This window comes from Caloenas nicobarica, chromosome 1, assembly GCF_036013445.1.
Source record: "Caloenas nicobarica isolate bCalNic1 chromosome 1, bCalNic1.hap1, whole genome shotgun sequence".
Lineage (NCBI taxonomy): Eukaryota > Metazoa > Chordata > Aves > Columbiformes > Columbidae > Caloenas > Caloenas nicobarica.
In genome coordinates, this window is record NC_088245.1 from 98502118 (window position 1) to 98626873 (window position 124756).

Below are 124756 nucleotides of genomic sequence, written 5' to 3' on the forward strand. Positions count from 1 at the left end.
GAAAATATTTTTATGAAATCTTAAAATGTTAGACATTTAACAAATCTGATTTATTCTGAATTTTAAAAAGTTTTGTAAGAAGAGCCTTCTGAAATCTACAACTTTACCCAAAAATAATTTGAGAGTTCAGGTTTGCTTGGTTGTTTTGTTTTGTTTTGTTTCAGTTTCCCAGTGGAAGGTACTTGATTTTTCTGACTAAACAATATTTTTTTTTTGTTTGAGGATTACTGGATAGAAAACAAACGAGGTGGAGGAGAAGCTGGGTTAAAATCTGTCAGTCAGAGGAGGGCTGCTCTGGGACAGCCCTGACTTCCTTGACAGAGGAGGAGGTAAGAGCTTCTTCCTCTGGGAAGACTTTGAGAGAAGGGAATGAACCTTGCCTGAAGTTTAAAAAAAGGAATGCTGTTAGGACCTACCTTCCGCAGAGGTTCACAGCTGTTGTAGTCCACCCATGATTCACTCCTTCAGTCCCACAAGAAGTACACACACTATTCTGATGGAGAAGATAAGAGTATACAGCCCTATACGGTGCTATTTCCAACTGCGAAGCTAAGGTAATTCCCCTTTTAGCATGCTGGAGAGTCCCAAATATATATGCTTCTCATTCTACGGTGATTTCTCAAAGCTGTAGCTTCCTCTATGGGTCAAGCTTGCCTAACATTTCCAAATCCTCTCCTGCACTCAGTCCAGTATTACTTGCCCTTTTCCCACAGATCAGCCTGCTCACTTCCCTGTGTGCAACCAGATCAGCTAAGTGGTAAATCACTCAGATCCCTGTTCAGTCCCAGGCACTACGTTCTTCTCCAGCCCTTACTCGTCCACTTGGTGACGCAAGCGGTACCAGCTCTCTTGATGCAAGAGGACTCAAAGTTTGCCTGACTGAGTCAGGGTTGTCATCACTCTCTTAAACTGCTCCCTGCCTTAGGCTGAGTCACATTAATTCAGCCACTTTCATTTAGTTTTATCTGAGAAGTGTATGTGGCTAAATGCTCTCCTTCCTCTTAAGCAGTTGTTCCTTAGTTAAACAAAGGTTTATTTCTAAAGAAACACCAGAAGTGTTCGTCGTGGTTTAACCCCATGATAGCTGCTCACTCATTTCCCCAAGTAGGGGAAAGAACCAAAAGGGAAGGGAAAAACTCATGAGCTGAGATAAAACCAGTTTAATAAGACAAAATAATAGTGATAATAATGATATACTACTACTACTAAAAATAATATACAAAATTTTTTAAAAAAGTAAAATAAGTGATACTCAGGGTAACTTCTCACGAACTCTGTCCATGCAGAACAGCTGGTCCTGGAAAGAGGAGCACCCTGGTCATGAACAGCTAATCTCAGGGAGAGAGCAAAAAGGCAAAAAGGCCCAACAGCCAGTTGCAAAATGGCTACATAGCAAAAGGCTGAACTAACATCAAATTTCCAAAGGAGTGGAACTCCCGAATAAAATTAACTGAACTAACAAACCAAAAAACCAGAATGGAACCAATAGAATTAATGAAACTAACTAGCCAAAAAAGCTGACTCTGATTCTATACAGAGTGTGATGCTAATGGCAGAGAATATTTCATTGATCAGCCTGGATGCCAGTCAAGGTGTTGTCCCATCAGTGGCTCCCTCCTTCCAAATGGCTCTTGTAGCTGAATGGCCGAAGTCATCCTTGGTTTCCCTGGTAACAGCCAAGATATCAATGAGTTTTTGCATTCCTTTCATACCAAACACTAGAAAGTTACTGGAAGGAAAACATTAACTCTATCACAGAGGAAAGCACTGTTACCTCATTATTCTTACACTAAATCTAAAACAAAGACTGTGCTAATGATTAAAAAAAGATATAGCTGCATAAAAATAAACTCCATTTCAGTCAAACAGTGTTCCAATAGCTGGAAAAAACTAAGGGGAAAATACAGTAAACACTGCACAATCAATAGCTGATTTGTAGTAGGTAACCTCATCACTGAAATTACCATTACCAGTATTAGCAAAGAAGCCATTTGTGGCACTGTACAAAGATCTATCTCTACATCAGGAGGATAAGATTCATCTGCAATTACTTAGTATCTTTCAAAGATCCTTAAGTTTGGGCTTATAGCCTTGGATTTCCCTCACAGAGAATAAGGATTCATGATCTTGTAATGATTTAGGTGCCTGTTACAGGTTTAATCTCACTCCATAAAGCAGAGTGGGATTGTCTCTGGATAATTCAGAGTTTTGCCTTCTTGGGTAAGACTCTGGATCAGACTTGGATGTAATTTTCAGATGGTTAACATTAGAGATGCATCCCACCCTATGGATTTGGAACTACTTTTCTACTAATAATTGACCTGTAGTTATCCATTATATTAAGATCTCAGCTTTGGAAAATAGATCCATACTTAAACCAAAGCCTCTGACCTGTAACTGTTTTGCTAGTCAGAATGAGTATACACAGGTGACATCCCAGAGAAGGTGCTGTTGAATTCTAGCTTAATTTTATCTTACTCTTCTCTTTATTTTACAAAGAAAAAGTGAAGCACTAGAAACTTATTTTAACACGCATTGAGTGTAGGTGGCTTTATGTGGTGACAGGTATAGTCAGGACCGCATGGGTGAACCCTATGAAAAGATTCCAGGGGCTGTCCTCTATCCTATTCCAGCTAGTTTCAATGGACTCACAGCAGGACACAGCCGAGTGGTGGTATTTCTGGGAAAACATATTTAAGAAAGGTGTGTGTGGGAAGGGGAGATGCTGGACAGAGGGAGAAAAAAAAAAGCAAAAAGGGTGAGAAAATGCAGAGGAAACAACAAGGTTGGAGGAGGAGGAGGAGTTGGGCATGCTGCATCATGGAGCAGAGATTCACTTCAGCACATGGAGGACCCATGTTGGAGCAGAGAACAAGCATGAGGAGAAGGGAGCAATGGAGATTAATTGTTCATATACTGATCATAGCCCTCAAGGCCCCCATCGCCTCTGCACCACTTGTGGAGGCAGAGAAGTGTAAAGTGAAGCAGTGAGGTGGAGCCTGGGCAGGGGTGGAGAGAGGCAGGTGTTTTAATGTGTCCTTTTATTTCTTGCTACCCATATCTATTTTAATTGGCAATAAATGAAAGTTAATTTTCCCAAGTGAAGTCTGTTTTGCCCAGAGTGGTAGCTGGTAAGCAATCTCTCTTTCTTAGCTCATGAACTCTCATTCCTGTTCTTTTCCTATTTTCTTCCCCTGTCCCACTAAGTAGGTGGAGTGAGGAACTGGATGAGAAAATGGCTGTTCACCAAAGTTAACCCACCATAGTATTGCACCAAAATGTGACTTTTACCTCATTTAGACCATACAGTGCTACATAAGCAGATGGTGTTTGCAGCTGGCATACATACCTTTACCTTATCTCACCTAGAGTTACCAGCATCTGCACGCAAAATTGCTGAAGAGGTGCTTTTCTTCCAAACCCAGCCTTTCTGCTGGGTGGAAGACTAACATTGATCATTTCCTGTTAGATTAGACCTATGACCATGGGGCTGAGTTTTTGACATGTCCTGTTTGAACAGAAAGAAATTTAGCCAAATAAAGAAAAAATTGTGGTCATCAGGTCAGTAGAGAAGGCTGCTAAATTTGAGAAAGATGTTTCACCATGATGAAGACGAACTGCAGCCAGGCCTGGGGTCTTTTTTATTCGGTAATAGTCTGGGAATGTTTAATGCTGTATATGTTATGGAATTCTTTACTGATTTAATAATGCCAATGCAGAATCCATTACTGTTGTGAGGTTGTAACCTAATCTTTGGAGGAGATGTGTTGTCTTAATCTGTCATGCGACTTTGGTCATTATTCACCCTGTCAACTTTTCTAGACAAGTATTCTATTCAGACACACCCCCTGTAGAGCCAGAAGTGTTCACGGTGTCTGGTTTTGACAAATACTATGCAGGTCCTTTCGGTTGGTCTTTGCGTGTGATTTGGACTCAACAAGCATTATCACCAGAACAAGGGTTGTGTGGTAAGAGGCGTTGTCAGAGTTTGAAGCACAGGAGAGTCACCAAGCAATTGTGTCCTGAAGAGCACGGCATGTATCCTGCCACTGCACAGCGCCATCACCAGCTGTCGTATTAGAGATGCTCACACGCTAGGCTACCAGAAGAGGTCCCCACAGATCCCCGAATTGAAGTGCCGTAAAAACAGACAAGGTTTGCCGCAAGAACTTCCTATTTGCACTGCAACCGTTTATGTCTTGTTGGAATCCCATTGCTGATACAGCAAAGTGCATATTGCAGAGGCTGAGGCAGTCTCACAGGGTCAACAGCTCGGTGTGTGCTGCTTCACAGCTGAAAAGAGTTGCTGCGACAGAGGCTACCCCCATATGGGTGGAAAGAGTACTAACTATTCAGTATTTAGGGTTTAAAAAGTACTGTATCTTTTCTGAATGTCTCAAAGGAAAAACTACACCAACTTGAAAAACAGAGGTTAAATACTTGTTAAAAAGACTCGGGGGGTGGGGGGGGGAGGGAAACGTGGGGCGGAAGAGAACTAGCCTGGAAAATTTTTCTCATGAACTTGAACACATCAATGAATTAGGCACTTCTAAAAACAAAACTGGTTTAATGCAAACCTTCACTAGAAAGCAAGGATTAGAACATCATAAGCCCAAGTTTACTAAGAAATACAGAAGGGCAAAGGAAGAACACCATTAGTTTACTTCCTTTGTACTTTTTCACACAATATTCAGCACAGCCTAGACCGGAAATGACCAAAGAACTTGAGCGCAACTCTCTGTGAGTCACAGTATAATCATGAGTGCATGCGAAAGAAATTAAGGTACAGTTACTGCTGTATAACCACAATTTCAGGCTGATGCATGTCACCTTTCTGGGAATAATCAGAAGATTGCCATTGCAACTTAAAAGGCAAAGGAATTCTGAAATTAAGCGATGTCTTTTCAGTGGAGATATTTATATCTGCACAAGTCAGGTTCAGCTATCATTATTGTCAATGGAAAGAAATACACTCTGACAAAACAACATTCCCCTCACCCTGTTCATTTTCACCCAGAAAATATCCATTTCTCTTCACAGAGTCTTAAGCAGATAGTCACATAACTAAAGTACACGTGACTACAATATGCAGTTTTAATCTACACTTCAGAAATGAATCCTATCCTTGAAGTCTTAACATTCAGTGTATGGAGCTGTAATGTATAGAATCTTATAGTCCTGAATCATTTACGTTGAAAAAGACCTTTAGGATCATTGAGTCCAACTGTTAATCTAGCATTGTCAAGTCCACCTCTAAACCATGTCCCTAAGCACCACATCTACACATCTTTTAAACACCTTCGAGGATGGTGACTCAATCACTTCCCTGGGCAGCCTGTTCCAGTGTTTCACAATCCTTTCAGTGAAGAAATTTTTCGTAATATCCAATCTAAACCTCCCCTGGCGCAACTTGAGGTTGTTTCCTCTTGCCTATCACATGTTACTTGGGAAAAGAGAGTAACACTCACCTCACTACAACCTCCTTTCAGGTAGTTGCAGACAGTGATCAGGTCTCCCCTCAGCCTCCTTTTCTCCAGGCTGAACAGCCCCAGTTCCCTCAGCCGCTCCTCATCAGACTTGTGCTCCAGACCCTTCACTAGCTTAATTGCCCTTCTTTGGCCATGTATAAAATGACTGTAAACAAAAGCATAAATTAATCTGGTCAGTCAGCTTGCCTGCAAATTCAGCATTGATCTATTCCTTGTCATTCTATAAACTCTGTTAACAGAACTTAGGTTTCAGTAAAATTTTTAAAAGCTTTAATTCTCAGTAAAATAAATAAAATAAAATAAAATAAAATAAAATAAAATAAATAAAATATAAAAGCTAGGAGCAGGAGTTAACAATGTCAAGGTCCCTCTGTATGCCATCCCATCCCTCTACTGCATCGACTGAACCACTCAGCTTGGTGTCTTCTGCAAACTTACTGAGGGTCCACTCAATCATGCCGTTGATGAAGATTTTAAATATTATTTGTCCCAATATGGACCCTTGAGGGACATCACTCAACACTAGTTTCCACTTGGATGTTGATTCATCGGCTACTGTAAGTCTTTGGATGTGCCCTTCCAGTCAGTTCCATTGCCATCTAAGAGTTCATCCGCAAACTGATCTCTCTCCAATTAAGAGGCAAGAATATTGTGGGGAACCATATCAAAGGGCTTATAGAAAGAGATTTACATAGGGGTGATTTGAAACTCTCAGTTTGTAATGCATGGGCAAAAATGCTCAACATAGATAAACCTATATCTTAGAGTTTAATATATGCAGTACCCAGTGCTGTAATTTACAGAAAACTTTGCACCTTTTCCTTCTGAAATTAGGGTATGTTTTGATAGTATTTGAGGGGCAGGGGGGAGCAGGAGATAGTTAAAGCATAATAAAATACACAAACCAAAGGGCAGAGTGTCTAAGTAAGGGATGACTGAGCGCAATCAAGAAGAAAAATTAAACTGTCTGAAAGCTACATGTGGCCTTCATCTTGTACATAGTCAGTACCTTGCTGCTTTCCAGGCTGAGTTATCAGTCTTTGCTTGTATTACTTAGGAAGATTCTCAAAGTGGCCACATGATGGTAGCCTAGGATCAGAGACAAGCAAGCTAACTCACAAAAATAAAGGAAATGGGGTGAAAAATTACTTCGTCTTGTAAACTCAAATCAAAACAAACATTGGGGCCAGTCATCACTACACAGTGAGGGGCTGAGCTATATTTCAGCTTCCAAGTAGTGTAACATGCATGGTAGAACTATCTAGTATACCTACTGGATAGTCCTACACCAAGACATGCTAGGTGTCTGGAGCTCTGCACTGTTATGGACAAATTTATATCTAGCAAACTTCTGCTTACACTTCCCTTACCACACGAGGCCAGCATATCATCTGCTGCAGTTGTCTGCAATTTCCCCTTTTCTTCTAAAGTGCAAAACAGAAGGAATAAAATGTTTAAACAAGTCTCCTGCTACATAGTGCCACGTATATTAGAAAATAGCTTTGACTGTGTGCTGCAAATAAAGGGAAAAGAAGTTTTTTTATAAAATCAGCCAATTCTGTAGTTTGAGGAGACCTGGTGGTACTCGCATATTTGAACCAAATTAAGCCAATAAATTCTTAGCCTCTGTTTCTTGGAAGGGTGTTAATTCTGCTTGTAAGATTTGAAGCATAGCTTGATCATGCAAAACGGTGAAGACAATATTTGTGTTCTACAGAAAATGCCATTGGCCCTGAAACAAGTCTCAGGCTCAGGCAATTCTACTACACAGATGTGTGTATTTGTTGGTGAAATTAAAAGGAAAAAAAAAAAAGTTTTAAGCCATATCCAAGTTGCTTTCTGCTTCTGATACCTCCCATAAAAGATGATAAATTTAAAATAGATTAAGCCAGAGGAAAAAAAAATAAAAGATTCTCTTTTGATTATCAACTTCTTCTTGACTATGACAGCTGTGTTCCTTCTTAGCAGTAGTTATGAAGAAGACTAAGGGCAAATCTTTGAACTCTTATGTTTTAAATTAAAGGTTACAAAACTACACATATAAAGCTTGTACAACTAATCTGGTTGTAAGAAGAATCCAGACTGATGCAAAAAGTTTTTGGTGAAACATGCTGGTGTAGTAAAGGATGCTTTTACACTGCTCTGGCAGGCAACTCCTGACCCTCTCGTTAAACAAACCAAATTGCCCTTCAGACTGCACAGCAATTAAGGGGAACTTCATCTTCAAATTGACTGGTTTGTTGAAAACATCCATGTTGTGGTCAAATTCTGAATATAAAACTCTGAATGATAAGACTGTGATGCATATGTGGTACCTTAAATCCTCTGAAGTGTTGATCTTGAGCATTTTGTGAATTTTCATGAAGTCATACGTTTTGTAAAGCTAGTTAAATTGCCTCTACTGAAAATCATCACATATGGTTTATCTGAATAAATGTTGAAGGTTTTAACTTTTCCAATCTATAATTAAGGAAATTCACTTGACAATAAATTAAGGCTTTTATTCCAGTCCAGTTTCCTATATCCTAATTCATTGTAACAGTTATATCATGACCCAGCTTCTCTAGTGCTGGGGCTCGAGGTTCCAAGAATAATTCTTTTCTGAGAATAGGCATGATCCAGTTTCAAGAATTACGGAAACTAAATAGACACAAAAGTCTCCGCACTGTCTTTATCGTCTAGCAAGGCTCTTTCAATTCCTCTACAGGGCAGCAATCACAACAACTAAGTTTTTCTTCTCTCCTATTTCCTGTTTTCTGGTGACAATAATTGTACTGATTAAATGCATTGGCTTATAATTCATAAGTCTCTCAACCTCCCAGAAATTGTCATAATGTAATTTGTCAAAATAAACTTGTGGCGTAATTGTGGACTTCTCCTTTTACCTACTGTTTATGGACATGCTTGATACAAATATTCTTTGAAGAACTATAAATAGGCATATAACACATCTCAGAACAGCGCCACTATCATTTCACATGCTCTGGCATGTGTGTGCTACAGCTCCTCGCTTCAGGAAGGCGTTTCTCCTGCTGAAGGGATTTCAGCATGAAGCAGCATCAAGTTTGGAAGACTTCTTACTGACATCCCTTGGGTTTCTCAGCAGTTTGCTCATTCTACCAGGCTCAAAGAGATTGCCTTTATTTCTATTTGGAATCACAACATTAACTTTTCTTGGTATGTTTATCCTGTGAAATGTTTTATGCAATCACCTTCAGTTTTAACATGAAAGCACCACTGAAGGAGAAACAAAACCTAAACCCTTTGATGTCAACCTCACCACTGGCAATATATTTGTTTTTCAGGGGAAGCCTTTTACAGGAAAAAAAACACACCTGAAGTGCCAGTTTTCTTAGGAAGGTTCACACTGAATCTCTCAGAAATCAGTTTGCTTAATGATTCTTCACTTGCAGACTGGATTGTCATAAGACCATTTGTCTTGCAGGGTTTCAGCTCATCTGGTGCCAACTTGCATCTTGCCACAGGTGCTACAGAGGCAGAGTTGGTTGGACGGAATTTTCTCCAGTCACTGCAAGATGTCAGAAATAATGAGATTTCCTCGGTGTCCAAATGGAGAATGCACACTAGTTCCAAGATCATCAATTAGGTTTTTTTCTACCTGAGCAATATAAAAACACACTTCATAACTTGATGGTTGCTTTTCTGTACACTACAGAACAGTGAAAAAGAAATAATGCTGAAAATCTTGTTTTCTGTACAACCTGCCAGTTGAATTGAAAATCTGTGCATTTGTAATTTACCTAGAGCACTCATCATGAAAGGTGGTTTTTGTCTATTTTGACAGTTTCACTTACTTCCTGAAGTTAGGTCATGACTCCTGGGGTTTAGTTGCGAACAATTCATGTACAGTTTCAGAGAAGACGTAGCGAGTGCAAGCTCACCAGGTACCATATATTGGACCTAAATTAAATACGAAGGTCTGAACCAAACACAAAGACAAGTTCTTCCTCTGTCTCTCCAGACAAATAAAACATCCCTAGTTTTATTCAGCTTTCATGAGTGGCTTCACCTGAAGGCTCATGTGTTCAGTGATATTAGATTACATAGTGATGCTTATGGTTCTGAATCAGGTCTCACATTTTTCCTGCTGGTTGGCACGTAGAGAATGCATATTGAGTGTCTGATTGCCTTGGAGTTTGTATGTACCACTGACAGGATTTGGACTCTTTTCTGTTATGACCTTTCTAAATCCTTCCATTCCTTTAACTTCCTGGTTTTTTCCTAGGCAATCTGCCCTTAACAGGTTCAAGGACACAATAACAATGTACTTTGTCAATAGTTCATTAAAAATGAGTGTAGAATTAACTGACACTTTGGAAAGCAGGAATCCTGCCAATGAACTAAAGAATATAACAAAAAAAAATCCAAGAAATCACTGGACTATTACAGTTGTTTTCCTGCATAATTCAGCCCTCTAACAATAGTAAATGTTCTGAGAAATTCTCATTTATTAAACTAGAAAATAATAGCAACAGGGTTGCAGATTGTCTCTACTACTCAACAACTAGTATTTCCTGCCATACTGAAATGCTTTGGCATCAATGTGATTACACACTTACATCCTTTCTACGGAAGGTCTGTTTTATTCTGTGAAATTTCTGAATCATAGACTGATCAAATCATATAATGGTTTGGGTTGGAAAGGAACTTAAAGACCATCTAGTTCCAGCCCACTTGCCATGGGCAGGAACATTTTTACTAGACCAGGTTGCTCAAAGCCCCATCCAACCTGGCCTTGAATGCTTCCAGGGAGGGGACGTCCACAACTTCTTTCGGAAGCCTCACCAACCACAAAGTGAAAAATTTCTTCCTTATATCTAATCTAAATCTACCCTCTTTCAGTTTAAAGCCATTATCACTTGTCTTATCACTACATGTCCATATAAAAAGTCCTTCTGCAGCCTTCTTGTAGGTCCCTTTTAGGTACTGGAAGGCTGTTATAAGGTCTCCCCAGAGCCTTTTCTTTTCCAGACTGAACAACCTCTGATCATCTTCATGGCCTCCTCTGGACTCAGTCCAACAGGTTCATGTCCCTCTTTCGCTGCAGGCCCCAGAGCTGAACACGGTACTCCATGTAGGGTCTCAAGTGAGGGGAACAGAGGGGCAGAATCACCTCCTTCAACCTGCTGGCCACATTCCTTTTGATACAACCCAGGATAGAGCTGGCTTTCTGGGCTGCAAAAGCACATTGCCGGCTCGTGTTGAGCTTCTCATGAACAGACACCCACAAGTGCTTCCCCCCAGGACTCCTCTCAATGCATTCTCCACCCAGCCTGTACCTGTGCTTGAAATTGTCCTGACCCATGTGCAGGACCTTGCACTTGTCCTTGTTCAACTTCATGAGGTTTGCATGGACTCACCTCTCAAGCCTGTTAAGGTCCCTCTGGATTGCATTCTTTCCCTCCAGTGTGTTGACCACACCACACAGTTTGCTGTAGTTGGGAAACTTGCTGAGGGTGCACTCAATCCCACTATCCATGTTGCTGACAAAGATGTTAAACAGTTCTGGTCACAATATCAACCCCCGAGGAATGTCACTCGTTCCGGGTCTCCACTTGGACATTGAGCTGTTGACTACAACTCTTTGAGTGTGACCATCCAGGCAATTCCTTATCCACCAAGAGGTCCATCCATTAAATATATGTCTCTCCAATTTAGAGACAAAGATGTCATGCAGAACAGTGTCAAATGCTTTTCACAAGTCCAGGTAGATGATGTCAGTTGCTCTTCCCTTATCCACCAACACTGTAGCCCTATTAGAGAAGGCCACCAAATTTTTCAGGTGTGACCTGCCCTTAGTGAAGCCACATTGCCAATCACCTTCTTATTTTCCACGTGCCTTAGCACAGTTTCCAGAAGTATCTACTCCATGATCTTGAAGGGTGCAGAGGTGACACTGACTGGCCTGTAGTTCCCCAGGACTTCCTTTTTTGCCTTTTTAAAAATCGGGCTTATATTTCCCCTTTTCCAGTCAGTGGCAACTTCACTGGACCACTGTGACTTCTCAAATATGATGGCTAGTGGCTTAGAAACTTCATCTACAAGTTCCCTCAGGACTCACAGATACATTTCATCAGGTCCTATGGACTTGTGTACCTTCAGGTTCCTTAGAGGGTCTTGAACCTGATCTCTCCTACTGTGGGTTGTTCTTCATTCTCCCAGTCCCTGCCTCTTCCTTCTGCATCTCGGGTGGTATGGATAGAGCCTTTGCTGGTGAAGGCTGAGGCAAAAAAGTCATTGAGTACCTCAGCCTTCTCCATATCCTGGGTAACCAGGTTTCCCATTTCCTTCTGGAGAGGGCTTACATTTTCCCTAGTCTTCCTGTTATCACCAACATACTTACAGAAACTTTTCTTGTTGCCCTTGATGTCTCTTGCCAGATTTAATTCTATCAGGGCTTTAGCTTTCCTAACCTGACTCAAGGCTGCTTGGATAATTTCCCTGTATTCCTCCCAGGCTACTTGTTCTTGCTTCCACTGTCTTTTTGTGTTTGAGTTTGTCCAGGAGCTCCTCCATGAAGAGGCCAAAGTCTGCTCTCCTGAAGTTCAGGGTAGTGAGCTTGCTGTGCAGCCTCTTCACTGCCCTAAGGATCTTGAACTCCACCATTTCATCGTCACTGCAGCCAAGGCTGTCTTTGAGCTTCACATTCCCCACCAGCCCCTCCTTGTTGGTGAGAACAAGGTCCAGTATAGCACCTCTCCTCGTTGGCCCCTCTGCCACTTGGAGAAGGAAGTTATCATTAACTCATTTCAGCAACCTCCTGGATTGCTTATCCCATACTGTGTTGTCCCTCCAACATATATCAGGGTGATTAAAGTCCTCTGTGAGGACCAGGACTTGTGAATGTGAGGCCGCTTCTGTCTGTCTATAGAGGACCTCATCTATTAGGTCTTACTGGTCAGGTGGCCTGTAGCAGATCCCCACAATAATGTCACTTATTTCTGCTTTCTCCTTTACCCATAAGCTCTAGGTCAGTTGGCTCCTCATCCACCCGGAGGTGGAGCACCATGCACTCCAGCTGGTCGTGATTCTGTCTGTCTCAGGTCTGTCTCAGATCTCTCAGCGACATCCCCTCCCTGTCTCCCCTGCCTGTTCTTCCTAAAGAGTCTGTACCCTTCCATTCCAACACTCCAGTCATAGAAATCATCCTACCATGTCTCCATGATGCCAATAAGATCACAGCCCTGCAGGTATGTGCACGTCTCTAACTCCTCTTGTTTATTTCCCATGCTACATGCATTTGCATAAATGCATTTAAGTTGTTTCCCCAATGAGGCTGACTTACTAGCTGGAATTCCTTTGTGCTGCTCTTCAGGTGTTCTCCTGCAGACCTGTGATCCTTCTCCAGGCTCTGGGCATCTGTTGCTGGCATAGACATCATATTAGTAGGAGTGGGATGGATTGAGATTCCTCTTGCCCTCCCCGAGAGGGAGAGAATTAGTTGTTTAGCTTCCAACCTACACAACACTGTTGTCATCTACCTGGGCAGGTTGTACATACCTTATAGAAAATAACATTTCAGGTTCACTGGCACAAATCTGTCCCCAAATCATAATTCACTCTGTCTACAACAGAAAGTGAGAAAGAGAACAAAAGCCGTAACTTCTGCATGTCCTGAAATTAAGTGTCTCAGCAGAGAATGTGCTAGTGTCCTGTTGCCTACTCTATGAATAAAATTGAGGAATTGAGACCTGAAGAAGAGGAAACATCTCAAGAAACACCCCTGACTCTTCCTCTGCCCAAAAGAGCAACAAGAACAAAGACTAATGGGACTGAAGCTGTACAAGATCCAGACAGACAGAATCAGGACAGATTTTATCTGATTTACCACTTCTCCAGTGAGATATAACAGATATGTATAGTAAGAATAGTACACTCAGTGAGCAAGTAATCAGATTTAAATGTTGTTGTCTACTTAAAAAAACTTCATTTTCCTGGTCAAATTATTTAAACGTGAGAAAGGCAGAGGGCTCTGTAATCAGACTGTACTATAGGGTACATGAAAAGGCAGGTGCTATGTTTCTCAGTTCACAGAAAGTTGCTTTGCTGGACAAACATCTTTCAGGACCCAGGCACACTCTTCAAACAGAAAAAAAAAAAAAAAAAAAAGTCATAAAAGCCATAGGCTTACTGCTTTTGGAGGCTGCTAATGAGGGCAGTTATGGAGGTCCATGCCTGGGCAGTGCACAACCATGTTAGCATTACACATTGTTGAATGCAGCTGCGAAGAGGATGTTCAGATTCTGCAGCCAGAGGTCAAGGGGGACTAGAAGCCTACCTGCGACCAGGACAAGCACGGACAAGTGAAGCAGAAGAAGTGTGAAGAAACTTTTCCCAGTCTGTACATTGAATTCACCCAACCCAGAAATATGTGTACACATGTCACAGCGGAAAAGTTGTTCAGGCTGGTGACATTGGTTTGTTATCCATCTGCAGCAAATGAAGCTGGCTAGTGCAGAACTAGGTAAAAGCTGTTATGAAGTCCAGAGCACCAGGCTTACTCTCTTTGCAGGGCAGTGACCGTAAGCAATAAGCAGAGAACAGTGGTGTGGCTTGAAACAATGGTACCTGACCTATATCTGAGCCAGAAGGTAAACTCACATATTCACCTACCTTTGAGGCTGTGCCCTGTAAAAATGCCTGTATGAAAAACATGTGACAGAAATGAATTAAAATTATGTGGATAAAGTGGTAATCTATTCTGACGTGTTTGTCTCCCTGTAGAAAAACAATGGCTGTAATCACAGTTTTCTTTGTTACGTTACAGAAGTACAGGGTAAGGGAAATGAGTAAGACGTAGGCGGGATTTTCGCACCCTGTTGCATGAGTGGTTCAGAAGAACTTAATGAAATCACATTGTCAGAGCACAAGAAAATATGCCCCCAGGGCAAATTCACAGCTTCTGTCCTTTTTGTGCCCCATTACCCTAACTGGCACATGGAAACAAGTTTTCAAGGAGGAGGTAGGTTTACTTTTGTCTTTGTCTGTTGTTTGCTTTTACTCCAAGGAAGCTAGGGAAAGAAATGCTGCGTTTTGTTATTTGTAGTAGTTTTAACGTTGTTACAATAACTGTGAGGGGTGGATAGACACTACCTGCAAATGCATGCTATTTTCTCATTAATGTGTCTGCTAAGATTTTGATAGTTTATTTCTATACAATCTGAAAATAATGATATATAAAATTAGCAGAGTTTCCACTATTACTGGCATCATCCACATAGCGGTATTTTGCTTGTTAAGTTAAAACCTGCATTACAGCATTGAAAAGTGCCTATGTCACTTTCTCTTAAAAACACAGTAGAAGTGGAAATGTTCAGATTTTAGTTCTTTACATCCATAGAGCAACATCATTATACAGAGTGAATCTCTTTCAAGAGTACTGCATTTAGGCACCAGTAGAATGGAAATATGTCAGTGTCTTTTATTACAATTTTAGTATTGAAGTAGAAGATTTCACTTATATACAGTTCTCTGAAAATGGTGTGGGAATGTAAGCATAATTTTATCCTGACAACACATTCAACATATAAGCAGTTCTACTTCACATATTCCCCCAGACAAAAATAACTTTCCAAGTGTATTAAAGGCAAATCTGGGAAATAAAACTCAGAGGTCTAGTCTTAAGTACCACACCCAGCACAAATATTTCCCTTAACAACAACAACAACAAAAAGTGATATAAAAACAAAACATAAGGTTTTGTTGTTTGGTTTTGGTTTTGTTTTCAATTACCAACCTTCCTTTTCATTGGTTATAAAAATCATCGCAGTATTGAGACATGATAAGCCATATGGTTATAATTTACTTATAATCAGCAGGTTATTGGACGGTTTTTATTCTCATCTAATCAACTCTGTAATCAACCTGGACAAGAATAGCCACTGCAGCACGATTTCAACCTCGCTGATATTTCCAAATTCCTAACAGGATCATCTCCTATGGACATATGTCATGATTCAGCATTGTCTATGAGGTAACTGAGAGTGGTTTGTCCTGTAGCATGGAGTCTAGCAGTAGTCAATTTTCATAGAAAGTTTATAAACGACAATGTAGAAAGGAAACAGCTTCATACATAAATATGTTTCTTTTAGATTTTGATCAATAATCTGCAAGGGAGCTATTTGAGATGTGAAAAGAAATTCAGATCACCTGTGGGGAAAATAGTACTGTTCTACTGCAACTATTTTTTTCTAAAGAGAAGAAACACATGACACTAGCACGAATACAAGAAAGAGGAGGAAAAGGCATTTTCAAAACTAATTTTCAGGTTTTAGTGAGAAAAGAATAGTGGAAGCATTTCTGTTTAGTACTTACATGTAGATTCCAGATGATGTAAGACAGGAAAAGAATGAATCCTCCTGGATTGACCTGACCAAGGTGGATAGCTTAGTCTTAGAGGGATATTTCTGGGCTGGTCCCACTGGACTGCATTTTCAATGACTGGCAAGAAAAAAACATAGTGAAGCCTTCATTCATCTTGTCCTAGACTAGGTTAAATAAGCTGTGTCTTAAGTAGCTGTTTCTTTCCAGCCACTATTAAGGCAGAGTAGAATTACAGGTTTCCCTGTGGGCATATCTATACAGCACTTGGGTAAGTTTAGGTAAGACAAACTCCACCCCACAGCTGACAGCACCTTCAGGGCTAGGTTAAAAGGTTAAAGCAATTTAATTTCCTTTCATTTCTTTCCAATAGCAATCATGTTACTTACAATCCTTTACAAATTATCTGATCCATTTTCTCTCAGAGTCAAGTGCAGTTTACGTATTTTCTATTCAAGAACTACTGAATAAAAGTAAAAATTCTCTTGGGCTCAAGGCCCAGAGGTGATATCTTGCCCATCCTCATTAATGATCCTGATTACCATGAAGGATTGCAGAGTCTTTTATTTTTTTCTGACATTTTTCTGCAGCTACTACTCCTACACAGTTTCTTGCATCTGCCCAAGTGATGGAGATAATCTAGGATGACTCAAGAAAAATAAATAAATAAAAGAAAGCACTGTGTGTGCTTAAAACTGTGTGTTGTTTTGCAGCTAGGTACAATCAAAATCATCATATCTATCTCAGTTAAGTATCTTACATCTTTCCTGAAAAGATATAAAGAATGTCAAGAAAGATTTCAAATATAGCTATAAATACTAAAATATGGGAAAATAAGTTATTCACGTATGAAACAAAGGATGCTTGTGAGGATATTAGTATATTTGCATTTGTATTTTATTACCAAAGAATATAGAAGGCAGTTCAGAAAGAAGAACGCACTACAGAGAATCAAAACTGTTATTTGCATCACAGCTTGCAGAAAAGGATCATGAGAGTATGGTCCTACCTCTTTTTTTTAAGGAAATGATTATAAAGAAGTGATAAATACGGGGTTATTACAAGAGGAGTGGTTACATGAGAAGCCGCTAGAACAATTTAGCTAATCATCAAGTATAAACTGGAAAGCGGAAAATTTCAGTGTCTCATTGAAATCATGGGAGATAGTGGGAAAAATATCTCATGAAGACTTAGCTCTGTGTTGCTAAAAATAAAAGTAAAACTGTAGCAGTTACACTGTGGGTGAATACAGTAGGCCCAAAAATAGACCTTAAAAGAAGGGTAGTCAAACTTGTCTACTCTGCTAGATTTTCTTTGACATATCCACATAAATGTGAATAAAGAAAAAGTGAAAAATAAATCCCCTCAAAACCTGGAAAAAAAGTCCTGTCAGCAAAGGGTGACTCACACATATCTGAGTGATCTCCCCAGCCTGTGTTTGATGTTGTTATGAACGTGACACTGTGCAGCTGACCATGGCTGTTTTGTAGGCAGAGTAATGTTCTGGTTGTAGAATTCAGGTTAATTAAAGAACATCTGAGTATATATCTATGTGCTTCTCTTGCATATAAAAAACTGAGGCCATCACTGAAGAGGCCAAGGCTGTGGTTTCTTTTGCTTTTTCCTTGACCACGATGCCATTTTAGGAGTTCCTTTCACCCTATTTCTTGTTGCCAGCCAACTCAAGTACTTGTTGGGTCACTCATGAATCAAGTTGTGATCTGATTTGAAACCAGATGAGCCTTTTTTCTTCTAATTTTCAGTATTGCCAAAGGCTTTACGAAGCCCATCCCTCTAAGACCCTCGCGCAGCACCTGTGATCATGTTCCAGGCTACTGCATTTGCCTCACAATTTCATGATGGGAACAAAACTTCTCTATTTCTTTTGTAAATGAACACAGATTTGATTGACCCTGTGTCATAAAGTGAATCTATGGCAGACCAGAGAGCTGAGCAAAGCTCTCTGTCACCTCCATACAGTACCATAATCACTGGACTCTCAGGAGTGGTTTGTTACAGATATATACATATAAACACACACAAGTTGGATATAAGCAACTCTATCGATGCCGAGAGCTTAGATGTCCCTAGTGACTAGATAGGGGTCAACATTTATGTTTCTTTCAGCAGGAGAAATGATTAGACAGCTGTCTTTTGGTTCTTTGTGGCACTAGGACAGTCAGGGAGGCAGGATGGGATCAGGAAGGAGCAATGGAGGATGGGGAAAGACAGGGGTTGCTTAGGCCAATACTGCTGTGAAATAAATGCTGCTGAACCAAGTTCTGGAAATAGTTTCAACCTTCCTCTTGGAAGAGAAGAAATTTTCCATAAATCTAGGAGTACTCTGACAATTATTTGTCCTTCAATAATTCCTCTTTATTTTCAGTTTTAAGAAGCAGATAGGTGCTATTCTTGGGAGTCCTTTGCGAAGTTTTGTCCGTGGCAATATTTCCCTAGCACATGCTGACTCCCAGTGTGATGAGTGTGAAGTGAATGTTTCCACCGAGTTGTTTGGAGGGATGAGGCTTAACTTGTCCAGCTCTATTTATAGCTAAGATATTAAATCAAGTCTCCTAGATAACAGCCTTTTGCTCTGGAAACTCTGATTCTAGCCACTTTTTGTATGTGCCTACACATGTAGTACACTCAAATGAAAGAATCTTTCTTCTGTAAAGTAGTCCCAAAAGCCTTCATACAGCACAGTAGCTTCCTGGAGCAAGCCATGAAAAAATATTAGGTACAAGAGTGTGTTCGAGCTCCTTCTCTTCTGGACAAGAATTGACATTCCTCACATTACAGCTGAAGAGAGGAAAGGAGACAGAAGAAAAATACACCTTCTGAATTCTCCCGTTGCTCAACCTGTTGGTAAAGGGTGTGGTAGAGGCCAAAAAAATAAATGGATTCAAAAGGGATGAAGGAAGTTAATAGGGGATCAGACTTTCTCAGGCTGCTAAGCACAATGATCTATGAGGTAGTCTTTAACTTTGGAAGTCTGTAGGGCACTGCTTGCTAGTAGCTGAGAGAACATACAGGTGAAGGCTTGTTTGGTGCTTTCTCTCTCCTTATACTTTTCTCTCTAAGCATCCGATGATGTCAAAAGTTTTGGTCTGCTCAATAACATCATTTCTTTTAGAGTCAGTGCTCTCAGCTACGTGATCAGATTCTTGTAAGAACACAAGGAAGAAGAAACTTCCAGCTTGGAATACAGTGAAGCTTGGACATGAAGCAACCACTTGTTTTCAAAATATGGTGGCTTCTGAGCCATGTTTGAGAACCTATGTTAGATGTGTGGGAAACCTTAAGGCTAACTGGGGAGGTACATGTAACGGTGAGCAGTGTAAGCCATGGTGGTGCTTAAGCTTAATGAACCACTGTCATGGGAAGCTGTGACCCAGCCTTTCACTTCATGATGACAGTAGTGAAGAAGAGGTACTGCATGATTATTACTTTCTATAGGAGATCTCACCTTTCGACAGGGAAGAAACAACACAAGGAATTCATTCCTCATGTGAATACACAACCTGAATAGTCTCCTAACTTAAGCAATCTATCAGCATCTGCTTTGTTTTTGTCTTGGTTTTACATTAATGGCATGGATATGCAGGTGTGCTTCTATCAAGTTCAGTGCAAGCAAAATTCCCCCATCTTTGAACCAAAAGTGCCAGAATGGATTAGCAACTGTTTTTCAATTCAAAATTGAAAAATATGCTATAGTCTCTTCAAAATCGTGATGCTTCTGCAGGGACTAGCTTTGAGAAATAGTCTCAGGATTAGGTTGTAATCACCCAGCTGTTACACAGAAGTGTTGGACAGCTTATTTTAAATCCTTAGTCCTTTATAAATTAACCAAGGGTCAGAGCACTTCAGACAAACAAGGGAGAGTGAACTTGCCTTGGTCGTGGTAACAGACTTTATATTCCACTGTAGACTGGACCTTAGATAAACAGGGCATCTAAACAAAGCAGACAACAGTGACAGTCTTTGCTATTAACTTCCACTACATCACTGTGCCTGAGTTGATTAAAGAGTTGATTATATCCCAGTCACATCTTCAGCATCTGTAACAATGGTAGATAATCCTCATGGCTCAACAGAAATAAAATCACCACTATCTTAAAGTAAACATGTAACTACAAGATCCAAACAATATACAATTGGATTTCCTAATCAGGTGACTAAAAATTACTAAATGAGCTTGCAGACATCTGCATGATTTGAGCAGTTGTACAGTCTTTCTGCAGAGTGAACATGGGATGTTCTTCCTGTGTTTGCAGACATGAACGGGACAGCCATTGAAAATTTTGTCTGTGTCATTTTTAATGTTTCCTTCATGAACTGCACTTGGCATGTGGGCAGGACTGCTTCAGGAGATACCCAATATTTCCTGTACTGGAAGAACTCAAAGTAAGTAGGTCTGCTTGAATCTAGGGAATTTTTATTTCTGGTCTGACAAGTGACATTGTCAATATTTAACTGATGCAATATGTCATGTGAAGGAAAGAAAATTTCACAGGATGCCAGAATTACGTCAAAGATAATCATGGAAGGCATACAGGATGTAGATTCCAAAATATAACAATAGAAAATAAGAGAGCTCATTTCCTGGTAAATGGGTCTAGAAGTGGACAAAACATTCAGACATATGAGAAGAAGATTTTTCTGTACGAAATTGGTAAGTTGGCTTGTTTTTTGTTGTTGTTTTTGTTTTGTTTTGTTTCTTTGTTTTATGATTTTATTTCCAGAATTCATCCCTGGAAAAAGCATACATTTTAAGAATACTCCTCCTCAGGGCAGATTTTTTTTTCCTCCTTTTCACGAGCCTTGATGGCCGAAAAGTCAAAAGTACACAAATGAACAAAAACGAATGCAGAGACCATCTGAAATCATAGGGCAGAGAATTATGAACATTTCAGTCAAATATTTATTCTCTGAAAGAAAGGTGTCATCTTTTGGGATTAACTAGCTAAGGATGCCTGAGTGGGACTATCTAGAAGTTCATCTTATTTCATTATCTTGTAATTCTGTTCATCCACATGGTACGAAAGAACCAATTACCTTAACACTGTGAGCAAAAAGTTTCTGGTTTTAATGGAAGAACATCACTAAGGAAAAAAAAATAAAAGTAATACTTCTCTAATATGAACACAATACTTTTAAAAAATGCACAGATTATATGCTGAATTCAGTAAAATCTAACAAATGGTTCGTGTTTTTTCATTTACCTACTGTTGCTGCTGATACTCCAGGCTTCTCAACTGGAGCATTAAGTCAGGGAGTCCTGCTTCAGAATATGGGCTGAAGATAATAATTCTGGTAAAGATGTATTACATCTTTTTATACCAGTTGCTTGAAAATCTACCTATATATTTTAAAGGCAGAGTGAAGAGAACTGTTTGTTAATCAATTGTATTTCTAATTACACTATTGTAGAAAAACTCACCCCTCCTTTAAATGTCACTGTGAGCTGTACAGAAGCTTCTCATTTTTGTGAAATTCGGTGGCAACCACCTCACACAAGTCATGTGAAAAGACGTGCTTGTTTCAAATATGAACTCGTCATAGAAAACAAGGTAAGAAAAATTATGACTCTTAATAATATTTTGTAGGCTTGTATTTCCACACACACTACCATACAACCAATAACCTGTTCTCTTTCCCTACTTAACTAGTGTCTTGTTTTTGATATGTAGTACCCAGCTTGCACATGAGCTGAGAACTGCTGCAGCTCACAAATACAGGCAGGAAATTGAGTGAATGCTTTCAATCCATGGTACAGCTGGTCCTTAAAGAAACTGGGTGAGGGATTCCCCACACTGAAGGTGAATAGTTATTCAAGCACATACAGGGGGATGGACCATATTACCTGACAACTTTATTATGAACAGTTATAGGATACATCAAATGAACTCTAACTATACGACAAAAAAAAAAAGGCAAAAAAAAAAGCAAAACTAGTGTTAAATCGGATGCAACTGATTTTTTGTGTCCCTATAAGGCAGTTTGGGTCCTAGTGCAGTCATTCAGTCCTACTGCTGTTTTTTTATGAAGTTACGTCAGGACCTCCTGTTCAGTGGTTTTCCTCTCTGCAGTCTCCTGTCCCATCAGTCAAATTTTATCATGTCTTTCACAAACTCACTTTGCATTTGTTCCTATTTCTTGTAGTCATCACTACTGCTCAATCAGGCTTATGGTATTACTAAATTAGGTCCAAAGAAGTAACACATGCTTTACCAGAAAGGTGGACCTGTAAGTTAGGATGTGCTGCAAGGTCGATTAGGTATCTCCACCTGGACCCTCATACTTTCCATCCTGCCCTTTGTGTATCCAAACTTGCCTTCTTCTCTTGTTGCCTCAGTTTACTGACACCAGTGTGGTGCTGCTGAAGGAGTTTAAGTTTAGCTGAAATATACACAATAAAGCATACACAATCAGGCTGGTTGCAGCTGTCACAATCAGATGTAAGGGGCAGTGATATAGCATCTGACCATTGTGGGTTCTTTTAGGTTCAATGTCCTTAACTTAAAGTGGAAAGCATCATCCACGTCTTTGAATAAAAAGATATATTCTGTCATGTTACTGGAACAGAATATCCAGGCATTCCAGGTCTTAACTGTGTATGGTTATTACCATATGTTTTTGTAATAGCAAGCATTTTGAATACTTAGATGAATATGGAAAGTAGCATTATATACGTTAAAAACAAAGTTTGAAATTTTTGCAGAAATATTTGCGAATTTGTTGTTCCAACAGTAAAAAATTAAAATAAAAAAAAATAGAGACATAACATAACTGAATTAAATGTTAAAGAACGTAAAAGCTACACAGGCAAAAGTTTATCCTGGTTTACCAGTATTTTTTCAGATACTTTGTTTTGTACAGGTAAATGTACAATTTTAATTGGTAGAGAACCTGAGCCTTTTCTTGTTTAGTTCTTTGATACTCAGTTCTGCAATCAAATTTAAAGAGTACAGTATTTCAGAGTACTAGTGGTGAGCAGTGACCTTTCAGTGGAAGAACAGCTTAACTTCACAGTCGTTAAAAGAAAGCATTTAAAATATTAGCTGTATTTTTTTTTTCCTGAAATTCAAACGTCTATAAAGGAGGACCCTTTATAATACAGTAATAAAAAGAGCAACCATAAAAATGGAAACTTTCTCTTGTTTCTAGGCTGATCCTAACAAAAACATCAAAACCATTTCTAAAATGGTAAGTCTTTATTACTTTATTAATCTAACATTATGCTGGGTTGAAATTTCATCTACATCAGAGCACCCTCCAAGCAAATTGCTTTGGTTTCACACTACCAGTTTTAGTATACTGTGTATGCTTTTTATTGGTAACTTTCCTAAACTCAAAGTTTTAAACTGCTATTTATAAAACATGATACAAAAAACACCTGCACATGTGGAACTTTAAATTGCTTCTACGCAAGTCACAAAATTTTCCATTTTACTGTCTTTTGTAGTTCTTACCATATTCATGTATAGAGAGAAATATGGATCATAATTCCACATTACACTTAGAAACACAAAATGTGGAGAATTTTATTAATGGTTGAGATGGAGGAGGCAAGAAACTATGACGTGAAGGATTAAGCCAATATAAAGAAGGAAGAAAAAAAAATCAGGTTTTCAAGAAGGCTCAATATTCTAAGAAGAATTTCGGCATATGTCAATTTTTTTTCCATTCTCTATAATCTGGTTCTTAAACTAAATTTAGATTTTAAAACATCCACAGTAAGCAAATGTTAGGTCTTTAAAGAATTACCTTTTAGTAAAATAAGACATTTACAGACTGAAAATACACTACTGATTTTTTTTTTCACGAAGTCTGATTGTTCAGCAGAAGCTAAGGATCCAGGAAAGCATACTGCAAATTTCATTTTCACATCACCAATAACAAAAATGTTCAAACAAAAGGAATTAGGATGGAGTAAGCTAATTTATTAAGGGATAACTTTATATTTGTTATTTCAGTCTAGTCTCTTCACAGAAGTATGTGTAAAATTTTATTTTGTAATAGTTTGCATCATTAAATGAACTTGAATAAAAAACTCTCAGACTTCTTGTTTCATATTTAGGAAAGAAGTATCACAGGAAACTCCTATATATTTGAGAGCTTCAGTGCAGAAAAAAGGTACAGCATCAAAATCAGAGCAACTGACAATGGTTGTTTAGTGAGCCCAAGCTGGGGGGAGTGGAGTACACCCGTAGAGTTTGGTAAGAATGAATTTCACTTCCTTGACCTACTTTTTCATAGAATCATAGAATCATTACAGTTGGAAGAGACCCTCAGGATCATCGAGTCCAACCATAACCTACCTCTAGCACTAAACCATGTCCCTAAGAACCTCATCTACGCATCTTTTAAACACCTCCAGGGATGGTGACTCCACTACTTCCCTGGGCGGCCTGTTCCAATGCCTGACAACCCTTTCCACGAAGAACTTTTTTCTAATATCCAATCTAAACCTCCCCTGGCACAACTTGAGGCCATTTTCTCTTGTTCTATCGCTTGCTACTCAGGAGAAGAGACCAACACACTCCATGCTATAACCTCCTTTCAGGTAGTTGTAGATAGTGATAAGGTCTCCCCTCATTCTCCCTTTCTCAAGGCTTAACAGCCCCAGTTCCCTCAGTTATTAGTTGTCTGACTCATTTATTACTTCATCCTTACAGATGGAAACACGCTGATATTTGCACATTAATTTGCTAGGATGAAAAGAAGCAAAGAACTGGCATATCTCTTAATAAGAGGGAGGTCTCCAGTCATTCTGGTGTGACAGTGGGTGCTTCTTGGACAGAAACAGTGAAAAAAGCAGACCTTTTTGAGGTCTGTTGCTAGCTCTTCTTCTATTTCTACTTCTGGCTTTATGAACTCTTTCCCTGTTACTCTCTGCCACCTTTTTTCTTTAAGTACTCTGTAGGCCTCAGCTCCTCACAAAATGCTTGCTGAGTTCTCAAGTACCATAGGCAATTCACATACTGTCATCCATCCTATTCCTTCACAAGTTACAGGGCAATGAGGTGCTAAGCTAAAGAAGAAGCACTTCATACCAGTGCTTGACACTACCTTGCAAAGCAGATCATAGATGGCTGTTTGATCGTTCCTTTTCTGTGATACTCATCAACACTTTGATGATTTCTTGTTTTTCAGGAAAAGAACGACTAACATCTGCTTCATCATATATATTATTTGTGACATCAGTGCTGGCAGCAACTCTCATACTTTTTCTTTGCACAGTGTAAGCCTTATTTCTTGACCAAAATTTTCATTCTGTAGTTGTAATAACACCTCTTTCCCCAATAGATGATTTCTAACCTCCTTTTAAAGGAGAGGAGGGAGGGAGAAAATTGACAGTGAACTGTATCAGGAATCATGACCTGCTAGACATTCCTCAAATGGTCTCTATATTTCTGATTCCCAGCCTTCTTATCCACTTGATCAATATAATGAAACACCTTCCAATACTGGGACAAGGCCTTATATCAATGCTGCTTTCCTGCCATCAGACCCTGCAATGTAGATGGGTGGTGCATGAAATTGTTTCCTTGTTCTGAGGAGGATATTCCTCTTTCAGATATTTAAAAAAGCCACTTCCCATGATTCTCTAATAAGTCATAAAATAAATTATTATTATCTAAATTCTGGACAATGAAATTATACCATTGTATTCAGCCTATGTAATTTTTTAGTTACTCTTTCACTATTTTTGTCTTAGGGAAATAAAATAATGCCTCTGGAGCATTGTTATATAGTATCTATTCATATGTTTCCATACTAAGTCTTTTTTTCACCAAACTTTCTGTCACTGTAGAAGAATTTATTTGAAAAAAACGTCTACTACAGTACCACAGCCAAGAAACCCATTCCATGACTGCTCCCCAATGGATTTCCAGGTATGTGTTCTTTCCGTTTGCCTGAAATTGGTCATAAAGATCTATTGCAGTGACGAGAGTATGACCAAAGTGTCAGAAAGATACACAGAAGCAAGGATAAATTTTCTTTCTTTTTCTTGTTCTTGAGTTATTGAAAGAGGCCCATATGCAAATATTATTCTGTTTTTCCTTTTCCATTTTGAAACAATTGTCATCCATCTACACGCAGCATTAGAGAAAACACACAATTTCACCCTGTTCTCCCTATAAGCCATATGCCGTCACAAGAATAGTGCTTAGCCTAAGCTTCTCAGCACAATAATAATGCAGAATCAGACTGTTGGTCAGCCAGGGGGACAGAAGGGACAAAGAAATCTACTGATGGCCAAAGACAGGTGTGCTATAGCAGATGTTGAGACCCATGTGGTGAATGTTGGGCCCCTCACTACAAGAAAGACATTGAGGTGCTGGAGCAAGTTCAGAGAAGGGTAACGAAGCTGGTGAGGGGTCTGGAGCACAAGTCTGATGAGGAGCGGCTGAGGGAGCTGGGGCTGTTTAGGCTGGAGAAAAGGAGGCTGAGGGGAGACCTGATCACTCTCTGCAACCACCTGAAAGGAGGTTGTAGCACGGAGTGGGTTGGTCTCTTCTCCCAAGTAACAAGTGATAGAATGAGAGGAAATGGCTTCAGGTTGCGCCAGGGAAGGTTTAGATTGGACATTAGGAAAAATTTCTCATGGAAAGGGTTGTCAGGCGCTGGAAAAGGCTGCCCAGGGAAGTGGTTGAGTCATCATCCCTGGGGGTGTTAAAAAAAAAGACGTGTGGTTGAGGTTCTTTAGGACATGGTTTAGAGGTGGACTTGGCAGTGCTGTGTTAACCGTTGGACTCGATGATCTTAAAGGTCTTTTCCAACAACAATGATTCTATGATTCTTTGTTAGTATTCAGCAATGATGCCGAAGGAGGAAAAGTTTCTAAGATATGGTGAGCAAGAAAGTGTAGCAGAGAGCTGAGAGGTTCTAACCTATGCAAATATCTGGAAAGATTCATGAGAAAAAGAAGAAACAGACAGACAGACCTTCCAAGTAACAGAGGGGAACTGCCCATCTAGAGAGCATGTTAAAAATTTTGCTGTAATTTGCTGAAAGTCTTTAAGTTGGCTATAGACAGGTCTGGAAGCATGAATGTGTCTGCAAGTACACACTGGATCACCATTGGTAAGCCTTTATAAATCCTTTAACTTTCTCTTCATTCATGATGTTATCTTTTCCATGTTTAAAAAGATGAATTTTATGGCTTTTGAAATGAAAAATCTTTTGTTCCTCTTTGGGCAGCTCATGGAAGGAAGACCTAGACATGTCTGCTTCAGTCCTCTCATTGACAGAGTCCCACTACACCTTCTATATAACAAATAACAACTTTCTGATTGACAGGAGATTCATAAATGGTAAACTGGTGGTTGATCTCATGCATGAAACACTAATGAAATGTTTTATTCTTTCTTTAATAGACAGAATATAAGAATATATTCATAAAACATGAACCTGAAGACATAATAACAATTATTGAAGAAGTGGAATAATGGCATGCAAGTGAAAGGAGCAACTTGATTTTTTTTTGAACATGCATATCTTGTTGGCAGTAATTTACAGGTTTTTCATATTTTCGCACTCTTGCTAGCAGAGAAAATAGTGTCACCTGAAGAGACAGTTCCCCAAGAGCCTGTCTTTAAAAGCTTTTTTGTAATTATTTGAATTTTCCATAAATAATTTGAGTTGGTTGGACTATTTTTATTTCTTCTTATGATGAATATTCTTGCAATGCTTCAGCAAAAAGTATTTCAGTAGTGATTTCAAAGTAATTATACTGCTTTTCAACACCATGCAAAAGAATAAAATAAGAACAACCAAACTTAAAGGGTTTATACAGGATCTCCAGTGGTCCAATGCCATGGAAAGGTACAGCTATATTGAGATTGTGACCAGGAATAAAAATTTGTCACCTGTATGAAAACTCACTGAAAACTGATCAAGATTAAGACTCTTAAAAATGGTCTTCTTCTTTCTCTTTCTTCTTCTGTCTCTTTCAGCTCCTGGTGAGGCCATTCAACACCATTTTTATAGCCTCTAAAAAATAACAGAATATGGTAGCACCATCAACAGCACCAGCTCTGCTTAGGATTTTTTCTTTATTATTATTTTTTGCATTTTTGAAAGCCTCAGGGCAGGACTTGCCCTAAATATAAACAAACAAAGAAATCCCCTGGGTAGGAGAGTTCCTTTGTCTGTGGTAATGTCACTGTTCTTGTGGGCTGTTGGGATTGTTCTGCTGCAGTATATTCCAGTTTAAAAACAAAAAGTACCCAGACCCCAAAACGTCAAAACTGAGACTTCCTCATTGTGTTACAGAGGTGCCTAACCTGAGAAAGCAGCATAGAGCATGCTACTCCTCTGCTGCCTGCTCTACAGGCTTGGGAGATCTTCAGATTGAGAGCATGGGGCTTTACCTGGAGTGCATGAGTAGTCACACAGTTGAGGGTTCAACTGGAGAAAGAGAACCCAGAACTGGACAGATGTGTTTGTCCTTGTTCAAGCATTGCAAGACGTGTAATTGGGATGACTCAAAGGATGGAAGTTGATGACACTTCCCAGGACCAGATTTAGGCACAACAAAAACACACAGTTGCTCAGGGCAGTCAACATCCCACTGCATCAGCAGTATAGAGTGTGATGAAAGGGTGTCTCAGATACAGGCACTGCCCAGCAATCCAGTCACAGCTGTCAGTAGGCACAGCATTGTGGTCCAACTGCTTCTGCCAAGAAATCTCCAGAGGAGCGTGGAGCTACACCTGCCTTACAGCAACAGATGCCCTTAAACACCATCCCTAAAGTGGTGCAGGATCAGCAAATGCAGCTTTGATGCAACTGATCCTAGCCTTCCTCCTCCCCAGCCCAATCTCTGGGCTGCATGGCTCACCTCAACTCTCTCCCTTCTCTGCTCCAGCAGTGCGAGGTGCCAAAGGGTGAGCAGAGCTTCTGGTTTGGATCTGTCTGCTGCAGGAGTGAGTGAGATGTTGCCTAATGCTCTGGGAAATGACCTATTGGAGCAGAGAGACCACGGGAGGTGAAAGGCTGGGTGAAAGAGAGAGAAAAAGGCAGATACACAGGAACTTTGTTTTCCTTAATTTTCCAGAAACCCGTTTGATTCTCTGTGACATTTCCTATGACTCTGATCGTATTACTCTGGGCACCTCCTACTCTCCCTTCTGCATGAAATGCCATCTGTTACCACCTCAAAATTGAGTGCTTTTCTTCTAAAGATGAGGACACAATAAAGCCTTTTGGGTTTTGTTTCTGTTTTTTTTTAATTTGTTGTAATTGGAAGTCCTTTATTCCAACTTTGCAGCACAGTAAGTGTTAAAAAAATACCTACATGGATAAGTATGGAATTTCTTTAATCTGGAAGTGCAGTGAAACTTCTGCCAATGGAATACTTTTCCCTCTGAATGACTACTATGGGCCCAGACATGAAGCCTAAACTTTCAGTTGGTTTGTCTGTTGACACCTTTAATGTGATATAGTGATAGTGATTCTTATCAAAAAGAACTTCTATGACTAAATCTACTTTTAGGTAGAATATCCAGCTATTCTTATTTGTTCCTCTTTCCCACTGTTTGTTTCATAACTATGCTTCAGAAAAACTTTGTTACACTTGTATTCCCTCCTGGCATGTGATGAAAGTGAATGGCCATTAATTGGTCCTCATAAAGCCACCATTGCTTTAGACCTTTCCCTCTGAAACCACAAAAGACCAGGCTAGGCTCTGTTGATTTTCTCATGATTATGATTTCTAGAAATGACTGGAGATTTTTAGGTTCTGGATGCTCAAGGTGAGTTGTTCATCTCCTCAGTCAATACCAAGTTACTGACAGACATGATCAAATGCATGTACACAACCATAGGATGTCCCTTAATACATTGCTTTTCAGTTCAGGCCTTGCTCTATGCTTCCAGTACTGCATGTGAGCAGAAGTGGAGCTGGTTCAATTTTTATTTTTTGTAGAAAATACTTTTGCTGTCAAAAAGTTGCTAATATGATGAGTAGACTTGCTGTGCTACACATGTTCTCTTTATACTGTATGAGTTATGGAGAAGAAAGCAGCTCAGATATCCACTTTGGGATGTTGGCTGGTGTCAATGACAACTCAGTATCATTCATGTTTACAAGCAAGGTAAGAGAATGAACCTGGAAAATGACAAAACACTTATAGCTCATCAGCCATCAACCTCACACTCTAGAAGGAACTGACGGAGCAGAAATATTCATGAGCCTAGACATTTGTGGATGTCTATAAAACCGTCAAAAGTAACCGATGGCCACTATCTTTTCGAGGAAGAAAGGGCACCTTTCCCATATGGCACGAGTTCCAAGAGTATGGAGGTTGTGCCTTCATGTCTTGACTCATCCTAAGAGTGGTTACAGGGGAAAATACTGACTAAAGGCAACCATCTTGCTACCCTACAAATCGCAATCCTAAATTGAGGCCCTTTGAGCTCTCCTGGATCACAGCAGCTGTGAGTCAGCATGTCCCTCCAAGGTGCCCCTCAGAGACAACTTGCAACGAACCAATGTCGTGAAGCTGTGAGTGAGGACAGACTTCTCAAGTTTCAATGAATCGCCTGTTGAGGAATGTTGATGTATTAAAGTGAGTAATTCACTTAACTCGAGAGGGAGATTTTATAGCTATACCTCCATATATATTCCACATGAATATGCACGAAGCTGTAAGTTAGTATGTATGAATATATTCAAATATCCATGGATTACTACACTTTAGTATATGTGTGTGTATAGATGTGTACTTGAGCTTTTAATGATAGACCTCTGTCTGTGTGTCTATATGTAAGTGATTTAACTTTCTCTTTTGTAAGTACAGCGTGACCCTTGACATCATCAAATCTATAATCAAGTCGCTGGTTTAGTTGTAACAAATACCATTGAATTGTTTTAAATAATTTTGTTAATCAGCTGTTGATTAAGCATTATTAGAAATCATATATTAAGCTTGTGGTCTACGTTAATAAATCCTAAATTATTGCTAAATCAAAGCAGTGTTAACATTCCATTCTGCAACACTGTCTCCGAGTTTTTAACTCCAGCAGAATGGATCTGCCTGTTTTTAAGAGAAAAATGTTGACATACCTTTCTGTTTGAAAAATGCCCTATCTTCTAGTGGTTTTGATTTCAATATGTGAAGAAATAAAATTACTTTACATGGATTATTAATCTCCATATTAAGTAAATTACATTGTTTTCTGTGAAGCAAAGCCTTTCAGGGTATGAGGGAGCTTTTGATGTTTTTTACTGTTCATAATAATCCTCTCCTTTGGAAAATGCAAAACTGTGACCTGAGAAGAGAACAAATGCTCAGCAGCAGGCCACGGAGTAGGTTTTTGTAGTCAAATACTTACTACCTGCAAATTTTTGTCTGCTTTTGCAGTGGTTTGTGGTTTGTTTTTTTTTACACTGGGAGAAATGGACTGAGAACAAACCCAGATCACAACTTTAGATAGTGATATAGCTTATTTGTAGACTTCATATCCAAGATTTGAAATCCTCTTTTTCCACAGGCTTAAGGAATTTTTTAAAATCCCATTGTAATCTCCCTGAATGCATCCCTGTCTGTTCTTCTGGGGCTTCCCCACCCTGCCCATGACTCAGGATTCCATGTCAGCCCCCTGGGGCTCCCCTCACCCTGCCCAGGGCCCAGAACCCCATGACAGCCCCCAGGACTGTCAGCCTCTGCCCCAGTGATGCTGCAGCAGAGCTGGTCTCCAGGTCCCCACAGCCCTGCCCTGCCCAGCCATGGACCCCTCTGAGCTGGGCCCATGTCCAACATCCCAGCCTCAGCTCATCCCCAGGGAGGTGCCCGATGCTGCGGCCTGGGGCTGCCCCAGTGCCCCCCAGTGCCCTGCTCCTGGCTGGGGCTGGGAGGGATCCTGGCTGCTGGGCCCTGCCCTGGGTCTCCATGGGAAGCCCCCATTGCTCCAACCCTCACAGCCCACAGACACTGTTTGCATTGAGAGATGCTTTGTACTATGTAGCATTATTTAGAGCTAGAGAGAAATATCTGTAAAGCAAAAGATTTTTATGCATTTGTTGGATTCCCAAGCACCAGTGGACTCTGTACAACAGAAAGGAAAATGTAACTGGCCAACTGCTTGCTCATGTTATATGAAATCACGAGTTATGAAATTACATGAATTTGGTAAGAATGAGATGAGAAGTGATGAACATCATATCTTGCAACACTTCCGATGACACAACAGTTCCCCAAAACACAAGCAGCAAGGGAAACAGCCCTATTTATAGCTATACAACCATTTAAAATACGAGTCTTTCCACCTTCTCTGAGCCTGAGGATTGTGATAGAAAGATAAACAAGATAAAGACATTTTGAAATAGAAGGTAGGTCTATCTATGTCTTTCTGACTATTTTGTTTGCCGGGGTATACAGTGACGCTCTAGGAATGCCAGGGCTGGAGAGGTGATGCCCCAGGAAAAATCTAAAAAGCTATCAGAAGAATACGTGGAGCTAAAGTTGAATGAATTTTTTTGCAAATGAGGTAACTACTGCCTGCTGAAAATTATTCTAGTCACAGTTTTGATTTTATGCTGGGTTTTGTACTGAGTTTGTAGAAATTAGACACCACTCCTGGATCCACTTTTAAACATATACTCAAAAACATCCTTTAAAATAGATGAACTATAATGAGCTAACATCCTCATCAAACTTACCATGCTCATCATTGGGTAACTCAACCTGATGGATATTGCTGTGGCTCATTCTGGTATTTTCTGTTTGCAGCTGTTTACCCACCTGCTTGATGTCTATTCATCCTAACCTTTGTATATAGCAAGCAGGTAAATAATCTTTAGACCTTAAGATATCAGTCATCAAATGTATGTATGTAACATTTATACAGTGCTCTGAAGATCACCATCTTTACCAAGCATCAGACAAATTGTTTTGTTACAGAAAAAGACAACTTCTTTAACTTTATTACAGTTAATTTGAACATTTCTCTGACTGCTAAGAAGTCTATTTGATCTTTCCTCCCACCAGAACTGCACATAGTGTAGAAGCAGGAATATGAGCAAACCAGACTAGACAAATTCAAGAGTGATTCACGCTGGCATCTTTCACCTTGAGCAAGTTTCACCATTCTCTTTATCCAAGGAGGAAGAGATGGTTGCTCCTCTTGCATTCATCTTCATGGCCCAGTGGATGCTGCTGATTGCCCAGTTGTGTGTTGGCTGGAACTGCACAAACTGTGAGTAGAACACATCTATGGGACAATCTTCAGAGGTGAAGTGTAACATGCTTCTCATTATGGGTACTTGTGCTTAAGTTGCCTTCTGTCTTAGATGTGCCAGGTAGTAACCTCTGCACCCAAAAATCTGGGAATCAGTCCTGCACCTTACTGATCCTGTTATGGGACACTTGCAGCAGAAATTTCATGCTCAGTCAGTGGAAAATGGGACTGAGTTGGATAAGCAGCATGAATTTCACTGAGGACTGCAGGAAATTTTACCAATTCTATAATGGTAAATTTGCTATGTAAATTTTTAATGGAGATAAATCATTACACTTTCTTCTTTTTCTTTCGTATCCTTAAGTAACTGAAAACAAAGTATCCTTGGGAGGAACAAGACAGTCTGTATTTTAGCAGTACTTTCTAGTTTTTGTTGAGACCTTTCTTGGTACTGAGGCATATCTGCCCTCTCTGGCCATTCTTGAGAAATTCTTGCATTCAGACAACTCGTGTGGAATCAGGGCCTTGATGCAACTGACGTGTAAAATTGTGTCTTTTCATGGTTACACAGGAACTTTGGTGAGAAGCATCTTATGTTGTTTGAATTAGAATTTTTAAGCACAAAAGACAGACTGAATTAGATACCTGGGTCCTTACTGGCTTACTTAAAAACAAGATATAAGCATTCAGGAACATTGGAGATGCAGTGATGTGCTTTTTCAGGGTTGATTGGTGTGACAGAAGCCTGTGAAGACACAATATTTCTGAAGTGGGTCCTGAGGGCCAGCCAGATTCATACAATCATAGAAAGGTTTCACTTGGAAGGGAACTTTTAAAGATCATCTGGTTCAACCTCTTTGCCATGAGCAGGGACTTCTTTCAACAGATCAGGTTGTTCAAAGCCCCATCCAGCCTGTTCTTGAATACTTCTAATGACAGGGCATCCACAATTTCTCTGGGCAACCTGTCCCAGTGTCCCACCATCCTCATTATAAAAAATTTCTTCCTTAAATCCAATATAAACCTAATCTCTTTCATTCTGAAAACATTGCCTCTTGTTCTGCCACTACAGGCCCTAGTAAAGTCTGTCCACGTTTCTTATAAGCCCCTTTTATGTATTGAAAGGCCACAATGATGTCTCCTCAGAGCCTGCTCTTCTCCAGGCTGGACAATCCCAAGTCTCTCAGCCTTTCTTCAGAGCAGAGGTGTTCCATTCCTCTGATCATCTTGGTGGCCCTCCTCTGGACCCTCTCTGACAAATCCATGTTTTTCCTGTACTGAGAACCCCAGATCTGAACACAGTACTCCAGATGGGGTCTCACAAGAGTGGAGTAGCAGGGCAGAATCATCTCCCTCAGCCTGCTGGCCACACTTATTTTGATGTAACCTGGAATACAATTAGCTTTCTGGGCTGCAAGCACACATTGCCTGTTCATGTCCAATTTTTCATCCACTAATATCCTTAAGTCCTTCTCAGCAGGGCTGCTCTCAATCCATTCATGCCCTGACCCAGATGCAGGACCTTGTACTTGGCCTTGTTGAACTTCATGAGGTTAAATTGGGCCTACTGAAGTCTGTCAAGGTCTCTCTGGATGACACTCCTTCCCTCTAGAGTATCAACTGCCCCACTCAGCTTGTTGTAATCCACAAACTTGTTGAGTGTGCATTGAATCCCAATAGCTGTGTCATTAATAAAGATATTAAATAGTATTTGCCGCAGTATGGACCCTTGAGGGACACCACTCATTACTGTTTTCCACTTGGACACTGAGCCATTGGCTACTGTAAGTCTTTGGGTTGCACCCATACAGTCAATTCTTCATCCAACAGTCCATCTGTTAAACTCATATCTCTATAACTTAGAGGCAAGAATGTTGTGGGTGTCCATGCCAAAGGTCTTACAGAAATCAAAGTAGATGACATCCCTTCATCTGTTGTTCTTCCTTTATCTACTTATGTGGTCACTCCTTTGTAGAGGAGTACTAGATTTCTCAGGCACAATCTGCCCTTGATTACACCATGCTGGCTGTCTCTAATCACCTCCCTGTTTTCTATATATTCCGACATAACTTCCTGGAGGATTTGTTGCATGACTTTAGTAGGCATGGAGGTGAAGCTGGCTGTTGTTGTTCCCAGGATCCTCCTTAGGACACTTTTTAAAAATGGATGTGATATTCACTTTTCTCTAGTCACCAGCACTTTGTCTGACTGTCATTACTTTTTAAATATGATGGAGAGTATCTTAGCAACTACAACAGCCAATTGCCTCAGGACCCTAGAATGCATCTTGTTGGGTCCCATGGACTTATGTATGCTCAGGTTCTTCAGGTAGTGTCAGACCTGATCTTCTCTTATGATGGGAGAGACTTCATTCCCCCAGTCCCTTCCTTGAGATTCAGGGACTTAAAAGATGTGGGAAGAGTCTTTACCAGTGAACATCAAGGAAAAAATTTATTGAGTACCTCAGCTGTCTCCATTTCAGTTGTCACTAGTTCTTCTGTCTCATTTATCAGGGGCGGTACACTTTCTTTAATCTTTCTTTACTGATGAATGATCATATAGAAGCCCTTATTATTTTTTACATTCCTTGCCAAATTCATCTCCAGATCAGATCCAAACTTCAGCTCTAATTCACATCCAAAGTTTTGATAGCAGGCAGGGGATCTATAATAGAACTCAGATCTTATGTAAGTAGATTACTTGAGAAGTGCCATGACTTTATGAAAGGCAACTTCTGCTTCTGATTTAGTCTGTTTTCTGGAGGGAAGCACTGAACTCTTCACCTTGCACTGCTAAAGGTTCATTACCCAGAGCTTCTGGGAAGCAAGTTCTCCACCCTGGGAAGATGTCAGTACCTACTTCACTATTGTAGTTGTCCCACTGTTACAAATCAAGCACAAGCACTGCTTTCTACAGAGAGTAGCACTGTTTAAAGCAATAGATGAAAAATAAAAAAATAAACCTTCTGCATGGTATCTTTCAGGCAGAGAATAAGAAGTGCATGTTTGGAAATATAACACCTCTTTTGCACAATAGGGAAAGTTTTTCTTTTACATCAATGAAAACGAATGGCACATATTCAAGCATATGCAGATATATTCCTCAAGGTTATACACTAGACTTTCGGAAAGGATTTGCCTACTTCCAATGGCTTGGGGATAAAAGAAAAATTGAAACTCCTCATTCTTTAATTCATTTGTATGGATTGTATATTTAGTCTCTTTATTAGCTTTTTGTGGGGGTGGAATTTAGGGAGTAAATTGATATGTTTGTGATCAGAAGATTCCTTATGTTAATCTCAGGTGGAAGGAGGTATCGCTGCAGAGCAAGAACACCTCACCAGTTTGCATCTACACATCCCTGAAGTCTTGAAAAACTTCACAGCTCTATACTTGGGTTTCTCTCCCTCTCTGGAGTCCACAGAGCATCTCCTCATGCTTTCCACTCATTTGATAGGGCGCTGAAGAACATCCCTTAAATAGAAATGCTGCGGCAGGGTACTGAAAGATGACAGGTAAATGTTTCAGGTTTTGGCACTGTGGCACCAGTGCCTCCTTTTTAATAGGAACAACTCAAAGCACACGGGCACACTTTAGGTGTCAGCTGCTACTAGAGCAGTGTAGGCTCCCCTGAGACTTATTGTATCAGATGCAGCTATTACCATATCTTTCGAGGATTTATCCATGACAAATCCTTCTTTGAACCTGTCAGTGTATATATCTTCCAGTGTTACTACCCAAAATGAAGCAAGTCATTCCTAACCCAAGAAATAATCAGCTGAGTTGCAGGTGTGTAACATATTTAAGCATGTGCCAGGATCCTCCAGCGTGGAGCAGTCACACGATTTTTCCTCATCACAGATATTCCTGTGTTTGCAGGCATGAACAAATCAGCCATTGAAAACTTCTCCTGTGTGATTTATAACGTTTCCCTCATGACCTGCACTTGGCAAGCAGGCAGGGATGCTCCAGGAGACACACAATATTTTCTGTACTGGCAGAACTCAAGGTAAGTAAGTCTACCTGAGTCTAGGGAAGTCTGAATTCTCATTTAACACATCACGCTGCCCAAATTTAACTAAAATAACTATATACAGAGATGACGACAAGATGGAATGTGAGCTTTACATTAAAGATGAAAATGGCAGAAACATGGGATGTAGATTCCAAAATGTGAGGATAGAGACTCAAAAATCTTACTTCCTGGTCAACGGGTCTAGCAAAGACTCGCAGATCCAGTTCTATGATGAGTATGTTCAACTGTATAAAATTGGTAAGTAAATAATTTCTTTCTGCTTTATTTTCATTGTTGCATGCACATCTGTGGAAATAGCAAGATATGTGAATAAGTTGACTAGATTCTTAAAACTGAAGTGTCATTCCTAATTTTGCATGGCTAATTTTTTGGAAGGGGGGATAAGCTTCACAGTTCACAACAGCAACTAAGCAACACCTTCATGTCTCAGAAGCATCATGTAAGAAGCCTTGAAGAAAGAACTGACCTTTGGATTTCCTACATTAGGGTTAACATCAGCTTAAGAAGACAGAACTCTACCTTGTTAATCTAGAAAAGTAAATGGACAGGGCTTGCGTCTGTATGCTCCTAAGTCATGTTCCCTGGCTTCATCCCTGTTTTTTTCTGATCCTGGGCAGAGGACTTAAATAACTTTTGTCTTTTAATTATTTTTAACAGAGTTCCTAAGAAAAATTGATACAAATAAGTTATCTTTATTCATGGAGATGTTATTTGCAATTGTACTTTTATCAAAACAAAAAGACATCAAGTGATTTCAATTATTTGAATTCTTGGTTATATCATTTCAGAAAAACTCATGTCTCCATCAAATATCACTGTCGACTGTGATGAAACTAAAGATGATTGCATAATTCAGTGGCAACGACCCCAGATAAGTCATTCTAACAAAGACAAGTGTTTTAAATATGAAATCAACATAAAGTATAAGGTAAGAGGAATTTCTTCACCTACATTAAACATCAATACATATGTTTGCATTTACCAAAACACACGGATAAAAAGAAAACCAGTCTCTCTTGTATGGTGTAGCCTTCCTCATGCATAGCACCGTATTCCTGTGCGGTTGTGCCTTTCAGGCACTCTGTTATGCCACACTGACCCATTTTTAATGCCTGTTTCTCTGTGTGGGATATTGCTGGAGAAACACTGGATAACTGTGCCTGTGTGGGACTAAGAGGAGAAGCATGGCTAACCAAGATTTAAACATATTTCAGCTTTGGCTGTGACAAAAAAAAAGACACTTTTACTAAGACCTGTCGGAGATGTCCTGGAGTCCTTCCAGTGGTGACTGTATCTCTGTGAAAGCACAGAGCTGGGCTGTAAATATTGGACAGAGAAATGTGCATCCACTTAACAAGTATGAGTTCATGGAGGTGAATGAAATTTATATATATATATGAAATGTAAATAACTTATCTAGATGTCATACATAAGCAACACAGTCGTTGGTCCAAGAGTTGAAGCTTTATGGTGTTAAAATAAAAGGAAAATAAATGTGAGAGAAAGCAGAAAGTTGGTGTGAATAAGCATAGGTTACTGAGGGAATCGTTTAAACTACCGAAAGTCAAATTCAGACCTTGGCTTTACAGGTCTTTTTGCAGCAATAAGGAAGGAGTGAAATGGCCGTGTTCTGCTGCAAGACGAGTAGATCTGAACTATCCCAACTACGGCAGAATTGCGTCAAGTGACCACAGGGTGGCGGATAGTGGCTACAAAGGAAACACCTGCTTGTACTACAACCAGATTTGGCCATTTAGCGTCTCATTTAAGGCATTTCCCAGATCTCTGCTATTTCGAACTTTTTGGTCTGGATGGGGCTTGCTGTTTCACAGATGAGTTTTCTTGCAAGTTCAACTAACTGCTACAAAACCGTATTGCTTCTTTGAGTCCCTTTGCCACTGCAGCAAAGAAAGCCTATAGAAAACTGTTTGACATTGGAATAAAAGGCTAATGCGGATGGTATAGTCTGCCAGTCATTAGTTGTGGGTGGTCACTACACTTCATGGTAGTCTTTATGGCTATTCAGAAGAGATGAGTGAATTTTATTCTGTCTATCAAAAATGTAGTTGGAGGGCAGCCTAAAATATCCATGAATCCATGTCACTCCTGAATGTTGTCATCTGAGGGAAAAGGAACCAACATTTACATAGTATTTGCGATTAAATATAGTGATGCATTGTAAAATGTAAACACTAGATGCAAACTAAAAATTGTCTTTCACAGATTTTTATCTTTTATCTTTTTTTTTTTTTTTTCTGGTGTGTCTAAGAATAAAGCTATAGTTTTCATCCAAGTCTGGTTTGCTTGTGTTTTAGTTTGATCACCAATCTGAAATAAAATATGTTTCTCAACTCTGATGGTGAGGAAAACAAACACAGGGTGTTTCAAAAAGGTGGACCCAATTTCAAAGTAGTATGCACATACAATTGAGTCCATCTTTTTGAAACACTCTGTACTTTTCGATGTAAGTTACTATATAAACTTGGCTTTGTAGATGAATTATATATTAGATAATCAATGTTAGATAAATTACTAGTTCTTCTGACTGAACTGTCAAGTAGATAAACTGCAGTAATGGAGAGAAAGGGGAGAGTAGATAAAAATTACTTCTTATCTTAACACGAAACAAGCAATCATAAAAATAAAGGGTTTTTTTTTCTCTCAATTTACAGGATAATCCTGAGGGAAAAACCATATATACTTCTATACAAGTAAGTGTGCTTTCTTTGTTAATCAATAATACATGTTAGTTCCATAGTCATTTATTAAAAGTAAATAGTATGTAAACACCTTTAAATCAGCATGTGTTCTATGTCCTATGCTTTATGGGATCCTTATTTCTAAATTCCACAAATGTGTCAAACTACTAAAGCATCACGACATTTATATGTTATTTATCATACATTCAAGGGCAGAACTTTATTACTATTCTGCAAGTATTCTGAAAACCTTCCATTTTACGTTACTTTACATCATGAAAAAACAAAGACCACAAAAGCCCTCTGGGATGGATGCTGTCCTCCACGTACACTGCACTTCCTTCTAATCAGTGCAGCCTGCACATCTCATCTCTAACCTGAAAGTATCCAAGAGCAAGCATGTTCAGCAAATTCTAGTAGCATTAAGTATTGCAGTTTTCTACTTATTTTACAGGTTTGACTGGAGAGTTATGCTTTTCCTGAGAAGTCATAATGCAAAGACTGAGGAAGCTGAAGTGCATGCACAGTTTATTTCTTAAATCTCTCAATTCTGGCAGTATCAAAATGAGACAATTCAAGATATTTTTCTGTCTCTGTCGATCTGCCAAGGGAAATTATCAATAGATCGAACTATAGTGTAAGAAATTACAGTATGTAGTTTAAAGGACAAAAAGCTTCTAAACATAAAAAGTTTATTGAGTGAAAGTTTATTTTTTAAAGGAGATAAACGGATACATGCATATTATATACATAATAAACATGCATACATTTATTTTTTGCTTTATAACAGCAGTCTATTTTAACAAGCAATATTCTCCTAGCCTTGTAAAAGTTTCACTGGTAAATGGAACTTGCATATTATCAACACCTAGACATGCAACAAAGAAAAACAACTTAGTTTTGCTTTGTTTTTAGGAAGGGGGAAGTAGTCACACATTTCAAAGATCCAATACAAGAAAGAAGTACCTCTTGAAAATGCGAGCAGCAGGCAGTGCCTGCTTCGTGAGTCCAGCCTGGGGGGAGTGGAGCACACCTGTTGAGTTTGGTAAGAATGAAAATCCATGCCATGGGCTACTGTTCCCCAGTGATGTCCTTTCTGCCTCACACATTGCTGCGCTCCTATGGACACACAGATGTATAAAGGTTTGGCAAACATTTTGTTTCCCTCCACATTACTGAGAAGAAGAGGAAGAAAAGAATTATTACATCACTTAACACTCTGACATAGGAAATAAATATAAAAATTTACACATTTGCAGCTGAAGTACATATCTGCTTACTGCAGGGGATGAACAAACAGGCTCAATGCTAATCCCTCCCAGAATACACTACTACTAAGGTGCTAAATTAAAGAGTTGATTTTTATTCCAATAGAAATCTTTCAGACTGACATTCACCAATTGGTCACCAGAGTAAATGTTTGATCCAGCTGTAAATGTATTCCTTTTTATTACAAATAATACTTTCTGACTATTTCACTTTCAGGAAATGAAGAAATTATTCCTTCTTCAGAATGGATTTTAGTCGTGGTAGCAGTTGCAGTGCTCTTAGTGACAATAGTTGCAATTTTGTTCTGCAAAAGGTAAACAATTTATGCATTTATTTTATTTCATGTGGGTATGTGAAACATCTGCAGTTCTTACAGAAATAAGGCAGAAGTGTCCCTGTAGTACAGATAAATTTTTTTCGCTCACGCAGTAGTAGAAATTAATCCAAATTAATGATCCTGAGGCAGGTACTAAAATGGTGATGCTCAAAATCCCTCCCCAGCTGTTCTGCACAACCTTATCCAGGGCCTCTCCTGTCAACATGTCAAGGAGAGCAATTATATCCAATTACTCATATTATCAGTACAGCTGCTCTGAATATTTGCATTGTTGACTGTCTATGCAATAGGTTTTCTGATTTCTTGAACTGCTCAATTTATTGCAAACACACAGGTTGATTGTACTTACCAGTAAAGATTTTGCAATGTTCACTAGAGTTGGCCCAGCAAACTGAATGTATTTGAAAGCACATAAGCTAAGCAGCTTGCTTCCTGAAATAAACTATGGAAGTGAAGCAGAAAGAAAAAGGCTATTCTGCCGTATCATACACTTTGTATAGGACTATACAGTAATTCAGATAACATACTGTGCTTCCAGCTACTTAAAATTTTTTCATCCACTTTTCACTGCTTGTAGTAACATGAAGGGCAGGACAATTGGGAGTTGCTTCTTTTTAAAGAAGAAATGACTACTCATGAATTTTTAACCAAAAATTAAACCGTTACCATTCAAATTCGTAGTGCTTTCCTGATATATGTTCATTCTGTTCTGAGATGTATTTTTTTCATTTCCCTTCTATTCTGGAAGAGGAGGAGAAGAGCTGGTTCAAGCGTGCAATGGTTTTGACAGAGATGGATATTTAATTTTTCTTTTCTATTCCATCTCTTTTGATCTCCAGGACAGGCTGTTGGAAAGCAGCATTTCCACAAATCCCAGAGCCAAAAAATGCATTTCATGGACTTCACGATACAAATCCAGAGGTATGTTTTCTTTCTATTTTATACTAAATGTGTGAAATAGATACAAGATTACTACAGCTATTTTTTAAATGATAAGGAACTTAATGCAGGGAATAACTCTTTTCCATATTTGAGGAATTGCAAGAGAAAATCAGCAGGCAAGTTTGTTAAGGGAAGTTGAATGCAGTGCTCTTTCAGAACCAGGAGGTTTCTCCTGCTCCAGTCTCACAAGTACAGGGGCTGGTGCTCCCATTGGTAGGTCCAGACAGCAGCAAGAACTGTGTGTTTTCCCAACACAAGGCACACATGTGTACAAAGACACACACAGAGGACACTAATGCAGCCAGCCAAAAAGGCCAGCACAGGTGCCTTTGCTGGCACCACCACCACCTCAACACCAACTGCAGTCACATAAATGGGGCTGCAGACATCCCAGTCCTCCTGCTTCTCTCTGGGTGAGCAGGGCTGAAGTTTGCCAGTGAGACGTGCACACGCCCTCACTCTCCTCATTCACAACAACCATAAATTAGCAAGTTCCTCACATCTGAACTCTGTGTCCAGACCCTGGGTCCCCCCATGAGGTCGCCAGCTCTCACCTTGGGTCTCTCCAGGTGCAGCTCTCTCCTGCTCACCCACTAGTCCAGCTTGAATGAAACTCACTAGCAAGTTAGACACACAGTATAGAAAAGCAAGGTGACACAGAAGACAGTTTAAAATAGGATTTTGTAAAGTAGCGAGACAAACTGCAGTAGTCACATACAGCGTTTGACCAGACCAGCACACTCACCAACAGCTCACTTGTGCCCTTTTCTTGTCCAGCAATTTCTCATGTTATTTCCAGTAATTTCTCATGGTCTGTTCAATTAGCTAAACTTCGGGCCAATGTGTACTCATCTACTTCTACACCTTAGCAAAGCTTTTTTATTATTAATTTGTTTTATATTCTTTGTGGTAATCTGCATGGTGCTTTGGAGAAAAGCACACATTCTCCCTGCTCACTTCCAGGCCAGCCAAAAATAATGTGTCAGCGTTACAAAGCTGATGAAATTTCACTGTTGTGTCCAGCAAAGGAAAGCATATAAGATAAGATAAAAAAGAAATAAAATATTGGTATAAAATATGCAACAAGTTGAAATACTCTCAGAATTGCACATAAGTAGAGGCTAGCCTAACCTTATATATAAAATTAATGGAGGTTTTTATTTTACTTTCAGCTGATGGAGAGCAAAATTCAGTCAATAAAGTCTGAAAATGAAGAGATTACATTAGTTGCTGATGTACTGAAATAACAAATTAAAACTGAAGAATTTGAAAGTGCATTTCTTAGCTTTCCCTGTGGAAAGTCTGGAATTCTGTATAGGATTTTGTCACTTCCTCCTTTTTCTTGGCAAAAACAATAGTGCAGCTGAGAGAGAATGATACTTCGCATGTAATTTTTTAAAATGCCATTGTATTTTCTTTTAATTTTGGCTAACTTTAACTGTTTGGGTAACTTGTCCTTATTGGATAGCTTCCATTTTGTGAATATGATTGAAATATTTCAGTCATGAAGTTTTAGTTACGTTTTAATTCGTTTACGAAAAAATAATGGTTTTGTCTCATATTAAAAAGAATTAAAATGAATTTATTGAAACAATTTTTTTTTTATTTCTGATGCCTGAATGCCATTTTTCTGCTGTCAAGAATGGGACTATTCATACCTGAAGTTTCCTCAGATTTCTTAAACTAACCAGTGACAACTAGGAAATTAAGAATGGGATTGAAAACAGGCTGACACATTGAGTGGTGACCTGTAACCAATAGGAATCTCAAAGGACAGGAGTATGTTTAAAACCCTGACTAATCCTAGTGTTTAAATGTGTTACTTGCAAGTTAAGAGATCAGCTACCATTAACTTGATATCAGCCCAGAATTTACTTCTGTAGGTATTCTCTTTATGTTCTTACTGCCTTTTTGCCTTTTTACTACTTCCGTTCTTCTTTAACTTCTTAGTATTTTAAAATATTGAGTGCATGACTCAGTTAATCTCTGTGTCCTTTTGTTCAAACAGAGGCCTTTACTACTCAGGTGGACATTATTTTTTCAGAGACATAGGGTTAGGACAAGGTATTGGGAAAGCAGCCGTGGCTGTTGTTGAATGCAGTGACTGGTTATGAGCAACACTTGTGAAGGATCAATGCTGAGACTCATCGTGTTTAGTACTAACAGTAACTTAGACAATGGGCCTTAGCAAGACTGTGGATGACAGCAGACTGAGGACACTGCCTGATGTGGTAGAGTGCGGGCATGTTATTCAGAAGGCTCTTGACAAGATGGAGACTGGTTGTTAAGAACCTCCTGAAGCAAATGCTAAGGCAAGTATGCAGGAAAAACTAACTGCATGTATCCTGGAGAAAGACTGACAGATCTGCAGAAAAGGCTCTGACATGCTGGTGTGCAACAAAGTGAAACCGAGTCAGCAGTGCTTTACAGTAATGAAAATTAGCTACATACTAGGCTATACTGGGAGAAGTGGACTCAACGGGTCAAGTGTAGTGATTATTCCCTCTGCTCAGCACTCAGGAGTCTGCACGGGCAGTTCTGTGCCCAGATTTCAGCCTCCTAGTACAAGACAGACATTGACAAACTGGTAAGTTCAGCAACATGGCACCAAGATGACTATGGGGGCTGAAGCACACAATTGAGGTCTGAAGGAACAGGGAATTTTCAGCCTGGAGAATAGAAGCTAAGGGGGCTTACCGCTGTCTTCCACTGCATGTAGAGAAGACAGAGCAGGCTTTTCTGGGAGGTACACAGTGTGAGGATGAGAGGGAACAGTCACAAGCTGCAGAAATACAAATTAAAACTTGATATATGGAAAAAAATTATTTGCATGGTCTCGGAAATGGTTGTCCAGAGAGGCTGTGAAATCTCCATCCTTGGATATACTCAAAACACAACTAGACAGGAACTCAAGCAACTGACAGTGAAGCTGGCTCTGCTTTAAGTGTGAGGTTGGACTCAATGATCTTCAGGGGTAGCTTGCAACCTAAATATTTCTCTAACTCTTTAAATTAGGAAAAATGTCTCTTGTCAAAGCTGGTCAGGCTTTATAAGTCCCTAGCGTGAAAAACTGGGACCCATTTGTACACTTAAAGCAACTGGGAGAGCTGGAGTTGTCCTATGTACTGGTACAGTTGCCTAGAGAACTACTGCATAACACATGCATCCTCCACCTGGGAACAGGGCTTGACTCAGAAGGATCTTTTTTCTTTTCATTACTGAGCTGTCAGTTTGAGTCAACATTTCTTTTTCATTTCCTGATGCATTCTCCACCTAATATGTAGCCTTAGGGTATGGATTACAGCTTGGGGAAGCATAGGAAAGCCCAGTATTGCAAAAGATGAGAAGCTCAGGTAACTTGTGTTTTGGTGATCCTTCTGAGTTAGGAAAAGGAATAATATCCTTTAGAGAAAGTTCTTTGTTTTCTGTTTCACTGACTGGAAGGGCCGTCTGCCTCTCATGAATCCCCAGAAGGAGAACTGGTATTTGCAATCAGAAAGCATCATAAATTGTGATTCTTATTCAAAGGAGGAAGAACTGAGGTACAGTAGCAAAATTAGGGGGCTTATGTCTTCTTGTGGAGGAATATAACCCATTTCGATAATACGCTTGTTTTATATAGATATAGGAATGTGTTTCTCACCTTCTGATCCAATGATACTGTAGACCAAGGAATTTCTGAATTAGATGGATCATTATAAGGAGGGAAAGGGACTAATGTACTGGGTTTGCATGGCAAGGTTTTGGTAGCAAGAGGGCAGTAGGAGTGGCTTCTGTGAGAAGATGCCAGAAGCTTCCCCGATATCTGACAGAGCCAACGCCAGCCAGCTCCAAGATGGATCCACCGCTGGCCAAGGCCAAGCCCATCAGCAATGGTGGTAGTGCTTCCGTGATAATATAGTTAAGAAGGGACAAAAACCAATATCAAACAGCAGCTGGAAGAAAGAGAAATAAAAATATGTGAGAGAAACAACTCTGCAGACACCAAGGTCAGTGAAGAAGGAGGGGCAGGAGGTGCTTCAGGTGCTGGAGCAGAGATTTCCCTGGAGCCTGTGGTGAAGACCATGGTGAGGCTGGATGTCTCCCTGCAGTCCATGGAGTTCCGTGGTGGAGCAGATATCCACCCTCAGCCTATGGAGGACCCCTTGCCGGAGCAAACAGATGCCTGAAGGAGGCTGTGTTTTCTCACAGTGTTTTTCATAATTACTGACACATCACATTTATGCTTCTGTGTAAAGCTGCTTTTCACTTTGAGACTCGAAGGCTCAGATTTCTATACTAGACATTTGAACATAACTATTTGATTATTAGCATTGTTTTATAGTGATACTAGACATTTGATTATTAGACTAAATACTCTCAGGACTACTTTCTGGCACTGAAGCCAATTGCCACGTAAGAGCCCAGATACATTTTATTAAACCTTTAAATAAAGTGGATACATGCAAACACCCTTTAGAAATTAGCCCTGACCTGAGCTAATCTCTGGATTGTGTCCAGGTGTTGTTCAGGACATTGCTTGCAAATCCTGGCCAAACCAGTGCTGGGAACTGTTGTTTCTGGACATGTTCCAGTGCTGGGTAGCCTTCTAGTTATCAGTGCAGCTAGGGGTGATCCTCTACGCTGTCCAACGTCTACAGTAGCTGGATGCAAACAGCTCTTGGCAGACCTACTGCCTTTGACATAGTTAATGATTGCCTTTAGGTCAAAGAATCACCTGGGAAGCTTTTTTGCAGTGGATCAGAACAACAAGTCCAATTTCTTAATGAGGATGAGTTTATGCTGGACACACATGCAAACCATCTTTGTATTTCTCTCAGTACGCAGCAGTAGCCAGAGTTGGAATGCTCACAATCACTTGCTAAAAGAGTGATGGAGTTGCACTAGACTATACTAGTTTATACAACCTTTCATGATATCTTTCCTCCTAGGCAAAATTGCCAGAGCAAGCATAGTTTGGCTCTAATCCACCAAAAGCTAGCCATGAGCTATGAACCATTCATTGGCTCTCTGTAGGGAAGGGAAGAGGAACGTACAATAAAGACATTATTGAGACACTCAGCGGATGGCATTATGGTCTTGTTAAATAGATGCTAAATGAACTCCTCATTTGTTTCCTGTTTTCTTCTGGAAAAGAATAACAGAATCCAACTTATTCAGGAAAGGTGTTACACCCATACTCAAAAAAAGTCCAAAAGTTCAACCCAATGAACTTCAGGCTTATCAACCTGGAAAACTCATGCCATGAGCCCTCTTGGAGCACACTTCTGGGTCCATTAAGGAGAAGAAGGTCACTGGGAAACTTCCTAAGCCAGTATGGCCCTCGGACTACTACCCTTTACTGGTCTTCCATGTGGGTAGCGATGAAGTTGCAATGGGTAGTCCAAGTGTGATCAAAAGAGACTTCAGGGCCTTGGGATGATTGGTGAGGGAATCAGGAGTACAGGTTATTTTCTCCTCTCTCCTTCCAGTTTTGGGAAGTGACATTAGAAGAAACAGATGGATGCAGTCTATTAATACAGGGCTCTGTGACTGGTGTCACCACCACAATTTTGGGTTTTTTGATAATGTGATGGCCTACATGGCACCTGGTTTGCTGGCATCAGATGGAGTTCACCATTCTCAAATGGGAAACAGGGTCTTTGCACATGAGCCAGCAGGGCTCATGGACAGAGCTTTAAACTAGGCGTGAAGTGGGAGGGAGATGATATCAGGCTTGCCCATGACAATCTGTGGGATAAGACACCAAGGATAGAGGGGTGGGGTGCTAGCACGGACCCTCAGCTGCTGGCCCTGAGACATGTTGATCTCACTGGAGCACACTTGAAGTCTTAGGGAGATGAGCCAGGGCTCCTGAGGTAATATAGGCCAATGGGAAAGAATCACAGAATCACAGAATGTCAGGGATTGGAAGGGACCTCAAAAGATCATCTAGTCCAATCCCCCTGCCAGAGCAGGAACACCTAGATGAGGTTACACAGGAATGTGTCCAGGCAGGTTTCGAATGTCTCCAGAGAAGGAGACTCCACAACCTCCCTGGGCAGCCTGTTCCAGTGGTCCGTCACCCTCACTGTGAAGAAGTTTCTTCTCATATTTAAATGGAACCTCCTGTGTTCCAGTTTATACCCATTGCCCCTTGTCTTATCATTGGTTGTCACCGAGAGGAGCCTGGCTCCATCCTTGTGACACTCACCCTTTACTTATTTATAAACATTAATGAGGTCTCCTCTCAGTCTCCTCTTCTCCAAGCTAAAGAGACCCAGCTCCTTCAACCTTTCCTCATAAGGGAGATGCTTCACTCCCTTAATCATCTTCATGGCTCTGTGCTGGACTCTCTCGAGCAGTTCCCTGTCCTTCCTGAACTGAGGGTCTCAGAACGGGACACAATATTCCAGTTGTGGTCTCAAAGAATCTGTGAAACACTGCAAAGGAATTAAGGGGTGGTCCTCTAAGAAGGTGACATGGCCAACAGTCCAGCTGAAGTGTCTCTACACCAATCCACACAGCGTTGGCAACAAACAGGAGGAGCTGGAAGCCACTGTGCTGCTAGAAGGCTAGTGGCTGTTACTGAAACTTGGTGAGACAGATCCCATGACTGGAGTGTGGCAATCAATGGCTACAGGCTGTTCAGAAGGGACTAGCAAGGAAGGAAGGGTTGAGGGGTTGCCCTCTACATGAAGAGATGGATAGAGTGTGAAGGGCTGTCTCTGAAGAATATCCATGAGCATCTATGAAAACTTATCAGAGACAGAGGCAACAAAGGAAATCTTGTGGTTGGTGTCTACTACAGGATGTCAAATCACGGGGAGGCTATTGATGAAGCCTTCCTACTCCAGCTACAGGAGGCATCATGCTTACAAGCTCTTCTCTTGCTGGGCGACTTTGACCACCCTGACAACTGCTAGAAAAGTAGCATGGTGAGCTGTAGGCAATCCAGGAGACTCCTGGAGTGCATTGAGGATAACTTCCTCAGCCAGGTAATAATAGACAGCCCTAGTAGGGGAGATGCAACACCAGACCTCATGGTAACCAATGTAAGAGAGCTAATTGGTGATGTCAAGATTGGAGGCAGCCTGGGCTGCAGTGATCATGTGCTCATGGAATTTGCAGTCCTGAGGGATGCGGGACAAGTAAAGAGTAAAATCAAGACCCCGAATTGTAGGAAAGACAAATTCTAGCTCTTCAAGTAGTCAAGAGAACTCCCTGGGAAACTGCCCTCAGGGACAAGGGAGCAGAATAGAGCTGGCAGACCTTTAAGGACATTTTCCATCGAGCAAAACAGCTGTCAACCCTCAGGTGTAAGAAGCTGGGTAAGGAGGGCAAGGGGCTAGCATGGCTGAGTCGAGAATTGCTAGTCAAACTAAAAGGCAAGAAGGAAATGCATAGGCAGTGGAAGCAGGAGCAGGTATCCTGGGAAGAGTATAGCGACACTGGCTGGTTTTGCAGGGATGGGGTCAGGAAGGTCAAGGCACAGCTGAAGCTGAGCTATAGCAAGAAGGGCTTCTACAGGTATGTCAGCTAGAAAAGGAAGGTCAAAGGAAATGTACCCTTCCTGAAGAGCAAGACTGGTAAACTGGTTACAACGGATGAGGAGAAGGTTGAGGTATTCAACAGCTTCTTTGCCCCAGTGTTCACTGGCAAGCTCTCTTCCCACACTCCTCAAGTGAATGAACTGCAAGAAAGGGGATGGGGGAGCAAAGTCCCTCCCACTCTAAGTAAGGATCAGGTCCCTGACCACTTACGGACCTTGAACATACATAAGTCAATGGGACCTGATGAGATACATCCCAGAGTCCTAAGGGAATTGGCTCATGTAGTTGTCAGGCCACTCTCCATGATATTTGAGAAGTCATGACAGTCAAATGAAGTCCCCGGTGACTAGAAAAAGGGAAACATCACACCCATTTTTAAAAAAGGTAGAAAGGAGGACCTGGGGAACTACCGACCTGTCAGCCTCACATCTGTGCCTGGGAAGATCATGGAACAGATCTTCCTAGAAGCTATGCTAAGGTACCTGGAGGACAGGGAGGTGACTTGAGACAGCCAGCATGGCTTCACCAAGGGCAAGTCCTGCCTGACGAACCTAGTGACCTTCTACAATGGAGTAACTACATCAGTGAACAAAGGAAAGGCTACAGATACCATCTATCTGGACTCTTGTAAGACCTTTGACATGTTCCCCTCCAACATGCTTCTCTGTAAATTGGAGAGGTATGGATTTGATGGGTGGATTTTTCAGTGGATGAGGAACTGGTTGGATGGTCACACCCAGCGGGTAGTGGTCAATGGCACAATGTCTGGATGGACAGCAGTAACAAGTGGTGTCCCTCAAGAGTCCATACTGGAACCAGTACTGTTTAATATCTTAATCAATGACATAGACAGTGGGATCAAGTGCACCCTCAGAGAGTTTGTGGATGACACCAAGCTGAGTGGTGCAGCTGACATGCCTGAGGGACGGGATGGCATCCAGAGGGTCATGGACAAGCTCAAGAACCTCATGAGGTTCAACAAGGCCAAGTGCAAGGTCCTGCACCTAAGTTGGGGCAAACCCCAGTATCAATACAGACAGAAGGATGAAGGGATTGAGAGCAGCCCTCTGGAGAAGGACTTGGGGACACGAGGGAGTGAAAGGTTGGACATGAGTTGTCAATGTGAGCTTGCAACCCAGAAGGCCAATTGTATCTTGGGCTGCATCAAAAGGAGTGTAGCCAGCAGGCCAAGGGAGGCAATTCTGCCCCCGTAGTCCATTCTGGTGAGACCCCACCTGGAGTACTGCATCCAGCTCTGGGGTCATCAGTACAACAAAGAGGTGGACCTGTTGGAGTCAGTCCACAGGAGGACCACAAAAATGATCAGAGGGATGGAATACCTCACCTATGAGGACAGGCTGAGAGAGCTGGGGTCGTACAGCCTGGAGAAGAGAAGGTTCCAGGGACACCTTCTTGCCTCCATTCAGTACTTAAAAGGAGCCTATAAGAAAGATGGGGACAGATAGCAGGGTCTGTTGTGACAGGACAAGGGCTAATAGTTTCAAACTGAGAGAGAGGAGATTCATGCTAGAAATGAAGATGAAATTGTTTACAATGAGCGTGGTAAAATACTGGAACATGCTGCCCAGAGAGGTGGTATATTGCCCCATCTCTGGAGACATTCCAGGTGAGGCTGGACAGGGCTCTGAGCAACGTGATCTAGTTGAAGATGTTCCAGTTCATTGCTGGGGAGTTGGACTAGATGACCTTTGAAGGTCTGCAGCAAGCAGAACCCTAAATTACTCCCCCGCGACACCAACCCAAACTGTTCTATGATTATATGAACAGTCTGTATGGTTTTACCAAAAGTAAATGCCTGTGACAAGTGGGGTATCACAGGGGTCTGTCCTGGGACCTATCCTATTTAATGTTTTTGTCAGTGGACTGGAGGAAGTGATGGAGCATACTGTCATCACATTTGCAGATGACACCAAATTGGGGTGACCAGTTGACTTGGTCAAGACAAGGGCTACCATCCAGTGTGATCCATACAGGCTGAAGGAACAGTCCGAAAGGAACCTTGAAATCAGTCACTACTCACTTGAATTTACATTGTCCAGAAGAGGAAAAGGTAAACAATATAAAATTATTTTAAGATACTCAAAACAGTGTTTTGAAAAATCATGCTGTATGTTTCCTAAAACTCTGTGCATTACAGCAGCCCTTCCTTGTTAGTCTCTTACGAAACAGCTTCATACAACATTTGGCAACTTCTTGAAGAATATGAACACAATTGTTCCATCTACTCTTTTCTTATGAAAAGTTGGTAACATTTATGAAGATTTTATTAGTCCAGTGCTTTTGTTAGAGCTCCTCCTAACACTGTAAATGTTAACGTTATACAGAAACATTATTATTAACAGAATTGTCAGAACATACAGATTGAATTTTCTGTCTCTCATTTATGACAAGCTATTTATGAATTGGCTAGAAATATCTACATCAAGAGCATGGAACACCACCTGCAAGATATCCCAGCAGACCACCCTTCACCTGTGGACCAAGATGTCTGATGCTGAAAGGAGCTGTCTTGGGAGAACCGGAGAGAACCTGACTACTCTTGGGGGAGTCTCAGCTGCTCACGTTGCCAATACTGAACTATAATAAACCACAGAAGAGCACATTAAACAAAACTGAAATCATTGCTGGTTTATCATAAACACCAGGCTGTAGACTGGCAGTTCACAAGTTGTTGATATGACTGTTCGCAGAAGAAGGCGGGTCCTGTTGAAGGGGAACACAAAAAATGTCTTATGTCCCGAAGGAAGCTGGTGCCCAGCAGAGTCAGAGTCCTGGGCTTGTCCAGGACCTGAGGGGAGCACAGAGCCAGCAGGGCCATGCCTTCCCTGACACGGCCCATCCTACACCACCCAGCGAGGGAGCACAGGCTGCCAGACCCCAAGAAGAAGGGAAGAATGGCTATGCCAGTTGGTGCACACAGAGACCTAATGAATTAATATGGACTAGAGTTTAAAGTGGATCAATTAAAACTAATTCAGCCACCATTTGGGCAGCCTGGAGATACCGGTCAGATGATACCATAAGACCACCCTCAGATTACCCAGAACCTGACCAAACACACCACAAGAACAAGAAGCATATCCCTCCATCAACATTTACTGGGCATACTGACACACACTTTACACAATAAGTACATACGTCTTGGGAGAATGGTGCTATAGAAAAGTTAAGCAAGATGGTAGTTGTCACTGAAAGGGCTGGTGGTACCCAAGTAGAGTATATTTGACAAACAGGCAATTCCAGACCACGCTGAGCTATGTACTAGCTGTGTTCTTTTTAGGTTACATAAAATAAGATAATTAAATCCTTTAGTGACTAGAAGATTTTAAACATGCTGGTCCTGTTCCCAAGGCATGGAAAGAGTTGGATTCAGTCAATGCCAGGTATGAGGTTCTAGAGACCAAATCCTGCAGCTGGGGCACTGTCTTACATAAGCTCTGCCTTCAGTAGTACTTGCTTATCTATATTTTTTTTGCATCTATAACCTCAGAGTTTTAAAATGGAAAATATTAATAACATGCCTTTCTGGTGGGAATCACTGGGTTATGGTGGGCAAGACTGAGCAGTGTGAACTGAAAAACAAAAACATTATAAATTTGTAGTGCCCGTGAGGCAATTTGCTATTGGTGGATCTGAGCACAAAAACTAGAAAAAAAAAAAAAAACTAGGGTTAAGAATAGTTCTTCCTCTAACAGACTAACTATGAAGGGCCCTGCTTCACTCCTAAGAAGCCTGGGGAATTCTTCACCTTCCTGCTATTGTGCCTGTGTTGGGAGTGGAAGGTAGGGGGTAATTAGAATGACTCTTGCTACAAATGTTTGAGAACAGCAAGAAATAAGAAGAATCTATTACCTGAAGATTACATATCTGCATGCCAGATATCATGTACAACAAACTGGGAAGTGGCTAACACAGCGTGACACAAAGCCACATCTAAAGTTGCTGCAAGTTGAAGTAAACATTGTGGCTTAGACTCTCATACTTACATGACTGCAAAGTCTTTCGTGAATTTGGCATTACTGAATTCAGTAAATGCTTTGGATATTTTCTTTTAATTTGAATATTCAGACACTTTTGCACATAACCCATGATATCGTAGCCTAAGATGAACCAAACAATATCAACCTATAATCAGGTAGTGAATAAGTTCAGATCTTTGGATCTGATATTTTTCTTGCCACTTATTTGTCTACAAATATGCAAGACAGAATTTTCCTGGCTGTTTGCAAATGCACGCTAAGGATTGATCTTCCTCAAAGGAGAACCTGGGCTGGTGCAGAGGTCTTAAACAATGTATACAGCCAGTCAGGTCCTGACAGAAACAAGTGGTCATGTTGTAAGCACTTTAAACATGGACTAGCCACACAAAAGTGCTATTAGTTCCGAAACATATTATTTACAAAAATGTATTTATATGTAGGAGGGGCATTTCTATGATCATATTCATGTACAAATACTACTATCTATGTATTTTTGTATAATGATTTTGCATATTATGACTATTCATGTTTAGTTCATCCAACACGACAGGAAGGAAGAGTTAATTGCGTGATCAGCTCATGTGAAATCACTAATATCTGCAAATTAGGACATTTAAGGAAGTTCGAGAGCAGTAAGGGAAATGATAAACTGAGTCACTTCTGACTTGCAGCATTTGCTACTTAGTACTAGCATGCAGTAAAAAAAGTTAACTGGCAGACCAAAATATTCACTCATGCCTGCATGACCACAGCTACAGGTTCAAGTGTCCTTGCTGCTGTGATCCAAAATCAAACAAGATAAAGGAGAAGGTTTTTTTCAAGAAGAGGTATGTCTCTCTGTCATGTCTATTGATTTTCTTGTGCCACAGAAGATTTTGTGCAGAATACAAATATTTGCTAAGGATTAAGTTAGGTATAGTGATACTAGCAAACGTATAAAATCTGGATTAGCTTCCTGCTTAAGAAAGTCTAGGAAAAATTTTGGTAATGCTTTAGCTTGTTTGATTAAAAATGTAAATTTGTGTATATATAAAATTCCCAAAGATTTCCACAAGATTCAAGGAAGACTATAAAATGTCTATGATGTCTGTTGCGCTGACATTTGTTATCCAACATCTATTTTGCAATAACTGAAGGAAATGCTACTTTCTGTATCCTTTCCATAAATTATCTAACTAGAAATATGTGGATTTCTATTTATTGGGAAAAAAAAAAAAGTAAATCACAGAATTTTGGGGTGGTTGAGGCTGGAAGGCACTTCTGGAGGTTGTCCTGTCCCACCCCTTGCTCAGAGCAGGGTCAGCTACATCAGATTGCTCAGGGCTTTGTCCAGTCAGGTTTAAGTATCTCCAACATTGGAGACTTCACAACCTCCCTGGAAAACCTGTTCCAGTGGCTGGCTAGGCTCGCAGTAAAAAGTGTTTTCTTGTGTTTAAATTGGATTCCCATTATGTCAGTTTTTGCCCATTGCCTCTTGCCCAGTCACTGGGCACCTGAGTCTGGCTCCACCTTCCTTACTTCCCACAGCTGAATATTCATATACATGGATAAGACCCCCCTGAGCTTTCATCTCTCCAGACTGAACAGCCCCAGCTTTCTCTGCCTCTTCTCATATGTCAGAACGCCTGATCATCTTTGTGGCTGTTTGTTGGACTCTGTCCAGTAGTTCTATATCTTTCTTGTATTGGGAATCCAAGAACCAAACCCAGCACTCCACGTCTGGCTTCACAAATGCTGAGCAGGGAAAAGATCACCTCCCTTGACCTGCTGGCAACACTCTGCCTAGTGCAGCCCAGGATGTCTTTGGTCTTCTTTTCTGCAAAGGCACATTGCCGGCTCATCATCAGCTTGTTTTCCACTAGGAACCCCAGGGCCTTCTCTGAAAATCTGCTTTCCAGCAGGTCATCCTCAGCCCATGCTGATGCTGAGTGTTGTTCCTCCCCAGGTGCAGGATTCGGCACTTCCCTTTGCTGAATTTCATGAGATTCTTGTCAGCCCATTTCTCCAGCATGTGCAGGTCCCTCTGAAGTGAAATAGTGGTATATCAACCACTTTTCCTAGGTTTGTATCATCTACAGAAATCAAAATACTGATATAAAGACTGAACTGGTTCTGGGAAAGTTGCATTTAGGCAGCAATCTGAGAAGAATGTTTCATTGCCTTGTATGCATCGTGAGGTGTTTATTCCTATTTCTATGCATCCTGGTTCACTTGGCAAGTGTATGGTACTCTCCATATATCTGCAAGGTATAAGAATCAGTTTGTCTGCAATGTATAATCATCAGTTTATCCTCACATCGCTCTACGAGTAAAATTCAAATTTTCATTTCTGGAAGTGTGTCATGGGCAGGAGTAAGCTTCCCAGAGCCACTCAAGAAAATAAAGTCACTGGCAAAGCTGGGAATTAGAACCAAGGAACGTTGGTCTCAGGTGACGCTTTCTAATAGCATCCTGCACTCACAGCCTAAGAACAAAGACAATAGACTGCACAGACTATGAGGGTAAGAACCGAAAATGTTTAGGTCAGTATTTATTGGATGTTTGCTGTAAAAGCTACTATTGGCATACCATGGCTTTTAAATGTGACTGTGTTTTCCTTCTGACACATTGATACTGAGATCATTCTAGAGCAGACCGAATTTGACCATGCCTTGCTACAAAAGACCAAACAGACTCATGTTTGTTAGCACCCAGCTTACCAGGGATATGATCACTACTTCTGAGTAAGACACATCATACAACTGGTAACACTCGATAATAAGTTTTGCAATGTTTTCCTTGATAAGATTTTACTAGCGGAAAAATTAAACATACAGGCTATGCACATACCTCTAAATAAAATAAAGCTCCAAGTATCATTGACTGGGTCATATATTCACATAGTTTACGTGGATAGGTTAAGTTTATAGCAAACCTGGCCTGGAGAGAGCCAGGGAGTGAGCTAAGAATTGAGGAGTGTGGAAACTAAGTGCTTGAGTCCTCTCTGGGGCCCTCCTCTATGCAGCAGGGTAGACACATGCTGAGAGATCAAGACACTTGTGAGGCTGGTCAGGAGAGAAAAAGGAAACAAGCAAAGCAGAAACAACCATGGAGTTAAGGATGGGGTTTTCATCCTAACAGATTCTGTATTATCTCTTATATTAATGACATATGAGGAAATACCACTTACACAAGAATATATATATGTTTCTTCTGGTCTGATCCTCCAAATAACATTTTCAACCAGTTTGACATGTGTTCCTTCTGACACCTTCAGTACTGGGGTATGGTCAGAACAGAGGGAGTTTTGCCACACCTGTCTGCAAAACACCAGTCTGGGAGAGGGTGCAAGTCTGGTGGCAAAAAGCTCCTACAGGTGTGGTGCTGGAGACACTTCCTTGGCCACCGGGCAGATGGTATGGATGGGTCAGGCAAATGGCTTAGGGCTCACCACAGCTCTTATATTCCTGCCAGCAAGCCAGAGAAAAGCCAGAGGACCTGGCTATGTGTTGGCACCTTCAGCTGGGGAAATAGAACATAGGCACAATCCAACACTAATCCTTTCTTGTGCAATTTGCTTTCAAGTCAGTCAACCGTGGAACACAAACCCTTTGAGAAGCAAACCCCCTTAGTGCTGTGGTCAGTGGAAACAGCCATTTCTTATGAGGAAAGTGAACACTTACAGGCCCTGCTATTCCCACTGCAAGCCCAATGAGATGTCCAGAGCATGGAGGGAATGGTGCCAAGCAAGCACTCTTCTAAGCAGGCAGGGCTGCAGATGACTCCTTTGGCAGTGCTCCAGGCAACCCTTTCCATGAGAAAATGTGGAGAATACTTGCAGCATGGAGCTGCTGTCATGTGCAGGAAACCTGAGGGAGACTTTGAAAGCAGAAGAGTCACCAGAGCAGACAGAGGGAGGTGACAAGAAGAATGAAGTAAAAACTATAAAGGAATGAAGCAAAAACTATGAAGGAAAAGTGAGCAGACAGTTGCTAGAGAGTAAGAAAAGAAATGCCTAAAAAGGAACATAGGATGAGGAAAGTAAGGAGAAAAGGTTAAGAGTGACTGAATAGATAGCACAAAAAGGAGAAAAATATGGTCATATGAAAAGGGGCAGACTAGAAGGACAAGAGGTCTTGAGGTTCTTATGTGCATTACTGGAGAGATCACTGAGAGTATGGGAAAGTGGAAATAACTGTTGAGACCAACATCTCACAGAACATTTCATGGCCAGTCCTCCATACTGTTTGTACTCAAGATTTTTCGGTATCACCTCCCAGCAGCTGTGGCCACATCCTTATCGTAGCAAGATGATTTACAAAAAAACCAGATTGATGCTGCAAGAGATAAGCAGAGAAGAATCAGGCTACAGTGAAGAGTTTGTCTCTGTTGCAACCCCGACATGGTATCCTGTCCTGTTTTGTTTCTTGGAGACCATGATGGACAGATCATATGAAGCCAATTTCCATGAAATGTGAGCTGCCTTCTGGAAACATTCAACAGTTTAGCTCAGTTGGAGGGTCTGGCTGGGTTTTCTTTTCACAAAATGTAGTCAGTTTAGAATCAGTACTCTGAAATGACCACAAAAATTAACACAGAATGACAGACAAGTAACAAAATATTACCATGTTTTATTACCATGTTTCTCTTTTTCCTGAGTTTGTAAGAATTTACCTCATAGTCTTAGAATTAACCTAAGAAATACCTGCCATCAAGAAAATTGATACTAGGAGCCTACACTACTAGGAATTACCAAAACTAAAAAACCAAAAAAACCAAAAAAACAACAAAAAACCCCTAACAAAAAAACAACCAACCAGTGTTGCTTCTTCATGTAGAAGACAAACGAACAAAGCACAAAACCAGACAAGCACACAAAAAACCCAAACAAAACACTTATACTACATACTTAAGGCATCTTTATATCCAACATGCAGATTTATACATTCTCATTAATTAATATGCCCTGTCCCTTAACAAGACAGATATTGTTTCCTCAGTCCATGGGCCTCTGTCACTCCCCAAAATGTCCATAAGAACAGGCTACAACTTTGGCCCATTTGTCAAGGTCATCACTCAAGACAGGAGAAGCAGCATGTTTGATTGTTGGGTGCCAACACCAACTTGGTTTGGGTCATTACTGCACTCAGTAGTTCTTCATGAAGCTCACTCTCTGTCATTTCAGCTGGTTCCTGCTACATTACTTCCTACAGCATACAGTTTACATCATGGAACATGTTTCCCCAAGGTTAAATCTCACAGAATCACAAAATGGTTGGGTTTGGAAGGGGCCTCTGGAGATCACCTAGTCCAACCCACCTGCTAAAGCAGGTTCACCCAGAGCAGATTGCACAGGAAAGCATCCAGGCAGGTTTCGAATGTCTCCAGAGAAGGAGAATCCAAAATCTCTCTGGAAAACCTGTTCCACTGCTCTGTCACCATCAAAGTAAAGAAGTTTCTCTTTATATTCAGATGGAACCTCCTGTGCTTCAGTCTGTGCCCATTGCTCCTCACCCTATTGTTGGGCACCACTGAAAAGAGTCTGGTCCCATCCTTTTGACATCCATCCTTGAGATATTTATAAATTTTGATGAGATCCCCTCTCGGCCTTCTCCAAGCTGAACAGACCCAGCTTTCTCGGTCTTTCCTCATAAGAAAGATGTTCCAGACCCTGATCTTCTTCGTAGCCTGCCACTGGACTCCCTCTAGTACTTCTTTGTCCTTAAACTGGGGAGCCCAGAACTGGACACAGTACTCCAGATGTGGCCTCACCAGGGCAGAGTAGAGGGGGAGGAGAACCTCCCTCAACCTGCTGGTCACACTTTTCCCAATGCACCCCAGGATACCATTTGTGTTCTTGGCCACAACGGCACATGGCTGACTCATGGTCAACCTGTTGTCACCCAGAACTCTCAGGTGCCTCTCCACAATGCTGCTTTCCAGCAGGTCCACCCCTAACCTGTGCTGGTGCATGGGGTTATTCCTCCCCAGGTGCAGGACTCTACACTTGCCCTTGTTAAATTTCATCAGGTTCTTCTCTGCCCAGTCCTCCAGCCTGTCCAGGTCTCGCTGAATGGCAGCACAGCCTTCTGGTGTATCAACTCTCCCAGTTTGGTATTATCAGTAAACTTGCTGAGGGTGCACTCAGTCTCTTCATCCAGGTCATTGATGAACAGGTTGAACAGGACTGGACCTAATACGGACCTTTGGGGAACACCACTAGCTACAGGCCTCCAACCAGACTCTACACCATTGATCACAACCCTCTGAGCTCTGCCATCCAGCCAGTTCCTGATCCATCTCACTGTGCACTCATCCAACCCACAATTCCTGAGCTTACCTATAAGGATGTTGTGGGAGACAGTGTCAAAAGCTTTCCTGAAGTCAAGGTAGACAACGTCAACTGCTCTCCCCTTGTCTACCCAGCCAGTCATGCCGTCATAGAAGGCTATCAGGTTGGTTGAACATGATTTCCCCTTGGTGAATCCATGCTGACTATTCCTGATAACCTTCTTTTCCTCGACATGCTTGGAGATGACATCTGGAATAATGTTCCATCATCTTTTCAGGGATGGAGGTGAGGCTGACTGGCCTGTAGTTTCCTGGATTGTCCTTCTTGACCTTTTTGAAGACTGGAGTGATGTTGGCTTTCTTCCAGTCCTCAGGCACCTCCACTGTTCTCCATGACTTTTCAAAGATGATGGAGAGTGGCTTAGCAATAGCATCTGCCAACTTTCTCAGTACTTGTCAGTGCATCTTGTTGGGGCCCACGGATTTGTGGATGTCCGTTTTGCCTAAACGATATCTAACCTGACCCTCACAATCCAAGGGAAAGTCTTCCTTTTGCCAGACTTTCTCTCCTATCTCTAGGCTCTGGGATACCTGAGGGCTGGTATTACCAGTAAAGACAGAAGCAAAGAACGCATTCAGTAACACCGTCTTCTCTGTATCTTCCATCACCAGGGCACTCACCTCATCCAGCAGCGGACCTACATTTTCCCTAATTAGGGGCAGTCAACATGGCTTCACCAAGGGGAAGTCATGCTTAACCAATCTCATAGCCTTTTATGAGGACAGAACCAGGTGGATAGATGATGGTAAAGCAGTGGATGTGGTCTATCTTGATTTCACTAAAGCATTTGACACAGTCTCCCACAGCATCCTCACAGCTAAACTGAGGAAGTGTGGACTGGATGATCGGGTAGTGAGGTGGACTGGGAACTGGCTGAAGGAAAGAAGCCAGAGAGTTGTGGTCAATGGGGCAGAGTCTGGTTGGAGGCCTGTATCTAGTGGAGTGCCTCAAGGGTCGGTACTGGGACCAGTACTATTCACTATATTAATCAATGACTTGGAGGAGGGAATAGAATGAACTATCAGCAAGTTTGCTGATGACACCAAACTGGGAGGAGTGGCTGGCACACCAGAAGGCTGCGCTGTCATCCAGCAAGATCTGGACAGGCTGGAGAGTTGGGTGAGGAAGAATTTAATGAAATATAACAAGGGAAAGTGCGGAGTCCTGCATCTGGGCAGGAATAACCCCAGGTTCCAGTGTAAGGTGGGGAATGACCTGTTAGAGAGCAGTGTAGGGGAAAGGGACCTGGGCGTCCTGGTGGACAGCAGGATGACCATGAGCCAGCACTGTGCCCTTGTGGCCAAGAAGGCCAATGGCATCCTGGGGTGTATTAGAACGGGGTGGTTAGCAGGTCAAGAGAGGTTCTCCTTCCCCTCTACTCTGCCCTGGTGAGATCGCATCTGGAATATTGTGTCCAGTTCTGGGCTCCTCGGTTCAAGAAGGACAGGGAGTGAGTCCAGCGCAGAGCCACGAAGATGATTAAAGGAGTGGAGCATCTCCCTTATGAGGAAAGGCTGAGGGAGCTGGGTCTCTTTAGCTTGGAGGAGACTGAGGCGTGACCTCATTAATGTTTATAAATAAGTAAAGGGTGAGTGTCATGAGGATGGAGCCAGGCTCTTCTCGGTGACAACCAATGGTAAGACAAGGGGTAATGGGTACAAACTAGAACACAAGAGGTTCCACTTAAATATGAGAAGAAACTTCTTCCCAGTGAGGGTGACAGAGCACTGGAACAGGCTGCCCAGGGAGGTTGTGGAGTCTCCTTCTCTGGAGACATTCAAAACCCACCTGGACACATTCCTGTGTAACCTCATCTAGGTGTTCCTGCTCTGGTGGGGGGATTGGACTAGATGATCCTTCGAGGTCCCTTCTAATCCCTAACATTCTGTGATTCTGTGATTCTGTAACTTCTGCAAACTGACTTGACTCACCTTCTCCATCAACAACTTGTTGTGTGGAATTCTTATACAGCACCTTTCCATTTCAGATAGTTTCTTATAAGATGATAGGATCCATTGGTAAACAGAGCATAATGCCTTTCATCTTCTGTTAACTTATTATATGGTGGTGCATCTTGGGCACAAGTCACCTCCTCAGGCAATGCTCCAAAATCTCTGCTTTCTGACCAGTCCATGATCTCCTCCAGGATTCCTGAGTGGCTGAGGTTCTCCACTTGAGCCCATTGCATGATCAACACTAGCCACTTACTCCATGTTGCATTGATTGTGTGATGTGTAGAGGGGAAGTTTCTTTTAAATATCCAATGTAGTATGGGCAATTGTGGTGCCAAGAGGAACTGTGCTTCCCTACTAACAACTTCTGAAGCAGCTCACTAGCTGCTGGTATATCTTTTTTAGTCAGGGTGTAGTGGGCTTCCAATCCTCAACAATCCCAGCTTCAAAACCCTAGAGGTCAACCTTGAGTTTCACCTGTTTTTTTCTGCCAGAGGCTCCAGGCCTTTCCAGCTGCAGTGTAGAGCACATTTTGCACAGCTAGTTCTGTACAGACTGGCCCAAAAGCTACTGCACGAGCTCTCTCCTGTTTGATCTGCTCAAAGGCTTCCTGTTGCTAAGAACCCCACTCCAAATAGTTCTTCTTCCAAGTCACTCAATAGAGAGGGCTCGCAAGCTGACTATAATGTGGAATATGCATTCTCCAGAATCCCACAAGACCTAGGGAAGCTTGTGTTTCTTTCTTCTTACCTGCTGGGGACATAGCTGTTATCTTATAGATCACATCCATAGGGATGCAACAAGGTTCATCCTGCCATTTTACTCCCAAGAACTGGATCTCCTGTGCAGATCCTTTGACCTTGCCTCTTTTGATGGCAAAAAACAGCTTTCAGAAGGATCTGAATTACTCTCTTCCCTTCTCAAACAGTTCTTCTGCTTTGTTGTCCCACACAGTGACGTTGTCGATGTATTACAGATGTTCAGGGCATCACCCTGTTCCAATGCAGTTTGGAGCAGTCCATGACAAATGGTTGGACTGTGTTTCCACTCCTGGGGCAGTTGATTCCAGGTGTATTGGACACTCCTCCATGTGAAAGCAAACCGTGGCCTGCACTTTGCTGCCAAAGGAACTGTGATAAACACACTGGCAATATCAGTTGTAACACTCCACTTGGCTGCCTTTAACTCCGGTTCACGTTGGAATTCCAACATGTCTGGTATGGCAGTGCTCAGATAGATATGTGGGACAACACTAATCCTAAATCATAGTTTCTACACCAAATAGAGTGAGTGTATGTATCATAACGAGAGTCTGTGGTTTCTATCTCAAACCACCGTGTTATACTAGACAATAGTGAGCCTACTCGGTCCTTGCAAAGAAGAGGCACCTACCAGAAGTCCTGAAGCACACCTTTTGCTTGGCTTTTCTAAATATTATTTTCTAGGGGTGAATTAGACAGCATATTTGACTCTTTCCACAACAACAAAAAAAAAAAAAGATAAAGCTTTGCAGAAACCAAAGTACACTTGGGCATAATTTTTTTTTTTTTTTTTTTTTTTTTTCCCTGAAGGCTTCATTTTCTCTTTCCAGAGAAGAAAAGATGTTTCATACTCTTGAACTCACTTGCATCATTTGGTGGTGTATGATGCTATTTCAACCCTTGCATGCTGACATCCAGTGTACGGGGTGTAAGTATGTTTTTGCAGATATAATATGAGAAACAGGGTTTAATGCTTCATTTACTGGAGATATATGCAATTAATCTTGCAACTTTAATCTTAAGCCTGACAGACACTATCCTCTGCATTCAACAAAAACAACAGCATTTCTTTACTGAACTTATTCTGTAACACTTTCAGCAGAAGCACAAGAATCACCTATTACAAACGTGAAAATGAATTGGAGAAAAATGGAACTGTCCTGGGAGAGCAGCAAGAATTTCTCTAACTACAAATGCACCATCATGGACAAAGACAAGACATGTGCAGACACAAAGGTAAACTTGCTATTTGTTGAGACAAACAATTGCACCTTGCTCTTTACCTTTTATTGATTTCACTTTGAAAACATGAATCAGTTGCAGGTAAATTTTGATCAGCGATTGTTTGTAGTCTAGAGCTTGATCTGCCAGGGGCTGTGAAAAGCCATCACCAATGCCAGGGCACATTTGCTGCAGGAGGAGCATCCCGTGCATGTGACAGAACTGAAGTTCTGGCACCAAAGTGGAAAGGAGACAATAGCCCGAACTGTACCTGTGTTGAATCATTAATAGGGATGCCGCTACTGAAAAAAAGGAGCAGCTGTGAGACCTCTAGAGAATTTAGAGAGACAAAGACTCTTCAAATAAAGAGTGGATTCCCCAAACATTGCCATGGATTTTCATTTCCTCAAATTCTTCACTTGTTTCCCAGTAAATTCAATCATGCTGGTAGCACAGGTTATGTCATAAACCTATATTATCCAAAGATAAAAGTAGGAAGCTTGACAAAGAGATAGAGATGGGTTATTTAGCCTAGCAAAACAGATGCTTTAAATTAGAAATACATATTACAAAACCACATCACATTCTTACTGAAACTTATGAGTATAATGCCATAGACATCATTCTGACCCCTGGGAAGGTCACATGAGGACTTCTATTATATTTTACTTTATCCTTTCACTAAATTCCATTGTGGTTCCACCATTTATTAACTATATCCTGTTATGCCACTGGGGTACTATTTGCCTTCTCTAATAGTTGCACACTAGTGTAGCATCCAATTCCTGAGCTGCAAAGAATTTTGTGTAGTTATGTTTTTGATCACTCAGTTCCATTCTACATCACTCTCAAGTGGTAAAGGAGAGAGTTAGCTCTTGAACCTAAAACACATAAACATACACAGAGGATTTTTGCTCTACAAACTGAGTTTCTGGGTTGCACTTCCATAACCAGAATCATCAAGCACTAGCAGAGAAAAAAATAGAGGAATAAAACATCGATGTGTTCTTTTTCAGGAGAATGGTTCACTATGCAGTTTTCCAGTGGAACTATACATGCCTCGGCACAAAGGGGCATCCTTTATCATTGAAGTGGCAAACACAAACATCTCAAAAGTCTGCAGGTTTATCCCTGGAGGTAATGTCTATGGTCTGCGTAAGGTTTTCTCCATTTGCAATCTTTAAAAGGTGTTGCCTTAGAAAGCAATTACCTACACAGTAGGTAACTGCTCTATTTTCTATTAAAAATATTTGCAGATCTGCTAAAATTATTTTCTCTGAAATGAATGTTTCCACAATTCTGCAAGAGATGCATTATTACAAATGTATTAATAATTGCATTATTCTCTTTCATACTAGGGGTCCAAAATGCTGCTAAATTACAGTGGTTTGAGGGTAGATTCAAATAACTGTTCTGGCTATTACAAATGAATATTTTAGCACCCATTTCTTTATTAAATGCTTTTCTGCTGGGTTGTTGATGAGTTTGTCAGGATCAGACCACAGAGCTAGCTAAAGGCACAGTGTGGGGATCAGTGAAAGTCATAAAATGGGAGGTGAGGAAAGGAAATAACCACAGAATCACAGAATGGTTGGAGTTGGAAGGGACGTCTGGAGATCACCTAGTCCAACCCACCTGCTAAAGCAGAAACACCTAGAGGAGGTTGCACAGGAACGCATCCAGGTGGGTTTTGAATGTCTCCAGAGAAGGAGACTCCACAGCCTCTCTGGGCAGCCTGTTCCAGTGCTCTGGCACCCTCAAAGTAAAGAAGTTTCTCCTCATATTCAGATGGAACCTCCTATGTTTTAGTCGGTGCCCATTGCCCCTCATCCTATTGGTGGGCACCACTGAAAAGAGTCTGGTCCCATCCTCTTGACACTCACCCTTGAGAAATTGATAAAGTTTGATGAGATGCCCTGTCAGCCTTCTCTTTTCCAGGCTGAACAGACTCAGCTCTCTCAGTCTCTCCTCATAAGAAAGGTGCTTTAGGCCCCTCATCATCTTCGTAGTCCACCGCTGGACTCCTTCCAGTAATTCCTTGCCCTTCTTAAACTGGGGAGCCCAGAACTGGACACAGTACTCCAGATGTGGCCTCACCAGGGCAGAACAGAGAGAGAAGATAGCCTGTGGTGATAAGCAGGTAGGAGCAAACTGAATGTAGCAATCTCCTAATTTTGCCCTGGTGTGCACGTGCGCGCACACACACACATACAGGTGTGAGGGTTCCCAAAGCTGCTGTGCACACATTGAGCTGAGGCAACTGTTTACAAAGATATTCTAAGCCAGCCCCGTATGGGAGTTAGTCAAAGTGGGGTTCAGGGAACCCCTGGGTTCATAATTCCATACCTGAATTTTTTACAGCACTTTTTCCCCTTCCTTCTGAACTTAGACCTCTCCACTAAAATTGCCTGTTCACCAGTGCTCCTGCAGCTGTATGTAACTGGGGTATTTCAGACTTGACAGAGGTGATGCGATTAGGAGCTTGTTCATATCTGAGCAGAGAAAGTACTCCCTGCTCTTCCCGGGGACTTGAGAGAGCAAACGCTCTCATGGTGACCCTCAAAATACAAGCCAGGATACAACTAAACCCTCTTGCTTTTGATGTTCCTCCCAGCTAGCCCTAATATTGGGGGCTGGAGGTAGCAGGAGAGGAAGCTTCCACCTTTTCGCTGAAGTTAGCGCACAAAGAAGCAGAAAATTGGCTGAAGAAGGCAGAATGAGGCTGAGCATGCCTGCACAGCCCAGCAATGGGGGAGCTTCCAAAGAAACAAGGTTTCCACTTCAGTGTGCTCCACCAAAGGAAGAGATCAAGTCACAGTTGCCCACATGAGGGCGGAAAGCTCTAGCTGGAAGGCTCTTTGGTCGAAGAAGAAAAAAGCCCCACCTTATTTTTAAAAGTCCCAGCTTTTTAAATGCTGTCTGTAGATACTTCAGGAGTGGATTCCTGGGCATTGGTTTTCAAAAGGAGAAATACTTCCCTCTGTAGCACTGAGGATGATATTAAAAGGTAATGTGCTTCCCTTTACCTGTGTGAATGCTCTACTCATTCCCAGGTTTCACAGTTCAGAGTCAGTCAAAATAGGGTGAGAGTCCAGCTTTCTCTCAGTTGTCATTCTTAACTCAAGAAAGAATCAGCTGGAGTTGCAGGTGTGTAACATATCTAAGCATGTGCCAGGATCCTCCAGCGTGGAGCAGTCACACGATTTTTCCTCATCACAGATATTCCTGTGTTTGCAGGCATGAACAGATCAGCCATTGAAAACTTCTCCTGTGTGATTTATAACGTTTCCCTCATGAACTGCACTTGGCAAGCAGGCAGGGATGCTCCAGGAGATACACAGTATTTTCTGTACTGGCAGAACTCAAGGTAAGTCAGTCTACCTGAGTCTAGGGAAGTCTGAATTCTCATTTAACACATCGCGCTGCCCAAATTTAACTAAAATAACTATATACAGAGATGACGACGAGACGGAATGTGAGCTTTACATTAAAGATGAAAATGGCAGAAACACGGGATGTAGATTCCAAAATGTGAGGATAGTGACTGAAAAATCTTACTTCCTGGTGAATGGGTCTAGTAAAGACTCTCGGATCCAGTTCTATGATGAGTACATTCAACTGTATAAAATTGGTAAGGAAACATTTTTATTTTATTATTGTTTTATAAAATAAGGAAGTGGGGATTTTTTCTCTGAAAAGAAGAATAAAACAAAGTATGCAGCCATCACAGGATCCAGCAGCGTAGAAGAGATTTCACTCCTGACAGCTGACAGGATAGAGTTCTAAAAATTACCTAAAACATGTAGAGGCAGAGGCAGCCTGAAATAGCAGCTCGGAGAAGTGTTGTGAACATACCCATGTAATTCAAGTGATGCGATGCAATGGTTAGACTTTCAAGGCCACCTTTCTGATGGACTCATTTTGCCAATCCTTAATTCCATACCTCTCCAAGAGCCACAGGAGCTACATGTCATAAAACCAGAGGGAGCATTCAATTTGCAAATTAAGACTGCATTAGTTAAATATGTGGGTACCTACATGTGAGCTAGGTGTTTAAGCTCCGTTAGAGATCCAGGACAGGATTCAGTTGCCTAAAAACATGCCACTAGTGCTGTTTGAGACACCCTCAGACACTTGAGGCAACCACAAGCCCTGCAGATGTGGCCCAGCACCTGTGAGAGCCCAGGGTCCTCCTGGGTGTCCTGTGTGCTCTGAAATGCACCATATGAGACTGAGCCCTGCCTGCAGCCAGTGCCGGCTGCAAAGCCCAGAGCTGTTCAGTTGAGCATGTCTGGTCCACGGCATGTCAAACAGCTTTGCAGTTTGGCACTACTGATGAGACCCCCACTGACTATAGCAGTGAGACACCTAGGTCGCACCTAGTCAGCTATATTGTAGGCACTCAAATTCTGATCACTTGGTCTTGCAACTGAATACTGCCACATGTGCAAAAACCTCCGTCTTTTTTCCTATAGAGACTTGCATTGTCAAAGTGAAATTTAGATGTAGAAGAAAATGGCACTGTGCTGGTCGTACTGCTGAATTACGCAAAATTCTTTATACCTTTTTTACATGAACTTCAGTTACTTCAGATGTCCATCAACTGAAGTGTCGTATTCCTGAGTTTCGCTACTGTATTTTACTCGTTTAACAGAGAACATTTGCTAATATCAGTAGCACACAGCTGTACATCAGTTGCCTCAACTTCACATGTATTTTGCTATGAACACGAGTTGTAGCTGATTACTGATCGTGTCTACATTAATTATTTCACTTCTTTCCAGAAATACTCACTCCACCATTAAAAGTTGCTGTCAATTGTACTAGAGATCCAGTGGGTTGCATAATTACATGGCAAGCACCCCTTACGAGTCATGTGGAAAACGAAAACTGTTTTCAGTATGAAATTAGCATACAAAATAAGGTAAAACCAATTTCTTTGTTTGTATTTGGCATCATACCTATTAATATGCATATCTATAATGTGCATGCTTCTATTTCCTTCATTGATTAACTTCTGTGGCATCCTCCTGCTCCAGCCCTTCTGGTCTCACATCCCACCACTCATGACCTTATTTCAAACTAACAAGAGATGCAAAGCAGAAAAGCAGTGGAAAGCAGGGAAATGCTATGAGGGATGTGTGTCCAAAGACCAGGAGAGCACCTGAGATGCTCTCCTGCACAAGCATGTCCCACAGGAGATGACAGTGGGATGGCAGCCTGTGATCCGCAGCAAGGGGTGACAGCCTCCAGCCCAGGCCAGGGCCTCTCAGGCTCAGGGCACCTCAGCTTCAGCTGCCCTGATGGCATTTTTCAGATGCTGGAAAGTTCACAGCTGCCCCTCAGTTTCAATATGCGGGACTGTTTTGCCCCCGCTGAGCATCCACGTCTCTCCTCCACCACCTCTCCCGCCATCTGTTGCCCTTTGGCAGTCTTCCCTCGGACACCATCCTTCTCCTGGAGCCTGGTTGAGCCAACCTGACCACCACATGTCTACACGGTGTCTGCCAAAACCTCCCATTTTGAAACCACAGCTAAAATAGAAAACACTTTTCTGAAATATTCAATACCAGCAACTCAGGGGAAAGTTCACACAGGCTCAGGGTAGGGGTCTGCAATGGATGCGTTCGCTTTTCAGTGAGTTACTCTCTTACTTTCTCTGCAGTCAGATGTGGTGCTACCCACTGCCTTCCAAGGTAGATTACAGACAAATCATGTCCTTATTCCATAGGCTGTAAGAGAGGAACCTAAGACGGCTACCTCAGTTGCAAACACGTATGTACCAAAAGTGTGCTGGGATTTCTCCTACACTATAGGCACAGCACTACCAATCTACCATAGTGACCACAGGAGACAACACGGGGCATGGCATGTCACTTTATCACAGCTGAGGTATGTCTAGTTTCCACCAAGTATGACGGAGAGGCTGAGGTGTCAAATTCTCCTCCACAAATCTCAGTGCCTAAAGGACCTGATTTTAACACACCTAAAGACAAAGGGCAGGAAAATTCGTTGAGCCCGTGAGTTCGACAAGGAGGTGAGAAATAGCACTCTTCCTCCCCATCCCTGGGATACCTGTTTCACCATTGCATGGTTTCCACACATGGATAACATCTGCACTGTGACAAATTAGGGCTGCCTACCTACTCCATTTCCCAGTCACAGCTCAGAAGCTTACCACAGTGGCAATTCCTCAGGCCTTTGTAACACAAGACCATTAGAGGAAAGATCAGCTAAGGGTTAAACATAGATATAGAATTGCAATAAAGCAATATGTCATTAAAACTCATTAATTCATTCAAAACGATGCCTGCAGCTTGCATGCTGTTCGGATTGTCTGGATTTTCTATCTTGCATACATTAATAATATCTACCTTGGTAGCTACTTCAAGGAGTAACTGCAGTACATGTAGCTTTCTAGCTGGCTGGTATAATTTGGCAGTAGGATCTTGCGTGAAATACTTGGAATATTTTACATAAAGATATAGGTTACAACATACAACTAAGGCAATATTATCAAAATGTTTGTTTTAAAGAAAAACACATTACTACTTCTTTCCTGTGCTGCACTCAGAATGGGTGGGGTTCTGTAGATTCCTACACGTGCCTGTGAAATTCATCTCACAGACGGAGACACCTTAATGTAGGTGTCTGCAGAGGAGCATGGATATCCCATAACAGTCAATGCATATCTAGGGCTCTGTGCAGCTGAGCAGTAGGTGCCTCACGCCCCTTAAGGTCCCATAGGTACTGGAGGTATCAGAGGTACCTACATGGAGATGGCAGATGTAACTCACACATTTCAGGAGGGGTCACCAGAAGCAAGGCAGGATACCCCATAGCAGCTGGAATGGGACTGTACATCCAAGTTTAGGCAACTCAGTTGCACCCTCCCTGTTCACAGCAAAGGCTGATGACTTCCATCATGTCCTAAACTGAAAGAGCTCAGCTGACAATGAGTAATGGGGAAATACTAGTCGCCTTTATAACGCAACATACATGGCAGGTGTATTATCTGAATCGGCGTTCCTTCCAATTACATCTTTCTGACTTTTCCATTGTGCCGGCTATCCTTCTGACATTACATGTGATAGATGTTTCCAGGACCTCAGTTTTTCAGTGTTTTCTGGGATCCTTGCTAAAGTCACTGCTGTTGATTTTGTTCACTCATTTTTGAACCTAACCATTTTTCAAAATTTTCAGGTTCTTTTACCTAGGTCAGTGTTTTATTCTAGTCAATAAAATTTTAATTGTATGGGATGTATAGGTAGCCCCTGAGTATGGATCACTCAGATGTCTAACAGAGACTTTGACTGGAAGGAGGGTAAATTTGTTGTTCACATCAATTTTCTGCCCCATGTTATTAAACTATTGCAAAATCACAGCTTCCAAATCTGTTATGTTTGGATGATGATTTGATTGCTTGCATAATTTGAATCCACTTCTGCTGGATGAGAATGCACAGTGTAAATATGCCCTTAGAGGCAAATACAGCTTCTCACAACCACTGATAAATAATTCATGTTTCCTTCCTTTTCAAAGATGAAATGGAGGAAGCCAAAACTCTGAGTAAAGTGCTATATTCTGGGACATTACTGGAGCACAATATCCCACTGATTTTTAGATTTAAAATTATTTATGATCATTATAAGCAAGAAAATGAGAACAAAAGAGGGAGAAATATTTGATTATTTGACAGGAAAATAATAAAAATGAAGATTTGGTTTTGGTTTGCAGGATAAGCCCACAGAAGGGAAAAAGGATAATCCTGTAACAGTAAGTATTCTTGTCTTATACAAATTTGTGCTTTTTCCCCCTTAAGGATATAAATACCTTTATACAGAATATAGTCGCTTCTATAGTATAGAATTATAGTTTTTGTATCAGTATGGCAATAAGAATCCAGGAAGATATGTTGCTGTGCTATCTTTATGTAGAAATTCCTTAATATGTCCATTTTGGATGAGGTAGCTTACGCTAGGCAAAATTTTCCATGAATTTTACAAAACTTCATACTTTCCGTTTATCACACAAATAGATTTTGATTAAGACAGATGTGACACTTTGCTTAATACAAACTGGAAACATTGTCTTTCCTGTATCTCTCAGTGAAAAATACCTCTGTGGTTCAGGACAGCCAGACAGTGGTAATGCCGAGATCTTCAAAACCTGTGGGAGTTAATTTGGATTCCTGTACACACTGTCCTGTACACACTGTCAGTCATCCCCTGACACAGGACTGGTCCTTTCAGCCCTGGAAGCTTCTTGGGCTTGGCAGATTCCAGACTTCATATAAAGTATCATGAGGCCAGATGATACATATCTGTTACTGGACTGTCTCAAAAACCTTGAGTCTGTTTAACAAAGACAGACACTGTTCAGGGCATATTTGCATGATTAATCCCCATAAAGGTTGAGAAGCGAATTTACAGGGTGCTTCTACATTTTCAGCTTTTTGTCCTTCTGTTTTTTTAAGATCCATAAACAAGGACAGGGAACAAAGTGCACTTAAATCATAACAAATTAAAGACCAAATAAACTTCAAAATCCAACTACAAACTTCAAAAACCAGCAAGATTCAGTGGCAGGATTAACTAATTTATCACAGTTTTAAATTTGGGGAGAAGAACATGTAACTACGACATAGTTATAAAATCATATAAATTAGTTTTTTATAGAAACTGTATCAGGAAATTAAATCCCAAATTTTATTAATATTTGCCTATGAGGTGAAATGCACAGTCTGATTGCTTTGATTTTAGGTAAGGAACAACACATACAAATTCCAAAATTACAATGAGAAAAAAAAATACATTCTGAAAATCAGAGCACGTGGCAAAAACTGTCTTGTAACCTCGAGGTGGGGAGAATGGAGTGAACCCATCGAGTTTGGTAAGAGTGTGAAATATTATTTTGATATTGTTTTGTGGGGGGTTTTGTTTGTTTGTTTGGGTTCTTTTTTTTCCAGTATTACCATGTTTGCCTCCTTTTCTCCCTCGCACTCAAAGATACAAACAAAAACTTAATTCTTACCGAATTACATGTAAGGAACTGGGTGGAAATTCTTAAATCAGAGGAGATGCTTTAAGTACTATGGCAACAGAGGCTGATACCAGCTTTTGGTTGGTCAGGATTGTGAAGGCAGCAGTTTCTCAGATACCAGGGCTACAGGAACAGTTGGAGACAGACCCAAGTCTTGTCTTGGGTCCAGAGTGCTGAGGCTGCCTTTCAGTTCTTCAAGTTTTTGCCGGGAATATCATACTCTTCCTTCCACATCTTCCTTTTCACCCTTTCCTCAACACTCTTTTTACAGTTCCACCAATTTTGCTCTATTTTTCATTCTGTGACACTGTTTCTTCATCTCCTTTTCTGGATTTTCTTCTTTAACTCACTACAATTTAAATGTTCAAAATGGTTTAAAATGTGTCCAGCATACCTGAAATTTTTTGACAAAGTTCTGTAAGAAGTCAAGTTGAAGTCCTTCAGATTATTCAAAAAATTGAGTTAAATTTGCATTCATTATTGACAGTCATAAGAACAGCTTTTTGGCATGCTAAGATATTTTCCTCTCTTGGCTGTTTCAGGTCAAGGGAAAGATTACTTCATTTTTGTGACTTTGTCTCTGATAGCACTTGGAACGATCTCAGTGATACTGCTCCCATATTGTCTTTTCAAAAGGTAAGTCAATCGCATTGATGTAGAAACTATTGATATAGTATAATTTCTACGAAACACACTCCTCCTGTCTCCTGCCTTCAAACTTAAATAATCTGATTATCAATGTAATGAAGTATTATTACAAGTATTGTTGTTGGTGGCACTTTGGCATGCAAAATCATGGCAAGTGAAAAAGGGGAAAGGATGTTAAAAAGCAAGTGACCGATTCCACCAGATCCTGCGAAACATTTTTGTTCTTACGCATTTAACATCCACATCGCTTTGAAGCCATTGGCTTCATACAGTACAAGACAAGAGTGAACCAGGATAAATGAGCCTGTCATTATTTTGATAAAACTTCTCAGGGGCGGAAGAAAGTTATGTTGTGTGATTTACTGAAAGTCATTGTTTAATAAAGTATTTACTGTGACTCTCGCCACAAAGTAAATTTTAGTTACCCCAGTTATTAGTGGAATAACAGTTACCCACCTGTCTACACTCAAAATACTTTCCTTCTCACTTCGTGACAGAGCAATAGCTATTCAATCTTGAAAGTAAAAAATGCCCTTAAGGTACAACACAAAATGTTTGTGTAAGTTATATTAACAGTATTCTTAATTTCTTCACAATCCTATTTTCTACCCAAAGGTATTGCAGTTTCAAAAGCTTATTTTCTCCCATTCCACAACCAAGAGACAAATTTAATGTATCAACTGATGAAGACACACAGGTACGCTTTCTTTTCAATTCAGTTAAATTTGTTAACTGTAAACCACAATCAGCTTGACTAGAATAACAGGCATAAAAGGATGAGCATTAAATTGGGTCCATTAAAAACTAGTTTGTTCCCATGCAAAGTATGCTGTTTTGAAACTAGAAATGCTCTATGCCAGTGCTGAGACTAGTGATTTTCCTGTATTTGGAGCCATATTTTAAAACCAGAGTTATCATTTTTAATGAGACCAGTAACTTCTGCATGTACCAGTTTCTCTAGGTTGCTGTTCATGCGTTGAAAATAACCTAAGTGAGAAAGCATTTGCTGTTAGCGTTTTCAAATATCTATGGTCATAATACAATGTGAAAATACTTTTTATAAATCTGGCTATACATATTAAAAAACCAAACCAAAACAACTGTTGCACTGAATCATGAAAAGCACAAATGGAAAGTCTCCACAGCTTAACTATCCTTCCTCTGTGCTTCAGCATAGGATTAGTTATGACAACTTTGATGTTTTGTGCAAATTGTGTTCGACCAATATTCTGTAGTATCCCTACGCAGTCTCTTTAATCATCCGTACTTTTAGAAAGCTTTTCAAATAGTCTGTTTTACTGCACTTAAAATCCATTACAGCTTATCCTTATTCCTTTCCTATGTACAGCATCTTACATACTTGCACACTGCCAACAGCAACTAACTCTTCCAATCTTTCTTCACATGCCATGACAATCAGGGTGCAAACCATTCACGTTTCTCTTCCAATTTGTCCGTTTGAAGAGTGGCTTGCACAACATCTGCCTAGTGAGGGAATGCTTTGTATTAGCTGGATAAAACAAGGATGTTCTTAAAGTCAGTGAACCATGCTAGTTGTTCATTGCCTACCATGTTTCAGGGGGCAATGCCAACCCCCCTTCCCAAAGAGGCTTTCTTCCAAAAGTGACACAGAAATTTTCTTTCAGTCCTTCACAAAGAATCCACAAAGCCATTACTACTCAAACTCTCCGGTTTTGGTAACTATATACCAGCACATTGTCCTAACTTACTTGGCTTTGGTCCTATCATCTTCGGCTTTAATAGAGGAGAGGTAGTGATGTAACTTGTATGAGTTTTATCATATACATTAAGTCATAAATACCCAGTATCTCGCTTCAAATCAGGCTGCCAGAGCTAAGGCTACAGCACAGCAGTCCATAGTCTACCAAGTTATTAAATAGTAATTGGTATCAAAATAACAAGCACTCCTTCAAAAATTGCAGACCCTCTGGATTGCTTGTTTTTGCTAAACTGTATATCCTGTATTTACACTACCAGAAATACTCAAAAATCACTCCACACAACCCAGCAGCTTTTGTGAATGTGCTTTTGTAAACGGTGACACAGGCACTTCCACATAGGCAGCACCTTATCAGTAGTTCTCAGAGTTCAAGTGCAGCCCTCAGCTCAGGTTACCTCATGTGCCCCGTGAAGGTAATTTGTAAGTCGTGTCTAAAACAGTTTCTAGATTCTTCTTTCCCTATTTTAATCTAGTCTTAAAGCCTAGTTTTATTTTATCTTTTCTCTCCACTCTCAGGTATCTTTAACACTGATTGAATGCTGTTGTTCTTCAAAGCTGATAATAAAGCATAAATAGGTTATGTATGGAGACCTATCCTTCTCCATTGCACACCAGAACTACCTCTTCCTTGCATTTAGTGCTAACATATTTAGGAGCCATTTTGAAACCTGTAATGTCTTTTGCTAATCACACCTTCTTAAAACTTGCATTTCCTCATTTTGTCCCTACTTACCCAACAACCTTTCACATTTTGCCATTATTTGTCCTGTTTCACAATACTTTTCCTTAGATCACTGAAAAAAACTCATGATTTACAACCCTTACTGCGCTGAGTTTATACTTTTATCCTTAACACTCATGTTAAAGACCTGCCAGTTTTCCTATTTGCCATGAGGAAGATCCAACCAACCAATTCACCCAGTGCATCAGACACCTTGCATTCCTCTAACCCATTTTATTACTCTTCCTTCACTTTTTGGCCATTCTTACCCCAAATACTTTCCTCACCTTCACTCAGAACAATACTTTGTTTTCCTCTTTTCCTGAATTCCAAGGACTTGCAAGACACACTGTGTGCAGATGCATTGCTTTCCTCAGTGAAAGGCCAAGTAGCATAAACCACTAGGATTATGAAGTCCTGCAGCACTTGCCAGTTCCAGATTTCCTAGACAAAATTCCTCACCAAGTCATCCTAGTTTCATGTTTTGTAACATACTCTTAATGTGACAGCCAGCTTGCTTTTTCCCTTCTTTCTCCCAGCAACGCTGCCTGCCCTCTCCCCTGCACCCCGCCACTATCCCTCCACTTTTTTTTAAAAATCAAATTTATCTCTCCTCAACATTTTAAGCCCCAAGCCCTGTATCAGTGCTATGATCTTACCCGGCACCTTCCACTCTTGTAGAACTCCTGGTTAACCAATGTAAAGCCGTAAGATAGCAACCAAAACATTTGCTCTCTTAGTGCCTATACATGGAAAACTCAGGTAATACTCACTAAGTAAATTTCTTCTCTTGTCTCAGTTAAGGTTGTCCAACTTTTATTTTTTTTCCCTTCATCTGATAATAGCTAGCAGTGATCATACACATTAGAAGTCTAACAATCCTTAACGGTCCTCAAAACTGTTTTCTCGGGCTTTGCAAGCATTTCCTATGTATTAAAATATCAAGAGGCGGTGCATTTAGTACTGGTGTACCTAACGTTTAGAAATGTTCTCTGATCAACAGCGACTCTGTGGCTTATTGCATGTTACACAATTTTCTTTCTCTTTAGACAGAGTATGTAAATCAACTGAAAAAAAGTTGTACTGAGGAAATAACTACAGTTGAAGAGATGACTTAACTTTCAAAACATAAAGATCACTTGGATACCCCAGCATGAAAGAAAATCACAGATCCTCCTAACAAAGAACTATTGCACAGCACAGGCTAGAAATGAGTATTATTACCTATAAAACTATTTGTCCCACCTAAAATGGGACGGGGGAAAACAAAAAAGGAGAAAAATGGCTAAAATGTACTCTTTTCGCTTCTTTCAAAAACACAATGCCTGGCAGCTGAGCTTTTCTGCACCTACTGTGAAGACTTACTTAAACCTTGCTGAGATTTTCTTCAGTGTGAGATAAGGCCTTTCAACCACAACACAGAAGAAACTTATTATTTCCAGTCTTCATTGCTATGATGCTTCTTTCCTCCAAATATAATGATTTCCTATAGAATGCTAGGACTGCTTAAGAATGCCACAGTAGTTAATTTTACCAGCTTATATTTTCTACCCAGAGTATTTTTGGAAGCAGAAACTAGCTATTGAAAATGTTTTAAAATGTCCTTCAACATCACAATCAGCAATACCTAACTGTCACAGTATATCCAATAAACTTTATGCAAAACAGAAAAACAGGAAAACAAAATAACACCTGTCAAAAGTAACTATTAATACTGGGCTGCCAGTCAGCCATTTCATGGGCTCAGTACTTACAATGCAAATGTGAATCTCTGCAATATTAATAGAGATTTAACTCACATGGATTGTATTTGAGTCTTCAAAAATCCAGTGTAACACTTGTGAGAACTGAAATAAAATCTGTAACAGGACTTAACTGAATTTTAAATGTAAATACTTCCCAAGACCAATGCATTTTATTATTCCCTTCAAAGGGTGCAAGCCTTATTTCCAATGCCTTTTAAAAATAATACAGGCTTTAGATGCCAGTATTTTCTTTTACAAATTCCAGATGTTTTCCTGTTTAAAACATTTTTTCTCAAAATAAATGTCAGCGTTTCAATAAGGCAGAAAACAAATGCTTTCTTTAAAAGTCTCATTTATTGTTTGCCTCTTATGTTCCCACACTGCGTAATCACACATTGAAGATTGCTGCTGCACGACCAAGGGAAGCCATATACTAAAAAAAAAAAAAAAATGAACACCAAGTAGTACATGCTGAATGCACAGCATAGGTAGACTGCAGTTCCACTTAGGAAAAACCCAAACACCCACACTTGCATTGATTTCTTTTCCTATTTCTTCTGGTTAAAATCTAGTTCTGGAGGTGAAGAGGGAAGGTGGGGTGAAAGATCTCCTTGCCATTTCAAGGGCTGCTCAAGTAATTGTCCTGCTTGGTTCTACCTCACAAACCCAGGGCCACCATACGCTAACAGCGAGGTTATGGGGAGTATCCTATCATTATCTCCACCTTCCAAGCTACTGATAAAGTTACTCCTAAGTATTCTATTTATATGGACAAAAACTCTTCTCCTGCCCCCAAAGATCAATATAATTCCAAGAGAAACAGCAGGTTGATTGGCAAGGTCAACATCAAGGGACCCGCCTGCACCACAAGGGAGCCACCATGACCAAACAGGGTAAAACACTTCCAGCGGGTACAACGCAGCTGCGTTACGTACTAACATTCACATACAGATGCTGAAAGCGGTGCTTGTGCAACAGTGAAAGGAAAAAGGTAAATTATATGTTGGAGAGGAAGGTAATAATCAGCCAAAGCCACATAGTTAATTTAAATACTTCATCTTGAACAGCAACCTCAGAAGGCACACAAAAGAACTTAAGACAGCTCAGTCAGCCTTCATTGACTCATTATACAATGACACACTGTTTTCTTCTCATGATTTAGAGAGAGCTCTTACAAACATGACTGGAAGATGAACACCTTGTTTCCATTTACTGGTCCCCCTACCATGTCTTTGCAGACTATGAAGTACAAAAGTAAGATTATATACATATGGAGAACAGCACATAGGTATCACATTATTTTAAATAGCAGTAAGAGAAACTACTTAATCCGATTTTGGTCTTCTGACAATCCTCAGAACTAGACATCAATCCGTTAATATTGAAGGCTGACCTATCTTGATCTATATTTTACAGCTACACAGAAGCACACATGTTCCCTCTCACACAGCCCATCAACTTCACCTCTTAGAATGAACCTCATTTCAGATTCAGTTCACCTTCCCCAGAGGCACTGATCACTGCTACACATCAGGCCAAACCGTATCTTGAATGGCACAATCAGCATTTCCAAATAGGAGCAATAACACAATACATGGGTTACTCAGAAGACGAAGGCATTTACTAGGTTCCTGGATTTTTGCATGAATGTCATGTTGCTTTCCATGTTGTTTTAAATTTCATTTTAAGCTGTTTTACCAAGGGCAAGAGTATTACTTTTCGACTGTCCTTGGGACTTTGGGTTCTCCTAGCACTACAACAGAAAACCCTCCATTTTAAATTATATGAAAAGCTGCAAATCAGTTTCTAAGAATCATGCAAAAAGCCACTTGCATCAGCTCATCATACACTATCAGACACAAAGAATGGGAGTGGTTTCTATTAGTATAACCCATGCTTCCCCCCCACCCCACCCCCTGAGGTTCTCACATTCAATTATTTCTTTTTTTAAATCAAGCTTATTTTGTTACACAGTGCAGTGTAAATGTATCATAGGAACCGTCATCTGAAACAAGTTTTCAAACAAAAGAGGCTTTCCCAAAGCTTTTATGTAATAATTTCAACACAGATAGAGTAAGTATGTTTATTGTTCTACACCAGAATGCCCCAATTTAAGAACAAAATTGCTAGATGTTCAGCTGTGCAAAATGGTACATAGTGCTTCAGTACAAGTGGAAAAGAACATGATTTGTTAGCAAATACTTTCAAATACAATTTTATGGTCCTAGAAGATAGGACTTGAAACTGGAGACTGATCCACAGGCAAACAGGTTTTTTTCTGCCTAAATTGGACCCAGAACCAATGCCACTGATTCCCCATTGCTGGAAAAAAAAAAAATAATAAAATCGCTACACTGAACTGCCAGATTCAGTGTCTTCATGCATGTTACTGAGAAATGGATCAGTCCTCTGTGTCAGTTTCTAGCCTCATCTACAAATATCATCTGGCTCCGATAAATAAGACTCACAGGAATTTCTTGAAGGTCAATGGTCCATAATGGTAGTTATTCTACATGATCTGCTCAACTTGATTTCCAATTCTAGTTAGGCTGTTTAAATGACTTTCTTGAATTCATCGTACAGCACAAGCACAAAAGCACCCCCCATGCCTCTGAGAACATTGGACCATGCACCCTTGAAGAAGGCCTTTCCTCCCTCATCCCTTGCAATCTTCCGCCAGCAGTCAATTGTTCCAGAGTACATGATATCAGCTGCAGAAAAAAAGCAAAGAGTCATTTTTAACTCCTATAATTGTATCAAACTTGATCCTTTTTTTTTTTTTTTGAAACTGCCCTGCTTCACTTCCCTAGCTACTTTGTGATGTCTCAAACCACAGTTTTAAGACAGTAACACAATACCTAGTCCAGGCAATAAAAAAAGCTTCCTATCTGCTTGCCTAGTTATTAAAAGTCAAATCGCAAAATAAAAATGTTAAGTGCTCTTTTCAGCAATTATACTATCCCCTAGTCGCCTTCATTTAACTTGTCACTGCCAACAGGCATTTCATTTCACCATTTCATATTCTATAAAGAAAAGTCCTCAGTAATTTCTGACAAACACCATGAGTTATGAGCGCTACTGCATTTACTCATACTGTTCAAATATAACTTAAATCATTTATGGAAAAGGAACTGTAAGTGCTGAGAGATGACTGTTTGGAAAAAAAGAACCCTGTCTTGTTGATGCTGCTTGAAGAACTGCACAAATAAACAGCCCACCTCCTTTGCATCCTGACTGCATCATCATTCTACGCCGCACTGTATCAAAAGGATAGGAGACCACACCAGCCACAGCAGTCACCGTCTGGGCAATCATCCAACTGATAACGATATGAGTATTTCTGGGATCAGGGAGCATGCCTGAAATCAGAAAGAAAGTAATTAGGTTTTTTATCTTGCACATGCTCCTCCAGTTCACTCACCGCATGACAGCTACTTTACTAGAACTATTATGAAACATTGTAAGGCCATCTCTGAAGTTGCAACAAAACAGCTGATACAATATAAAAATATTAAGGAAACTCAGAGGATTCCCTTCTCAGTAACCAAAACAGGTAACATTTGAACACCAGGATTCTTTTCAAAATGGCACAAGAAGAGATTTTGCTATTCCCTGCTCTTTATAGAAATAAATGCCACCAAATTTAAGTCATTGTCCTTGTGAATTACACTAAACTATAAGCTAATATCAATGACCTTTACGCCCAAATGTCAAGACTAACAAACACGTGCTTTGTAAAAGCACCACTCAATCCCACTCTGCTAAACACACCTTAATTGCTCTAACAGAGCTACAGTAAAGCACTGAACAAAAAAGAGCTTGTAATTGTGTATGGTTACCACCACGCTTTGATGGCATTTGGAAGAACTCCTTTAAGGACAAGAACAAAACCAGGAACATTTGAAAGTAGCCTGCAGCCATCTACATATGCCCAAGTTTTGCCTTCAACACTGCAGTGTCACTGATGCTGGCACCGATACCTCCCCTCCCCTTCTACCTCCACGCTCACCGTTACTACTGACAGACACAGCTTAACACCCAGGAACAGACATAGAGACAATACAATTCTGAAAATAGGTTTGTCAGATCCCCTCTGAACTTTTACCTTTTGCTGTATCATAGATCCCAAAGTAGGCAGCTCTATAGATGATGATGCCTTGGACAGAGACATTGAACCCTTGATACAAGCCACGCAGACCATCAGACTTGGTAATTTTGACTAGACAGTCCCCTAGACCAGAGAATTCTCTGTCTGCGCCAGCTTTTCCGACATCAGCAGCCAAACGGGTTCTTGCAAAATCCAAGGGGTAGACAAAGCAGAGGGAAGTGGCTCCAGCAGCACCACCAGAAGCCAGGTTACCAGCAAAATACCTCCAGAATTGAGTGTGCTTGTCTACACCTCCCAAGAACACCTGCTTATACTTATCCTTGAAGGCAAAGTTGAGAGCTTGAGTTGGGAAGTATCTGATGACATTTGCCAAATTTCCTCGCCAGAAAGACAGCACTCCTTGTTCCTTTGGAATGCGCACTACACAATCGATGATACCCTTGTACTGCTTATCAGCGGCAATTTGTTTACTTGCATGTTGTACCTGCAAATAAAAACATGTCGTTTGATCGTATGCCCTTGCAGGCCTGACGTACAGCTGGGGTTAAGCCTGCTTATACCACGAAAGAAAGAGCTGTTAAGCCTGAATGCCCGATGGCAGCTGCACACAGAGATTAAGCCTCTGTTAACCATGATAAACCAAGCGTGATAGCAAAATCCCAAGCAAAAGCTCCTGGGTCAGTCTGAGTCTTAAGACTAAGGAGAATTGTCATTTACTCGTATTTTGGTGAAGACTAAAGAACCTGAGGATGAACTTGAGTTAATTCTCAAGAATTACAAGCCTGGGTTTTACACACACACGAAACTAGAGTACATGAAAGGAAGAGTCAAAGACATGGGAGATCTCGCACAATGCTAAGAAGCAGAAAAAGGCTTAACACTGCTTCCCAGCCTCTCCAGAACGGGGGAAGGGCCAGCTGCGAGGAGCAAGGGCAACCACACGGCAAGTACGTGAAGGCCTGAGCGACCTGGAGCTGACAGCCCTGACTGACGGGGGAACCGCCTGACGCCGGGAGGGCTCCCGGCCAGCGAGGTGGGGGGAGAAGGCGGAGCAGCGGCCGCCGCTCCCGGCGATGCCGAGGCCGCTCGGGGCCGGCGGCCGCCGCGAAGGTCACGCGAGTCACCTTGGGGCGCCGGGCGGCCCCGCCCCGCCCGCAGGGGTCACACGGGGCCCCGCGCGCCCGACCGGCCCGGCCCCGCCCCGCCGCGGGGCCAATGCGCTGCCCGCCCGCGCCGTCACGTGAAGGTCACCAAGATGGCGGCGCGCTGCCCCTCCGCCCTCTGCGCGCCCGGCGCCAGCGGCGGGACGGCAGGAAGTGACACCGGCAGCCGCCCCCTCGCCCCTCCCTCTCCCCCCCCCGCCACGGCCCGCCCCTGCCGCAGCGCCGCGCCCCGCATAGCGGAACCGGCTTCTCCGCCGCGAGCACCCACGTGACCCCCCCCCACCCCCCCAGCAGCCGCCACCGCCGCTGCCTCGCGCGCGCTCTCCGTTCCGCGTGGGCGGCGCGCGCCCGCCCTGCCTCCTGCCCCCCTCCCCTCCCCCCGTCGCCCGGCCGGGCCTGCGCGGGCCTCGGCGGGCGCCTGCGGCGGAAGGTGACGGGCTGACCCCGCTCCCGCCGGGCTCGGCCGCGCCGCTGACCTGCAGCAAGAGCTTGACCCGCTCGATGGGGGCCACCGCCGTCTTGCTGATAGCGGCGGCGACGCCGCCCGCCAGAAAGTCCTTGAGGAAGGAGATGGCCTGGTCCGCCATGTTCGCGCCGCGCCGGAGCCGCCGGGAAAGAGACGCCGCTGCCGCTCAGGCTGAAAGGGCGGGATGGCTTCCGCGCATGAGCTAAATGCCGGGCCCTGCTGGCCCCGCCCCCCGGCCCGCCATTGGCCGCGCCGCCCCAGAGGCGGGGCCTCGCCTCCCCGGGTGGGAGGGGCCGGGCCGGCTCAAGGCGGCGGTTACGGGGGGTGGTGGGGTGCGCCGCTCCCTCCCCCCGCATCCCCCCGCCCCTGCGGCGCCAGTGGCGCAGCGCCGCGTCGCCCAGGGCGCCCCGGGCCGGCCGGGCGCCGCCGCCACCTGTGAAGGGCGAGAGGCCTCGCCTCCGCCCCGGCCCGGCGCCTCCCGCAAAGGCGCCCGCCCGGCCCGGCCTCGCCCAGGCCGCAGGGCGGCGTGTAGGTCACGGCTCCTCACACAGATTTTTCCGCAACAGCCGCTGTCTGAACCGTTTCGGTGGAGCTCACAGGAACCCGCACAGCCTTAGCGGGGCACATCTCGCCGAGACGCTGCGCCTCACACGGCCGGACGGGGAGCGGAGTGCGAGGCGGCAGAGCACCGGGTTTGGGGTGCGGGTCTGCGAGCCCGGCCGGTCGGTGAGCGGGACAACCGGGCGAACTGGGAAGATGCTTTGGTGGCGGCTGCTGGAAGCCGGCGCAGGACGCGGGCGCTGCTCGGGCACCGCATGAGCAGCCGCTGGCAGGAGGGGCGCGGATTTGGGGCACCGTCAGGCTACCAGAGGGTTTTGCTCGGTGCTCACCACCCTCAGGGTAATGCCGATTGAAGGCATTCCCGTGTTTCCAGGTTCTGTTCCCACCTGCTCCTCCTCACCATTGAGGTGCCAAGCATCACATCACTGGGCTTCTCTGCCTGTCACTGAACTGATCTGGAAAAATGAAATGCCAGAGAATGTACCCATGGTTTCCTAAACGGATGATCACAGAATTACAGAATGGTTTGGGTTGGAAGGGACCTTCAAAAGTCACCTAGTCCAACCCCCTGCAACGAGCAGGGACATCTTCGACTAGATCAGGTTGCTCAGAGCCCCGTCCAGCCTGGCCTGGAATGTCTCCAGGGATGGGGCAGCTACCACCTCTCTGGGCAGCCTGTGCCAGTGTTTCACCACCCTCAGTGTAAAAAATAACCTTCCTCGTGTCTGACCTGAATCTCCTCTCCTTTAGTTCAAAACCATTGCCCCTTGTCCTGTCACAACAGGCCTTGCTAAAAAGTCTGTCCCCATCTTTTTTATAGGCCCCTTTTAAGTACTGAAAGGCTACAATAAGGTTTCCCTGGAGCCTTCTCTTCTCCAGGCTGAGCAACCCCAGCTCACTCAGCCTGTCCTCACAGCAGAGCTGTTCCAGCCCTCTGATCATTTTTGTGTTGCTCCTCTGCCCCCTCTCCAACAGGTCCATGTCTTTGCTGTGCTGAGGGCTCCAGAGATGGTTGCAGCACTCCAGGTGGGATCTCACCAGAGCAGAGCAGAGAGGCAGAATCACCTCCCTCGACCTGCTGGCCACAATCCTTTGGATGCAGCCCAAGATACCATTGGCCTTCTGGGCTGCAAGTGCGTGTTGCCGGTTCACGTCCAATCTTTCATCCCCCAGTACCCCCCAGTCCTTCTCTGCAGGGCTGCTCTCAATCCCTTCATGCCCCCGCCTGCATTCATACTGGGGGTTGCCCTGACCCAGGTGCAGGACCTTGCACTTGGGCTTGTTGAACTTCATGAGGTTCGCATGGGCCTTCTTCTCGAGCTTGTCCAGGTCCCTCTGGATGGCATCCCCTCCCTCAGGCGTGTCAACTGCACCACTCAGCTTTGTGTCAGCAATGGGGAAGTGTGCTCCTGGCTTCTTGTTTGGGTGCTCAAAGTTAGATGCTGTGAAAAGCTTTTCTGCAGGTTGCCCAAGTAGGTAATCATGGCAGGGCCCCTGCCCCTACAGACACAGGCCTGGTCTCCATCAGTAATTTCTGCTAATTTTATTGTATGCTGAAAGTGAAATTTCACAACTAATGGCCAAAATTCTGTTGGAAATTATACCTATTCTTTCTAAAATTAAGCCTTGAAATAGTTCTAGCTGGAGGGCATTAGTTCACACACACCTTTTATTATTGCTTTCACTTTTAATGGATGATTCCTGCAAAAGTAAATAAAGCCAAACATTATTTTTTTTTTTAAATAGATGACTGGTGAACCAAAAAGTTGCAATAGCTGAGGTGTCTGAAACCGCTGCTTACACATGTATGTACTTTGCAGGATTTCAAAATGAGAGCGTGTCTCCCAGAGGGCGTGTTGTGAGAACAGGATGTGCCAGGTGCAGCCTTTTTCTTTACTGTAGTAGGATATACCATATGTTTTGTGTCACTACACCTTTTTTTTTTGCACATCAAAAGATACAAAGTAAATTGTGTGCTATTTTGTATGGTAAATCATCATACAGATACAGTGAATTGACTCCTATGCCCACACAGGTTCAGGTACATAGCATTACAGGCCTGTATTTTGGATGTAATTAATGAAAGGTACATAGGCATGCGCACACAGCTTAGTGTGGTGTTTTTCTTTTCAAGAAAAAGCTCATAACTGCATGTTAATACTCTCATAGCACAACAAAATGTGCATGAGGCTGAGATTTTTTTTTCCCGTAACTTTTTCTACTGAGTAAAAAAGAACATACTCTGGGACTCTGAAATGTCAACTTGAAAAATTAAGGCAAAACATACATAACTTTAGTTATAGGAGATTGTTCAGTCAATAGTTGTCCTGTCCCATTCTCCCTGGGAGCTCAGATTTGATTGGGGAAATGGTTCTCCCTTTAGCACTGTGCTTTTCCTTCTGTTTCTGCACTTTTTTTTTTTTTTTTCTTTTCTGTTCTTTATCTAATCTCATATTCTGCTGTCCCCTTTCCTAAGAGCTCACAAATTAAGTGGGCTAAAAAGAAGGATGATGTTCTTGAACCTTATGTGGTGCCCCCACATTTCATGTCCAATTATAATCACAAATGAAACTTCTGCTTTTATACAACTGCCTTTTTCCAGAAACCCCACATAGAGCAGAGGAGTCTGTCTTGACTCTCCTGAGAACCTGCTGCTCCAGTTCTCCTGTTTCCAATCTTGACTACACCATTGCAGTAGCAGCTTCCAGGCTTCATTAGAGAACATTTCCTTATTTACAGTAGAGAGTGTAACATAAAATGATATTAAAATCAATGGTGATGGAGTATTGAAATGATATCTGCATTAACTTCCTGAAACAGGGGCAAAGCAATGTGTGCTGGTCTAAAATCCAGACTATTCAAATTGCACCAAGTATGAAGAAACTGTGATTTCTCAGCAATGTGAATACTGGTGTAGGGCTGCTGACACTATTTGCAGCTGGAGACTTGTTTCTGAGGGCACTACAGGTGTTAGGCAGCCACAGTATCACTGCGCCGGAATGTTCTGGCATCATTTTATCCAAGTTCAAAATAAACGCAATCAATCTCTTCCCCTTTTAAAAAGTAACTTCGGAAAGCTGACATAGCATTTCTTCTTTATGATATTGATAGGAACTGAGAATGTATTTGCATAATTACAAAACATGACTATAGACATCCAGATTTTACTACAAAATCCTTTTTTTTCTAGGTCTTAATGCAGAGAATGACATCTAACAAATTTCCTGTCAATCTGATTTTGACATTTGTGAATCCATGTTGTTCCAGTAAGCCTCGATATTCAGAGCCACTTCTCTACTTCCCCTCTGTCTGCACAAGCATGTTCAAAGACTGCAGCAGAGCTGTGCTCCTGTTCTTCTTCTCATCATCCAATACCATTTCAGCCAGCAAAATCCCACAGCCTAATTTAAAAACAAACACATGCAACAACACTAACCTATTATCAGGGCAAGAGAATTTCTGCTACCATATATAAATGTGCAAAGTAAAAGACATAGGTGATTTCATTTATCATGTATGGATTTGCTCTGCTATTAAATGACTAACCCACTATAAAATGTATAACCCCCTCCTCTCACAAACCCAGGAAATTCCCTTCCACACTAGAGAGGGATCAAACAAGTCAAGTCACGTCTCTGTGTTTAGGGGAAGAAGGGATGACTTCGGTAGAATTGGCTTGAGGGTTAGGGAAAACAGTTAAGACAGCAATAAAAGTTGCATCTCTTTGGAATACACTGGTGCTTCACAGCCAAGCGGACAAAACAGTGGATAGTGAGCATTACAGAAAGAGTGCAGAAGTCAACGTTGTACATTATTTCTGTAGGAACTGAGGTCTTTGTAGTGGGACTGACCTAGGGATGCAAGCAGAACTTAAATGATCCTGTTTACACACAGCCTCTTCCTTCATCGTCAGACCCATGAGGGAACAGGAAGCCAAGAGAGGGCTACTGACAAAATGAGCACTGTTTTACTCATTGTCTTTTGGCCTTGCATCTTACGTGGTGGTTTCTCTTGGCACAGGGTGGGTAGGAGGCCACCAGCCTCCAAGGACAGAGATTCCACAACCTCTCTGGGCAACCTGCTCCAATGTTTAATTATACTGTGAGTGCAAAGCTGCAGTGCATTACCACAGACACCATGCCCACGGGACTAATGCTTAGTGTGTATACAGTGTTGTGCTTTAATCAAAAAGTACGCTGAGGTTGCGTGGTAGCCAAGCACATTCTATTCGAATTTTACAGATACATGGTATTTAGAGGCACAAAGTCTGTGACAGTTACAGGTATGCCACCTGTCGTCTCCCTAAATGTCTATACAAATGAGATCAATCAAATTTCCATTCATAAAAACCTTCTGCTAAGAATTAAAGTCCCCAATGTGGTAAAAGTCTGACATTTCCCTGATTTTGTGCAGCTGCAATGCTGCATAGTAAGCATGTTTCTCATGATGGATTGTATCACTGTGGCACTTCTGCATTACTCCCTGCTCAAAGAGCAAAGTAACTTCTGATTAAGTAAAATAAGACACAGTCTACCAGGCAGATGCAACGCAACTCTTGACCTTGCTCATCAACTCCCTTTAATTTCCTGAGGTGGGTGATTCAGCATAGGCATGGCTTCTTTTACACTGTTTTATTGGGATTATTGCTGTAGAAGCGTGACAGGCAAGAAACTCACAACTGATAGAGAAGAAAGTGAGTTTGAAAATGCAAATTTAATCTCCAGGAAGGCTTGCACTATAAAGTACACTTTAAAGAGAAAAAAAATAAATATCAATGAAGTATCAGGAAAAAATAAATATCAATGAAGTATCAGGAAAAAATAAACATTAGGAAAGGTGACATCAGTGACAAATTACTTGAAGATACAGGATACAGTGTATATATATGTATATACACATACACACATGTATGACAGAAAGCATATATGGCCATTTAACCATATTCAGAAAAACCTGAAACTGATAGGAACAGCTCTCAACTGCAGCCTGTGTGGGAACATACTGTGGCTGGAAGGCAGACGCTGCTGAAGTTTCTCTGTGACATTATAGCTGCTGTAGGAAGATGTTCGAGGTTTGTCCTATTTTCACTTTTGCCTGTGAAAAATGTACTTAAAAAAGAATATCCTTGAGATGTTTTTCATTAAAGCCCCATAAAAACATGAAAAAGAGGGCTAGCATCCTCAAATTCAGAGAGATGGTACTTTTTTTTTTTTTCATTTTTGGTAAAAATGAGCAGTAACCACTGAATATACTGCAGAGGGAGAATTCTCTTTAAAGTTCAAGAAAACAAAGGTATTAATATGGCTCATAGAAGCCTGTAGTTTTAACCTGCCATGCTATACAGCTCTGTCAAGTCTGAGCTTAATACAGTCTGTAAACTAGCCAAAATAACTGGACATGAAGGTATTTAATACATAGGAGTTTCAGCCTGCCCCACTTTTTAAATGCATAGAACTCACTCCTGCTGAAGCTGCAATCCAACTATTATTCAAGGCCTTCTGATAAAAGGTCAAAATGATCCTAAAGTGACAATATGTGCTGGTTGATCACAAGTAAATTGCACAAGTGTTGTAAAAATTCAGCATCCCAGTTTGGTTCTGGACACACTACGATGACAGATTCTTCTTGAAGCACAGAAGAGCATCTAATAAGTTTCCTGTGATCTTAATTTCTACATTTGTGAATCCATATTTCTCCAGTAGCTGCTTATATTCTGAGCCACTTCTCTGCTTGCCTTCAGTCATACTGAGAGACTGTAGCACAGCTCTAGGAGGGTGTGTCTTCTGTTCATCAAGCACAATTTCTGCCACTAGCAAGGCACTTCCTGCATTTCCAAAACAACCAAAAGTGGTTCAGTAAAGTATTTCTAGGTTCAAGTTTCTAATGTTTTATTCAGTTATAGAGGTCCCCCAGACTAATGTTTTAACAGACTCCAGTGGAAATCAGCAACAGAACTTTACTTTCAGTAATCTCTTCCTGAAAGCAACTACTAATTGTTAGAAAGAAGGGGGAGTTGAGAGCACTTCAGTAAGTTCAGATCACTTCCTCACTATGCTCTTAACCTCAGTCTTCTTTCAGTTTGAACCAAGCAACTCCTATAAGCATCTGCTATAACCCACAGTTTTCTTTCATAATTTATAAACAGGATGATGCTTTATGGCCTAGGTCTAATTTTGAATGGTCTCCTATGAAAAAAAAAAACCCAACTTCATAACTACAGTTAATCCTGTTGGATTAAGAAAACAATTGATCTTAGCAGTCAGGCTTTTCTGCTTTTAGTCTGCTCCTTTGATCTTTAGTACTGTCCAAATATGAGTCAGCAGCATGCCCTGGCAGCCAAAAGGGCCAGCCATGTCCTGGGGCACATCAAGCACAGCATTCCTACCTGGTTGAGGGAGGCAACTGTCCCACCCTACTTTGCACTGACACAGCCCCATCTGGAGCACTGTGTGCAGTTTTGGGTTCCTTGACACAAGGAAGACATCAAATTATTACAGTGTGTCAAGAGGAGGGCAACCAAGAAGATGAAAGGTCTCTAGGGCAAGACTTACGAGGAGCAGCTGCAATCACTTGGTTTGTTTAGCCTGGAGAAGGCTGAGGGGTGACCTCATCACCATCTACACCTTCCTTGAGGGGGTCACCAGAGTGGGAGGCACTGGTCTCCTCTCTCTGGTGACCAGTGACATGGGCCTCTTTCAACTTGAGAGATTCTATGATTCTATAATTCAAATGTAGGAGAAAGCAGAAGAGGCAACCTATATCTCACAAAATCTGTGCATAAAGTAGTCCTGAACTCCAGTTTACCATATTCTGGACACTACTGAGATAGAAAAACAATAGCAAAATAAACTGCTGCTTCTTGATTAACTTAAAGGAACTTTAATTTGACTACTTGTATATATGGAAATAAGCACATATGCAGTTATTTAATGAGACAAGGCTTAGTAAGAAAGACTGGGCATGGCACAGATAGGAAAGATAACATAACTGTATGTAAAGTCTGCAGCTATAGTAAGAGCTTGTTTTATATAGTTTTATTAGCAGCTTTGTTTCCTTTTTTCTTAGTAGGTATTACCATAATGCAAGCATAGACATTCAAAAGCTACTGTGACTGGAGAGAAAAATATGTGGGGTTTTTTTGTTGTGGGTTTTTTGTTTGTTTGTTTTTTTGTTTTGTTTTGTTTGTGTGTGTGTGTGGTTTTGTTTGGTTGGGGTGTTTTTTTGTTTTGTTTGTTTTTATGAACTTATGATTGCTCATTATGTTTATGCATTAACATGTACCTTAAAGCCCACAAGATGAAAAAAAACTTACCTGGTTTGCAAACAGCTGATATCTTGCTTAACAGCACATGTATCTTTTCATCAGACCAGTCATGAAGAACACGTGAAAGGATGTAAAGATCTGCTTCTGGAAGATTATCCTTGAAGAAGTCACCTGTTCAAAAGCAGAGTTAATACAATCCTACAGAAACCACACAGTACTTTCCTACAAAATGAAATGAATACATTGCAGAGGAACTAAGAGCTTCAGCAGAGATAAAGAAAGAAACAAGAATCAACAGGCATAGGATGCACTGATTTGCAGATAAAGAAAGGGTAGTTAAAGAGAAGAGCAGATCACAGGTGAGAATTCTGTAACACAAAGTAGAGAGAAAGCCTAAAGCAAGGAAGGAGAGAAAGTCCTTTGTAGCTACCATGTTGATTTTGCCTAAAAAAGCCTGAGGGGACATGCAGCCTCTACTCCCAGTGGTACCCAGAAATGACTAACTCATGCATCCACATTTTCCAACCATAGCCAGTTTCTTTTTCTCCCCACAGGCTTGAAAAATACTATGTCCCCATTTAGCATGGATGAGCCTACACTGCCTGGTACTAAGGACATGTTTGGGGTTGGAGCAGCATGGCACACTATTTTCTGCAGCACAAGAGCCTGTTCTGTGCTCCAAAATAACAGAAGGCAAAAATTCATGTGTTATGTTTACCTGATACAAATGTCACTGGAGCTGTGCATTGTCCTGAAGGCTGAAAGTAAGAGATGTTTGCAATGACTTCTGGAAGATCAAACACTGTGACCTTGAGATTTGGGTATATTTGTACTAATTCATGAGCCAGAGCTCCAGTGCAACCTGTTGAAAGTTTAAAAAAAGTCAAATCAAGTCTTTTCTCCTAGCATTTGCAGACATTTTTAAAGATGAGGCTGTATATAACATGAAAAGAGAGACACCAAATCAGAATTAGAGACAGAAAGTCAGCTCCACAATTAACGTTAACAATAGCACTTTCTGGTGGACAGAGCAGTGCATTAGAGCTTGGGGAATGCAGACATGACTCCTCACTGTCATAGAATTGCTAATATGACCTTTGATACCAGTACCTCAGGGGTTTTTTGGCGGGGTAGAAAAACATTAATGAAAGAGCGGATGAAGAGCAGCACTAGAACTATTTACCATTTACAAAGCACTGATATCTGAAGTTTGACAAATACTGTCCGGCACGGTGAAGGACAGGGATGGTAAAGTCTTGGAGTCTCTGCACAAGTGGCAAAGGTCACACTGGTATTGTGTTAATTCCTCTGATATGCTGTCAAGCTCCTCAGACACTAAATAAAGTGTTCTTCCTTCAGTGGATCTTTCCATATGTAATAACACTCCCCCTGCACAACTCCAAGCACAGGGTGAAAAAGGACACTAACAAGAAGAATTCTGCAGGTGTATAATTGGTTTGACATTCTAGTGGTCATCTTAGATATTAATTATTAAAACAACACACAAAACAAACCAATTCTAAAAGAATCAAAACTTTGTTCTAGCAGTGCAGTGTTTTAAGTTTGACACCCCAAAACAGAAGGGTTCAGAAATCAGTCCTTCATTACTTTTGAAAATCTTGGACATACCAAAGGATAGCAACAGCACAGTTGAAAATGGAGCTGAAAGCAACAAACATTCGCTTATTTCAAACTACTCAAATACCATCTAAGTAAATCTGCTTTCAGTTAACTGCCCTCAGCCCTCTTATTCTGACATTACAATACCATAAAAGTAACAGTAGATAATATTACTCAGTTCTAGTAAAAAAAAAAGTATGTTTTAAGTAATAAAATATGGAACTGAAATCAAGCTTTTCCCTTTAATTTGTATACAAGTTCAATTACAGTCAATACCTCCTAAATCACAAGCGGATTTAAACTGCGAAAGATCAAATGCTGTAGCCACTTCTCTTGCTGTCAGGTGGGCAATGCTGTGCATGGCAGCCATAAAACCTTGCTTCACGTCCTGGCTGTGATAATAGTCCTAACAAGGGGGGAAAAAAAGCACATTAACTGAAAACTATTTTCATTACTTAACTAAAACTATGTACAACCAAGGCAGTAGGTGCACACCGTTAAGATTAGAGTTCTAAATTTAAAAGATCAGTTAAAAGTGCCTTTGACTAATTGCTCAAAGTCCTTTGCTGTTTCACTGTAGTGATAAGCAGATTTTGCATCCTCTCCAAAATTTTCATCACATAGACATCTTTTGCACTGTATCTCAAAGGACATACACTTAGCTGGTTTGAACCGGGTCTTGGTGATGTCCCAAGGGCTGTTAAATGCAACACTTCTGCCCACTGAAGCTAGGGCAGCATAACAGGGAGAAGAGGTAATCTGAAAAGTGCTTTTTAAAGAAATATTGTGCCTTTGATACAGATTTACTAACACATTTGCTCCACAGCAAGATGTCTCCAGACTTTATGCTGTTTGAAAAGACAGAATGAGTTGTTTTTTTTTTTTCTTTCAGTCTCCTAAAGTGTTCCTTCTTCTTCTTGATCTACTCACAAACTGCTTTCATTTAATTCTGACGTTTATTCTCCCGTGATGGGAAAATAACTAGATGATTGGACCATAACACAAACTAGAAACATTAAAGGTCCTACTGGGTTTTTTTATTAGATGAGAAGCAAGCATTCAATACCAGAACTTAATGCCTTTACCTTTAAAATGATACATAAGCATGAATCCCTTTATGTCTCACTTTCATACGGATTTTATCAGTTATGTCTGGCTTTACAGCTACCACTAAGTGAAAGTATCTCCAGGCTGTGGTATGCATAGCGCCACAGCCAGACCATATATTCTGCTTGGACATACTATGCTGTACATGTATGGAGCACAGGCCTGAACTGGTAGCGACTCCTGCCACAAGCACCACCCAAGCAAACTCAGGTTGCTAATCCAGATGTTTAACAAAGGACAAGATCCAGTTCACCTCTGTTAAAACACTTAATTTGCACATAAATTTAAGCATCCACTGCAGCAGCTATCCTATAAAGCAAAGTATCTAAACTTCCTTTAACACAGCCTTTGAAGGACTTCTAAAGAAGGTTCTGTCCACCAGTAATCTAGGCACTAACATTAGCCTAACAGGACCTTCTTAAGTCTCCAAAACCCCTTATTTCCTTCCATCAACTGTATATCAGAGATGCAGACATCTCCTTTAGGAGATAGGCTTCATCAGCATCTAGAAGCACAAATTAAGAACCTCAGGATGTAGTCTGTACACTTTAAGCCAGCACTGCCATTAGAGATGGAGTCCTGACATATTCTCCTGCTCATTCTACTAGCCCTCTCCTTAAACAGGCACAAATATTTATGCCCCTCAACCTGTTCCATCAGGTGGATAACTGATACATTAGGCTAATTATAACCCCAAGTGATTCTCCATTCTGAACACATCCACCTGGGCCAGGATTAGAAAAGGAGTGCTACAGAGATATAAACCAATCATCATCAATATTTACCAGCTTGAAGCACGTACAAAACTACAAGCCTTCATTAAAAGAGACTGGATCCCTTCTCCACTGCATCAACACAAAGCAACTTTGAAAACAGCTTTGATTACACAGTCAGCACAGACTGAACTGGATGCATATCAGCAACAAGTGATCGGCATCCAATATGGAAGGAGTGCATGTGTGATAAAGTACTACCTTGTGTTATAAAAAGGCCACATAAATGTAAATTAAACAGGCCCAGCGGTTGTTCTGAGAGTGTGTTAGCTGGATGGACAACACTTCAGCCAGAGAATTTTCATTAGCACTTGAATTTCCCAGTATATTTTGTGATTGCTCCAGCACTTTACAACCTAAAGTTGAAGGGAACAGAAATCTGAGACTAGCAATTTGCATTTTGTTTCTACAGTTTTTTAAACTGACCCACTTTCTCAGACAGCTCAGTCTCTATTTGACCCTAGATCAGTTCTGAACTCCTCACAGTGAGTTTTGATACTAACAAAAGAGTTTACCTTAAATAAATCCTCTGCTTTCCTTCCAAAGGCCTGATGGTTCTGCCTGCTGCCTTCTTTGACAGCAGACTCCAAGTTTGTAAAGAGAGGCCAAATGTGGTCATTAGAGTGGATAATGTAGCCATGAAGTGAGTATTCACCATCTGAGGTCAGGTATGTATTCACTGAATCTGTATTACCGTAACCTTATGGGAAGAAAACAATTGTAACCAGCTTTGTTTCAGTATTTTACAACTGTCATTTAAGATCTGAAAGCATGTTTTCCTGTGTAGCTGTTGAAGTGCTAGCAAGTCCTGATCTTAGGATCACATTTTTCTGTGCAAAGATTTATATGAAATAATTCTAAAGGTCTGCTCATTCTTAAAGGAGCAGGTACTTCATTTGTAAAAATAATTTAGATGCCACAGGATATAGTTGGACACTTTTTCTGCACTCTTTCCAGCACCTCAATGTCTGTCTTGTAGTTAGGGGCCCAAAACTGAACACAGGATTCGAGTTGCAGCCTCACCAGTGCTGAGTACAGAGGGATGATCACTGCCCTGGTCCTGCTGGCCACACTATTTCTCATACAAGCCAGGATGTTGTTGGCCTTCTTGGCCACCTGGGCACACTGACGGCTCATATTCAGCCAGCTGTCAATCAACACCCCCAGGTCCTTTTCTGCCAGGCAGCTTTCCAGCCACTCTTGCCTGAGCCTGTAGAGCTGCCTGGGGTTGTTGTGACCCCAGTGCAGATGACACAATGGAGCTATTACGCTGCTACCTGGGACTGTCCACATAGCTTTTTCTAATACACTTGGTCAGTATTATGTCCAGAGAGCAAAAGCAACCTAAGGATTCTTCAAAGGAGACCTGAACGTGTTCATTAGATGAAGCCTTCCCCCAAATTAAATAATTCTAGCTACTAATACTGAAAGCAAAAAAGTGACAATCCATTTCCCTTTCCTCCAAATCCAAGTTACCCACAATATCAAGTCAGACCTTGTGACCTTCAAAGCATCTCTTCCAGTCCTGCATGTCTTTCAGTACTATATACAGTTGGGTGGGAGGAGAAATTAGTCACCTTGTGATGTTTTCTCCAATAACCCAAGGGCAGCACATGCGTCAAGGAGTCTTTCTGTTCCACACACAGAGGTTCCAATCTCATTTGCAATATCCACAGCCTTCAGTGGACCTTTATCTTTCAGATGATCAAATATCTTCAGCTTACAGGCTACAAACAGCACCTAAATGTAAGAAAAAATGGTTAGCATGCTGTGTTTAAAAGACTGAAATCAAGAAACGAAAGATCTATACCTTTTGCCTAGAATTATTCTACACAAGTGCTGTTCTTTAAGAAATGCAACACAATTTAACAAAACTCCTATCAATTGCTATGATACATTTCCTTCTTTCTCAGAGGGTTTCATTATCTTAGCCAAGTAACGGAATTTTGAACAGAGGTGTTTGGGAGAGAAGCGAACTCAAAATAATCTCAAATGCAGCCTACAGCTTTTGTATTAAGACCATCTCTTTATTCAGATATTTAGAATATCCTGATCTATAAGCTTGTTCCATAAGGTCAAACATTCTTAAGCATCTGAACCAATGCCAAAAGATCAAATGAAATTTGATAAATCCAGAAAGTGAGGAACTGGGAAACTCCACTAATGCAGTACAACAACTTCAGTTGCTATATTGGTCTGTTTAATAAAAGGAAAAAAAAAAAAAAGAATAAAACTTCAGAGCACAACTGTGCTACATGTACACCTTAACAGGACATGTACATGTGGAATGAGGGAGAGAGATCAACTAGTGCCTGACGGTGAAGAAAAGCCCATGGGCAATGCAGTTGAATAAGCTGAAAAAACTTAACTGAACTTGTTGAGGTGAGACAATCAAATCAGAGAGGAAAGTCAAAGATATGTGATGATATATACCTTTCCATTGGAAATTAATTTGCAATTCTGCTGTTTCAGTATTGTGAAACAGTTAAAACACCTAAACCCAAGGAACTTACGTAGAGCACAAGAGTAGAAGCACACACAGCAACACAGGTTCCATTTCTTTGCAACTGCAAGCAACTCAGGCAGTTGGACTAGATGATCACTGCATGTTCCCTTCCAACTGAAAGTCTATTCTATTCTAAAAATCCAAGGCAGTCAAGGAAAAACTAGTGGATTGACATTCTGTTTAATAAAAATCAAATGGACAAAAAGATTAACTTTGGGGAAGGTCTGCTACTGCGTGTCTATGTATATTTTCATCTTCATCCTTTTTTCACAGTTTCCTCTGTTATTCTGATAAGGACATACAGCTGGGATTTATTATAATCCATACTATGACTCTACATTGGAATAGTGGGAAAGGAAAGCTTCTGCTTCTATTTACAGCCTCCACTGTATTTCACTACACAAACCCCAATTTGGCATCACATCACTGTAAACAGTGTACATAACATGCAACAAAATGCTGAGGATTCTGCATCTTTTCTACTTAAACTGAAGAAATGTGAAGCATCATCTCACTCATTCAAGTACATCAAAACTCACTCCCTGTGAGTACACAAGCAAGTTCACAAACACAGCAGTCTCAAGGCTGCTTTATTCCAAACCTCTCAGTACAGTTTTGCATGCCTGCAAGCAGCACACCCACAGATCTACAGTGACCCAACCATGTTTTTCCTTCAGATTAGAGTATAACTTCCTGCTATTTCAGCAAAACCATTCACTGTCTTGCAAATTTGGCAGAAGTTAAAATGTCCAGCTACTCATTTCTCATCACACTTGGCTGCTACACAGAGCACATGACCTTCTGTTTGTAAGCTGTTATGTGTGCACCTCCATCAGCTACTGCATGGAAATTACCAGCTAAACACACCTGGAACACAAAACAGGGTATAAAAATAATCTCCTTAATAGGGAATAAAAAAAAATAAGATCTTCCACAGAATTCTAACGCTAAGCATTAGAAGTTGGAAGGGAAATAAAATAGATACAATTCTTGTCGCAGTTTTAAGTCAGATAAGCTAACCATATTAAATGCTTTCTTTAGAGAGTATATAAAGGTAACTTCCTGCTTGATCGTGCTCTTGTGTTTGGGAAAAAAAAACCAAAACAACAAAATATTAGTGAGAAATTTCTTAAAAACATTTTGAAGTTTCCCTACAATATTCCACTTAACTTGCAGAGTTAAGTGTTCTACTTCTGAAGTTATGCTGTTATTCCAAAGCCTCCCAATTACGCCAGAATCACTGATGTAGCTAATGAAAGATACATCATAATCTTGCATAAACTGCATTTAATTAGATGACAAAAGGCATATATGGGAGGCAAGAGTGTACTCTTTCCAGACACCCTGGAAGCACAATTACACAGTTCATACCTGAGGTCAATCATGTCTTCAGAACTTTTTTGTACTTACTTTTTTCCCCACTCAAGAGACTTTTTTTTTTCCCCTCGAAGGGGTAACTGAAATGTCATAGAACAGATAAAACCAAATACCAAAAAAAGCAGTGTTTGCGCTGCCCCAGAAGTTTCAGCTATCTTCAGTGGTCTTTTTACACTAATTGCTAATACATTCTTAGCCCATCTCAAGTATTTCACATTACCTGCTATATATTGAAGTCCAATGAAACAATCACACAGAGAGCAACGCCATAAGTAGTTTTATTTCTTCCCTTACCTTTGAAGCTCTAAAACCATCCATCAGCTCTAGAATTTTAGATGGAAGTTTTGCTGCACTTTCCGACACTCCATTCTGATTTTCCAAAGGTACCATAAAACCAGTTCTGACACTAGAACTGTTTTCGTAATTGTAAATAGCTCCTGAGGAACACATCCCACTGTTGTCCAACTTACTAGCAGCTTTATGCTCTGTGAAATTTGAAGATTCACTTTCTCCATCACTTAGGTTCTCAAAAGTGTCCACAGAAGGGATAGAGTCATACTTTTTATGTTGTATATTATGTTTAGGGGGCGGATAGTACAATTCTGCCAGCTTTTTGCAGAAGTGATTCAGAGGAAATCCCACCACATTCAAGAAGTCTCCATGGACATACTCGACTAACATTCCACCGAGTGCCTGGATTCCATATCCACCAGCCTTGTCCCTGGGAGAGAGAAAGCAAAACCAACATATTTCTAATTAAGGCTAAGAGTAAAGGTATAAATACATATATATATAAAAATACACCAGTACTGCAGAGTATGGAATAAAGACTAGTGTACTCAAGTTAGAGGTAGATTACATCTACTAGTTAAGCTCAACACTTAACTTATAAATCACAAGATAAATACAAGATCATTATTGCTACCAAGGGCAAGTACCCTATGCTTCAGACAATCCGAGTGCCACAGTCACATAAGGCAGCAGTACATCAGCTGACTGCAGTCAGATTGTGTTGCCATAAGTTACCCAGCATTCTCCAAGTCCTGGCTGCCAGAAAGGTAACAGCAAACATCACTGAGACCAACATTGCCACGGGGTCACCCAGCTGCATACTGACCCTAGCTCTACCCCACAAGAAGCTGAAGGGCCTTCAGGAAGACACAAAAGGAGCTCAAAATGAACAGGACATCTTAGAACCCAAAGGATTGGAGTATGCATCTTGTGGATGCCAGTCACAGGAATATCTAAAATGAGGATAAGGAAGAGGACTACCTTGGGGAGGAGTGACTTATTAAAATACCAAATCCACTACTATCCCATTCAACTCTATCAAATTCTTCTGTAACCCTCTGAGATATAGTCAGGGTAATACTAGTCATTTGGCACAGGAATGTATTTTCACAGAAAGTAACCTTGGAAATCTGATTTGTCTTTAGGTGTAATTATGCAAATTCCAGTGTGTGGAATGGAAATACATACAGGCAGATAAGCTGCATTGGAACCATCAGTTTTACTTTCATATTTAAGGAACAAAGCAGTTAGAAGTATGCTTACTATCTGGTAACACCAGAATCTGAAAGCCTAAGTCAGCAAGCTTTGACACCAAAGGTCACTCAGTCTCAGATGTATTAACTTCAGATAGTATGGAATTACACTAACTATTATACTTGTGAAAGAAGGTTACTACACAAAGAAGACTGTAGATTTTTATCTTAGATTTGAGCAGAACCAGCTCTTTACATTTCTAGAACTTATTTTTGGATTCCCTTTCCAATAGCCTCCTAAGAAAAACAGAGGAATCAGTATCCTGGCAAATGGGATTTGTCAGTTGCTATTGATCGGGGAATGGGGCTTTTCCTTTAATCTTGCATTTTAAGCACCACTGTGTAGCGTTGTAATTGTTTAAATTATTCCTTCTTTTATAACATACTTAAGACTTACACCACCTAAATTAGGAATATTCTAATGACTAAAAAGTCTTAATTTTTAAATAAAGTAGCAGTCCAGTAAGATGAAGTCATTCTGGTATATGCTGACAGGGAGGCAAAACACATTGTGACCATCAAAAGTACTGTTATCATACTGCCAGGAAGGACACTGAAACAACTTGCCGCTCCATTTTTATACAGAACTTTAGAACTTTATATTCTGGAATTGGATCCTGAGTAGGATTCTCTATTACAGCTATAGCTTCTAGTCCAAAAACATGAGGCTATGTAGTTAGTAACAGTTCCACTGATTTTTCAACAAGTGTTTTCCATGCTAAAACCCAGAATGTATCAGTATTTACACATTTTCATAACCAGCTCTGGCTAATCTGACTGGCTTTTGTAACTGGGTACTTTTATTAGCACGGCACTAACTTTAAGGCTTCATTTATAACACTATGCACAACTTCAGTTAAGTTGCATTATAATAAAAAATAGAACTGAAAGACCTTCTGACAAACAGTAAGACCACTGCTGCAACCAAAACGTTTTTCAGTAACTGACTGTTGTGGGGGATACATAATTTCAGTAGGAATGTGTGCAACATCCACTGATTTAAAAACAACACCAAAACCAAACAACACCAAAACCCACAACAAACGAACAACAAACCCACACACAATACAGCAGGAATCTCTACAACATCCACTTTTTTTTTTTAAACACATCAAACCCACATGCAATACAATGGGGGAACAACATTAAGAAAGAGGTAAAATAGAGGTAACTCTTGAAAATGCAACATTAAATTGCATTTCCTTTATTAGCTAGAGAACTTTAACTTCCGTCATGCCCCAAAAGAGTATATCTGTGTATACAGTATCTGAATTGTCCAACATAGAGCCAATAATCAAAGAAAGAAATCACTGCTCCTACAGATGAAAGGAGATGCTTGGTTGGGTTTTAGGTGGGTTTCTTAAGGCAAGAACACAGGTATGGCAGTCACGCGCGTCTTGGCCCATAGTCACATAAGTAGAAATACAGACAAATTTCAGCCACATTAGACAGAGGCCATCTGAGCTACTGACTGGGCTTCACTAATAGTCAGAAAGATATAGGTACATCACTGACAAAATTCATCATTACTGAAGCAAGCATTCAAAATATATTAGAAGCTGTAAACTCATTTCTTGCATCTCTATCAACTGTTAGTTGACTAGATACCAAGCTTAGTTATCTTTACATATCTACAAATTAGACAATTCCCACCTTTACTTCCTTTAAATATGAAATTAATGGTTTTGTAGGGCAGAGACAAAAACTACTGGAATGCCAGAGGTCAGGAGAAGCAGAATGTGGCCTCCTATCTCTTGGGTGAAGCAACAGCTAGATGCCCAGTGAGAGATGCATTTCCATTTGCAAAAGAACTTGCAAAAAGAGCAGAAGTAGTAGGTACAAGAAAAAAATATTTGATAGTAAGTTCTGGTGAATGTAGAACAACTCTTTCATACAGAGGAGTCAACTGTAACAACATGATAGATTAAAAAACAAGATTCAAAGTTCATTTTAGCATAAGAACGTCACAGCTTCCGTTACTTCAGTAATTCTGCACCTGGAAGATTTTTGCTCTTACGCTCTAAGGGCCGATAACCTCAAGCTATCCACAAGCTAATTTGCGCTGTGAGACTGCACTTGAGATATTATACATTTGCTATAGCTTTGAAGGAAATAACTCTTAAGAGAAATCATACAAGGGAAGAAAATTAGACATTTACATTCTGCATTTTATTACTTCATAGCCAAGTCTAAAACTGTAGAGCTCCAGTCTCTGTAATCACCTCTTTCCCAGAGTGCAGTAGGGTCCTTTGGCTTCATTGCCATCATTCAGAGCAAAGCTACCAAAAAACACACAGGACCTTCAGATTGGAAGTTGTGAGCAGAGACAGAGGAAGTTGTTCACAACACAAAGATTACAAAACAAAAAGCTGGGTCAAAGAGGTGAGCAGAAACTCGGTCTACTCATTACATAAACCCAAACCAGTTTGGATTACTATGATCCAGTCCTCTTTCTACAGAGATCCAGAAAAGAAGAAAGAAATCCTGCCAGCAGGCAGAAAAATAATTGGTTGGAAAGTGGAACAGGAATAAAACAGGAAGAAAAGGGCCATTTTTCTGAAGCCAGAATTTTTGAGGGTTTTTATAGGCTCATCACAGTCTACCTTGAGATAGTGCTTCTCTCTCCTCCTTTATTCATACTCAGCTACATATTTTCAGAATTAGTCCCTGTGTCACCAGTAACTGACTTCTAAAATATCATATGCCAATTTTGTCCTTGCTGAAAAGAGAACTCAATCTAATCCTCAACAGCACAAGTCAATTTTCTTTTAATTTTTCATCTGATCATTAAGTCTTGTATGATTTCACAAAATTAATTTGCTATTAAAAAATAAACCAATGGTCGCTTGAACTGCAACAGTGTTTAGAAAAACCTGTATGCACATAACTGTGTAACCACTATGGGTGGCCATGGAGAAGGGGACAGAAAAAAATGACCAAACAAAAAAACCCCATGAGATACTTCTTACAGTTTTTCAAAATGTATAGGACACTATATTTAGTGTCCCATTTTTTTGCAAGGCCAGACCAAATGCTTCCTATCCTCTTGATTACATGAGTTAAGAATGCTTGGCTTCTGCTCCAGAGAGTAATGAAATATATCCTCTGAACCTTTGGACCCTGAAAAACCCTTGCTGTCACACACCCTGTTTAGTAGAATAAACAGAATTACCCAGTGCTGCTTATGAGTCACCTTGCTGCAGCACAGCACTGCTAAAGCGTATTTTCTTCCAGAGGAAAAGAAAAAAAAAAAAGTATTCAAAAAAATTTTTCAACCTGAAATTCTTCCTAAAAGCCCATGGCCATTCCTCCTTCAGCCTGCAACTTTCTGATCAGCTGCATACTAAAGATCTCCTTCCATAAAACCTAAATAAGAATTTCTGTTACAAATTGTATTCTTGCCAGACGATTCTTCTCTATATAACCCAATTTAGCTTCAGTTTCTTTAATAAACAGAGAGCCTTACATGTTGAGAAAGCATGCCTCATTTACACATAAGCACTTAAATAAATCCGAAGTCTACACTGGTTCCACTTTCTCCAGTAAAACACCACTATATTGTTTTATAGCACAAATGAGTGTAAAAAACATCACAACTGATATTCTTACACAGTCAGAATTGAAGTCACAGAGCCTCAGATCACCAGATATGCAGTCCATAGTCCTAACTACGGCCTGATTTGCCTTCACTAAGCTTCAGCTAACACAAAGGAAAGGCAAGTAGTTCTGTAAAGTCACAAACATTCCCTTCTTGTCTCCAACTAAGTACTTTTTTTAAAAAAACAAAACAAAACACCCACAACAAAAACTAACAAAAAAACCCCCAAAAAACAACAATCTAGTCAAATTCATCTTAGGAGTAGGCAGGCACTCTTCTCATCCTATTTCTTCTGTGGAATCAATGTTGTCAATAAGTAACTAGTATATCACAAAGGTAGAGGAAACGCATAAGCTGAGAGACAATTACTGTATAAGAACATGTATAAACTGACTAAGAGAAGAATAAGAGAAAATTAAGTTGGCATTTCTTGTATCAGAGCAGTGTGATTTTGATAAACTAAATAAACCAAGTTCTAGTTTCTTTCAGCGAAGTTCTCCAATACCCTGCTTACCAATACTCACTCTATTCACCTGTTTTATAATGAAAACTATTTATTGCCTCAGGTATCCAAGCTCCTTGAATGCCTCTGTTAACAGAGAGGTAATTATATACTGCATAAATGCTTGCTCTAATCCAGACTATTTCAACAGTCTTTACTTTTCAGATTTGTTAGGTTACTAAAATGTAGCTCACTTTCCCTGAAGCAATGATAACTCTAGACAAGGAGAAGAGAACACCCACTTTGCATCACCCATACTATCATTTCTCATATATACACAGCAAAATTTCTGGTAACACAGGACAAAATGTTTTATGCTGGTGTCTAATAATGTACTGTAAAGCCTATTCTCAAGTACTGTGTGGTAACTTCAGAGTCTTACTTACATTGGCTCCCCGCTATGAATGTACTCCCATAAAAGCTCCTCAGACAGGTCAGAAAATTTTACTTTAGTCTCTTCATAGAAGTTAGTGACTTCTGTCTCTAGCTGGTTATCTGCAGAAAGGAAGAGGTCTTATAGAAACAGAAATTGTAGTTTAGAGAGCAAAACATCTCAGTTTTATTTCAAGGGACAGTGGACTCATAGCTTCCCCATAAAACCAAAAACTTGCATTTTCAACCTCTGCAGTCCTGTCTTGGGGCTAACAGGTTGGTCTCCCTGCATGGGATGTACTCTTTAACGATGCTTACGCAGAGCTATTTGTGGACTGCTAGCACACACATCCAGCACTGAGTACAATGGCTACAAGCACCCTTCTAACTTTATGACTGTTATCAAAGAATACAGCTAAACATGCAGCTATCATAAATGCTCAAATGTGAATGTGCAGCTGCATCTGTGCTGCAGACTCAAGCATCTAGCAGTCCCATCAGTAACCACCGGTGTCATTTTCATATAATCTCTCAAGAAATAATAAGATCATTTCATACTTCTTTATCTAGAATTGGTTGAGAGAAAGCATGTGCATACGGTGCACTGTGAATCTGGTATCATTGCAGACAAAAGCTTTTCCAAAACGTGTTCAAAAGGAAACAGCCCTGCACAAACGTATGGGCATGTTACAGACTACTGGTCCTCTCTACTCTTTCCTACAAAAACCAAGGTCAGCATCTCCTGTTAACGCTGTTTCTGATAGCAGTGGAAATTCTCAAGGAGGAGTACAAAAGACCCACAGTACAGACTAAGGGAAGAATACTAACCACATGCTAATGGTGTTAGTGTTGAAAAAAAAAATTAGTGACCCAGATGAAATAAAAAAGTTGCTGCACAAGAAGACAGATTACTACATCTTCCAGTATTCATAAAAAAGCCCAATCCGCTCAAGATGAAAATTCCATCTGTGACATATAGCTAACAACAGCATTGTAATCATAAACCAAAGGTAAAGATGTATTCTTGAAAACTCTTCCACTGATTGCATCACCTGGGGAATATGCAGATTTGTGGTATTTTTATTCATCTAAATATGATGTGACTTAAATCTGTAAGCTTAAAATGAGACATGCTGTCATACCATCAGTACTGCAGTTGTGTGCACTTTTACTGTCTTCCTAAACAATGAAAGGCATTTTTATTGTTGCTGGATTGCTCACAGGAACCCCTTGATAACATATTTTATTTCTTTTGCAGCAGCTCTCTTTCTACTGTACAACATATTAGTAAGGGTACTGGATCACTAACTTCAGTTCTGTTATGAGAGCTAAGAGCAATCATTCCAGTAAAGATTAAAAGTTATGAATAATTTGTCTACAAAAAGACTATGTCAAGTGAAATTTCAGAGAAATGATCCTTGCAAAAGTTCCACTAAAAGAATATTGGCATAGTTATCAGAGGAAGTCCCACAAACCAAACACTCCTCAAATTATATTAATGTTATAGTTCTCATAAAAAACACTGGCTTACTATATAAATTATCTGATAAAGAATATTGATGTATTGCTCCCTACAGTTCATTGACAGTCTGAGGCATTAAGCCACTACTTTACTCATCCCCTAAAAATGAGCTCTAAAGCATTCCTTATTTACTGAAAAATGAAGTAACTACAGATACAGCAACCGCTTGTATTCATCAGCTAGTGTAAACAGAACAGACGAATAAAGTGAATATGGATCAGATTCTGCTCAGTCCCACAGTTTGTAGTGCCTCACTTGAATTTCATTTGGAATATTCCCACAATTTACACTGGTCTTTTAATTAGTCCCATAACTTTCAGAGACAGTATTTCTAAAAGTCTATTGCATTTTGTCATCCTCCTTTCTGTGTAAAAACTGAATACAGTAAGAAGGCTGCCTTTGGTGAGGAGTTTTTCATTTATTTATTGATAAGGTAATTCTCATCTTGAGTAAGAAGCCAATTCAGACTGTATATGAAAATTTTCCATCCTGTTTCTTCACTTGTACAAGTCCTTATGAGAATAATTTTTAACGAAAATACAAAGCTTTAAAAAAAAGACACATGTACCTTTACTGCTGCAATGTATAATAGCCACTCCTGTGAAAACGCTATGCTCCTTCCCACTCAACCTGTCAGAGAAAAAAATGTGCATTACACAACAGTTTTATGAACTCTATCATGTGCAAAAATGTTCTACATGATTATGTTACTGCAGCCTGAGAAACAGACAATTACATTCATACATCACTTAATGGCTCTGATACGTATCCTAAATATTTTTTTTAATTTCAATATAGGTGAAAACACACTGGCAAAACAAAACAAATTATCAAAAGATTCAGTCATTTCAAGTATCCAAAATCTTTCACTTGTACTGCTGTCCACAATTGGAAAAGCGGTCTGTGGGATCAGTCTATTTACTGTACATAAGGAGAAGTGACTATTTCAAGCATGTCAGAAAAAGCTAATCAACACAAACACTACCATTACAGGCACCTTCACTGAAAGCTGGCAATGAATAGCTAGGTGATGCAATTTAGACTAAACAAGTGAGAGGCAACCAGAGCTTAGGTAGTCATTTAATCCAGACTGGCCCCCAGGGACCCCATGGCAAGCCAGCGTAACATGAGCTGAGTGTAGAGAGCTTGTATGCACTTACTTCAGAGCCATGTGCTCCCTCTTGTGGTGGCTCCAGGGCGCCACAATGTGGCTGATTGATTTTGAGGGCTTTATTTATCTAGCATGTAAGCAATGGAAGTATAATATATAGCATGAGAACTTCAATATTATCTTTGGAGAGACTAATTGAGGAATAGTCTCCTAGAGGTTAGCTAGGCTATTATTTTATGTGATCTTACTGCCCCCCACAAGATTCCACATAAGCCACACCTTGCATACTGTGTTCAGTTTTGGACCCCTCATCATAAGAAGGACATTGAGAGAGTGCAGAAGAGGTCAATGAGGCTGGTGAGGGGTCTGGAGCACAAGTCTGATGAGGAGCAGCTGAGGGAACTGGGACTGTTTCGCCTTGAGAAAAGGGGCCTGAGAGGAGACCTTATCACTGTTGACAACTACCTGAAAGGAGGTTGTAGCATGGAGGGTGTTGGTCTCTTCTCCCAAATAGCAAGTGATAGGACAAGAAGAAATGGCCTCAAGTTGTGCCAGGGGAGGTTTAGATTGGATATTAGGAAAAAATCTTCACGGAAAAGGTTGTCAGGCATTGGAATAGGCTGCCCAGGGAAGTGGTGGAGTCATCATCCCTGGAGGTGTTCAAAAGGCTTTTAGACGAGGTTCTTAGGGACATGGTTTAGTGCTACAATTAGGTTAGGTTACAGTTAGACTCAATGATCCTGAGGGTCTTTTCCAGCTGAAATGATTTTATGATTCTATGAAACAGTAAATGAAAATTTTAATCTGACACCTTGAATATATGCCAATATATATAGACAGCATTTTTTCCTGTTCATATAGAATAAAATTAAGAGGAGTTATAGAAAACTAAATTTTAAGTGCACTTCACATCCATGAATAAGAGGCTGACCTACTGAACTTTAAACAAAACCAAAACAAACCACACAAAACCCCCCAAACAAACAAACAAATTAGCATGTCTCAGAAGCAGACTAAGCTCTGTAATTAAAAAAAACCACAAACACAAAACACAGTACAATTTTTGAACAAACCAAACTTGGCATGATTTCAAGCAAAAATAGTTGTGAGAAATCTCTTGCCAGACAGGCTCCTTTGCGAATCTATTAATAACATATGCTGCTCTTTTTTTTTCTTTTGAAGACTACTACTTTTAAACTAGTAAAATTCCACAAAGCCACAAAGGATCAAAAATTCAGCCATCAATGTCATCAATGAAAAAAAAAATAAATCTAAAACAGACTTACAGAGCAAAACTGCAAAAACTACCAAGTCACTTGTGTTCTCTCTTTAGGAGATGCCTGAGTTAGAATGTAAACTTGTAGGGGCACTTTTTCTGTATTCCCCCCCATAAAACAGAAGCATGGCTAGTAGATTCATCACACCATCCTTCAGAAAGTTACTTAGTTGGTGTGTCTTAAATAGAGTGCTGGACGATAACATTAAGCTTGTAGGGAAAAAGTATCCTTTAGGAAAAAAGCAGAAGCCTCAAAAAACACCAGCCCACCATCCATGGAGAACACTGATGGAAGCAGACTTTCCTTCCTCAATTAAACTGCAGAATATATACCACCATGTACTTTATTGTACATGCGATAACCTTCCACTAAATGTCAAGCCTCAAACCACTTCTATGATGGTTCTGTCCTCTTTCCCATCTCGATTCTTCCCCATATCTCCCCTTCCTGTACCAGCAGAAGCATACATACAGTCTCATGGTAAGTGGCTCTGAAAATTAATCCAAGTGAAAACAAAATGGTTCATTATGTCACTGATCAGCTTCCTAAGGTGAAGGGGCAAGAGCAAGCAGCTGTGGGTAACATAAAAGCAGGTCTAACTTTTTCAGTGGCAGAATGGGCTTACCCTATTTAAAAATGATTGAAAAATTTGTGTCCACAGAATTCTTCATATACATCAAGGAATCTGTACAGATCTTTTTTAAAACACCTTAATATACACATTTGGAACTTTACTTAAAACTACAGACCTTGATAGCATCCTATACGCATCTTGCTTATCAACTGGTTTCTCCAGGATCTGCTCATCCACAGTCTAAAACAGAAAGACAGAGGGAGCTGCTTTTTCTTTTCAGAAACTGAAGTCAGAAATGACATTTAAACCATGATTTCAGCCAGGGCTTCAGACAGGAGTCAGTATACTGAATAGAGCAAGAAGCACAGATACTTTGGTAGAACCAGTAATTTAGTGCCAAGCACCAGTCCAACATGCTACCCTCCAGTGGCTGCAGCTCTCAAACAAAAGGATAATTCAACTTCTGTCCTCAACTGTTCACTGTCTCTGTGGAGGTGACAGCTATAAAGCGATGCCTAGTACAAGGTGCAACATTGAACAGCTCATGTGATCTGGACTTCTTGATAGTCAACAGTTGCCTAAAACCAGAATTTCCATTACATACCAGAGGATCCAAAGCAATACTTACACACTACTAGTCTATCTGCAAAATCAGCACCAAGGCTTTGGTATCTTGAGTGATAGAAAATTTCCTTGTTGGGAAAAAAAAACCTTAAAACCCACACTCACAAAATCCAAAACATGCATCATACTGCAGGTATAACTTATCAGCAAAGACAGTTTTCAAACTCTAACTTTAAACCTAAAGATACAAGTATTTTCTACACTTGTAATAACTTAAAACAATGCTAAACAACATAAGACTTCTTACCACAATAGTGTCTGCTCCTATGACAACATCAGGTGTTCTCAGGTGTTTCTGCAAAGGCATAAAGAAAGAAGGTGTTTCTCAAAAGAGGCAGAAAGAATGAAAACTTTTAAAACTTAAGGTAATCAAATGTTTAGTTTACTGGTTTACAGCTAAGGCCCTACACTGATCTGAAAGCAAGTCACCATTTCTCCTTTTGCACTGTTTACAGAATAGTAATCACTTATATCACCATAAAAGTGAGGAAAACAGGAGGCTTGAGCAGACCATTCTCAAGTCATGATTTTGCCTGAGTATGTTACTGATGAACAAATGCATTCAGTACAGAACTAACTGCATTCTCAAAGGTCAACCTGATCTTCAAGGTGGCAGACAGAATTCTTTTAAAGGAAATGCTCTGTGTATGGAAGCCAGGCAGTATAATGTCGAAGCCCTCTAGGATCGTTTTTCCAAGCCAAGTTTTGCTGAAAAAAATAACCCAAACCCAACACTTTTCTTTAGCTATACTTCACTTATCTCTCTCAAAACGTAACACATATAGTCCCTTTTTGGGAACTGAAAGGTAGGAGTATATAAAGATTTCTCAGTCTTTTCTTGGCTTTAAACTGTAATCTCTCAGCTCTAATCCTTAGAGCTGAGTTTTGATTTACTTGCATGTTATGAGGTACATAGTTATTAACACAGCAAGACAGGAAACCTGTCTGTAACTATGATCATTATATTAAAATGCTTGTAGGGAGGTGATTCTTCTATAGAAAGGCTGTTGATGTGCTTTAAATAATAGAATTAATTACAGCTATCATTAAAAAATCCTGTATGAAGAAGCATTTTGAAATCCACTGAAGTTGCATTATCACCGCTATGGTGTTTTGCAACGAAAGCCCAATGTAAGTCAGTTAGCGAGGCTGGGTTTAAAATCCACTCTCCTCATGTCACATGATTCTCTGAAAAGAAGTTGACTGAAGCCTGGATAACGATTTACATTGGGTTCATGCAATGTTTGCTTTGAAGAATGGTGACATCTGGCAACATTGTTGGTTTAAAGTGTCCAACATTCCTTTTCTGCCATCAGTATAGGTTCGACAAACATGCCCCTCTATTTCAGAGCTGTAGTATTAAGAAATTATTATGGTACATGTGGTCAAACATAATGAACACAGCTAAGGGCAGAAGTCAAACATGCCACTGATGGTGTAAGACAGACCACTGGTTTTGATAATATTTAGGATACAAAAATGGATGCCTTGACTACAGAACCTGAAATCGCATTAGATTCTCCCTTCTTAAAACACAGTTGCCTGTTTCTTTGTCCACAATGCTTTAGAACAGAATGTGTTGTCTTTTTCTGCTTTCCTCCAGCACCTCTATACTCATAAATTCTGAGCTATTGTCTTGTTCAATGAAATCTCGTTCAATGAAAGCTACAGCAATGCACTACATTCACATCACCTTGTTTTTCCGTAGGGTCTGCCTCCACAGTCAACAAATTCCTGGAATAAGCAGGTATGATCCTATGTCAGGATAAGACCCAGCCACACACCTGACCATTGGAAGGAACTACCAAGTGTATACCCTGACCGAGAGTAGGTGCGCTGCTGACAAGAGAAGCAGACCATTTCTGTTTGTGGAAAGCCCAAACTGCAGGCACAAGACCTTCTTTTGATTAAATAAGTTAATTTCATGAAGCTATCTTTCACACATGACAGAAAACTTCTATTTCCCTTTAGGGGGGGAAAGGCACTCAGATCAGCTAAGAAGTACATGCAAATTAAATCACAGTAGCACACATCACTTAGACAAAAATCTCATTGCCAAAATAGCTGGTAACTTACTACATGCATTCTGTTTGCTACTTCAAGAGCTTTCTGTTTTGCTGTTTCCATAGCATACTCATAAGGAGCTGCAAATGATGACTTTTCAAGTGTCTCCTTAAACCAGGACGGAACTACCTCAAACCGCAGGCCCTGTAACAAAGGAAAACAATAAAGTCAACCTAATCTTGTTATTAAAGGTTGCTTCCAAAACATATTAAACATGTGACAAATTTGATTTTTGCTCTTTCCACTTTAACACACTCTCTACCAGAAACACACAGGGGAAAAAACAGCTCTTCTATTACAGTGCTTGGTGTATACACATAATTTGCAACCAATCCAACAGAAAAGACTCAATCAGAAAGAACTTTTAAACTAATGTGCTATTATTTATTAGAAACTAATCACATTAGTAATCTCACCATTCCACATAAATCTAACTGTATAAAACTTATGCACTTTATAAGCAGACTATTATACTACTTTCTTTTTTTATATACTACTTGTGCCCCAGTAGCGCACATTCTTGCAGGAGCTTTACCACTCACACTTTATGTGCTATACATGTGGCAAACAGAAAACCAGAAGAGCCAGTTTCTGTATGGTTTTGTCAAAAAAAACCCTATTCATCCTACTTCTTGCTTTCAAATTATACCTATAAATTTACTACACCCAGCAGGCACATAACTTTTCTAATAAATTAGCGCGTGCTCGAACTCCAGTGGTTCTCCACATCTCTGTATTTTGAAAAGAACAGACTTTTTTCCCATTTAAGTTTGGCTTCTCCCACGAAGAGTAAACACATTAAACAATCTAAATCAGATGCATTATATTATTCAAGCACCATTCAGCAGCCTCCTGAAGCCTGCCCAGTGAGGTTGGCATATACTTCCAAAGGAGCCAAACGGTCTGAATGAATGGTTACAGCTTCCTCTGTGCTCCACAAGTGCTTTACAGAAAGCTACAGATACCTCGTTCCCCTGCTCGCTCTTCCCCACTCACAATACTAATCCCATGAAGTTTTCACTCATTTCAGAAGCCCAAGCCAAATTTTCAGAACTTTAGGTATTAAGTATCTAAAGTAAAGGCAATTGAAGTACATTTTTAATTCAGTGCATTGTAAGACCCTCCAAACTTTCCTGTTATATGCCAGAAGTAATTACACCAGCATTTTTCAGTCAGAGCAAGTCTTTTATTTGATTATACCACCTCCTTGTCAGCAGGATACTTTAATGCTCTCTCGTATTAATCTGATCACACACAAAACTGACACAGAGGTACTTGCTTACAGAGAAAACCCGACCAAGAATGGGGATTAAAAAAAAAAATTTAAAAAATAAATCATACATAAGCCGCCGTGCAGCTCAGGGGGCAGAACCGCGAAGAGAGCCGGCCGGCCTGGCAGTGTGGAAGCTCCGATAGGCCCCGGCTCTGCGCGCCGCTGCCCAGGCCGGCAGGCGGGCTCCGGGAAGCCCAGCGGCTGCGCCGCCGCCACCGCCCCCAGACATCATAAAACCGGCTGCTGCAGGACGCACGGCTCGGGCTGCTGCCCGCCCTGTGCCACCAGCCCCCGGGAGCTGGCGAACCCTAGAGGCCCAGCGCCAGGCGGCCGTTGGGCAGCCGTTAAACGGCCGCTGCCCGCAAAACGCCGCTCCCCGCCGCGGCCCCGGTGGAGCAAGGGGGTCCTGCCCGGGCCAGGGGAGCGGGCCGCCCGCACTCACCACGTTGGTGAGGATCTCCTGCCGGCGCGGCGAGGCGCTGGCCAGCACCACCCGCTTGCTGACCAGCTTCCCCAGCACCGGGTTCAGCAGCATGGCAGCGACCTCCCCTCGCCCTTCCGCTCCGCACGGATCGGCCAGGGCGCGGGCGGGAGACGGTTTATAGGGCGCCGGGACCGCGGGGCGGAGCCGGGTGGGACCGCCGCAGCGACTCGCGGAGGCCCGGGCGGGGAGTCCCCAGGGCCGGGGAGGGGAGGAGAGGAGGTTTGGCCGCGGCGTGGCGGAAGTCGGCGTCCGCCGCTAGTGGGCTCGGCGTGAGGGAAACGCGCGTCGGCAGCCGCCCCGCGGTGAGGGTGGCTCCGTGGGGAGTTGTAGTTTTACCAGTAATTAGTTGTACAGCACCTAACGGCAGGCTTAAGTGAAGAGGGCTGGGTGGCACAGGCTTCCTGCCGTAGGAGCCACGTTTAACACCTCCCCTGCTACGTACACATACGCAGGCACGTCGCAAGAAGAGCCGGAGGCCACGGATGCATTGCAAAGAGCAAGTTTTATTTTAGTTACCTCTCCACTGGGGGATCTCCGAAGTCGCACCTAAGCCCCCATGCAGAGGTGACGCAAGCGGGGTCGCAGGCACTGCAGCAATCCAGCCCTTGTAGATTGCTGGGCCTGCTGAGCTCGCCTGGATTTCAAGGCTTCAGGCAGGTGCAGCCCCTCGCTCTTTCTCACAACAAAGCAGGAATCTCAGACATAATGATAAGGTGTTCCAGAGTTTCTCACAGGCCTATGTTATCTAACACAGAGGTCCTACTCATCAAGCACACAAGGTCAGTAAAACAATTAGTGTGATTATGTGCTTTTTCTACAGACAGGTGCAAGTCACTTGACCGTATTTACATTTAACCAACCTCCTCGCCAAATCTTCCGCTACATTCCCATACACCTTCTCCCCCCCGCGCTTTCATGAAGTGAGCATTTGGCAAAGGGATTTTTTTTTTTTTTCGGTGAGAAGGAGGCATTATCACCACCTCTTTTGATGCAAATATTAGTGGATGGGATGTCCACTACTTGGCCTTTTAAGCAAGTAGGAGAAGTTGAACACAAAAGCTTGGATTTATTTGAAATAACCTACAAATAGTGTGATGCTAAGTATTTTCTCAGCTGGTTAGTAAGGAAGTGAAATATGTACTCTAGCATTAAAAAGATAAATCCAGTCATTACAGTAGAAGTTTGCATTGATAATCAGCTCTTTCGACATCTGTTTAATGGACCATATCTGTCATAGGTTGTGTTAGGGGTTGCCAAATCCGGTAGCCCAATGGAGGTGAGACTGTGAGCTCCATGCCCACAGTGTCCCGTTGTTGAGTGTGGATTGCCTGCCGACACACAGGCACATACTATGCAACATGTGTACATGGATGCACAGAAAATCACACGGAGCAACAGCACTGACATAGACACAGCACCAAAGGTCCTTTCCTGTCCCCCTTGCTGGCTGCTCACGATGAAGGTCTGTTAGCAGGAAATACATATATAGACACATACACATAAATATGTACCTGTGTGCAATATGAACCCCTCCAGCACCAGACCTTAGACAGGGCTCCTATTCCTCGCACCCTTGGTGTCCTGCTCCTGTCATGGTGCATAGGGATCAGCCTTTTGTCACCATAACCTAACAGGTTGTACTTTATCCTAAATATCAGAATTTAAATTTTGAAATTAGATTTTTTTTTTTAATGGGTGGCAGTGACCTGAGAGAATTGACAATTTGTCTTTAAAGACATTTTTTCTCAACTAATTAAAAAATACTAAGAACCCAGGGAAATTATACGGAACTGAAAATCAAAATGCTTAGATTGAATACAACTGTGAATGTATGTGGCTGTCGTCAGAAAATCCATAATACTGAAAATAGTTCCGGGATAGCTGGAGAGCCAACTAGAAAGAAAGGGCTTGTGTGAAACAGAGAGAAATAATCCATGCTTGTCATAGAGCTTGTCAGAACAAATTCCCTGCTCTTTTTCAGGGCTGTGAACTGTGACACTGCTTTTTGCAAACAAGGAGGTTTGGAAGATACTACAGAAATGGAAACCAGAGTATATTTCGTATGATACTGATAGAATTTTTGACTGAATAAAAGGACAAGGATCTCATCAAGTAACAGAAACGTGTTTCCTGGCACACATAGGACAAAGATGTAGAGTTATTCCACTTGGAAAAATATTACATCCCTACCCCTAACGTCTGCAAGCTTAACATAGTTGTAAATCCTACTATGTGTACATCTTCAACATGACTGCAATACTAACCAAAGAAAAGGAAACTACAATTGTATGGATGTTCTAGAATTTGGGACACACTTCTTACTCAGAGTCATATTTCTATACTATGCCTTGCTTTGTGTGGTATATAAGCAAGCTTGATGAATTTAGACACTCCAAAGGAGTAAGACAATAATGCAAAGTTTTCCATCTCAAACAAAAGGTCCTGATTTTCTTCTTTTTCTCATTTTGTTCAGTCTTCCAGTACAGTTTCACTGGCACAGAAACAAGACCAAACATATAAAGGTGGCTTGATAGGAAAGAACAGATTCTGTTCCTGACAGCTTGTTTTGATAGATAGTAATGGAACACAGATCTGTCTGTAGTCATCTGTAGAGATGCATGCAGCATAACTCATTTTTCTTACGTGTGGCGTTGTATTAACTTAATAGTACGACAAACATCTGCCTTGGCTAAATGCAGCTTGTATGCTGCTCCTCTGATTTGCACAACAGACTTTTTGAAGGTTAAATAAATAAATAAATAAGCAGAACTTTTATAGATTATTTCCAGTCAAAGTTCAGACAATGTCCAAAAATGGAGATCACGAAAAGAATTTTTTATGTGAAGAAAATTAGGTGTGTTTTTTATCATTATTATTTTTAAGGAGTGGTAATTACTAAATTTGTTATTCAGACAAAAATTACATGACAAAGAGTGATGTAGTTTATTTAAAAGACAAAACCATGAAGCTGTAGAAATGCATATTTTCATTTACCTTTATCTTATTTATGCTGATCTAATTGTAAGTCCAAAGAACCCTATGAGAAAAGCTAAACCACATGACATGATCTACTATGGCTGGGAGAGGTTTGACAAGTAACCATCATTAACTGCTCCACTGCAGCCTTGCAAGCGTCAGGCAGAACAAGTGTGAGGTTGCAGTGAACTGACTGAGGTGAAGATCAATGACACCAGTAGTTATCAGAAAAGTTTCTGTCTTGGCCGACTATGCTAGTCAAAGATTAGCCTGTCCAAGGTTGGTTATGAAACTGTTGACTTTTTCAAATACCCAGGGTATTTTGAACAAAAGCAAAATAGGAGTTGGAGCTCTGAACTGCAGAGACCTTTCCTCGATATTTTTGCTCTGGACTTCTCTGCTTTTCTGCCTACTTATTTATGCTACAGCCATCACAGTAATACCTTCAAGAATGTAAAGAACACTACGATAATCAAATCATTGTGCCTATTTTTATGTATATTGCAGTGAGTGTATCTGTTTCCACCTGGATGTATTATTTGGTTGAGTCACCTGTGCAAGCACAAAATCAACTTGTTTGGGGAACAATGCATTTCTGTTGTGAAGAAGTTAGAGAATCATAGGGACGCTGCTATAAAGGGAATGAACATTTCACTTTTCACAAGGCAGCTTGGCTTTTCTAGGATAACCTCATGAATTCAGCGAGCTCAGACTTACGTGTTTCAAGGAGCCTTTTTCTGCCATTGAAATCCTTGCCATAGCCCAATATGTCTGCACAGTTAATGATGTAATTAACATATCTTGCTTCTATTACTATAGATAAAAGAACATTAGTGGTTTAAAGATAGCTTCTATTTCACCATCAGGGACGCTCCTCTTTAAAAACGTCTTTGTATCATTAAATATTACCTGTGTTATGTTTTGTTTTGGTTTGTTTTTTACCTTTTTATGTAAAACTGATATTTAGCTAGCATGGCCCCAGTCTCACTCCTGTTAACACAGAATCTCTAGAGAAAAATAGGTAGTATACCAGGCTATGAAGACCACTGTTTCTGAATTGTCTGTGTTTGAAAAACACATAAACAAGCTCATAAAATATTTTCAGAAAATGAGTGTGTGTACATAATGTATATATTATATACACAACATGCACATGCTAAATATGTGTGTGTATTTATATAAAACACATGAATACATATATAAAATACAAATACGTATTTGCCTAAGTATGAAGAACAAGTCTTCCTTCTAGTTATACAGTATAATAATTACCTCAACGACAACGGAATAAAGTTAGGGAAAATGAAGCTCAGATGCAGAGGAGAGAAGGTTTATTGCCTTCAGGTGGAACCACAGCTCTTCCAGAAAAAGACTTCCGAGGCTCCAAGGTGAAGAACATTTGTGTAGCTCTTAACATCGAGTCCATTATTTAAATTCCCACAAGAGGGCAGTGCATCCCATAATTTTTCTATGTATTTGCTGACAGACTTTCAAATAGCTGTAGAAAGCTGTAACTTGTAAGGACTTAAGACCATGCACCACAAACGTTTGAACTCCTGGTTTAAAGTATTAGGATCACTTAATATAACTGGGTATGCATGCATGTATATACATATAGGAACAATCAGAGCTAATGGGACATCATAAACACATTAATAGATGCTAAGATATGTTTGTAACAGAGCTTAAAGCCCCTTTAGCAAATTTGCATGGTTATAAGAACAGGATAATTCCACCCTGTGACCCAAATAACTTTATTGAATATTAAACTGAAAACTTAGACTAAATATTGTCAGATTAAAGGCTTTATTTTTGTCTTTTATCTTCTCAATCTGATGATATTTATCAATGGAAGAAAAGTTATTTGCTGTATTTTATTTTTGTACTCCTTCGAAGTTTTAGTTTTAGCAGCAATATGTAGACACTTGCCTTGTTAAAAAAGCTCAAATGTATTGACTTTTTAGGTAAAAGTGTACAGAGTGGTTTGCATTATTCATCAGAATGGGGTGAGATACTGATGTGGTCTGCCTATACTATGGAAAGCAAGGTGAAACAGGGAAAGAGAAAATGTCGGCCTGTGGACAATAATGAGGAGCTGAGGAAACAGAACCATTAGTGTTATATTGCTGAAACTTTTTGAAGGAGAAAAAGCCATTGATTTCTAATTGAGAAGGTGGTACCTTCTCTTTGTAGAGGTAAATAATGGGAAGAGGCTTTCAGTAATTTAACTTCTGTATTTGCCTTTATTTTCTGAAGCCATATGGGTCTGGGGAGGTGAGAAAGACCTGCAGCCTATTTAAGTGTTTGCTGATGTTCCCAGGAATATTATTTCCCAGGTCATGAGCCAACATTGCTTTCCATCAGATGAACAGGCTGCTGTTACAAGCATGAAGATGGCAAAATCCGAACACAACTGTCAAGAAGAAGGTGGTAAGAGTCTTGGGATACCAACACTGATTTGTGGTGTGGGTCTGGTGTAATGTGGAAGTCTACCAACATCTGGACCTCTGAGTGCAACTAACAGCCAAAGCAGCTGTTGTGTAGGTTTTGGAAACGGAGAAGGCAGTCAACATGAATGCTGCCAAGCAATAAGATGCTTAGCACAATATCTGATATATTGACTTTTGATCAGATAAGTTGCATCTTTTGTGTCTGGCAAGCCCACATTTCCGAGATCTGAGCCCCTGCGTGAGATGTTTGCTCGGTATCTAGGTAGTGGTTTATTTGTCTGTTAATCACATTCTTTTCCTTATAGCAGAGATCTGGAGATTTGGTGCTGCTTCCAACTTTCACCCTGAAAGGGCTCCATGTTTCTAAAACGAAACTGTCTGTTTATGAAGGAAACTATTTACAGACATTCTCTAACTGCAGTTACCCTCTTGCAGAGACTAGCTTTCTGGATCTTTTTCCAAACTCTCAGCCTATTTCTCCTGCCACAGAGGTTACTTCTTCAGCCTCTCTCCCATCTCTATTTTGAATCTGTTTATACCTCCCTTAAGTCTGTTGTCCTTTCTCCTTTGACAAGGCTGCTCAGGTATACAGCAGAAGAGCAAAACTTTTGAGTTTCCTCAGATTTAAGGCACTCAGCAAAACACTTCCCTATTATTTTGGTACCTCACTGTATCCAACAGCAGCAATTAAGAGTATGGAAGATATTGGGGAAAGCTTCAAAGGACAGCTAGCCTTGGCAGCTCCCAGCAGGACAAGATGCACACCTGACTTTCTGCATTGGAGTGATTGTGGTGTGCCAGAGCCAGATCATGCGGGCAGTGGTGCAGAAACTGAGGAAAGAGGACCATCAGTGGCCCAGTGCTAAAAATTTCTGCAGAAGAAAAAGAAAAATACTGGCTGCAGGACATTATCATGAGCCAAGACAGCCAAGCAGGGTGTTGAGTTGTTTATTTATGCTAAAAGCTAGAAAAGTATTCTGGTTGACAGCTGGAGGCCTGAGAGTCTCCTTATCTGATAACAAATGCCAGCTGTTTAGACTTTAAGGAAAAATACCAAAAGTCATAAGACTTGCAACCAAGTCTTGAAAGAGAAGATGTTCAGGAGGAGTCCAGACAGGCAGAGGTGTTTCTGTTTTGGTTTGGTTTTGTTGGTGGTGTTTGGTTTGTTTTTTTGTCAAACAAAAAAAGCAAGCTTAAAAAAATATTTCAGATAAAAAATACGCCTTACTCTATTATGCTCTCCATACTTGCACTTCATAGGTTTGACAAGAGAACACTTACTTGCAAACAATTGATCCAGAACAAATATAGTCCAAATACATCAAGTTGAATAATATGATTGAAATTTTGCTCTCATTAACTCTTTTTAAGACTATGAACTGCACCATAAATTAAGAAATACAGTACAAGATTTATTCCAATAAAGACTTTATATTTTTTTTTCTTTTTTTTTTCCAGGCCGGAATTAATTACTAAGTACAAAAACCAAGGCTTGTATCCTAATCATTCTTGTGAGAGTCGTTTTCATTTTGGGCACTTATCTGCAGCTTTAGCTAAATCTAAAATATTTGCCAATAAAACCGATTCCCCTAATGGACTTTACTAGGACAAGATACTGTCAGAGTATCTTAAATCACCTTCTCTGGAGGAACTTGTCAGGTCATTGAAAAAGAAACCAGTGTTATATGCTTTTTCAGCAAAGGGACACTAGAGGTCTTGCCAGTATTTTTGTGACAATTGAGGCCAGGAAATCATACTCTTGACTAATGCAGCCATGACAGCTTTTAAGAGTAGGCTAGGCTGCTGCCTGAGAAGCTGAAAGCAACCCAGCAACTGGGGACGGCCCTGCCCCAAGAGGGCAATTGTGTCTGCTCCTAGTCATCTCCAACAACAGCAGCCTTCAAGAGAGTCGCGTGATGGAAAAATGAGAGCAGAGGTGAGAAAATACGTTAGAAATGGAATTAATAATCATATGCTTTGAAGAAAAACGGTTTAACTGTTAGCAGCAGCCAGAGGGGTTTGTTGAAGGGTGATACACAACTTTATCTTTACCTGAATGTGAGGGACTGCTTGATCAGGGGGGCTGGACAAGGTGACCTTCAGAGGTCTCTTCCAAGCTCAACCATAGAATCATAGAATCATTTCAGTTGGAAGAGACCCTCAAGATCGTTGAGTCCAACCATAACCTAACTCTACTACTAAACTACGTCCCTAAGAACCTCGTTGATGCACCTTTTAAACACCTCCAGGGATGGTGACTCCACCACTTCCCCGGGCAGACTGTTCCACTGCTTCACAACCCTTTCTGTGAAGAATTTTTTCCAAATATGCAATCTAAACCTTCCCTGGCACAACTTACCATCCTGTGATTCTGTGACTTGTCAAGAAGGCTAAGTGCAAGAGGGCCAAGCTTATGCCCCAGGCTCCCCTGGGGCACTCTCAGCTCCCTCCCTGACTCTGGGATAGCCTCTTCCAAGACCGTCGCAGGTGAAGTTCCCTGCTGAATCTCCACTGGCAGCACCCCAGCAGGCAGGGTGGAGGAGGCCAGGCACCAAGTCAGTTCTGGCAGGCCTTACATGGGAGCCCAAGAGTAGAGTGGTCCAAAGGGCTATCTAGCTTGTGGTGTCCTGCCTCAAGCACTGGCATTTCAGGAAAAGGAAGAACAGGGCAATCGCATAATGTTACTTCCCCTTAATATTCCTCCAACCTCTGACGATTTTAAACTTAGGTATTTTCCTGAGTCTGTTGTTGTTTGCCTATTTAGTAAGTGACAATGAATTTCTTTTTCATATGCTTTTCCAGTTTCTCTGTGGACCCATATACTACGTGCATCCACAACACCCTTGGCAAGGTGTTCCCCAATAATACTGTGTTATGGGGAGAGATACTAACTTTTCCTGGCTTTGAGCCTGGATCTCATTAGCTTAATATGTTATCCCTCAGTTCTCAATTGGTCAAAGGCAGTGCAACTCATCCCTATCAGCTTCTGCACTCCACTGAGGATTTTGTAGACCTCTTTCCTACCTACCTTATACTGGCTCTTTTCTGATGAGTGCTAAACTATTTAACTCATAACGTTTTAAATTCATACCTTAGATCATCCCACATACCCTTCTTTTGAGCTTTTCCAGTTCTATCTGTGATGAAAAGACCAGAAGTGCACAAAGTAAACATGCTGTGGGGGAGACATGGATTTCTGCAATGCTGAGCTGATGCATGGAATCATCTATTATGATTCATAGTGGTCACTGCCAAGCGACATCATTTTGTACACGAAACTATGACAGGATTTCCCCATGTGCGTTACTTCACGCTTACCAATGCTGAATTTCACCCTTAAACATTCATGCTATCATGCACACCTTTGAGTAGGGGACATATACCCATAACATCTCCTTAGAGAAACACCATTCTGGTGGGTATCAATGTAGACCTCTTGTTATTTTAAAACACTTTGAACTGGAAAAAATGACCAAAAAAATGATTGAGTGACTTTAGGGTGATTTCTGTCCCTCTCATGTATCAGCATGAATGTAGCCAGACACTGAACACAAAATGGAGCACAGCCAGTCTAGGGAATGTTTATCAAGACACCACCAGCCCTGACTGTCCCTGTCCAAGCCCCTGGGGCTCCTCCCACCCTGCCCAGGGCCCAGGACCCCATGTCAGCCCCCTAGGGCCACCAGCCCCTGCTCCAGTGGTGCTGCAACAGGGACAGTCTCTAGCTCCACACATCCCTGTCCTGCCTGGCCATGGGCTCTGCCCAGCCAGGCCCACCCATGGGCCCACATCCTGGCCTGGCCTGGCCTCAGCCCGTCCCCATCCCCAGGGAGGTCCTCAATGCTCAGGGGCTGGTGCTGCCCCAGTGCCCCACAGTACCCTGCTCCTGGCTGGGGCTGGGACAGGCCCTGGCTGCCAAGGCCATTCAGAAATGCAATGAAATTTAAAAATATATGTATTTGGTGCACCTATTGGGCAAGGGGGAGGATTCCAAGCTAGCCAACATCTCATTTAAATATTACTGCTTTAAAAATTTGTGTGAAGAGAGTATGCCACTGCCAGCTTCTAAGATATACATAAACAAAGGAAAAAAATGAATAGGTATGCAAAGAAAAAAAAATCAGTCTTCAAAATGCTTAGGGAAAATGAGAGACTTAAAATGATACAGAAAGCTAAAGAAAAGCACAAAAGCAGTGGAAAATGGATTCATTTTATTTCATAACCTGGTTTCCCTGCCCTCTTCTAAGCTTGGAAGTTTCTCACACATGGCAGGTGCAAAGAAAGGAAAGAATGTTAAATCATGTCCTGTTTACTTTTTACATTTTTGTTTGTTTTTAATTACTATTATATATACAAAAATACCAAGAACATTCATAGATTAAATTGCTAAACAATATTTTTTAAAAAAGGCACAGAAAACCAAAACCCAAAACCAAACAGAAGCCTATACATTCATGTCTTCTCAGTAAAATTACATTAACCACAGAAGCAATCAAGTAAGCATGTCGCCCAGGACCCGTATTCCCCAAACCAAAGGCAATATAGACTTGAAGTTCTCAATAACCTCTCAAACGACAATCTGTATTTATGTGTATATATTTATATATATGTCAACTCATACCCACTGACCAAGGAGGGTAGAAGTCTTGCTACATCATGGTGCCCCAGAAGGACATGTTTCCATTGTCAAAGAAGAGTATATTGAGCCACTTTAATGATTTCTTCTCCTCCTCTCTAAAAAACCCCTCCAAAACTTCACAGTATACACTGTCAGATTCAAAATATTTCAATCATTGCGTTCATTTCTGTATTGCTTTCTCAAGGATCAATCCCACTGACCCAAATGGGAATTTTACCTAATCTGAGCTAGCTAGAGGCTAGTTAGTAAAATGGCATGAAGAGGTGCCTGAAGGAGGCATCCTTCCTGTTCCTTTTTAGACAAAATCAGAAGAGGGATGAAAGGCTATGAAGAGCTATGTGAGGCTGGAGAGAAAAACATTTTTGGTCAGTTGTGAGCATCTTTTCTCTCTTGCAAAAGGAGCAATTCAGTGTTTTTCAAAATACAGCAGTTGATGTCCAAAGCGCAAACTTTCTGCCCTTTTGGTTCTATTTGGTGTCAGTTACAGTTCAGGCACATTGCATCACATTTTAGGAGGCACTAAGCACTTGAGGATCATGTTCAAGATAAAACAGAGTGAAAATCTGCATTAGCGCTAGAAGTAATGGTTTTCATTGTAAAAATACTTGTGTGTTTAAAAAAAAAAAGAAGAGAGATTTCAGTATAACCTCCAAAAAAGTTTCAGCCACAGCAAAATGCTGAAAACAGTTTTGGTAGTGACAAAGCTGAAATTCTGTGAAAGTGGATGATGAAGGGACTTCAACAGCAAGGTGAAATAATGAACTGCTAAATTAAAACAGTTTGCAAAACATAAATGAACTAACT

The 124756-nt window shown here is 41.1% G+C and overlaps 5 protein-coding genes across 7 annotated transcripts; 3 read left to right on the forward strand and 2 right to left on the reverse strand.

Annotated features, from left to right (window-relative positions):
* Nucleotides 1-14359: 14359 nt before the first annotated feature.
* On the forward strand, nt 14360-30920 carry LOC135995554 (granulocyte-macrophage colony-stimulating factor receptor subunit alpha-like). Of its 3 annotated transcripts, none has more exons than XM_065646953.1 (10): nt 14389-14472; nt 15326-15483; nt 20105-20234; nt 20327-20502; nt 21261-21400; nt 22998-23036; nt 23911-24049; nt 24987-25074; nt 25648-25729; nt 27215-30920. In XM_065646953.1, the coding sequence occupies exons 3-10, from the start codon at nt 20107-20109 to the stop codon at nt 27284-27286; spliced, it is 864 nt and encodes a 287-aa protein (XP_065503025.1). In that variant the 5' UTR covers nt 14389-14472; nt 15326-15483; nt 20105-20106; the 3' UTR covers nt 27287-30920. The 3 variants fall into 3 exon arrangements, with proteins under 3 accessions (XP_065503044.1, XP_065503025.1, XP_065503035.1); XM_065646963.1 differs by having other exon boundaries at nt 14407-14472; nt 15329-15483; XM_065646972.1 differs by lacking the exon at nt 15326-15483 and having other exon boundaries at nt 14360-14472.
* A 2033-nt stretch (nt 30921-32953) lies between these two features.
* On the forward strand, nt 32954-43549 carry LOC135990103 (granulocyte-macrophage colony-stimulating factor receptor subunit alpha-like). Its single transcript, XM_065637526.1, has 9 exons — nt 32954-33038; nt 36899-37028; nt 37117-37292; nt 37844-37983; nt 39728-39766; nt 40670-40799; nt 41240-41336; nt 42200-42281; nt 43475-43549. Exons 1-9 carry the CDS (start codon nt 32954-32956, stop codon nt 43547-43549), a joined length of 954 nt encoding a protein of 317 aa, XP_065493598.1.
* Nucleotides 43550-63719: 20170 nt separating this feature from the next.
* Nucleotides 63720-77565, forward strand: LOC135990099 (granulocyte-macrophage colony-stimulating factor receptor subunit alpha-like). Its single transcript, XM_065637513.1, has 11 exons — nt 63720-63807; nt 63979-64115; nt 65117-65237; nt 67338-67467; nt 67556-67731; nt 68885-69024; nt 71838-71876; nt 72863-72992; nt 73685-73778; nt 74406-74487; nt 77302-77565. The coding sequence occupies exons 1-11, from the start codon at nt 63720-63722 to the stop codon at nt 77368-77370; spliced, it is 1206 nt and encodes a 401-aa protein (XP_065493585.1). The 3' UTR covers nt 77371-77565.
* Nucleotides 77566-80066: 2501 nt separating this feature from the next.
* Nucleotides 80067-83909, reverse strand: SLC25A6 (solute carrier family 25 member 6). The gene is made up of 4 exons (XM_065657168.1): nt 83745-83909; nt 82103-82589; nt 81216-81356; nt 80067-80708 (listed from the first exon to the last, which is right to left on the reverse strand). The coding sequence occupies exons 1-4, from the start codon at nt 83853-83855 to the stop codon at nt 80551-80553; spliced, it is 897 nt and encodes a 298-aa protein (XP_065513240.1). The 5' UTR covers nt 83856-83909; the 3' UTR covers nt 80067-80550.
* A 4370-nt stretch (nt 83910-88279) lies between these two features.
* On the reverse strand, nt 88280-114083 carry ASMTL (acetylserotonin O-methyltransferase like). The gene is made up of 13 exons (XM_065656650.1): nt 113846-114083; nt 112143-112274; nt 110314-110361; nt 109618-109682; nt 107049-107110; nt 104973-105081; nt 99237-99663; nt 96637-96799; nt 95575-95759; nt 93456-93585; nt 92278-92421; nt 91608-91730; nt 88280-90119 (listed from the first exon to the last, which is right to left on the reverse strand). Exons 1-13 carry the CDS (start codon nt 113936-113938, stop codon nt 89902-89904), a joined length of 1899 nt encoding a protein of 632 aa, XP_065512722.1. The 5' UTR covers nt 113939-114083; the 3' UTR covers nt 88280-89901.
* Nucleotides 114084-124756: the final 10673 nt, after the last annotated feature.

Bases quoted from the DNA above. Each gene is read 5' to 3' on its own strand.
- ASMTL (XM_065656650.1), bottom strand. From the start codon at position 113,938: ATGCTGCTGAACCCGGTGCTGGGGAAGCTGGTCAGCAAGCGGGTGGTG. The intron at 109,683-110,313 runs GTAAGAAGTCTT...TTTCTGTTTTAG, and splicing joins TAGGAGCAGACACTATTGTG to ACTGTGGATGAGCAGATCCT. The intron at 95,760-96,636 runs GTGACTAATTTC...TCTTCCCATAAG, and splicing joins ATTGGAGAAAACATCACAAG to GTTACGGTAATACAGATTCA.
- LOC135990103 (XM_065637526.1), top strand. From the start codon at position 32,954: ATGGTTGCTCCTCTTGCATTCATCTTCATGGCCCAGTGGATGCTGCTG. The intron at 33,039-36,898 runs GTGAGTAGAACA...CTGTGTTTGCAG, and splicing joins TGGCTGGAACTGCACAAACT to GCATGAACAAATCAGCCATT. The intron at 41,337-42,199 runs GTAAACAATTTA...TTTGATCTCCAG, and splicing joins GCAATTTTGTTCTGCAAAAG to GACAGGCTGTTGGAAAGCAG.
- LOC135990099 (XM_065637513.1), top strand. From the start codon at position 63,720: ATGTTTCATACTCTTGAACTCACTTGCATCATTTGGTGGTGTATGATG. The intron at 71,877-72,862 runs GTAAGTATTCTT...CTTTGATTTTAG, and splicing joins AAAAGGATAATCCTGTAACA to GTAAGGAACAACACATACAA. The intron at 73,779-74,405 runs GTAAGTCAATCG...TTCTACCCAAAG, and splicing joins CCATATTGTCTTTTCAAAAG to GTATTGCAGTTTCAAAAGCT.
- SLC25A6 (XM_065657168.1), bottom strand. From the start codon at position 83,855: ATGGCGGACCAGGCCATCTCCTTCCTCAAGGACTTTCTGGCGGGCGGC. The intron at 82,590-83,744 runs GTCAGCGGCGCG...TTTTATTTGCAG, and splicing joins GGGTCAAGCTCTTGCTGCAG to GTACAACATGCAAGTAAACA. The intron at 80,709-81,215 runs GTGGGCTGTTTA...TTTTTTCTGCAG, and splicing joins GCAGTCAGGATGCAAAGGAG to CTGATATCATGTACTCTGGA.
- LOC135995554 (XM_065646972.1), top strand. From the start codon at position 14,448: ATGGAAACAAGTTTTCAAGGAGGAG. The intron at 14,473-20,104 runs GTAGGTTTACTT...CTGTGTTTGCAG, and splicing joins AACAAGTTTTCAAGGAGGAG to ACATGAACGGGACAGCCATT. The intron at 20,235-20,326 runs GTAAGTAGGTCT...TGTCATGTGAAG, and splicing joins CTGTACTGGAAGAACTCAAA to GAAAGAAAATTTCACAGGAT.